Source organism: Lithobates pipiens, unplaced genomic scaffold (assembly GCF_037356315.1).
Source record: "Lithobates pipiens isolate NorthernLeopardFrog02 unplaced genomic scaffold, aLitPip1_a1.2 Scaffold_16, whole genome shotgun sequence".
Lineage (NCBI taxonomy): Eukaryota > Metazoa > Chordata > Amphibia > Anura > Ranidae > Lithobates > Lithobates pipiens.
In genome coordinates, this window is record NW_027507748.1 from 319,536,405 (window position 1) to 319,680,583 (window position 144,179).

A 144,179-nucleotide genomic window follows, 5' to 3' on the forward strand; every position below is an offset into this window, starting at 1 on the left:
TACATGCAGGGCACCGAACACAAAACTTTCAATAGGGTTTTTTCTTTTTTAACCACCTCAATACAGTGCACTTCCTGTCCAGACCAATTTTCAGCGCTCTCACAGTTTGAATGACAATTACTCAGTCATGCAACACTGTACCCATATGAAACTTGCCTCTTTTTTCCACACAAATAGAGCTTTCTTTTAGTTTTATTTAATCACTAGTGGGTTTTTTTTTATTTTTTGTGCTATAAATAAAAAAAAAACTTAAATTTTGTGAAAAAATGCCTTTTCTTTGTTTCTGTCATAACATTTTGCTAATTAGCAATTTTGCTTCATACATTTTGGCCAAAATTTATACTGCTACACATCTTTGGTAAAAATAACCCACATTAGTGCATATTATTTGGTCTTTGTGAAAGTTATAGAGTCTACAAACTATGGTGCCAATCACTGAAAATTGATCACATCTGATCAGGACTTCAGTACATCAGGTGTATCTCATTTCTTGAGACACTAACAAGTCAGGAAAGTACAAATACCCCCAAATGACCCCTTTTTACAAAGTAGACATTCCAAGGTATTAAGTAAGTAGCATGGTGAGCTTTTTTAAGTTGTCATTTTTTTCCCACAATTCTTTGCAAAATTAAGTTTTTGTTTATTTTTTTTTACAAAATTGTCATATTATCAGGTTATTGCTCACACACAGCATATGCATACAACAAATTACACTTCAAAATACATTCTGCTACTCTTCCTGAGTATGGCGATACCACACGTGTGAGACTTTTACACAGCCTGGCCACATACAGAACACCAACATTGATGTAGTACCTTCAGACGTTCTACGAGCAAAAATGACGCATCTCATTTCACAGCCACTTATTACACGTTTGAAGGCCCTGGAGTACCAGGACAATGGAATTCTCCATAAAATGACCCCATTTTAGAAAGCAAACACCCCAACGTATAATCTGTGAGGCATAAAGAGTCTTTTGAACGGTTCATTTTTTTCCAGAAGTTTTTGGAATATGTTAACGCATTTTTTTTTTTTTTACACAAAGTTGTCCATTTATAAGATATTTCTAACACATAGCATGTATATAGCAAAAATTACACCTCAAAATACATTCTGCTACTCCTCCTGAGTATGGGATACTTTTACACAGCCTGGTCACATAGAGAGGCCGAACATTGAAGTAATACCTTCAGGCGAGCTAGGAGCATAAATTGCTTCTCATTTCATTCCTACCCATCACACTTTTGAAGGTCCAGGAGCACCAGGACAATGGAATTACCCACAAAATGACTCCATTTTGGAAAGCAAACACCGCAACGTATATTCTATGAGGCACGGGCTGCAAATAGGTACTCGGGTACTCTGATGTGCTGGTGACAGGTGCTTGGGTACTCTGGTGACAGGTACTTGGGTACTCTGGTGGCCTGGTGACAGGTACTTGGGTACTCTGGTGGCCTGGTGACAGGTACTTGGGTACTCTGGTGGCCTGGTGACAGGTACTTGGGTACTCTGGTGGCCTGGTGACAGGTACTTGGGTACTCTGGTGGCCTGGTGACAGGTACTTGGGTACTCTGGTGGCCTGGTGACAGGTACTTGGGTACTCTGGTGGCCTGGTGACAGATACTCGGGTACTCTGATGGCCTGGTGACAGGTACTCAGGTACACTGATGGCCTGGTGAAAGGGACTCTGATGGCCTGGTGACTGGTATTTGCGTACTCTGAAGGGCGGTGATAGGTACTCAGGTACTAATATGGCCTGTGACAGGTACTCAGATGAACTGAGACAAGTACGCAGGTACTCTGATGGACTGGGACAGGTACTCGGGTACTCTGATGGACTGGGACAGGTACTCGGGTACTCTGATGGACTGGGACAGGTACTCGGGTACTCTGATGGACTGGGACAGGTACTCGGGTACTCTGATGGACTGGGACAGGTACTCGGGTACTCTGATGGACTGGGACAGGTACTCGGGTACTCTGATGGACTGGGACAGGTACTCGGGTACTCTGATGGACTGTGACGGGTACTTGGGTACTCTGATGGACTGTGAGTGACAGGTACTATGATGGGTGGTAACAGGTCCTCTTTATTGGGGGGGGTGTGTGTTGGTGTACACTGTAGGTGGTAACGAGATGTTACTGCAATCTCCTTCTCACACACGATCAGTGTGTGAGGACTCTGAGGAGGACAACCCGATAACATCTTGTTACCGCGGTTTGTTTACATTTAGTGATCGGCTGTGAAAGGATCACAGCCGATCACCTGGGTAAACAGCCGGCCAATGGCTGTTTACCACCGTTGGTGACGAGCAGTGTTCCCGGGAACACGCCGCCACTGGCGTGCATCCGCCATACACAGTGGAGGTGGAACTATCTGTGTTCGTAAACAGCCATACCAAATGGCTGTTCACCTCCCTCGGTGACGAGCGGTGTCTCCGTGACACGCCGCCAACGAAGGAACAGGGATGTGCGCACACGATCGTGCGCATTCCCTGTTTAATTGGGAAGACGCCATATGATGCCCTCCCACCACAAGAGCTGCGCCGCCTGGCCATCATTTGATGGCCGGCGGTCGGCAACTAGTTAAGCACACGATTGGAGCCTGAGGCTCTAATTGGCTTAAAAAATGGGTGGTATGGGGGCGCAGAACACTGCGTCCTGAGCCCACCCAGTTGTGTGACAATAGTGAATTAATATCCGCTATTGTCTTCCAGATGCTCCTCCCTGCCAATCAGGAAGCAGGTCCTGAGACCCAATTGGCCAGGGAGTCTTAGGACAATGGGGGGTGGGCACTGATCGCCGCCGCCCGTCTCCTGCACACAAGTTTGTTTGCTGCCCCTCCAAAATATTAAGCACCAGACACCACTGGTAAGGGGTCAACAGCGTAAGGTATCAATTGCAGGTCACCTGTGTAGGTAAAAATCCTTTTGCCACCCTGTGTACAGGACAGGTAAATCATAAACGTTATTTTGCTTGGGCTACAAGGAAATATTGCAGATTTTATTCTGCACACAAGGCCAGAAGCTGCCATGTGGATGGTTACCATCTCATTGTACTGTGGAGTTATTGTACCACGTTGGCTGTGTACACAATAGTGCTCTAAGGGCACGCCTACACGAGCACGCTGTACATACCTACCTGCGCGGCATCCAGTTCACACAACACTTTTGTTAACAACGCGAGTACAATAATTCCACTACGGGAACTTTAAATCATTATCTCCTTTTATCCAATCACAGCAGCCTCCATTCACAGGCAGCGACCAATCACAGCGCCGCCTCTCGGAGCGACAGCATTACTCTTGTTATACCAGGCGGAGCTACAGGCTACTGATACTTTAATGGAATAAACCAATGGACAGCAGCTTTATTTTAAACGGATAGGGAGTCGCGCTTTGCTACACGGACTGTGATTGGACGCTAGCGCTTTGCGTCATTTCCGTTGTCAAGTGCGCAGGGATGGAGAGCCGGGGTTGGTAGGCGAGAGAGGCCTCCCGGTGTATCGCGAACTACCCCGGGGCATGAGCTCGGCTTGAGGAGGCCCCGGCAGTCGTGTACAGAGGTAGGTGGAGGTGGTGAGGCCGCGGCTTGGGTCGGCTGTGTGTGTGTTGGAGTGCAGACAAGAGGGAGGAGGAGAGGGGTTGCTAATCTCTTTAGGGAGTGGGAATTATGAGGGGGGTCAGGTGAGCGGAGGACAATGGTTGGTGCAGGGTTTTCTACTAATCCAAGGAGATTTCATAGGCGGCTGTATGCGGGGATGGCTTTGTCTGCACAGCTCGGCTGGAGGCAGGTGTATTGGAGTCACCTTGGATCATACACACTGCTGGAGCATGCTGTATTAATGATCACAGGCAATCCCAGTTTATTGTCTTCTAGGACTGCACAGACCTTGTGGGACCTCTCATAGACTCCTGCAGGATGCTACATCTGCCAAAGTAACCCAACTTCTCGTTAGCTTCTTTCTCCATATGAGTTTTACAGAGGTTTCCCCACTTGGATTGACAAGTGCCAGGTTTACAAATGACACTTTTGCAGTCAATTCCTTCATTAATCGTGAGCGGTGGGATCGGGCAGCGTGACACCCCCAGTCTTTGTATGAGATTAGCCTTGTGTACTCAATGTGCAAGAGACCCATCAAAGAAACTCATCCCATCTGATGGTATCCCCCTAGCCATAAGATATGTCTGCACCCCTAATAAATTTATAAAGTATAACATGGAGGAACCCTTGAAATAACTTTTCTAATTTTAGAGACCCACCCCCGCTTATGACTGCAGTCACTGTATAGCCTTGTTTGCACCATAATGCAGAGCTGTCAGGTTTTTATAAATGCATTCTGCAAGGGCTCAAAGAAAACAATTGTTCTCTCTTTTTCCCCCATTTACATGACAGCGTGCATCGTTTTTCTGCGCACGAATCTGCAACATTTATGATGTTTTGTGCAGGGGGAAAAAACTGATCTGACGTCAACGTTGATGTGAGCTGACGTGCATAAAAAGCTCACGGGGAACGTGCATTAAATCTGACGTGAAACTGATTAAGGTGCCCCGTTCTCACCATGGTGCAGGTCAGTTTTTCTGCACAGGTTCTGCAAGGGCACAAAAAAAATCTTCTATGTGCCCTGTTCACACCACAACATTTTTTTTTCCTTCTGCGCAGGAATCTGCACTATGTATGCAGTTTTCTGTATGGGGGGGGCGCGGGACCAGTATGAAATAAACATTCAAACTCACTGAAGCGTGTATATGAACTGATGTCTCTGCAAGTGAAATCTGTGTCCCCCCCCCCAATCAGTTTTCATGAACGTATAGGGTAAAGGAGCCCTAACCCTTTCCTATCCTCTCTGGTGTTTAAATGGTTCTGAATATGGGGGTTGAGACTGATCACATGACCACTTTAATTGGATGTCATAGTTGTCATGGGATTGGGAGCTGGTCCTGCTTGGGGGGGGCGGGGGCGATTCATAGTTTGTTATAAAAGTTTGCAAACAGCATATCTTTATTTTTTTTTTCCCTCCTGCACTGGTGGGTGGCACTGATGAGCTGTACTGGTAGTTGGTACAGGTGGGCTCTGCTTAGCAGTACTGATGGCCACTGGTAGGTGGCACAGATGGGCACTGCTTATCAGCAGAGGCTGTCAGTGTGTGTGAGACCAATGTCCCTTTTACAGAATCTGATGTTCTTCTTGTTTTTGGAGGGGTTCTCCTCACGGTGTCAGTGTGAGGGGGGGGGGGGGGGAATAACAATTACCTCTACTGTTTACATTGTGTGATCAGCTGTCATTGGCTGACAGCTGATCACGTGGTAAAGGGCTGGGATCAGGACCACCCACAGGGGGGCGCAGGCACGGGAGGACATCCATGTACACCCTCCTGGCAATTTAAAGAGGAACTGCAGTCTGCTCACATAATTTGCAATAAAAACATCTTTGCCACTCCTGAGGCTTTCCCTCCAACCACTTTGCATGTTTTAGATACGGTTGTGCTCATAAGTTTACATACCCTGGCAGAATTTGATTCCTTGGCCGTTTTTCAGAGAATATGAGTGATAACACAACTTTCCTTTCACTTATGGTTCGTATTTGGCTGAAGCCATTTATTATCAGTCAACTGTGTTTACTCTTTTTAAATCACAATGGCAGTAGAAACTACCCAAATTACCCCAATCAAAAGTTTACATACCCAAGATCTTAATACTGTGTATTGCCCCTTTAACATCAATGACAGCTTGAAGTCTTTTGTGATATTTGTAGATGAGGCTCTTTATCTTCTCAGATGGTAAAGCTGTCCATTCCGCTTGGCATAAAGCCTCCAGTTCCTGTAAATTCTTGGGCTATCTTGCATGAACTACACGTTTGAGATCTCCCCAGAGCAGCTCAATGATATTGAGGTCAGGGGACTGAGATGACCACTCCAGAACCTTCACTTTATTCTGCTGTAGCCAATGACAGGTCGACTTGGCCTTGTGTTTTGGATCATTGTCATGTAGGAATGTCCAAGTACATCCCATGCGCAGCTTCCTGGCTGATGAATGCAAATGTTCCTCCAGTATTTTTTGATAACATACTAAATTCATCTCGCCAACAATTTTGACCATCTCCTGTGCCTTTCACACATTCCCAAAACATCAGCGATCCACCTCCATGTTTCACAGTAGGAATGGTATACCTTTCATCATGGGCCTTGTTAACTCCTCTCCAAATGTAGTGTTTATGGTTGTGGCCAAAAAGCTACATTTTGGTCTCATCACTTCAAATACTTTGTGCCAGAAGGTTTGAGGTTTGTCTTTGTGCTGTTTGGTGTATTGTAAGTGGGATACTTTGTGGCATTTGCGTAGTAATGGCTTTCTTCTGGCAACTCGACCATGCAGCCCATCTTTCTTCAAAGTGCCTCCTTTATTGTGCATGTTGAAACAGCCACACCACATGTTTTCAGAGAGTCCTATATTTCACCTGAAGTTGGCTGCATCCAATTTAACTGTGGGCAGCTGAAGCTGCTCCCTGTTCACTTCCTGGATTTACACAGATTGAGGCACACCTCCAGCTCTGCGGCTCTCACTGGCCCTCTTAAGACTCATCCCCCCCCCCCTCCTGGCAAACTCACAAGAGTGAGAGAGCTGTGCATGATGTTGGAAGCCTAGACTAATGACCAGACAAGAAACATTAAGTGGGCTGTATAAATATATTTACTGTCAGAGAAAAAAAAATTACTATCCAAAGTTAAAACAAGGGCAGAAGATTTAATGGATAGAAAAATGGGGAAAAAAAATGACTGAAGGTCCTCCTTTAAGCCCATGCTGTAGCCGTCTCTCGGCTATAGCGTGGGCATCCAGTGATTAAAGTGGTTGTAAACCTCATGCATGAGATATGAACAAAGCATATCTCTTAATAGTGTATTATTGTCGCAATCCAGAGCGCTAAGGCCCCTTTCACACTGGGGCGAGAGCGGCGTCAGCAGTAAAGCGGCTTTTTAACACACTTTTTTAGCGCTGATTTACCGTAGTTTTAGTGGCGGTATGCAGCCACTAGCGGGGTGGTTTTAAACTGCCACTAGTGGCCGAAAAAGGGTTATAACAGCCCACAAAGTGCCGCTGCAGCGGCGCTTTGTCGGCGGTATAGCCGCGCTGCCCCATTGATCTCAATGGGTAGAAGCAGTGAATACACCGCTTCTTCAACGCTCCAAAGATGCGGCTAGCAGGACTTTTTTCACCGTCCCGCCAGCGCACCGCTCTATTGTGAAAGCCCTTCGGCTTTCACACTGGAGTGAAAGGGGCCACATTTTTTTCAGGCGCTTTTTTTTTTTTTTTTTAGTGTTGTAGCGCCTGAAAAATTCCCCAGTGTGAAAGGGGCCTAAGTGCCATTTCTGTCAGCATTAATTACTTCTGACAAGTTTTCCTGATGCCAAGAGGGGGGGGGGGGAAGGTGACCCATGGGGGGGGGGGGTCCAGTAACCAGCCTGCAGTTGACCGCCTCAGCTTTGCTCCTGTGTGGGGGGGGGGGGGGATGTCCCTTGCCTACCTGCATCCCCTCCAATCAGTTTTCAGAGCTCTCCATGTCAGGGTAGCTCTTCAGTTTGTCTCTGCAGCAGAATCTTCTCTGACTGCATCTTCTCATGTGAGGCTGCTGTTCCTTACTTTCAAATAATCCATCTTTCTTTAGCAAGTCCAGCTTGGGTTTGATCTTCCTCTTCTTCTTTTGCAGCTTCAAATTCATCCCTGACATAGCTCAGCTCCTCAGCATCTGCAGAGTGTAAATTCAGCCTCCCACCACCTGCTTTCCAGAAGCTCAGACCAGCTGTATAGTGTGGGCTTTGAATGGATGTAGAGAAGACGAGCCCGCAGTTAAACGGATACAACTTATGTAGGAGGATTTGTTTCTCTGTGCATCACCTGAGGGCAGTGACTTCACTGGGCATATGTAAGGGTTTACAACCCCTCTAAAGCCTGCCCTTTTACCACCACACGCATTAGTGGTTGCAAAGGGGTAGCATTCCCCACCCCCTTACAGACAGATAAGTGACCACAATGATCATTTTAGCTGAGAGACATGCATTGCTTCTTGCTCAAGGAACCCCTAGCCAGCTCTGGAGGGACCTTGGGAGTGGGATAAAGCAGCTTAGTTCCTATCTCTTGTAATAATAAGAAAAATGGTATAAATTCTTTTAAAAAGGTTAGTAAAGGCTTATTTAGGGCTTGTTCATATGTACAGCAGCAGGGCATTTGACATATGGCTAGGAGGGAATGTGTCAACACCTCACTGCCTATTTTACCTTTGAAAAGCAGACCACCACCCTGCAATCCCATTAACTTGAAGCTACTGCTCAAACAGGGGTTTCATTTTTGCTGCAAAGCTTTGCAGCTATGGCATGTATACAGCTAGGGCTGAAACAACTAATCAATTAATTTCATAATCTATTACTAATTTTCACAATCGATTAATCGGCCAGTAACATAATGGGGTTAAAAAAACTAAAATGAGCCCTTTATAGTACAACAATATAATCACTACTGTAAATATTACTTTCACTGCTCTACAGTAAAAAAATGAACCCCCTTCCAGTAGTGATTATCTGCTTTTTTTGTACTATAAAGGCCTAATTTTAGTCTTTTTAACCCCATTATGTTACTAAACATCTTAGGCCTGGTTCACATCTATATGTTTATTGGTGCTTGTTGTAGAAACGCACTACAGTTCATTTACATGGTTTCCTATGGAATACGTTCATATCTGTGCTTTTTTTTTCAGCCGCTGCATATTTGGAAAGGGTCAGGGACTTTTAACGCAAAATGGTGCTTTTTTTGATTCAATATACTTCAATGGAGAAGCTGCAGAAAAGAATGTAATGCGTTTTTGCAGCAATTTGTGTTTTTTAATCTGCCCAAAAAAAATGCAAAAACCGCAAACTGCGGTAAAATCACGTGTGCAAAAATCAAAACGCACTGCAGAAACAGTTTAAAAGTAAAAACTGCATAGGTGTGTACCAAGCCTTATGCTGGCCTCACGGCTCAATTTTCAGCTGAGAATATTCAGATGAAAAATCTTTGTACATTTGCCGAATGAAAGAATTTTGTTTGAAATTTTCACTTCATTTCTAAACACAAACCACATACACTGTCTGAAAATTCCTTTTGACCAAGACATTTTCTATTGTTTGTGGTTGAAAATGAACGTCAATTTGACCCACTATTTTTTTTTTTTTTTTTTTTAAAGGTTATTAAGCAATTACAACAATAATCGGCCAACTAATCGATTATGAAAATAATCATTAGTTGCAGCCCTATATACAACCCTGTATACAGTCCTTGTTCAAGTGAGCAGTAAAGTCACAGTTCAACTACTTGCTTTTTCCACCCCTATGGCCACACTCCTGAATGAGTCCTAAATAATATACATAGTGGTTGAACCATATTTTTTATTACATATTGAAAAGTTACCCATTTTTTTTTTTTTTTTTTTTTTTAAGCATATATATACTGTATGTTCTTTTTAAAGCAGAACTATACTTGGCTTTACTCCAGCGCTGCAGTGTCCCAGGGCTCTCTGATGGCTGCTGACTTATTTGCAAAGTCTGCTTCAGTGTACCGATTTTCAGACTTCTTCATAGGCCATTCCAAGATGTCACTCCCATGCATGAACTGGTGTTCATTCATCTTATTGCCAAAATTTTACACTAAGCTACTTGTACACGGTATAAGAAACTTTAGTGCAGAAAAGAGTGTCTCTTCTGCATTAAATATCCTGGTGGTTTGCCATTTTTGGGAGGGGTGTTCTAAGTTTCACTTTAAACCCCTAATAGTAGCTATTCTATCATAAATACCCTTTGTCTGGCTTCACTTAACTGTTCTCTCTAGGTTTGAGATGGGACATTTTGTTGCTTGTATTGGCAAATCTATATAATGGATTATTTTTTACTTTCAATATTTAGCATCATTTATTGCCCTTCTCCAGGATTAAAATGCCCCTCCCTCCCACCCCAAAATGCCTATAATAACAGCTAATCGAAGCACAGAGTCCTGCTGCATCCAGGTCTGTACACAGCTTCCTATTCATTTGCCAGTCTGCAGGTAACCACAGGTATGTGTCCTATAAATGTATAACATTTCAGTTATGTTAAAGCCAGTGTGAGGGAGGCCTAACATAACTGCGGCACAGTGGTGTAGCTGATTTCACTTTTGCCTAGCAGCAAAATGGTCACTGGTTTGAATCCCAACCATGCCTGGAGTTTTCTTGTTCTCCCTGTGCCTGGGTTTCCTCCGGGTACTCCGGTTTCCTCCCACACTCCAAAGACATGCTGGTAGGTTAATTAGATCCTGTCTAAATTGGCCCTGGTATATGAATGTGAGTTAGACCTTACATTATAAGCTCCTTGAGGGTAAGGACTAATGTGAATGTACAAAAAAGCTGCGTAAATTGACGGTGCTATATATAATTACCTGAAATAAAAAAATAAATAACCGATGTTCAAGTTGTCTATTTAGGGCTCATTCACACAGGTGCAGTGTAGAGCTCACTTTTTAGACCTGCGGGAAGCTGGTTGCAGGCAGCCTACATAAGTGAATGGAGACGCAGTGGCTGTATGGGCTTGCCCAGTTTGACAGGTACAAAGGGACAGGCCCCCCCCCTCCCTGAAGCAGAGACTATACAGGGCTCTACTCCTGTGTTAAGGGGTGGATATAGCAGCAAAGCTAATGGCAAGGAATGCAGAACACCAACTGCTTGCTGGGTTTTCTGCTTTATAAACTGACTTACGAGGGTTTTGGGGGTGTATGTGTATGTGTGTAATTTCTCTCTGAAGAGTGCTGACTGGCTTGGAGCATCTTTAAAACAAGTGTCTCCTGTATGTAGTAGCATAAAAGTTTTGGTGATGTTTACGTACTTTAATCAGTATTTTTGAGACCCGTGAATGACAGTAGGTACTTGTGGTTGCCTCACGTGTTGCTTTTAGTCTGTACTAACCAACAAATCCTATCCAAGTAGTACAGTGTGCTACATCCTTGTATGCAAGAAATCTTGTGTATTAAATAATTATGCTATATTCTGCCACTTTATGCACATGGGCAAAAAAATGTATGAACGTGTGTAAATACGCAACAGAATGAGCATTTAAAAAAAAAAAAAAAAATTTGGCTTGCTCCTGGCAGCAAGATGTGGCGTAATTAGGATTATTTTATTACACGTGTGTGTGTGTGTGTGTGTGTCTGTCTGTGTGTTCAGTCTTCAAATAATATGATAGTTAGAATAACTAAGACAGGCATATCCAAAGTCCGACCCGCAGGCAAATCACGGCCCACGTTGCAGTTTTGAACAGCCACCTGGTTATTTGGACATATATATCTTTTGTGGCCCCCAACAGGGACCGGGAGGAGGCGGGACGAGTGCCGTACACACAGGAGAATTTTCTGTTTACGGGTGGCCTCTGTAATAGATAATAAAAGTCCCGTCTCCGGCGCTGCCATTGGACGACTGTTCTGTCCATCAAAGGGGGCGAGACTTTCTGTTAAAGAGGCTACCATGTAAACAGGAGATTACCTGCAGGTAATCTTTGGTGCTCATGAGTCCATTCATGGCAATGGTGGGTGCTGCATTCATGGCAGTGGTGGGTCAGCAGATGGGCACTTGTGAGGCTGCAGATGGGCACTGAACCTTATTTTGCTTCACAGTTCTTTATTTAAAATTATAATTATTTTATTTTTTTTTTCCCTGAAACTTCCCTGTTAAAGTGAAGGTGCGTGTATATCCAAATAATACACCTGAGCTCAGGGCTCGACAAACCCCTGGCGCCTGGTCGCATTTGCGCCTAGAATTTGTGTCCTGGCGACTGGGGCAACGCTGCTGGGGTATCCCGTCTCCATTTGGACCCCGAACTCCGCCGCGCAATTGCATCGGGCCGCGCCGGCCAGTAATTGAGGCCGCGGCTTTGCGGCCTTCTAAAATCTTTCGGTAGTCTGGCGCCATCTTGTGGTGGATGTAGAAATTACACCCTATTCCAATAATGCTAATTCCTAATGGAGTGAAGCTCCCCTGCCTGTTTTTCACTGCCCGCCCATTTCCTTCCCAAAGTGAAGAGAAGGAAGTGATTGCGGGCGTCATCTGGCGCCTTTTGCCCAACGGTGAGTGTGGTGGCTGGTAAATGGCTTCTCATTATATATATATATATATATATATATATATATATATATATATATATATATATATATATATATATATATATATATATATATGTGTGTGTATGTTTTTTTCTTTTTACAAAAAAAAAAAAAAAAAGTAAAAAAAAAAAAAAAAAATTCTTTTAATTAAGGGGGGGGGGGGGGGCTGCGGCGCTATCTTCACCTCACTCGTCTCCATGTCAGGCCAGGGACAGGTCCGGATCGCCGTTACCGACCTGGCTCCTAACTTTTTAAGCTGGCTCCTAGATTCCAAGCAAATTTGTCAAGCCCTGCCTGAGCTCATCTCTTCACCACACACAGCCACAAAGGCAAGATAATTCTTGTTGGGCAGTGTATTAGTGCTCGAACAAACACATTTAGACCGAATTTTAATGGCTCAAAGAATGTCAGGCAAAATGGTCAGCCCTCAGCATGTTCACTTCATAAAATCTGGCCCTCTTTGAAAAAAGTTTGGACACCCCTGTATAAGATTTTGAAAGTAGTGTTTCCCATGCATTTGTTATATCCTATTGTCCTGATTTTTTTTTTTTTTTTTTTTTTTTTTTTTTTTTTGTTTGGTCAGTCTTTTAAGTGTGGTTTTTCTTCTCTTTGATAGCCTGTGACCAGACAAAGTTACTACTTGCAATTTTATGATTTGTAGTATGTGGTGAGGTGTTGCATTATTGAACCGTGCAATGTGTCTGTGACTGTAATCTAGGGTGAATATAAATCAATGAGTTTTATTTAAATTTTAATAAAATGCTTTTGGAGTAAAAATTGAAGATGCATTAATCATTTCGTTTATTCAGCATGAAATGGAGCTTAGTCACGTAGCATGAGGCTGTATATTCTGCAATATTTACATTTGTGGTAAACTCATTCAATGAATGCAAGCTGAGAAAATACTGGAATATTCCTTTATCCCATTGTTTTTCAAATATATGTACGCTTCAAACTGTATGATTGAATCGGTTCTAATATCGCTGTTTTACTAACCTGACAGTTTATCATTCTAATTAATAAACCTTAAATTTGTTTGCAACTATTAGATTCTAACTACCAGCAAGAATAAGTCCTTGCATTTAAAGAGCACCTGCCATTTCGTATCCATTATGGTAGTGTCTGTTAGCGGGCATCCACTCGCCTGCTGCCTCTACATCCCTCAGCTTGTTGTCACTGCCTCATCACCAGCCGTCCCATTAAAGGGAATAGGACTGTCGGTGAGTCAACAGAGGGTCAGAGGAGGAGCCGCTACGGGACAGAAATGGCAGTTGCTCTTTAAAAATTATGACTTAAATCAAATCCACCCTGCTGTAATCCATCTTTCGTTTTACAAATGTTTTACCTGAAATTCTTTAACCCTGTTATAAGCAGTGTACATGTTGCATAGTGTACTTTTTTGCACTTTATCTGTAGGCTTTTTCCTATTCATGCTTGAAAGGAGAAGTACAGCCAAAGCTCGTTTTGGCTGTAGTTCTCCTGTGGATCATAGGAGTGCAGTTTGTTCTGTATTCCTGTGACCCTTTTTCAGCAGACAGGCTTAATTTAGAGCCGGTCCAGGCTTGGGCAAGACCAATGTGATTGGGATACACCCACAACTCTAGATCGGCGCCTGGCTCGGTCTTGGTAAGCTGCTGAGAGCCTGAGCCAGCCACTCCTGCCGCCTCCACAGCCCAGCGCTCCAATGAGAAAAAAACCTCCTCAAAATCAGAAGTAAACCTTCTCTTATGTCCTCTAGACTGGAACAACCTTCTTACAGGTTCTTTCCACTCAGAAAGAAGCATATCAATGAGAGAATGATGTACAGGAAAAGATCTAGATTTTTGTCCTTTGTAAACCTCTTTACATCTTATTTTGAACAGACTGGGCTTGCTGAGGCATCTTGATCTGTTTAGAAGTGTATATATTGACCTTAATAGTTTTGTCAATATCTTCAACTGGAAAAGGATACCTAGTTGAGCTACCAGTATCCTCATCCTCTGATGCAGACTCATCAGATGTAGATGCTGGATTCTTGCCTTCTTCCAGGTCAGAAACATTGTGAACTAACGGTCTGACACTTAGAGGTAGAGATCTAGCTGAGACCTGGAGGCTCCTGAGTCACAGGCTTAGAAGTGGAAGGACCTAGCCCAGCTACTCTGTCGTTAAAGGACCAAAAAGAGACCACTACCTCCTTCCACAGAAGTCATCAACTCCTTTTTAAAGAGGCAGTAGACCCAGAACCTGCCTTTGACGGAATACAATCCTCGCAAAATAGTTTTTTCTATAACTATCAAAGCCTGGCTCTACAGTTCCCACAATTTTATTTTTATTTTTTATTTTTTTTATTCTTTACAGGTTTGTCAACCTAGAAAAAAAATAAAACCATAAGGCCCCTTTCACACATGCAGACAGTACGTCCGTATTTCATCCATCCGTTTGCGGATGAAATACGGACATGCATGCATCCCTATGGGATAGTGGGTGTCTGCGGATGAACATCCGCAGACACCCGCTACTGTCCGATTCTGCAGACGGAGGAAAATCCTATTTTTCTATCCATCTGCAGAGCGGATCTGATGAACACGGACAGACGGTTCGTGCTCACCCGATACCCCCATAGAGGAGAGCGGAGATCTGACAGGGCAGTCCCTGCAGTGTGCGGAGACCGCCCTGTCCACCGCCGGCTCAGCGGGGACAACGGAGCGATCCCCGCTGAGCATGCAGATCATTACTGATCCGTCCCATGTGAAAGGGGCCTAAAGGCTTAGATACACCCCCCCCCCCCGCTGTGGAAACTCTTTATCCACAGATAAGGGCTTACCTTGGGGGCAGTATTGGACCTGGATACCACCGCTGGCTCAACTCGAGTGGGTGGTAAATCCTCAGTCCTGTTCTCAGACTCCACAGAGGAGAACCTAAGCCGGCTGGTGAGACTCCTTTGACTGCTCCTGCACTGCTAAACTAGTCTGCCCTGCGTTTGGCAGAGGGTTTCCAAAGCAGCAAGTCCCCTGGATTGTACCATGCTGAGACTCCTTTTAGAAAACGGCGTTCAGGAAGTGTCGTAACTTCTGGTTCCGGCTACATGTTGCTACATCAGTGGAAGTCCCCCGATGCCATTTTGGTACACCCAATACTGGGAAGACAAGATAGAGGCCTCTCCACACAGCTAGAGGCTTAAAATGGATGGAAGTTGCTGCTGTAAAACCATCAGGGAGGCATGTAACCCAATACATACAGGGGACCCTTCTTGGTCTATATAAACATAGAAAAACAACCTAGACATGGCCACGACCAGTCCTGGATATCGCCGATCGAAGGGTGGTCCACCAACCACAGTTACCAGACCTATATAATGCAAACATTACGGTGTGCTCCTGGAGGGTCTGGAAGCATAAAACATCTGCGGGTCATAGGAGAGGGAGGGACCTTTTAAATTGTGTCTAATTTTGTTTCCTGTAGAGGGCGGAGCCAGTCAAGTAGCTGTCCTGGAAGATGAGGGGGGAGAGAGAAAAGTATGCTGTAATGTGTTCAAATGCTTTAGGGATATATTCTGAGTGGACTTTGTTTTTTTTTTTTTTTTTTTAAATACATTTTTTTTTGTGTCGCTTTAAAGAGGAAGTAAACCCTGATGAGTTTACTTCCTTTCATTCCCTGCAAAGGTAAAGCATAATGGACTACTATGCATCGCATAGTAGTCCATTGTGTCACTTACCTGACACAGGAGCCAGTGAAGTCACTGTAGTCCGGCGCATCCATCTTCTTGGTGGGTCTCGCTGCTCCGCCGCTGTCATTCGGCGAAGTCGCGATGACGTCACTCCCGCGCATGGGAGCTGCCACGCGCGGCATATCGCCGTTAGCGGCGCGCTCAGTGCGCCTGCGTGCCGCTGTCTACGGCGCATGTGCCGTAGACAGCGGTGCCTGTCTTTCGGCAAATATCTCCTAAAACGTGCAGGTTTAGGAGATATTTCTTGGACCTACAGGTAAGTCTTAATCTAGGCTTACCTGTAGGTCAAAGTGTGTTGTAATGGTTTACAACCACTTTAAGCCCTGCCACCACCTTTTTCCTCTGAGTGAACATCCCCAAATTTTCATGAAATGTGTTTTTTTTCTTTCTTTTTTTTTCTTTCTTTTTTTTTCTTTCTTTTTTTTTTCTTTCTTTTTTTTTTCTTTCTTTTTTTCTCCAACACAACATTTTCCTCCCATTTGCACATTCCCTTAGAGGTTGCCTTGCAGGGATCAGGTGTGAGGATGTGCTCAAAAGTAGAGAAGTGTTGCACTATGTATTATCCAGATGCTTTAATAACCATGGTGTGTTTACATCATTGTTATGCACCAGAGACTTCACTGTAAGAACATGTTAAATATTTCAGTTCTTGTAGAGCTTATTAGCTGAAAATGTGGTGAAGTATGTGTACAGCCATGGCCAAAAGTTTTGGGTGACACAAATATTTTCACAAAGTCTGCTGCCTCCGTTTTTATGGTGGCAATTTGCATATACTCCAGAATGCTATGAAGAGTGATCAGATGAATTGCAATCAATTGCAAAGTCCTTGTTTGCCATGAAAACAAACTTCCTCCCATAAGTTTTTCCTCTGCATTCGTGACAAGGTGTATGTGATTTAAATATATGATTTTAAATTGCTAGTAAAAAGGCTTGGCCCTCTGTTTACTCGCCGACAGTCCCTTTCACTTTAATGAGATGGCTGGTAATGCGGCAGTGACACGCCAGGGTGAAGGGCGTGGCGGCAGTAGGTGAGTGGATGTCCGCTAACAGGCGCTGCAATGATGGATCTGAAATGACAGGGGCTCTTTCAATGTAAGGACTTATCCTTACTGGTAGTTAGAATCTTTAATATCTGCAAACAAAATAAAGGTTTCCCATTTAGAATAAAATGGTCAGGTTAGTAAAACAGTGATATCCGAACCGATTCAATCATACAGTTTGTAGTGTACATAGATTTGCAAAACACAAAGTTCAGGAATATTCCTTTATCCCATTGTTATCTCATCGTTACTGTAAATGCAGTGCATATTATCTCAGCTTGCAGGGCTTGGATTCATTTAATGAGTTTACCAAAAAATGTAAATATTGCATAATTTACAGCCTCATTCTACATAATTCCGTTTATTCAGCATGAAATTTAGTTTTTTGATTTTTATATCCACCCTGATTTGTGATGAGGGCTTCAGGGCATCCAAGAAATTGCAGCAAGTGCCAGGACCGTAGCCTACAGTTGATTTAGCTGTGGGATCGGGACACCACCAGTGCAGAGCTTGCTCAGGAATGGTAGCAGGCAGGTGAGTGCATCTGCACGCACAGTGAGGCAAAAAAGACTTTTGGAGGATGGCCTGGTGTCAAGAATGGCCGCAAAGAAGCCACTTCTCTACAGGAAAAATTGGACTGCTAAAAACTGGGGTAAAGTCCTTTTTTCTCTGAATCCCTTTTGATTGTTTAGGGCAGGGCTTGACAAATTTGCTTGGAATCTAGGAGCCAGCTTAAAAAGTTAGCAGCCAGGTCGGTAACGGCGATCCGGACCTGTCCCTGGCCTGACATGGAGACGAGTGAGGGGAAGATAGCGCCGCAGCACCCCCCCCCCCCCTTTTTTTTTTTTTTTTTTTTTTTATTTTTTTTTTTATTTTTTTTTTTTTTTTCCCTTAATTAAAATTTTTTTTTTTACTTTTTACAAAAAAAAAAAAAAAAATTTATATAATATGAGAAGCCATTTACCAGCCACCACACTCACCGTTGGGCAAAAGGTGCCAGATGACGCTCGCAATCACTTCCTTCTCTTCACTTTGGGAAGGAAATGGGCGGGCAGTGAAAAACAGGCAGGGGAGCTTCACTCCATTAGGAATTAGCATTATTGGAATAGGGTGTAATTTCTACATCCACCACAAGATGGCGCCAGACTACCGAAAGATTTTAGAAGGCCGCAAAGCCGCGGCCTCAATTACTGGCCGGCGCGGCCCGATGCAATTGCGCGGCGGAGTTCGGGGTCCAAATGGAGACGGGATACCCCAGCAGCGTTGCCCCAGTCGCCAGGACACGAATTCTAGGCGCAAATGCGACCAGGCGCCCGGGGTTTGTCGAGCCCTGGTTTAGGGCATCCAGAAAAAACTTCTTCCGGAGAAGAAAAGGTGAGCTCTACCATCAGTCCTGTGTCATGCGAACAGTAAAGCATCCTGAGCCCATTAATGTGTGGGGTTGCTTCTCAGCCAAGGGAGAGAGGGTTTACTCAGTTTTGCCTAAGAACACAACCATGAATAAAGAGTGGTATTAAAACTAGAGGTCAGCCGATATGGGTTTTTTCTTTGGCCGATGCCGATATTTAGAAATCATGGCGGCCGATATATGATGCCGATTTAGTTTTTTGCCGATATGTTAGGCCGATTTTATTTTGCGCCCCACTAGCTGCCGAATAGCACCACTAACATGATGGTTAAAGGCAAATGCCGTGACATAAAATATTGCAACAACCGCTATTTTATTCCCTAGGATCTCTGCTAAAAAAATATATAATTTTTTTTGGGGGTCTAAGTGATTTTCTGGCAGAAAATACAGGACTTTTACTTGTAAGCAACAAGTGTCAGAAAAGATTCAGTCTTTAAATGGTTAAACTGAGAACTGAGTTGAGTTCATTCATTCAAGTGTAAACATTGTATCTTTTTTGCTCTTTTCTTGGCAGACTGCCCAGAGAGGAAACAAGTGCTTCTATGAAGACTCAGGCAACTTGCATTGACTTCTATTACAGAAGTCCTTTCCAAGTCGCGCTGTAGTTCTAAATCGGCCTTTTTATCAGCTCTATCGGCCGATGCCGATTAATTAAAAAAACTGCAAATATCAGCTGGCATATCGGTTGACCTCTAATTAAAACATCCTCTGAGAGCAACTTCTCCAAACCATCCAAGAACAGTCTGGTGAGGAACAATGCCTTTTCCAGCATGATGGAGCACCTTGGCAAAAGTCATACCCAAGTGGCTTGGGGTACAAAACATGGACATTTTGGGTCCTTGGACACCAAAACCCCCAGACCTTAATCCAAATGAGACCCTGTGATCAATCCTTACGAGGCAGGTGAACAAAAAAATCCCCACAGATTCTGACAAACTTAAAGCATTGATTATGCAAGAATGGGGTGCCACCAGTCAGGATGTGGCTCAGAAGTTGACAGCATGCCAGGGTGAATTGCAGAGGTCTTGAAAAAAGAAGGGTCAACACTACAAATATTGACTCTTTGCATAAACTTCATTTAATTGTCAATCAAAGCCTTTGACACTTATGAAACGCTTGTAATTCTACTTCAGTATACCATAGAAACATCTGACAAAAAGATCTAAACACTGAAGCAGCAGACATTGTGAAAATTAATATTTGTGTCATTCTCAAAGTATTTGGCCACGGCTGTATATATTGTCAAAAGTATTGTTACAGCTGGCCTTACACGCGCATGAGGACAAAATTAGGAAAGCATACCGGAGCTTGAACAGTGCAGGGACTACATGTTTCAGGGGATTAACCCCTTCTGGAGCCCGCCTGTGTCCGGTGTGACTGATGTGGCCGGTCAGGTGCTCCATGAGTTTGGCACTCCAGAAGTTGAGATGCGAGCAGCTGCCATCGCTTCTCTGGTTGATTCGAACAGCACCACACCTTCCCTTAGGTCTTGGGAACGTAGCTGGCCCCTTTCCATCCTCTCACCGGGCATCTTGAGCTCTAGAGCTTCGGGCTGGTGAACAGCCTTCCTCTTCTGGCGCCTTTGGAGAATCTGCCCACGTTCCTGAGCACCTACACCTCTGATGTGCCTGCTTCATCCCCCCACTCCCCAGTGTTTACTGTGAGTTTTTGTGCACACAGGACATTTTACTTCTACTTGCCTGCTGATTTTCCTTTTTTTGGCCATGTAAATGTATCTCTTGGCAGCAACACACACGATTTGTTCTTTTGCCAATAAAGTTTGCATGATTCATATGGATTTAATCGACTATATACCATCCTCTGGAACATCACTCCCCTCGTTGTTTTTATTCCCCCTCTCCCACTTGGTCTGAGTTTGGGAGCATCAGCTGGTTTGTTATTACCCTTTTAACAATGCTTCCTTGGTCATCTATTTTTTTTTTTTTTTCACCTGGGAATTCTTGTGTCTATGGGAATGTTTGACCATTCTTCATGAAGTGCATCTGTGAGGTTGGGCGAGAAGGCCCAGCTTGCAGTCTCCGCTCTAATTCATACCAAAGGTGTCCTATCGGGTTGAGGTCAGGACTCTGCAGGCCAGTCAAGTTCCTTCACCCCAAGCTCATCCATGGGTTTTTATGTATCTTGCTTAAAATGGATACCCAACATTTAAACCTTAAACGTGTCAGTACCCTATATTCTCCATAGATGATGCTTTAAAAGCCCCCTATAAGTCATCAGTTTAGCTTTACAAAGGAGGACTGGTGCTAGAATTATTGCTGTCACTCCAGCATGCACAGTGATATGTAAGTTGTGTATCACAATCAACATTTTCAGGCTTCCCACAACCTTTTATCTGGCCCGACTGCCCCGTCTTTACAGAGAGCTCAAGTGTTTTTCATCGTGGCTCATACAGCGGACTGTATATGAGCTCATTGCAGAGTCACGCCACCTATGTTTGGATCAGCTGAACAGCACATGGTACACAGCAGTGGAGCATTTGAAACTCGGCAGGACTCAATCATACACAGGAGATTGGAGAGACCAGGTACACACAACTGGAATAGCTGATCAGCACACAGCATGCGAATCTTTGCTGGATTTCCGCCTAATATAGGAGATCTGTACTTGCTGGGAATAGCTGAGAAAACATTATTTCCATTCCTTCACTTGGAGGGGAGCATGAACAGAGCTGTGACTACTTCTGACAACCACATTGAGAGTCATTGTCCGCTGGCGGCATTACTGACAGGTTGAGGTTACCTGTTTTTAGTTGGGAATCTCCCTGCTACATCTCACTGGCTTTACCACTCATCTCTGCCAGCTGTTATCAGCATGCTCTCTAGGAATGTTTAGCATGCTGGTATATATCTGGTCTCCTAAACATCCCTTCATCGACCATCTAATCAGTTACTAGTCAATTGACTGTCATGTGCAAGGCTTTCATACATCTCTTGTTACCAGCACAGCAGCTGGACATTGATTCTTTGATAATTGAGTTACCATTGCAGCCGTTTTCCCTTTTTACCTTTGACTGACTGGTTTCGTGGGTTTGTGTTTTTCATGCATGTAGCCCCATTTGGGCAGGTATGCATCTCTGCCCTACTTGGTGCTGGTGCCTCATTCATTGTGAACCCCCCCCCCCCCCCCCTTTTTGCAAGATTTCTTAGAACCCTCAAACATTGTATAAGCAGAGTCCCTAGAAAATTGGTGGATGTTGCAATGTTTCACTGAATTTGTGCTGAAGTTTTTCAAATGCACTTTTTTTTTTTTTTTGAGAAAAAAATACACTTTTTTGCGTGGGGGTGTTTATTTTATTTTTATTTTTTGCACCAAATATAAAAGCTGTTAAGTAAATGGATACCAAACCTATCAATAAACACAAAACGCCTGAAGTGTTGTTATGGTGAGTCCAACATTTGAAACTACCTTATTAAAAAGAAACAAACAGAATAGTTCTTATGAATGTAGCAGCGGCTCCTGAAGAGCACGCGCTATGCGTTTTTTCTAAAATAAGTTGCCTAAACTGCAGTTTGGTTTGGGTATAATTATCTAAATTGGGCCTCAGCATCAGTCTGACTGGACTGTGAGATGTTCAGCCTGGCCACAGGGGGCACTGTCTCTTCTGGCAGACATGGAACTGTGGACTGGTCAGGCGCTTAAGTTACTCTCTCGGAGCTGCCCGGTGGGAGGGGTGCTCTCGCTGTGCTTCTGGGAGAGGGTACATAAGATGCGGATGTCAACTTGGTTCGGGGTTCAGGTCCAGTATGATGTGCTGATGTCCTGGTCCTCCTGACCAGCCCCCAGGAAGGCTATGGCCTGGGGTTCGGATCCACCTGACTTTAGTTTCCTTGCCTTGGGCTAGCCAGCTCCAAGACATTAAAGGAGGATTCTGAGGTGGTTGGGTGGCGTCTCCGGTTTGGGAGAGACCCAGTGTACTTCGAGCATTCCAGGGGAGGACTCTTTAGAACAACACCATGTACGGATTGGTTTTCTTAACAAGAGCCTGGAAGGGCTGAAGTAACCGAGAGAATCCGGTCTTGTGGATATCGCCAAGCAGGCTGAAAGATCCAGGTATCCTACAAGTGTTCTTGAAAGTTGTTTCCTACATTTCTACGACAACGTCTGTGGCAGACTTGTTCCTGAGTAAGCAGCAAGTTGGCTGCTAGGCCTTGTGAGAGAGGGACTGTCCAACCTGAGTGATCATCCAGCTGCAAGTAGCTATTTTCTGGATGCAATCAAAGTAAGCAAGTTCTTCAATGTGTTTTTTGACTTTGATACTAGGAGTACCTGAATTTCCCTTCCAACCCTCTGATCCCAAGTTGAAAGACTGTTCAATTGTCTGAGTTTGCAAATAAAATCCATTCAAGTGGATCTATTGTCAGTCTCAAGTTACTGGGCCATCTACTACGGGAAGGAGAACGGAGGGTAACGGTAAGCCCAAAAATAACCAGCAGTTCCTTCGGGGGTTAGTGCTGCATGAAGTATCAAGTGAATCTGGTGTTCTCCCTCTAGTTCTTCAATCACCCAGTCAACCATCACCAATGTCAGAAAAACGCACTCACCAGATAGAGCTGCTGTCTAATGAATAGAACAGCAAAATTTGCATATGAAAAAAGGCAGGTCTTCATTGGCTCCAATTTATCCCCTCTATCAGAATCACACGACCCGCTTCAGAATTTATCCAAGTGCATGGATCATGACCAGGAAGTTTTATTTTTCATGGTAAAAACAGCTCAGCATATCCCAGCTGTAGTAATAAATCACTAATGATAAAGAAGAAAAAAGTTCATGGTGCAGTATTGGTGAACCAGCATAAAAACAAACCTATAATACAATTGCATAAAAAAACCGCCAATCCAACCAGGGATAATGACGGCAGGATTTCAAATGCAAAACGTGTAAAATGGCAAGCTTGCACTTGCATGAATCGCCACCAATCTGAAACAGAGTGGTGGCCAGAGCCTCAGGCATTTGTATAGTAATAAACCTCTACAGCTGTTTCACGTACACATGCATCATCGGGAGTATAAAATGTTTTGCAGGCATAAAGGAGCAATGATTTGTATAGCCCAGGTGCATGGGAAATTCATTTCCGGGGTCAGGACAAATTCAGAACATCACTTCCTCTCCAGTGCCATCTTGAAAAAGGGCAAAGATATGTAAGGGACCTACTATATTAACGGCAGCCATTTTAAAAAGGGAATAGCCACAGATTATAATTAAAATCATAACGCAGACCAAAAGAATGTCGTAATGGCTCGGTTTATGGAGGGACAAAGCCTCTAATCTATATACATTACAAGGAGTTTAACAAACTTTGTTGCAGATTCCTACCCCTTTTTGTTCTGAAGAAATTCCTTTTGTCTGTATCTATGTGGGAAAGTGAGTAATGGGAGTGGTTTCATAATTAGCTGTGCACCTGCAGGACTCTAATGAGGAAAGCTGCTGAGCCTGCATTGCTTTAGACATTATTTCCTATTGGGAGTATATCACCAGAAATTCCTTTCCTTTTTTTTTTTTGTTGTTGTTGCAGGAGATGTCTGAAATCTGACTTATCTTGGACCCCTTTCACACTGGAGAAGTTTTTCAGGGGCTTTAGCGCTAAAAATAGCACATGTAAAGCGCCTGAAAAATGCCTCATCTGCAATCCCAGTGTGAAAGCCTGAGTGCTTTCCCACTGGGGAGCTGGCAGGACGTTAAGTCCTGCAAGTAGCATCTTTTGGAGCATTTTAGGAGCGGGTACTCCTTGGGATGGTGGGTCCCTCTGGGGTTCTCCTTCCTTCCTTCCTTCCTTCCTTCCTTCCTTCCTTCCTTCCTTCCTTCCTTCCTTCCTTCCTTCCTTCCTTCCTTCCTTCCTTCCTTCCCGGGTGCGTTCCAGGCTTCTGGCCTAGGTGCTTTTTGGAACACACTTCACCCTCTGGGTTGGTACTGGCAGGGTATCCCTTGGGCCCTCCTGCTACAATGGCTGGGCCTGTGGTTTGGGGGATGTGGGTGCTGTCTGCTTCTTCTGTAACCATTTATGGATGGATCAGACAGATGACTTTGGCCTTTTCTGTTGGGGATCTGGTTTCTCTTTTCCCTGTTACGGCAAATTCTTCTTGGGCCTTCTGTCGCCAGACGTCCGTTGCACAAGTTTGCAAGGTGGCCACTGGTCGTCTGTGTACGCTTTCACAACGTTCTACGAAGTGGATGTGTTTGCATCTGCGGATGCCTCTTTTGGCCAAAAGGTTTTGCAGGCTACTGTTTAGAGCAGGGATATGCAATTAGCGGATCTCCAGCTGTTGCAGAACTACAATTCCCTTTAAGGTATAGCAAGTCTGACAGCCACAAGCATGACACCCAGAGGCATGATGGGACTTGTAGTTTTGCAACAGCTGGATGTCCTCTAATTGCATATCCCTGGTTTAGAGAGTCTATTCCCTCTTGAAGGGGTATCGTTCAGGTTGGGCTCCAGCTTGTTCTGTGTTGAGCTCCTGTTACCTGGTTGGCTCTTGTGTTAGCCTTGGGGTTTTTCGTTGTCCCACCCCTCATGTTTGCGACTGCTTTTGGACATTCCTCTGGTTCTAAATAATGGAGTGCTGTGTCTGTCAATGAACGAAAGAGAAAATTGAATTTTTGACTTGCCGTAAAATCCTTTTCTCGGAGTTCATTGACAGACACAGCACCCACCCCTTTAAGGAGTTTTAATACTTCTGACACTTCATGTTACTAAACTGAAGGCATATGGGGGGTTCTGTATACCATCTAGGACTGCCCATAGGCATAGCAAAGTCCCCCCCCCCCCTCTTTTTTTTTTTTTCCTGCCTAGTGTCCTACTTAGAGGTCGACCGATATATCGGCCAATATTTGCTGTTTTTTAATTAATCGGCATCGGCCGATTGAGCTGATAAAAAGGCTGATTTAGAACTACAGCACAACTTGGAAATTACTTCTGTAATAGAAGTCAGTACCGGTTGCCTGAGTCTTCATAGAAGTGACTTTCCTCCTCTCTGGGCAGTCTGCCAAGAAAAGAGCAAAAAGATACAATGTTTACACTTGATGAATGAACTCATCTTGGTGTGTAGAGTTCTCATTTTAAAGTGGACCTTCCGCTCATTGGAACCCTCCCCCCACCCTACAGGTATCTGCACCCACTTCCGGCGTAGATTCTGCAGAAGGTACGCCCATTTCTGCAGAATCTACGCCCCTTTCCGAAGGTCCCCTGCTGCCTGCTGGGAAACGCACGGATCCCAGAGACAGCAGGGACCATCCTTATTGCGCATGCGCAGTAGGGAACCGGGAAATGAAGCCGAAAGGCTCCACTTCCTGATTCCCATACCCAAGATGGCGGCGGCAGCACCTGAGAGACGATCGAGAGATCGGCTTCGGGTGCCGACATCGCGCGCGCGCTGGGCGAGTAAGTGTCATTATTTTAAAAGTCAGCAGCTGCAGTATTTGTAGCTGCTGGCTTTTTTTTTTTTTTTTAAACGGCGGACTCCCGGTGGACTCCCGCTTTTAACCATTTAAAGACTAAATCTTTTCTGACACTTGTTGCTTACAAGTAAAAACCCTGTATTTTCTACCAGAAAATCACTTGGACCCCCAAAAAATTATATATATTTTTTTAGCAGAGATCCTAGGGAATAAAAAAGCGGTTGTTGCAATACTTAATGTCACACGGCATTTGCGCAGAGGTCTTTCAAATGCAATTTTTTGGGGGAAAAAAATACACTAAATGATTTAAAAAATAAATAAAAATACAAGTAAACTGATTGGAGGTTTGTTTTGTTTAATAAATGTTTAAATGTAAGACATTTTCTGTATCACTTATGAAGGCTGCTTTCACACTGGAGCGGGCAGGCATTGATGGTAAAATGCTGCTAGTTTTAGCGGCGCTTTAACATTATTTAACCCAGCTAGCGGCTGAAGAAGAGGTTAAATGCGCCCGTGAAGCACTGCTGCCAAAGCGCGTTGCATGCGCTTTTGGCAGTGGTGCCCATTAATATCAATGGGCAGGAGTGGTGGAGGAGCGGTATACACCAATCCAAACATGCTGCTTGCAGGACTTTTTTTTTTAACATCCTGCCAGAGCATCACCTTAGTGTGAAAGCATTCTCTTTCACACAGACTGCAGGGGAGCTGTTTTGCAGGCACTTTACAGGAGCTATTTTTAGCCCAAAAGTGCCTAAAAAAAAACAAAAAAAAAAATAAACGCCCCAGTGGCAAAGGTGTCGGTTTTATGAGATGAAGGGGGATAAAAAAAAAAAAAAAAATTGGGCCTAACATCGGCCCAAAAAAAATCGGCATCATATATCTGCCATCGGCCGCCATGATTTCTAAATATCGGTATCGGCCAGAGAAAAACCCATATTGGTCGTCCTCGTCCTACTCCTGTAGGGGGCAGTATAACCCTATGGTTCTGAATAATGGAGCACTGTCAATGAATCCAGAGAAAATTATTTTACAGGAAGTCAAAAATCAAATTTTTTAGATAACCTTTATTAACAATGACTATCCATAAACGAATCAATATAAGTGCTAAACTATTCATAAGCCAGTAAATTTAAAATCCAGATAAAGTCCACAGTTCTCTGTGCTGAAAAAATATAAAAGTGCTTCTGTGTCACAACTGTGCTCTTTAAAGAGGAAATAAACCCTGATGAGTTTACTTCCTCTTTGATTCCCTGCAAAGGTAAAGCATAATGGACTACTATGCATCCACTTCCAGTGTACGGGGGGGATAGGGGAAGCAATGGGGATGGGGCGAAGAGAAGACGGGGGTAAATCGAGTATGGGGTATAAAGGGGGGAAGCAAGGTGTGCTACCCAATCATGGAGTGCGCATATGACCATTCTGAATTACAGATGCGGGGCCCATCTCTATGGCCCCCAGGCTCAGCGGATCTTGGGTGCTGCATACAGTATCACCCATCTGTGTCCACCCGTCTCAGGGTCTAGCCCTCAGCCGAGTATATGAACGCAGTCCAACCTTGCCAAGTTTTAGTGAAAGTCTCCTCTCTATTTTGCGCTGTGAGTATAAGATCCTCCATTTTCCTAATGTCCTCCACTTTACGCAGCCAGAGGTCAATGGTCGGCGGGAGGGGTGATTTCCAATGGAGTGGTATGCAGGCCTTAGCCACATCAAGTAGGTGGCGGATCACCGATTTCTGGTATTTCCTGTCCGGTACGTCGGAGGCATGCAAGAGATAAAGAGCTGGATCGCCTGTGAGAGGCAGGGCCGTGAATTGTTGAATTGTCTCCCGCAGCACTTTTTAAAAGTGTGTGAGTTTCGGGCATGACCAAAAGATATGCAGCAGAGTCCCTTTGTCTGTGAGGCATCGCCAACACAGGTCTGATGTATTCGGGTAGAGCTGATGGAGTAATGAAGGGGTCCTATACCAACGTGAGATAATTTTGTTTCTTGGATCTTGGCGCAGATCGAAGATTTGTGGGCAAATCTGAGTATACGCTGTCTCTTGGTGCTGTTAAATTGGCAATCTAACTCTTTCTCCCATTTAAGTAGGCCCGGAGGAATAAAGTCTGCTGAGGGAGAATTTAGAAGATTATAAGTCAGTGAAAGTGTGTGACAGGATACCCGCGTCGGTGCAGAACACCTCCAGGGCCGTGAGCGTCTCCCCGGGGGGGTGGGATTGTAGAGAGGAAATGTGTGAGTTGGAGCGTCCTCAGGAAGTCTAGTCGGAACGGGCCCGCAGGGTCTAGGAAATCCATGTTGTTTTCCAGCGCCCCCCTGCACTAAAGTGAGATGCTTGATGTAGTCCCGCCTCCCCCGGTTTCCGAAGGCTCCCATCGTAAAGACCTGGAGTAAATAAGGGGTTGCCTATGACTGGGTACAGGGGCGAGTTCGGGGAGGAAAGGGGCGTTTGCGAAACTATCCGAGCGCAGACCTTCGTCACGTAACCAATCAGTGGGTGACGTTTGATCACACCCGGCAAAGCCAAGTAGCACCATGGCACCCTCCGGAGTGGAATCACACTTTGGTGCCGCCATCAGGACACCAAGCTGTGGGCCCAGCTGGAACAGGCACAATCTGAGCCTCCCCAGATGAACCGCCTGATAGTAGGCTTGAATATTTGGTAGGGCTAAACCGCCATGTAATTTGAGGAGCACCAAGAGTTTGTGAGCGAGTCTAGGTCTTTTTTTTTTCGCCCATACGAATTCCATGAATGCGGATCGAACCCTTTTAAAGAAGGCGGAAGGTATATGTATAGGTAGGGCCTGCATCAGGTAGAGAATTTTCAGGGGGGCCGAACATCTTTAAGCCCCTGTACACACGGTCGGAGATTTCCACAACCAAATCCGTCGGATTTTGTCCGCCGGATCCTGCCCGAAACTGTTGCATACACACGGTCGGACAAAGTTGGCAAAAAATCCGATCTTTCAGAACGTGATGACGTAATTTTGTTACGATGGGACTACATTCAGGCTAGTAGCCAATAGCTTTGATGTAGGAATTTGATCTGAGCATGCGTGGCACTTGGTCCGATCAAAATTCTCTACACATGATCGGAGTATGTCCGATCGGCCCAGTTGGTCGGGAAATATTTCCAACATGTTGGAAAATTGGGTCCGACGGATATTCCGACGGAATCAGTCCGATGCATACCACACAGTCGGATTGCCCGACTGCACGGTCCGATAGGACGCATTCCGACGGATTCTCTGACCGTGTGTACAAGGGCTTAGATGTTACAACGTCCCATCCAGGAGTGCATACCAGACTGCCATTGGGACAAAAGTGTTTTTATTTCCAACAGTAGTGGAGGGAAGTTATACTCATACAGTTTTGAGAGTGTATGTGGAATATACGTACCGAGGTACTTCAGAGCCTTGTTTGTCCACTTCAGGGCAAAGCTAGCTTGGAGGTGGGTAAGCTGCGCCGCCGGTATCCCCACGCCCATTGCCTCAGACTTGGCGAAATACATTTTTAAATTTGAGAGCGACCCGTACGTTTCAAATTCCCGCATCAAATTTGGGAGGGATACCACTGGGTTGGACATTGAGAACAGGTCGTCCGCGTAGGCTGATACTTTGTGTTGGGTGTGTTTAACCGAGATGCCTGTCCGCTGCTGTCACCTGGCGAAGCCGCGATTACGTCACTCCCGCGCATGCGCACTGGAGTCACCACTCGGCTCAGTGCGCCTGTGCGCCGCTGTCTATGGCACATGCGCCGTAGACAGCGGTGCCTGTCTTTCGGCAAATATCTCCTAAACCGTGTAGGTTTAGGAGATATTTCTTGGACCTACAGGTAAGCCTTAATCTAGGCTTACCTGTAGGTCAAAGTTAGTTGTAAGGGTTTACAACCACTTTAAGGCAAACGGGTTGCTTGCCAGACTGAAAGGATCTCTTTTATAAGGAGATCATAAGCGCTTAAAAGTATTCCCTTCTGGAAGACTCACTATCTTGGCCAGTGGATTGCTGTGGTTTTCCACCAGCCAGCTCCCGCATATACCTGGATAAGAAGCAAGACGGAGAACTCCTAGTGCTATATTGCCTTTTTAATGTTTATAAAAATTATTGCTCTGGGGGTATAGCGATCGAACAAGCAAACACCTCCAATAAGCACAGCTGCGATGGCTGTCACCCTGTCCCCCCGCGTTGATGTGTCACCGCTTGCTCCAAGGGATGTTTTCGCTCATCGCTTTGTGTTCCATGTATCAGAGACGGGCAGAGCTGTTCCGGTCCTTGTCCACCTCCTATGGTTACCTGGCAAAAGCACCCGCTGGTCAAACGCGTGTCCTTGTGATATGGGACAGCCTGTGGCATCCCCTCACACTGATTAAAGTGGAAGTAAACTCCCCTATTGTTTTCAGCCAAGGAAGCTGCCATCTTTGCCTCTGTTTAATCTTCAACTGCTATGGTGCTGCGCATGTGATTCGTTATGACACCAGCCATTGGATGGTTTGATAGTTTGGCTGAGAGCACAGCCAATGTGCAGTTAGCATTCCCGGCATGCTTTTTTTTTTTTTTTTAACTGTTTAAATCGATGGGTTTACTTCCACTTTAATGTGTTCCAGGAGCTAGTTGGCGGCTTGGATTGCTTTTACAAGAGAACCCACTGTCTGCTCTAAATCCTGCTGCTTGGCCATAGCAGGGGCAATTTTTATTTTTTAACTCCGTGCCCAGAACTGCATGTCCCTTGGCATCAGGTGATGGCAATTGAACATCTGTGTGTGTATATGTGTTTTAGAAATCAATGACACATCTGTTTCTAAATTGTTGTTGTGGTGATTTAATATGTGGCGACAGTCCCATTTCCTTTCTTACTCGTGCTCTCATAAATGCAATGATCTCGGTTGCTCGGCTGTCTGCGGGCATTATAACTGAGTTCCCTTGCATTTAAAAGAAATGTGAGGTTAGAAATCTGGGAGTCTCCTTTTTTGTGTTTGGGGTTTTTTGTTCTCCCTGGCTTCAATATCTAGTCTGCTGATAAATTATATAAGGGTTGTTTTTTTTAGAGCCTTGGTTTTCTAGAGGAGCAAATATATTGATGGGGTTCTTTTCTTTATTTTTCTTAAGCAGCACCAATGCCCACTTGCAAATGGGCTAATTTGCGATTTTAGATGTAGGAGATCCCGTGGAGGTTCCCTGTGATTTAAAATAATTATAAAGTGAAAACTTTTTTTTTTATCCTTTTTAATATATCCCCTACATTAAAGTGGTTGTAAACCCTCTCCCATAACTTTGTCCCATGTAAATCGGCATAAAAAACCCCAATGAACATTGCTTGTAGATATCTCCTTACTTGCTTAGTATTGTTATCCTTTTTGTTCTTTTTAGAATGAAGTCACTGAACATGCCCAGTTCACCCCTGATTTACGGCACACTCTCTATGTGCTTATCTATCTGTTATCAGGACTTCCTACTAGGGGTGCAACGGATCAAAAAACTCACGGATTGGATCGTTCCTCGGATCAGAGTCAGGGATCGGATAATTTTTCGGATCAGCAAATAATTGAATTTGTAAAAACCTGTGAAAATTCCACTGTCATAGTGCACACTGTAATATCCACAATCTCCCCCACTGTAATATTGGCTGGGTAGGCTGTCAAAGAGCAGCGCTGTGGGCACTAAAGATGCAGCCCACAGCGATGCATCCCTCTGATCTCTCCCCCTCCACTGTATAGAGGGGAGAGAGGAACTGGCATCATGACATGACGCCGGTTTGTTTACAAGTGATCGCTCTGTCATTTGACTGAGCGATCACATTGTAAACGGCCTGGGTGTAGAAAGATGGTCGCAGCTTCGGAGCTAGGCCAAATCTGCGGCCTTTCCTAAGGCCGTCATAATGGTGTGTGCCGATCCGAGCAGGGTGACCTGTCCGGATCACGGATCGGTGACTATCCGTTGCACCGCTACTTCCTACGGCACACCACTGAACTCCCAGGAGGCTGCAGAATCATTCAGAGCTTTCTCCTACACACCATGTGACTATGTGACATGACATGCAGTGTAACTTGGCCATTACTGCAGTCTTAGCAGCTGAAGCTGATAACTCACACAGGCAAACATTAGACATCGACACAAGTAAATACTATGAAATAAAACAAGTCAGCTATGAACAGGGAAGCGGGGTTGCCATAGAAATGTTGGATTGAAAAGGAGGCTTGGTTAATGGTACAGGAAGTGCTCAATGTAATGGCAGAAATACACTCCAATCTGGACTCAGAAAACAATACTTAAGATGGCGCTGCCTAACCCCTGGAAACAAATTTTTTAAAGTTTCTTTAAACAGTAAGTAATATGCAATTTGGGCTGAATTACAGTGGCTATAGTTTGACAATTACTTATTATGATGGACTAAATGAAAAGAAGCATCAGAGTGGGAGAGTTTACTTCCTCTTTAATGGCCCTTTCATGTGGGTGAGCTGATCAGGTTTGCCTTTTCGTTTTTCAGGCAGACTTTGAGATGGTCCATGCATTTCTCTGCACCGTCAGGTGTAAAAGGACTTGTCTGTTTACACCCACCCATGTCCGAGGAGAAGGACTGCGTTCTGTTCCGGATTGGAGGGAGCCAGGTGTAAATAGACAGTGGAACCTGTTTATTCCCAGCCACCCATAGAGTAGAGAGCAGCAGGGTCTCTTCCTGTCTGCTCTGCAGACACAGACCTGTAATCACAGCCGTGCCCATCCATTGTTACTGCACTCGGCCAGGGAAAGGAGGAAGCAATGCATGCTGCTGGGCCTGATGGTCTATACCAGGGGCCTCCAAACCCCGTCCTGTGGGCCACATCTGGCCCGCTTGTGTTTTTAAACCGGACGCCCCACAGCTGGCAGGTTCTGCAATACTAAGCAGCACACCCGCCCATGCTGCACAACGTGCTTATGATTGGCTCCTGGGACCGCCAATGTCCCAGCAACCAGTGACGTCCCCCTCTTCTCGCCCGCTGTTTGTATTAACTACCCTTCAGCGTGTGAAGCAGCGGGTAGGAGTTGGGAGCTGAAGACGGCTGTACGGAGGTGTTTGTGTGTGTGTGTGTGTGTGTGTTGCTGATGGGTGGAGGGAGGGTCAGTAAGCTGTATAATTGAAGAGGTTAAAGGCTGCATTCCCCACTGCCCCACCTTCCCACTGGCCTGTTTGCAGCAGAAGTTGGCTCATACAGAGGCGTGTGTGTTGCTGATGGGGACACTGATGGCTGCCAATACTCTGCCCTGCTTGGTGATACCTAGCCAATATTACAGTGGGGACTATATGGTGGTGGAATTTTCAGTTTTTTGCAAATTCAATTTTTTTGCTGATCTGAAAAATGATCCGATCCGTGAGATATTGCTGGAGACCCCACTGATGTGAATATTGCTGGAGACACTGATTACAAAAATGATCCATGTAAAATATATACATTTAAATGTTTTATACGTAACTGATTTTTATTTTTCGGGCCCCCCCTAATACTTGTAAAAGCTACAATGTGGCCCTCGCGTTGAATAGTTTGGAGAACCCTGGTCTATACTATTCTGTCATGACATGCATGCCTTGAAATTGGACACGCCCACCAGCAGATCTGTGCATCACTGTGGGAAGCTGCAGTGATCATGTGACCTTCAATACTGAAGCTAGAGAAGGCTATAAGGCAGGTGTGTCCAAACTTTTTTCAAGGAGGGCCAGATCTGATGCAATGAACATGCGTGGTGGCTGACCATTTTGCCTGACATTCTTTGAACCATTAAAATTCAGTCCAAGTGTGCTTTTCCGAGCTCTAATACACTGTCCAACAAGACTTGCCTTTGTGGCTGTGTGTGGTAAAGAGATCGGTCATGCTATCTGTGTGTGATTTTATATAATTATTCCCTCTCCTCCTTTTGTGGCCCTCAACTAATCCCCGAGTGCCACTAAAGATCATCTCGGGTGTGTTATTTGGAAATACCATCTTTATCGTTTTAGACTATGCACCTTCACTTTGAGGGAAGTTTCAGAGGAATATATATATATATATATTAAAAAAAGGTCAGTGCCCATCTGCAACCTCGGGGGGGAGGGGGGGGGAATCGCCAACAGTTTACACAAAGTAATCATGAGTTAGTGTTACTATCCCGTTAACTCATAACCCTTCAAGTGGAGTGCATGTGAAGAGTTTCACAAAGTGAAAAGTTTTTGTGTTCGCTCAGAGATCAGCAGAGGAGGCTTTTTAGATTTCATTTTTGGAAGGGTATTTTAGGTTGGCTTGTATGTAAAGAATGTATGTCAGAAGAAAATATTAAGAGTGACTGACTTTCTTTAATGCTGCTGTAACCAAGGCATGCTGTTATAATCGGTGTCATGTTACTTTGTACAGTGTCATGCATTTGAAAGCTTGCAGGTTTTCCGTTGTATGCATACTTCTGGACAAATTGAGGCCTAGTTCATGCATTGTTTTGCAGCATTGGACCTACATTTTCGTGTGTGTGTGGGGTTTTTCTCGCTCATAAAGGCGCCATTTAAAACCTAAATTGTCAATATGCAATGTGATGAGGAAAAAGGTGGCGTGTAGTGAGGACAGATGAGCCTTTTTCTTGAAAAGGTGTTTCGTGTTTTTTTTTTTTTTTTTTTTTTTTTTTTTTTTCCTTCTTCTTCCCCTTGGTGCTCCTAAACCTGTTTTCTCCTGTCTTCAGTGCACCAGTACAGAAAGCGGGGGACTGTTATTTTGATCAGAGGGTTGGTTTGCATAGTTTTAGTGTAGTTTAGCTTATCCTTTCTTTTATTTTATTTTTTCTTAGTGTTACTTTTGATAGAACATGAAAAGTAATGTGAAATGCATACCCGCACTCGGGCATACCTTTTACCCAGGAACTAGTGCAAAGTCACCCTCAAATACTTTGATGCATCAGTGTACACACTGCAGGAATCTGGGAACTCCAAAAGGTAATGGAATGCATTTATAGACACAGGAATACAGAAATACAACCTACCTATTTTATACCTTATTTGTGAAATGTAACCTCTGCTGTTTTGTAAGAATGAGTTGTTTTCTTCAGGCAGTTGGAGAGAATTGATCTTGCGTGTTTGCACAGCGGCTCTTGTGATGCAACATATGTGAGTCAGCGTACACTGCAGTTTTCTGATGAGCAGATTATCTTGTCCTCCATGGTAAATACTGTGAATAGCAGGTCACATTATTAGTGTGTAATAAAACAAATGTGGTTATGTAACAATGTCATCACTTTCTGTCAGTTATTCACGCGTCTTATTTCAAGAAACTATGATGTACGGTGTTGCTTTTGTAGACCGTTTGTACAGGGGTAGCTTTTCCTCTTTTGTCCAGTTAGAAGCTTATCAAAGAATTGCTGGGAAATTGGCTCTGATATTTCAATACAGTAGTATTTCAAACAATTTGTTTCTACACATTGCATTTTTGTATACCTTTTTTATAAGTGTTTTTAAGGCGGTGATGTTGCTGTCCTTTTTTAACATCTTAATAAATCTGCCAGGACTCCTGTTCTCAAAGAAAATTGAACTCTGATCCTATATAACTGTATAGTGGGCTATTGCATTTTTCACCTATTTGGTGGAAAATTTATGGAGGGGCAGGGGCTACTGGACATTGTTCTGATGAAAAGATTTCATCATGTTACTTCAATATTTGACTTGTTTGAAGCAACGAGTTAAAAAACTCAGATGACCTATGCCTTTTTTTTTTTTTCTTGTATACTATTCAGTGCATGTGCTGGTGAAAGCAGATGGAGAAGTGTCTGTTTAGGAACAGACTGTAAAATCTGTAGGAGGAGAAACTATGTTGAAGGGGAAAAGGCACGCATGTGAACAAAATGAATAAGCAGCGTTTCACCCCATGCATCCGTCTTCTCTCACTTTTCCTTTTCCAGATAGAGGATGAAGAGGAGAGCATCTGAAAGGGATTCTGGAGAGACCTCTGCCAGATCCAAGGCACTCTGCACCGGTATTTCGGGAAGTAATGCAAAGAGGGCAGGTCCTTTCATTCTCGGTAGGCTTCAGTCTTTTGTGTTTTTGTGTGTTGTTTTTTTTTTTTAATACTTCTGAGTTGCATGTGTTAGTCAGGAAAAGTTGTAGTATCTGTGTCGGCATGGGAAAATGTCCCTGTCATGCATATTGAATGTTTGTTTTATTTGGTGTATCTTGGGACTACTATGTCATGAAACAAAACCTGGCCATACACACATGTAGATATTTTTTTATTTTTTTTTCCCCCTTTTCAGGCTGCAGATTGAACAGAAAATAATCAGAGGTTCACAACATACAGCGTGGATGGACAAATCTCCTATTGTGGCTGCATCCAATTTGGAAAGCTGCCCAAGTAGTAAAGCATGCCCCCAGCCAGCATGCTGCAGGAAAGGACTCTTGCTCCTTCCATGGAAGCAGTGGTCTTTCTGACATGGGCCCCCTACTGAGTCAGACATGCATAGCTCTGCATTCCAAAAAGTGTGTGTGTGTGTGTGTGTGTGTGTGTGTGTGTTTTCTTGCTGTTTGGAAAACTTTAGTACTCTTTTGCAGAGAGCTAGGATCATTCTGTATAGCAGGAGTATGGAAATCAAATTCAGAGGTCCGGTCAGTAAAATTTTCTTCCAGCAGGGGTCCAAGTCTCCTATGTGTGCTATGTGCTTTGATATCGCAGATCCTCCCAACTCTGCACATTGCAGTTTTCCCTTTTTATGTCACGGACCGCCTCTTTATATCGCAGCCCATTTCACAAGTCACCCCTTTGCACCACAGTGCCCCCTTGTTAAATTGCAGAACCCTCTCTTTACACAGTGCTCTTCTTTATATACCAGTACCCTCCTTGCATCACAGCACTCCACTTTACAATATAGCCACCCTTTACATGACAGCACTACCCTTTACAATACAGCCCCCTATACAGCACTTCCCTTCACAATACAGCCTCCCTGTACATCAAAGTCCACCATTTACATCATAGCTCTCCTTTACATCACACGGTCTCCTTTCCTTCAGTGTACACAGTCCTCTTTCACATCACAAACCTCCCTTTTTGTATCGCTGTCCTCGCCCCCCCCCTACATCAGTTCCCCTCACGCTAGTGGCCTCTGTCACCCCTTCACATCACAGCCCCGCTCTTTACACCTCAGTTCCCTTCACATAGCCTCAGATCACCCCCCCCCCCCTCCTTTTCTTGCATCGCAGTTCCCTTCACAGCCCCCCTTTTCATTTTATACCAGTCCCCTTCACAGCTTCCCCTTGTTTCCCTGCCCCCTCCCATTTCCCCCTTCCAATCCCAATCTCTCTCGAACATTTTCACCTTTACCTTGCACCGCAGTTGGTGGGCAGGGAGCATAAGGTGCTTGGACTGCCCAACTTTTGCTGTTTGTGGGCAGGTGATTGGTTGTTGTGACCATCCTGTGTACTGCCGGCAAGTCACCAGCTTGGGTGTTTCCGCCCTCTGTTTGGGTGTGCCTTGCCTTCTGCCTGCCAGTTGCTGTAATAATGAAAGCTGAGGCTGCAGCAGGGGAGTAGGTTATCAGCCGGGAGAGGCTTTCCAAGTTGCTGGATGGCAGAGCTGTAGTCTGGATAGAACTGTCATTTGGTCCGGACCGTGGTCTGCCAGTTAGTGGTGCGGGCTGTATAGTATGCAAGCAAGGGCACAGGCTTTTCTTTCTAAGCTGTGATTGTTTTCAACACCTTGTTTGTTGATGCACCTGGCATGTATTTAGCTGATGTCCGCCTACTCTGTCCCCAGATCATTATCTCAAATACTGTGTATATGATAAATAAGGGCATTATTTAGCTTTTTGTTCTTTGCATTTACATTTTGTTTCTAAAGTGTCTCCTGTAGTTCCTTTTTATAAACCCGTTCCAGATTGCTGCAGGGCGCTGCCATCTTGGATATTACATCAGTGGTGCCCTGCAGAAACAGAAGTCCCACTACAGATATGCTTTGCTTTAATGCTGGGCTGTGTGTTATGGTGTAACTTGGTGCGCATTCCAGGCATGGATGGGGGAGGGTGATGTCATCTGCCCAAAGACAGGGGATCAGGTAAATAAGTGGTTTTAAAGCAGAGCTTCACCCCTAAACACTGCGCGTACCTGGCACATGTCCCCAAAAAATGTTTTTGTTTTTTCTCTCTGCTGCAGGGCAGTTCTTCCTCCCTCCTTTCTTGCCTATATGAGAATGATGTGCTGCGGGTCTCTTCTGGGCCCTTGGACCTGTACGGGACCTTTTGGCAAATCAGCAAACGCATGGGTTTCCTTGCGCAAGCATGCAAGATGGTGAGGTGAAGGAAGCCTGAGACCACTCTTCCTGTGCATTCAATAGTACAACTGTACGTGCATTGGACTATCAAAAATTGCCTGTGGAGGTGGCTTGACCACAATTAAGGGGAACGAAGTTCTCCTTTTTAAGTAAGGCTGCATTCACACCTGTGTTTCCAAAACGCACCATAGTGCGTGTTTGCCACGCGTTTTTATTTATTTTTATTTTTTTTGTAAATTTACAGCAATCATGGGTTGCTCATGTGCTGCCACTAATAAACAAGTGCGGGTAACAGATGTGTGTTTTACTGGGTGACAAACCGTGCCACAATGTGCCCTGAAAAGTTTCTGGAGCTACTTTAGGCCATTAATCAAGTGAATTGGTTGCTGTACGCACGACACATTGTTTGGAAAACGTGGAAAAAAAAAAAAAGCGAGTGGGTGTGAATGGGGCCTAAGTCCCCTAGACGGAAATGAGTAGTTAACACATGCAATACTTTGCAGTCCCACTGCAAGTGTCCCCTCCCCCTGGAGTTGGGCTTTATAGCTGTGCCATTTTAATGTCTGCAAGAATTTTGCTTGCTTGCTCCAGAAAAGCTCTTAATTTCTGTTTTTAAAAATCCATTTTTTTTTCATTCTGAGCTCCCAAACTTGTCCCTCATGACTTCATACTGGAGTCTTTCTGCTTTGGGTGACCTAGTGCAGCTTTTTTTTCTTAATGGATAAATGGCTCCTGGTTGCATTTCCTCCACTGTGTGGTAAACTGAGAGCAGTGATGTGCTTACTGTGAGTGGGTATGACTGCACAGCACATCCTATACAGCCAGAAAATTAGACCTTTTAAAGGAGAAGTACAGCCAAAGCTCCTAGAGCTGTAATTCTCCTATGGATCACAGGAGTGCAGTTCGTTCTGCACTCCCATGACTGTTTTTAGCAGACAGGGAGCTGAAGCCAGCTGTCTGCTGACTTCACAGAGCCATTTCAGGCTTGGGCTAGATTGTGACAATGAAGGGGGGGGGGGGCGGTTAGAGCAAAGAGCAGTGACTGACAGCCACCATCTCTGCTCAGGGAGCTGTTTGAATGGAGTTATTTGGCGGTGTTTGATCGCTCATTTCTCAGGGTTAGTGCTGGCGAGGGACAGATGCTGCATCCACCTAGGTAAGTGTAACTGTAAAAACCCCCAACTTCACTTTTAACCTGGGTGCATACAACAGTAACCACTTTATCTCAATCTCCTATCCGGTATTTTCATAGCCACTCCTCACTATCGGGAACTATTGGCAAGTACTGAGCAAGTAGCAGCAGAGGGGCAGGACAGGGTTTTTTCTTATTATTACTGTATTTATTGGCGTATAACACTCACCTCTTCACAATAAAAATCGGGTGCAAATAGCAGGTGCGTGTTATACGCCAGTACTTCAATTTTAGCTGCCTCGGAGGGGACAGGGAGAGGGGCGGGACGAGCGCCGTCAGATTACATGCAGTGTTAATTTCCTGTTTACTTGGCGGCCTCTGTAATAGGAAGTTTCATATCCTGGGCTGCCATTGGACCACTGTTCTGTCTATCATAGGAGATTCTCACTGAATGTAATCTGTCAGCGCTCATCCCGCCCCCTCCCTGTCCCCTCTAGGCTGCAGATGGGCATCGATCAGGCTGCACTGATGGCAATGGTGAGGGTTCTGCATTGATGGCATTGGTGAGGCTGCAGATGGGCACTGACCCTTATTTTAAGTGTGTTTTTTTTTTTTTTTTTTTTTTTTTTTTTTCCCTGAAACTTCCCGCTTAAAATGAGTGTACGTGTTCTACGCCGATAAATACAGTAATTATTTTTTTGCAGATGTAGTGCTCCCATAACTGGTTAAAATGTGTTATTATGTATGATATTTTAAAAATATCCTTTCTTCCTGCAGGGCCTCGTTTAGGAAACTCTCCTGTCCCAAGCATTGTCCAGTGCTTGGCACGGAAAGATGGCACAGATGACTTTTACCAACTTAAGGTGAGCTTGTGGAAACTGCCCTCAAATACACAATACTGTGAGGCTGCTCATTCTACTCCTAAACCAACTCTGTCGCTAAGATCCCTGCAAATAGGAAGGTACATTTTCACCTCTCCTGCTGCTTGCCCCACTAAATAAAATGGGTAATACAGTAGGTGAACATTACCAGAAGTGTCAATAAACCCACATCATAAAAAAATAAAACTACCAGTACAATGCTGTTCATACCCACTCGGTCACTATAAGATGTGTTTTTCTGTATTCTGCAAAAATCCTGGTTGATCCTGCTGCTCTTTATCTCCACCTTCTGTTCTTGTCCCTGATTTAGCTGGGGATTTTGCAGCTGTGGTGGCAACGCTGCAGTTGCTCAGTTTTCAGTGAGATTCTACACTGAGCATTTCCTCCCTATCACATCTGAGTAGCCTGCCCATGTGACTATAGTCACATGCCTCCCTCCTCCTCCATGCCCTCTAACTAGCTAAACACAATGGGGCAGGGGATATTGCATGTAGATTGAGCCTTCACCTCACTCTAAGACACAGGCTAGAGGGGCGTGACAATGGCAGAAATCCATCCACACCATGTTATTTCAAATATATAAATGTATGACAATTTAAGACTGTTTGCTTTTCTTTAATTTTATTCTGTATTCCAAAGTCCTTTTTTATTTATTTTTTACATGTGACCAGCAGCAGAGATTAGCAGATCCTACTGCTTATGTTTCCCTGCAGACAGGCTGGGAAATATGTGGATCACGTGACAGCTGTATATCGATTTTTAGGAAGAAGATACTTGATTTTAATAAAAAAAAAAAAAAAAAATTGTAATCATTCATATACAGAAGTAAAAGGAACAGTGTGGGTTTAACGTCACTTGAACCTGTCACTATGGGGTCCAAAAAAAAGTTAAATCTGTCCTGTACAAAAGAGGATGTATGATTTATACATGCCTTTCTGTTGGCCAGTATCCTAAATCTCCACCACATTGAAGATCCGCTGCCGGTACAGGTATGTGACACCTCTTGGTATGCTGATTGCTGCTTTCCGCTGTTCCTCCTTTTGGCTCCTACATCGCCTCAAGTTTAAGGAGCCTGTGCAAGAAACTGCACCCACAATTCTTGAATAATTGCAGTACTTTGCTAGTGTTACTGTTAATGTCTCTAAACTTACTGCATAACATTTACCATTTGTGAAGTGATCAGATGACTGTTTAGTGTGTTTTTTTTTTTTATATTGTAACTTGCACTGCAGTTTAACTTATCCTATTTATAAGAGATCAGGGGGGTCTGATATGACATTTTGTGTGTGTGTGGGAGTGAAATAATAGTTTAGGCGCTACAGGAGGAGGCTACGTAATGCCTCTGATCTATAATTTAAACTCGTATCTTCATGTCTAAACTTGATTTAAATGTCTCAGGTTCTCTTACTGATATGACAAAACGAAAATATAAATAAACCCATTCAAGATTCCACATATGTAGTCAAATTTGACAGTGAAGTTGCAGCACTCAATTTAAAAAAATAAAAGTAAAATAACCCCCCATTTTTTTTTTTTTTTTTTTTTGTGACCCGTTCTAACAATATCATGACTAAATAAGACTGGGTACTGCAACGTCTTCTGCACACCCACACACAACCCAAAGGTCCACCCTTTGGTTAGTTGATGACGTGTAGAGATGAGACGTTAAAGAAATGTACAGGTACTAGATTTGTGTTGAATTTTGACCGCCCAGAGCAAGTGTAGTATTGGCTGCTGTGAGCACTCTTCTGTCTGCAACTTCTTGTATGTTCAACGCAAAGATTGGAGTTATGCACGTTATGCTATTATTCTTGTTTGAGCATACTAGCCTAGCCTTTCAACTCTGTTTTAATTTAATGTGTGATTTTATATTTTCCTGTCAGATCCTGAGCTTGGAGGAAAGACCCGACAAATCAGGGGAGACACAGGAAGAGAGACAAGGCAAAATGCTGCTGCATACTGAATATTCTTTATTATCTCTTCTTCACAATCAGGATGGAGTGGTCCATCACCATGGTCTTTTCCAGGTAAAGCAATACCAGTTAAGTGTTTGCCTTTAGGCAAAAATGGTGTGTGGGGTTTTTTTTTTTTTTTTTTTTTTGCCTCTGTTGCAGAAAAGAAAAATTTCTCTATATTCTAGAGCAGGTTCTACCTCAGACAGCAGTGTCTCCTCTATTAAGTCCTGGTATTTGTCATAGCATATTTTAACCAAACCACATTGTCCCTTTTTTGTATTGTGCAATCGGGTGCAGGAAACTGCATTTGTGACCGACATTTGAGATGTCGTTAAATATGCACCTAGAGCAGATTGCAAGGGCAGTACAATTGCAGTGTGGAAAACGCGCACGGACTCCAAGCGGCTCACTCTCCCTACGTTAACCAGCTCCTGCTAACTAGTGATATACCAGGAAGGTTGATTTATTTGCCAGGCATGTGACTGGTGTTTGTAATCTATGTTCACTTCAAAATGATTTTGCCTCTTGGTTCCTGAAGAGCAACTAGCCACTCCAGTGTCCTAGACATGAGTTCTGAATTTGGTTAGCTTGACCTTTTTCCATAATTTTATAACTTTTTGTGGGGTTATTTTTTCTGTTTGTCATGCCTTCTATTGTAGCTTTGGGTGCATAGCTTTTAGCATTGCTGTTCCATTGATACCTCAAGTCAAATGTTCACAGCCAAGAAATCGTATAAAAATATTGCTGTTTGAAAGACAATTTTTAAAAATGCATTTCCCTATGTTCTACAGCATTCACTGTGTGCGTACTTTTATGCACTTAAAGCTGTTTACATTGAGAGGTTGCAGCTGCAGTTTGCATGTGTAAGATTAGGTACAAAGAAAATGCACTGATGTGACGTTAACATAACCTGCATTTACGGCACATTTTAAGAAGTTGTTTGTCTCCATGAAAAGTATAGTTTTTCACTTTGTTTTGCTTTACTTAAAGTTGAAACATTCTCACTGTCAAGTCTTGCTTTTTCATATTCCCAGGACCGGACATGTGAAATTGCAGAAGATCTGGATGCCAACAAGCTAGTGAGGAAGATGAGAAAACGGATATGTCTGGTGCTGGATTGTCTTTGTGCCCATGATTTCAGTGATAAGACTGCAGACTTAATCAATTTACAGCATTATGTCATCAAAGAGAAGAGACTGGGGGAACGGGAAACAGTAGTTATCTTCTATGATGTTGTCCGAGTGGTAGAAGCCCTTCATAAGGTATTTTTATAATAGTTGGCATATAAAAGCCTTTTGCTAACATTCATATTAACGTCTTTTTTTACAGCTGTAAAGTGGCAGAGGTGTTTGGTCCCAGTCAGAGCAGATTAGGATGCACCCCAATTGAAATACTGGGAGGTCTGCATTCATGCCCTTACATTATCACGTTCATGTAACTCGCCCTCGGATTTCAGTCAGTGTAACCGACCTGAACATAGTATTGTGTATATAGTATGTAATTACTGTGCTGTCCTAAAACAATAAGTGACACCAAATAAGTGATTAAATGCAAAAACGGTGAATGTGAACCACTGGCTTCTCTGTGAGACACGCACATCAATAGACAATTTCTAAATATCAGATGGCATTATAAATAGTGACAAATATGGTAATAAAACCTTATTTCAATCAATGAGGTGTAAAACTAATCACATAATGTATAATTGTCCATTCAGATTGCACAGTGTAGAACTACTATCAAATATCACAAATAGCCGTTTACCGGCTCTGTTGTGTCACATGATCAGCTGTCATTGGCTGACAACTGATCACGTGGTAAGGGGTCGGGATCGACCCCTTGCTCCGATCCGTGATCAGGCGAGTCTCAGACTCGCTGATCACAGAGCGGGGCGCACAGGCCGCTCGTGCACGGGACGACGTCAATAGACGTCGTCCCGGCAAAGCAGGTTCGCGCTGTAGCCGTCATTTGGCTATAGCGCCGATCCCTAGTAGTTAATATATCCAATCAACAGAAAACCACACCTCGTTTTGGGCTTTGGCATCGATCCAAATCATCCATTTTGAAAGTACAATTTTGAAAAAGCAAAACTAAAACCAAAAAATATTAAAGTTGTTGTGTGCCACCCACCCAAGTATATATTACTTGGTTAGGCTAAAAATACTAAATTGGCCAATCCTGATGAATCAGCACACCGCCTGTGCCCCAGGACAACATCATGTGTGACGAAACGTGTATGGTGGAGAGCCGTGCTTTTATTTTATTTTTTTGGGAAACGTCTGCTTTAACCTTCCTGTAAGAGCCATAAACCCCTGTGAAGACGCTGTGATCTCTGCTGTGTGCAAAGGCCTGGGCTGGGTATCAAGCCACAGGCGTGTATAACCTATAATTAAGAGATCCACAGAAGCCGGCAAGTGGCAGGTTTGTCTGGAGGTGGAAGGCAGACTTTTTATCACCATTCCTGGTTGTTTTGTGTTATATTTGCACAATGGAGAACTATCATTCTGAATGGCCTGTTATACATTATGTGATTCGTTTTCCATCTCATTGTTTGAAATAAAGTTTTAGTACCATATTTGTCACTATTTACAGTGCGACTTCATATTTAGAAATGAACATAGTAGTATTAACTTAACCACTTCCCATCCAGGGCAATTCTGACATTTCTCTCCTACATGTAAAATTCATAATATTTTTTGCTAGAAAATGACAGGGAATACTATGGCGGTCATTGCAGCTTTTTATCTCGCACGGTATTTGCGCAGCAATTTTTCGAACACTTCTTCTTTTTCATGCTAACCACTTCCCACCCGGCCAATGTACATATACGGCCGGGTGGGAGCTGCCTCCTTCTGACTGGATGTTCAGGAACGTCCTTCAGAAGGAGGGGTATCGCGTGTGCCCACTCAGCGGCGCGATCCCGATGCGCTCGTGTCACCCGGACACGGCACATCTCGGATCAGCAGGAGGGCTCTGTGATTGGCCCTCCTGATCACATGATGGCCGTGGCCAATCACAGCCGTCATGTGATGTAAACAAACAGCCGGTTGCTAGGCGATCGGCTCTCCTCCTCACACGGAAGTCGTCGCTGAGGAGAGCAGATCGCTGCAGCCGGCTGGGGATCAGCGAGTATGAGCTGTTTTTACAGCTTTTTACTCACTGATCACTAGTCTAGTATAAACCTACAGTGTAAACACACATGTCACCACACATGTCCCCAAATAAAAAAACACATGTCCCCCACATATGTCCCACTAAAATCACATGTTCCAATGATCACCTGCACATATATGTACGTGATCACCTGCACACATATGTACGTGATCATTTGCGTACATATATCAGTGGTCACGCAAACCAATTATTATACACTTAATGGAATTTTTTTTACCAAAAACATAGCAGAATACATTTTGGCTTAAATTTTTGACAAAATTTGATTTTATTGGTTTTCTTTTAAAATGGAAAAAAGAAAATATTGTTTTGTTTTCCAAACTTCCTCTTTTTGCGCTTATACCACAAAAAAATAAAAAACAGCCGTGAATAAATACCACCAAAATAAAGCTTTTTTTTGTGCGAACAGAGTGATAAAAATTTCATTTGGGTACAGCGTAACATGACCGTGCAATTGTCATTGAAAATGCAAGAGCGGTGAAAGCTGAAAATTTGGCTGGGAAGGAAGGGGGCGACAGTGCCCTGTATTGTAGTGGTTAAAGAAAAAACAAAAAAAAAAAAAAAACATTAAAATTAGCCCATTTTTTTTTTCCATAATGTGAAAGATGAAGTTACGCCGAGTAAATGGCTACCCAACATGTCACGCTTCAAAATTGCACACGCTCGTGGAATGCCGTCAAACTTCGGTGTGGAAAAAAAAAAATATCCCCATAGGTGACGCTTAAATTTTTTTTTTTTTACGGGGTTACATGTTTTGAGTTTCAGATAATGTCTAGGTCTAGAATTATTGCTATCGCTCCAACGTTGTGGCGATACCTCACGTGTGGTTTGTACACAGTTTTCATATGTGGGTGGGACTAATATATATATATATATATATATATATATATATATATATATATATATATATATATATATATATATATATATATATTAATATATATATATATATATATATATTAATATATATATATATATATATATAAATAAATTTATTTTGACACTTATGGCATGATCGGTCCTCTTTGCAGTGAAATATGGGGTCAGTAAGACCTCACATCTCACCTCTAGGCTGGGAAGCCTAAAATAAAAAAAAAAAAATTAACTATTGCGGCTTCCCGCCAAGGCCATTTGTTTGAATGCAGAGGCCGGGCGCAATGTTATTACGCCAGGCCTCCAAACAATCAGAGAACTCCGGTGACCATCTGGTCTGATGGAAATCTCTCTCTGGTCACCATCCGGGGCGGGCGGGGCCTGTCTCCGACCCCACTGATGGAAGCGGTGAGTTGGTAGAAGCACCGGAGGGGGGTGGAGGGGCTGCCCATAAGAACGATCAAGAGGTGGAACAGCCACTATGATTTTTATAGTGTAGGAAATCGCAGGCACTAAAAGATATCTGATGTCTGTAGCTTCAGGCATCATTCAGATATCCCCGCTCAAAGTCAAGTATGTCCTTTGAAGTACCTTGGATGGGAACTGGTTAAGTTACCTTTCCAAAGCCAAGATGTAACCTCATACGTTAAAATGTAGTAATTATTTCAAAGATTTGTACAGGATTGTATAGCAATGATTTTTTGATGGTCAGCATTGTTGCACCACTGTAATAGAATCTTCCCTTCTATTTATTTTTTAGAAAAATATTGTTCATAGAGACTTGAAACTGGGTAATATGGTGCTGAACAAGAGGTAAGCGATCAACCAGCCAAGTTAAGAAATGTCTTCCATAGTAAAAATTGTAATGTGCGTAATTTTGAACAAAAAATGGCTTCATTTCTGTTATTTCACATTCCACATACCGTATATACTCGAGTATAAGCCGAGATTTTTCAGCCCCTTTTTTTAGGCTGAAAGTGCCCCCCTCGGCTTATACTCGAGTCACCGCCGTCTGTCTACCCGATCAGCGTGTCGTGCAGACAGACGGCGGCCATTCCACTATTCAAAAGCCGCGCCTCCCTGTCTGTGATAGGCGGAACACTCAATTTCCCAGCAGTCAGTGGTCCGCCTATCACGGACATCCGCTCATCCTCATACTACGGACGAGGATGAGAGGATGTCCGTGATAGGCGGAACACTGACTGCTGGGAAATTGAGTGTTCCGCCTATCACAGACGGAGGCGTGGCTTTTGAACAGTGGAATGGCCGCCGTCTGTCACAGACGAGGAGAAGAGGTGCGGCGATCCTGGCATGGCCGCCGTATGTTTTTACATGCAGATCGCTGCAGAAGGACACAGGTAGGCTGGACACGCAGGTAGGCTGGACACGCAGGTAGGCTGGACACGCAGGTAGGCTGGACACGCAGGTAGGCTGGACACGCAGGTAGGCTGGACACGCAGGTAGGCTGGACACGCAGGTAGGCTGGACACGCAGGTAGGCTGGACACGCAGGTAGGCTGGACACGCAGGTAGGCTGGACACGCAGGTAGGCTGGACACGCAGGTAGGCTGGACACGCAGGTAGGCTGGACACGCAGGTAGGCTGGACACGCAGGTAGGCTGGACACGCAGGTAGGCTGGACACACAGGTAGGCTGGACACGCATGTCTCACCCTCGGCTTATACACGAGTCAATAAGTTTTTCCCATTTTTTTTTTTTTCTTTTTTGTGGTAAATTAGGGGCCTAGGCTTATATTCGGATCGACCTATACTCGAGTGTATATACGGTAATACAGTGAGGAAAAGAAGAATTTGATCCCCTGCTGATTTTGTACGTTTACCCACTGACAAAGAAATGATCAGTCTATAATTTTAATGGTAGGCTTATTTTAACAGTGAGAGACAGAATACTAACAAAAATCCAGGAAAAAAAGGCATTTAAAAAAAGTTAAAAATCGATTTGCATTTTAATGAGTGAAATAAGTATTTGACACCTTTGCAGAACATGCTTGTTGGCAGTCAGAGGTCAGATGGAAAAACGGAAAGACGAAAAATGAGTTGACTGCCAGGTTTGCACACATCTCAGGAGGGATTTTGTCCCACTCCTCTTAGCAGATCCTCTCCAAGTCATTAAGGTTTCCCTCCACATATTTTCTATGGGATTAAGGTCTGCAGACTGGCTAGGCCACTCTAGGACCTTTAATGTGCTTCTTCTTGATCCACTCCTTTGTTGCCCTGGCCGTGTGTTTTGGGTCATGCTGAAAGACCCATCCATTTTCAATGCCCTGGCTGAGGAAAGGTGGTTCTCACCAAAGATTTGATGGTACATTGCCCCATCCATCGTCCCTTTGATGCAGTGAAGTTGTCCTATCCCCTTAGCGGAAAAACACCCCCAAAGCATAATGTTTCCGTGTTCATGGGGTCATAGGCATCATTCCTCCTCATCCTCATCCTCATCCTCCTCCTCCAACACTTTCACCCAGTTTTCCTCCTCTGAATCATTCAGACGGGCCTGTACATGTGCTTTCTTGAGCAGGGGGACGTTGTGGGCATTCTATGATTTCAGTCCTTCACGGCGTAATGTGTTAACAATTGTTTTCTTAGTGATTATGGTCCCAGCTGCCTTGAGATCATTGATAAGATTCTACCATGTATGTCTGGCCAGATTCCTCAGTTCTCGTGACCATTGAAACTCCACGAGGCGAGATCTTGCATGGAGCCCCAGACTGAGGGAGATTGACGGTTATTTTGTGTTTCTTCCATTTGCGAATATTCATACCAACTGTTGTCACCCTCTCACCAAGCTGCTTGGCGATTGGTCTTTTAGACCTTTCCAGCCTTGTGTAGGTCTACAATCTTGTCCCTGATATCCTTGAACAGCTCTTTGGTGTTGGCCATGGTGGAGAGATTGGAATCTGATTGCTTCTGTGGCCAGTTGTCCTTTATAGCAGTAACATGTTAAGATTAGGATCACTCCTTTTTAAGAGTGCTCCAAATCTCAACTTGTTAGTTGTATAGAAAACACCTGGGAGCCAGAAATCTTGCTGACGGGATCAAATACTGTATTTGCTGGTGTATAAGACTACCTTTTTACACTTAAAAAAAAATGCCCAAAAATCGGGGGTCGTCTTATACGCCGGGTATACAGGTATACAATGCTGCCCGATGGATGTCAGCCCCCAAATGTCTGCTAATACTATATGAGGCTTCAGCTACAAACTGTATACGCCGTTGAGCCAATCCCGGCGAGCGATGTATTCTATTAATGAATACAGAGCCTGCTTGGATTGGAGTAACAACCTCTGCCAATCCGAGCAGGCTACATAGAGTAGTCTGCTCGGATTGGCTTTGAGAGAGAGAGAGAGAGGCAAGGGCTGATGATGCTACAGCCTCTGCCAATCCAAGCAGGCGTTGTATTCATTAAAATAATACACTGCTCACCATACTTCCCTGGGTAAATCCATTCACTGATCTCCTACTACTATACATCCTGCTATTTGCCTTTGAGGTCCCAGGCACCCAAGAGGGACAGGTAAATCTGGGACATATGACAGGGGGGTTATTGAATGCATTTTGGTGGACTATTCCTATAGACTGTAACCCAAAAGTGGTATAGGTTTGGTTAGTGAAAAATTCTACTTTCCAGAGTTGTGGCATTCAATAGATCTCTGTTTGTGTTATTATTGTTTGATTTACTTTGACATATCACAGCATAGCGGATGAGTAGTTGGCATTCTTGCTTTGTTTTTTTTTAATCGTTCTAATGTTTTTTTAAAATGGTGTTGCCTCAGAAGGGGGGTAGTCTTATACCGTGAGTATTGCCCAAAACCTATGTTTTCACTTGAAAAATAGGGGGTCGTCTTGTACGCCGGCAAATACGGTACTTATTTTCACTCATAATGCAAATAATTTAACTTTTTTGAAATGCATTTTTCTGCACATTTTTCTTCCGACTGTTAAGATTGCTCTCAGATCCATTACCTGCCCCCACCCCTAATTTATGATGCCTGTACAGGAGCAAGATGGGGACAGTAATCGGACACTATATTGGGGGTGTGGCCTAGTGGCGGTCCATGCTGAGAATGGCATTCACCATTATACAGCAGGTATCGACTTAATGTGCGGCTCCCGGAACTCCTAGTCACACTCTACGATTGCCTGGAGCATAGACAGCGGCGGGCACAGGACTTCATTCCCATACAGCGCAAGTGGCTGGCACACATATCCTTGGTTTGCAATTAGACCCTGCACATTGGGATTTGAGCGCGACCTTGTGTTGACTCCCATGCACAGAGCGAGCACAGCTCTCTCCTCCTTCCGGCAGCTAGCTCAACTATTGCCGGCAAAACTGAATGCTGTGGTGCCACTTGACATGTCCTTAGCTACTTTCTGTTTTTTACGGCAGTAGCTAGGAGCGCTACAGAAAGGAGAGGGCTAACAAAGGGTAGCACTCGGACTGTGCTGTTGCCACAGTACCCTGGTTGAAAAAACCCTGTACTAGAGAGTACATTGCAACCGACTTTAAATTTTGTTTTTGCAGTGAATGCATGTGTGTAGAAGGCTGGCCCTTTTTCATATAGAGCTGTTGCACGTCTTTTGGACAAACCAGATGGCCAGATGAGTAACTTATGCCCTCAAAAAAAATGAAAGCTGGCAGTTTATGGTGGACCATTATAAATCATACAGTGAAGCAACTTGCTTCCTAAAATGGCTTTTAAATTTTACTAAGCTGTTCCAGATTTCTGCAAAACATGACTATTGTAAGTATTGTGTTGCCTTTGCATCCACTTGTGTAAGTGATGCAGCTTCTTCTTACAGTAACATCATCATATGCACATTTTTGCTTTTGTGATGTAATGGAATGCATGGATCCGAATTTGTGTGTGTGGGTTTTTTTTTTCTCCTGCATAACCAACCTCCTTTTTAGATGTATGATTGTTTTCCAGTTGTGTTTAAATGGAAAAGTAAAATCAGAGCTGTTTATTGCACTGGTGTTCCCCATAGAGTAGTGTGGGCATATGTATGTAACTATTGGCTTAATCAGGATGATTCATCTCCAAGAGTACAGCCTGTTCAGTCTGAATAATAGTGCTTCCAATGTATGTCTATAACGCAACCATGTATATCTCCCACGCATGTGTGCACAAAATGGTTTACTAAAAGTATATTTAACAAAATGAAAAGCCAAGAGTTAAGCATCAGAACTGTCAAAACAAAGTACCCGCTGCTTCGCACTGTTAATGCAACTTTATTTATAAAGACGTTCTATATCACAAAGGCTAAATCTGTGTCTGTAATGCATGTTCAAATCTTAATACCATAAAAACTAACCTGTGATTGGATTTGTAATGAGTTTGACAATTCTAGAGAAATGCTTAAATGCATTACAATTTAACCAAACCCATTAGATTTTAGTTGAATAAAATGTACTAGAGTTTTTTTGTCAACTACAATATGACTAAAACTAAAGTGTAGGGCTGCAACTAACGAACAACAATTATTTTCATAATTATTTTCATAATCTATTAGTCAACCGATTCATTGTTTTGATTAGAGGTCGACCGATATGGGTTTTTCTCTTGCCGATGCCGATATTTAGAAATCATGGCGGCCGATGGCCGATATATGATGCAGATTTTTTTTTTTTTTTTTTTTCCCCTTCATCTCATAAAATCTAACAGACACCTTTCCCACTGGGGTGTTTTTCAGGCGCTTTTGGGCTAAAAATGGCACCTGTAAAGTGCCTGCAAAACAGCTCCCCTGCAGTCTGTGTGACAGAGAGTGCTTTCACACTGAGGCGATGCGCTGGCAGGATGTTTAAAAAAAAAAAAAGTCCTGCAAGTAGCGCGTTTGGAGTGGTGTATGCGGCTCCTCCACCACTCCTGCCCATAGCTATTAATGGGCACCACTGCCAAAGCGCATGCAATGCGATTTGGCAGCGGTGCTTCACGGGCGCATTTAATCTCTTCCTCGGCCGCTAGCTGGGTTAAACATTTATTAAACAAAACAAACCTCCAATCAGTTTACTTGTATGTATGATTTGGATAAAAAAACAAAACAAAAAAAACTATATATTAAATAAAAACAGGTAGTCAAAACTTTTGGATGGGGAAAAAAAAGGGCTAACTTTACTGTTTTTTATTTTTTTGTGTTTTTTTTCCCCAAAAAATTGCATTTGAAAGACCTCTGCACAAATGCCATGTGACATAAAATATTGCAACAACCGCTATTTTATTCCCTAGGATCTCTGCTAAAAAAATATATATAATTTTTGGGGGGGGGGGTCTAAGTGATTTTCTGGCAGAAAATACAGGATTTTTACTTGTAAGCAGCAAGTGTCAGAAAAGATTATGAAAATAGTAATCCATTATTTTCATCGATTAGTTGTCGATTAATTCAGTAGTTTCGGCCCTACTAAAGTGACATTTTAGTAAAAAAAAAAAAAAAACACTAAAATGAAATTTGACGTCAAAATTCACACCCATGTGCATAAACGCATACTGTATGTTGGGTGCACCTGCATACACAAATGTTAATTTCTGCTACCAATAACATGACCACGCACACCAGAGTGGGGGCAATAATTCTAGGGCTTTATTCAGTTATAGTATTAACCCAAAAAATGAAATGTATATTGCAGCTTGCCAATCATTAGATGTGCAAGCTGCATTAGTTTTCTTTTAGTTTTTTCCCCTCTGTTTTCACCTGGTGGTCTGGCCAGTAACACACCTTCCTGTATTGGTGCCCTCACTCTAGATGAAGGAGCACCCAGGGGACACCTTTTTGGAGAGCAACATTGTCAGTCTGGGGGGAGGGGAGCGTTGGATGTACAAGCAAGTTTTAAATACAATAACAAATTGAAGCCAAACCTCAGCTAATACTTTTTGCGGTAACTTTTATACTTTTTACACAGAAGGGGGAATAAATAAATAATGCTCTGGTTGAACCACTTAACTTGTATTGTGACAAAAGGAGCATAATTTGTGCAAAAAAACACACTGTTCTGGCAACAAAAGGGTTAAAGGCTAACTTTCCATCTTGGAATTCCATTAAACAATGTGGAAGTAATCTCTTATGTTTGGCTTGAGATGGCTAATACTGTACAGGAAGGAGTAGGATGTAGTTTGCAACACAGTGAATTGTGTGAAAATTGCTTCTGTGAAAAGTTTTAAAGTGACACTAAAGCTTTGTGGTTATATTTTTATTTTTTTATTTTTTTAAATAACAAACGTCATACATGCCTCCACTGTGCAGCTCGTTTTGCACAGTGGCCCAGAACATCCTCTTCTGGGGTCCCCCGGTGGCTGTCACGGCTCCTCCCCACATTAGATAATCCCCTAGGAGAAGCGATCTCCCGGGGGGGTTTCCTTGCGGGTGCGCTCCTGTGTCATTCATTCGTCTTCCATAGAAGCTGAATTTATGACTCTGTCCTGGCGCCTGGGTCATTGGATTTGATTGACAGCAGTGGGAGCCAATGGCTGCACTGCTATCTATCTATCCATCCAATCAGGCTCTTAGGCTTTAGCTGGTGTGCTCGTCCCCGGGACGTGATAGAGGGGGTTCAGGTAAGTGAAATGGGGATTGGGGGGGTTGGGGGCCGCGAGCTGCAGCATTACATAAGGTTTTTCACCTCGCTGCATAGAATGCTTTGAGGTGAAAAATCTTGAAGGTTTACACCCCTTACCCTAGGTATTTATGACTGACTCCCCACCTACAAGATAAGCTGATGCCTGAGGTCTGCCTATTTACGTACCTCTCCATAGGTGTGTAAAAAAAAAAAAAAAAACACATCTGGCCAAGCCAGTCGTTTAATGTGTTGGCAAGCAGACATATTAACCACTTCAATACCGGGCCTATTCTGGCACTTCTCTCCTACATGTAAAAATCTTCTTTTGTTTTTGCTAGAAAATTACTCGGAACCCCCAAACATTATAGATGATTTTTAGCAGACGCCCTAGGGAATAAAATGGTGGTCGTTGCAACTTTTTATCTTGCATGGTATTAGCGCAATAATTTTTTTAATACCTTTTATTTTATTTATTATAATATGAAAGATGTTACGCTGAGTAAATGGATACCTAACATGTCACGCTTTAAAATTGCGCACACTCATGGAATGGCGCCAAACTTCGGTACTTAAAAATTTCCATAGGCGATGCTTTGAAAAAATGTTATGTTTCCAGTTTAGCGTTAGAGGAGCTCTAGGGATACCTCGCGTCTGGTTTGAACTGTGTTTACATATGTATGCGGGGCTTATGGGTGTGTTTGCTTCTGAGCATGAACTACTGGGGACAGGGGCGTTTAAAAAAAAAAAAATAGATTTCTCTTACGTTTGACTGACACGGCTCCTTTCTTAGACCATCGGGTTGTTGAGCCACGTTCAGGAGAGGACTAGGCAGAACATGTTAACGTGTTGCAACAAAACCAGAACTTTCTAGTTCCGCCCAAGGGGTGGTCCCTTAAGTAACAACCCCCCCAGCCTGCCTCCTGCAGCCTCAGTTTTTTTTCTGCCTAGTGAAGGAGAATGACCTAGGAACCCTGCGGGCCCATCGGTCCGTGGATTTTTTTCTGCAGAAGTTTGCCTTTTGCACAAGATTTCGATCCTGTGATCTGCTATCAATAGGCTGCTGGGTGAAAGGCTGGATACCCTTATCCTTGTAGTCTTCCCAGCCTGGCCAGTGAGCGTGTGCAGACCAGAGCTCCATGCTGGGTCGGCCACGACATGCCGGTGAGCGTAATGCTCCGGGGCGCACACATGACCGGGCTACTCATGTCTGCATCAGTGTGCTGGGCAACCAGCCACCCCGCACTGATCGGAGAGTGGGTCTGTGATGGAATGTTCCCCAGCTCGTCGGGACTGGTAAATACAGCTCTCCCTGCCTCAGTGGGGCTGAGCAGCTGGGCATTCCCTGGGAGGTCGATTTGGGGGTCCCTCACCTCCCACTCTTCTCTCCCTGTCCCTATATTCCCTCCCCCCCCTCCCTTTGGGGGATGCTGCATGGGCTGCTGAACGGGGTTTGTGCCATAGACCAGGCCTATCTGTGGTGGGGGCTGCGCTGGGTAGCTGTGCCCTGGATGTCTGTAGGTCTCTCCCCTGGGTGTCTGGAGGCTGTAGCGCTGTTTGCTGCCATTTTCTCTGCCTGTTTTTACTGTCCCTCAATGCATACAGTGCTCAGTGGCCATTTTTGGTGTGACCAGGGAGCAGCATGGTCTGAGTTTACTGTACCATTTTACTGTAGTCCGGCGGCCATTTTTCCCATGATTATGTCCTTTTATACTGGATGCTCGGCAGCCATTTTGTTGAAGCCTGAACAAGTTTTCCATGCTCAACGCTGTACAGTGGAGCTCAGCACAGCGTGGTTTTTCTCTCGCAGGCATCTGGGAGCTGACACAGGCACACCTAGCTGGACAGCGCAGAACTCGGTCAGGGTGGTGAGTCCTGCAGTGGGGGCCCCCTCAGCCTGCAGCAGTGAGGAGGGTGGGACCATCACTGTCCTAAGTCCCCAACAGGTGGCAGACAGGGTAGGGTCAACATGGCTTCAGAAACTGGTGTTTCTTCCCCCGAAATCCAGGCAATTACAACCGGTTCGCCTGCAGACAGTGCAGTGTCTCCGGACGTGGTCCTTAACACGTTTGTTGCCAAGATGGAGGTGGTGCGTGGGCGCAAAGGTGGTTAAAAACTTCCCCTGCGCCCCCCCCCCCCCCTCCAGGGGTGAACGCTGATACAGACTCTGCCCCGCTGAGGCTGGTGACCTCTGCTCTGTCGTTTTGGAGGGCGCTGACCAGGACCGATCAGACAGTGAGGATGTATCCGGGTCCGTGCGAGATAAAGCGCTTGTTGGAGCACTTATCACAGCTGTGCGTGATACCCTGAAAATTCACGAGACCGCAGATCCCTCTGCTGATATAGTGGTCCCTTTTGGGCTTGTAAGCCAGCCCGTACACCTAAGGTGTTTCCGTATCTGACTTATTTCGATAAGCTCATATACGAGGAATGGGGTCTACCTCAACTGACCTTTTCAGTCCCCAAATACATAGCGGTGCGTTACCCCTATTGAGGAGAGCCTTCTCAAAAAATGGTCGGCTCCTCCCATCGTGGACCCCCCCAGTATCCAGATTAAACAAAGTAACCACGATCCTGGTAGAGGGGACTCTTGCCTTTAAGGACCCCACGGACAGGAAGGCCGAGGCAGTGGCCCGTTCCTTGTTTACGATTGTGGGGTCAGCAATGCGACCAGTACTGGCATCCGCACTTGTGTCACAGACACTTACTGAGTGGGCAAAACTTTTGCACCACAAATTGGAGGAGCAACAGGCTTCCCCTGTCTGCGTGGAACTAGCAAACCAGTTAGTGCAAGGCCTTAAGTACGTTTGTGACGTGGCCCTGGATACCCTCCCTCTGTTATCCAGGGCTTCAGTGTCAGCAGTGGTGCTAAGGCGCCTGGTTTGGCTAAAATGCTGGTCGGCTGACCAGGCATCTAAAAAAAAGCCCTGACTGATTTACCCTTCCTTGGCGAGCGGCTCTTTTGGTGCCTCGTTGGATGACATTATTAAAAATGCCACAGTTGGCAACAGTACCCTACTCCCACAGGCCAGGAAGGATAAGGAGCCACGCCACAGGCAAGGGCCCTCATTATCCTCTCACAAATGGCTTTTTCGTCTGCCCGGGGCTTTGGTTAAACGTCTCCAGCACGACAGGATGACCTCTGAAGGACAAAAAACGTCCCCGGAACTGGAAGCCTATCAAGCCTGCGAGCAAGAGTGCCACCGCATGAAGGTTTGCCCCCACCCGCAAAACGGGTGGGGGGGTCGCGTTTTGGTCGTTTGCAGCCCGGTGGGCCTCTCGACTGTCCGACCAATGGGTCTGCTATCTGATTTCTTCTGGCTACAAGATAGAGTTCCTCTCTTGGCCACCAAACAGATTCTTCCCCTCCAACATACCCATATTCCCGGCTTGCTGGGAGGCTCTAATGGGGCCGGTAAGGGACCTGCTGAGTCGCGGGGTGATGGTACCTGTTCTGGTGCTGGAAAGATTCCAGGGGTTTTACTCCAATCTGTAGGCCCCAAAAAGGAAGGGGTACGTCCAATCTTGGACCTAAAAGCCCTCAATTACTTTGTAAAATTACAGAGGTTCTGAATGGAATCAGTTCGCTCAGTAGTTTCTGCACTCCAAGGGGACTCCCTGGCGTCTTTGGACATCCAGGATGCGTACTTGCACATACCCATATGCCTTTGTAATCTGGTTTCTGCGATTTTGCAGTTGGGGAAGCCCACTACCAGTTTGTGGCTCTCCCTTTTGACTTGGCATCAGCCCACGGAGTCTTTACCAAGGTATTTGCTCCAGTTTTGGCGTTGCTACGATAACGCACGATCACGATCGTAGGTTACCTAGATGATCTCCTCCTGAGAGCATCTTCTGCCTCAGAATTAGAGGAGGATGTGGCGATCACCATGCAGACCCTGCAGGAATTTGGGGGGCTGTCGATGATCGTACCGACTCAGCGCTTGGTGTACCTAGGCTTACTGCTGGACTCCATGAAAGCAAGAGTTTTTTTTTTTTTTTTTTTTTTTTTTCCTCTTTAGACAAGCTGCAGACTCTCAGAGCCACGGTAAAACTGCTGCTGAACCGCAGGTGGTCGTCACTACGCTTCTGCATGCTAGTCCTGGGACTCATCCTGGCCCCCCCCCCCGTTCGAGGCAGTCCCGTATGCCCAGTTCCAAACCAGAGTCTTGCAGAAGGAGATCTTGATAAAATGGGACAAATCTCCAATATCCCTGTATCGGCAGATTCAGGTGAGCCAGTCAGCCAGGGAGTCCCTGCTCTGGTGGCTGAGGTTCCTGGCACTTCAGTCCGGGAAGTCGTTCCTACCTCCTGAATTGGACAGTGATCACAACGGACGCCAGCCTAACTGGCTGGAGTGGGAGTTCAGTCGACCCAGGGTCTCTGGTCGGAGGAGGAATCCAAGTTGCAGATCAATGTGCTCAAGCTGCGAGTGATCAGGCTATGCCTCTCCACATGGTCGATAAGACTTCGAGGGCGTCTGATCAGGATCCAGTCAGATGTCAATCAAGGAGGAACAAGGAGCTCGGCCGCCGCACGGGAGGTCGCTCACATCCTTCAGTGGGCAGAGCGATATGTATCGGCCATTTACATCCTGGGAGTGGAGAACTGACAGGTGGATTACTTTAGTCGCCAGATGCTGGACCCAGGAGACTGGGCATTGCATCCAGAGGTGTTCAGGCTACTGTGCCTGTGGTGGGGCACACCAGACGTGGATCTTCTGGCCTCCGTCTCAATTGGAAGGTGCCGAGATTCGTGTCCAGGACAAGAGATCCTTACGCAGACACGCTGGTGGCTCAGTGGGTTCAGTACCAGCTGATCTATGCCTTTCCTCTGCTAAAACTGTTACCACGTCTGCTCAGCAGAGTGGAGGCCGAGGGGGGTTCCAGTAATTCTGATTGCCCCAGCATCCCTGGTACGCAGACCTAGTGCGCCTGGTGGCGGATGCCCCTTGGCAACTGCTGTTACGAGAGGACCTTCTGTCTCAAGGTCTGATTCTCGATCCTGCTTTACCATCGCTGGTTTTTAACGGCATGACTATTGAGACCCAGGCAATGAGGAATCGGGGTCTTTCTGACTCGGTGATTCCAACTAAGTTGCGAGCGCGGAAATCTTCTTCTCGGAAGATATATCGTCGTACCTGGAAGGCCTACATCTCCATGTGTGAGGAGAAAGGATGGTGTCCGTGCTCCTATTCTATATCCAGGATCCTGCTATTTTTTGCAGTGATGAGTAGACCAGAAATTGGCATTATGCAAGGACCGATATCGGCCTTGGCTTTTTTTTTTTATTTTTTTACAGCGACCCCTGGTGTCTCACACTCTGGTGAGCACTTTTTTTTTTTTTTCAAGGGGTCCGACATGTAGTCCCTCCGGTGCGTCCACCGTGACCCCTGTGGGATCTGAACCTGGTGTTATTGGCGCTTCAGAAACTGCCATTTGAGAATATCAGAGAGATCCGGTCCAGCATTGCGGCCGAACTGAGCGCCGCTCATCTCCTCCTCCTCTCCACCGGCGTCTCCATTGCCGCTCTGTGCACATGGCCGTGACAGCTTTTGGCTTCACGGCTGGGCACGCAAGGCGCATGCGCGAGTCGCGCTGTGCTCCCAGAGTGGACAGGCGATCTCCTGGGACCTGTCATGTGTCTCAGGAAATTGCCTAGAGGAAGGGGCCACCTAAGACGAAAGGTTTTATCCCTTCCCAAGTCTATCCAAAATATAAATATATTTTCATAGGCAGAGTACAAAGAACAAACAGGAGCAAGTGGGCTGAATAGGGAAGATAGACAGGATAGAGGGACCAAAGATACAGTCTGAGTGATAAGAGGCATACAGCTGACAAATGGGAGCCAGGGTAGAGGTATGCTGTCACAGCAGGCAGGACACACTGAGAGCTAGAAGATGCAGGATTGGAACCAATCCTGACACCAGATAGTGTAAAAAATCAAAATTTTCCAGCTCATTCTCATCCTTGCTCCTCACCCTGTTACCTGCCAGTGTAAAAATCCATCACTGTCTCACATAGATATGACGATGTAACTAGAACCGGGTCATTCCACAACTTTCACAGATCCCATCCTGTTCTTAGAGAGTCGGCATTTGCCTAGACGTATTTCATTAAGATTGGATGAAGGTGTCTTTGCTAAATGTGTGGATGTAAATGTTAGGGTGCATTTCCTGACAACCAGTAGCGGCTGGTGTTTTTTTTTTTTTTTTTTTTTTTTTTTGGGGGGGGGGGGGGGGGTGACTCTTTCCCAGAAAGTGGTTTTCCTAGTGGCCATTACTTCGGTCAGGAGGGTTTCGGAGCTGGCGGCCTTGTCTTGCAAGTCACCCTATCTGGTTATCCACAAGGATATGGTGGTGTTGCGTCCGAAACCTCCTTTTCTGCCGAAGGTGGTTTTGGAGTTCCACATCAATGAAGACATTGTGTTACCATCTGTGTCCTAAACTGACACATCCTAAGGAGGTGGCCCTACATTCCCTGGACATGGTTCGGGCTCTGAGGGTGTTTTTGTCTACTATGGCTCCCTTTCGGAAGTCAGACTCCTTGCTTTTCAGTGGCTGGTCCGAAAAAAAGGCATGGCGGTCTCGTCGGCCACCATTTCCAGGTGGATCAGACAGATTATAGTACAGGCCTACGCCGTGAAGGGACAGGTGCCCCCCTTAATGGTCACGGCCACTCCACCAGGGCAGTTGGAACGTCTTGGGCCTGTCGCTCCAGCGTGTAAAGCAGCGACTTTGTCGTCTGTCCACACCTTTACAAAATTCTACAAGGTAGATGTCAGTGCATCGGCTGATGCGTGTTTTGGCCACAAAGTTTTGCAAGCGACCATGTAATTTGCAATTGCACTAAAAAAAAAATTCAGTTTTTTATTTTTTTTTGGCAAAAACGGTTACTTTTAAATAAATGCACTGTTGCATTTGTTAACGCAAGTTTTTGAGGCGGTTTGTAAGGTAGTGACTCCCAGATTTAGGAGCGCTCTTCTTCTTCTTTTTTTTTTTTTTTTTTTTTTTTATTTACTTTTTATTTTATTTACTTTTTGTGGGTAAAGGTTCTATGCTGTTCCCACCCCTCGTTTTGGCACTGCTTGGGGACGTCCTGATGGTCTAAGAAAGGAGCTGTTTTTTTTTTTTTTTTTTTTTTTTGATCGCTTTTATTCCTATTACAGGGAATGTAAGCATCCCTTTTAATAGGAATCTATTGTGACAGGTCCTCTTTATGGAGAGATGCGGGGTCAACAAGACCCCACATATCTCCTCCAGGCTGTAAAGCATAAGATCAGAAAAAATTATGTGATCTCATGCTGACAGCCATGATTGCGCCCGGGCCTCCGATCAGAGATAACTGACCATCTGGTCACTGGAAATCTCTATGCTCATCTGGCGGTGGGCTATTCTTTCTCCGGCCACCCCCCCACATTGGCTCGGGTGAGCCTGGAGAAGCACCAGATGGTGGCGGGAGGGGGGTGAATGTCCCCTCCCGTCGCTTATAAGAACGATCAAGCAACGGAACTGCCACTATGATCATTCTTATCGTGCACAGAATTGCCGATAGGAAAGATTGATATCTGAATGATACCTGTAGCTATAGGCATTATTCAGATATCACTGCACAAACTAGATGACCTTACAGCCATGGAAACTATCTTAGTTTCTTTGATCTGCTTGTTCCTAGGTGCTGACCCTGTGATTTTACTATGGCACTAGCCAGTTGGTCGAAAAACACAAAAAATCTCCTGCACTCGGGTGTCTAGTCTCTCAGTGCGTGGTGCGACCAACTTTATAAAGTAATGCCTACTGTCTTGCAGCCCCCCTCCGAACAATGGGTATTCCTACGCTTAAAAAGGAGGGCACACTGACCTAGTGCATTACCAATGGTAAAGCTTTATTAAAGCATAAAAAAGCAGTTTATACTCCCTAACGTGTATTTACATGAGGCTTTGACAATTAACAGGATCGTGTTTCTGAACACCAGCAAGCCAGGACCTGATGTTGAGAGGATCAAACGATAACCCAAGATGGCTGACACACTTCAAGGGTGTACCCTTTTCCTCGGAGCCTAAGCGTGCAATGGCTCCTCTCTCCTAGTCGCCTCTATATATGTCTCCACACCCTAATCCCAAGAAACACCCACCCAATTGAATTGGGCCCACCCGCATGGACTGGCTCCCACAAGCTCCACCTGGTTGGTCAATTACATCACCATTCTCTTTTCTGATAGGACAACCATCTTTGATCAAAAAGGCAGCTATAGGTGTGGGAGTAACAACTGTGGGAACTGCACATGTATGTCCCATAGAAAAAAGGATGTAGTCGGAGCTAATGGCAAGATTAGTTTATCAACTGCACCACTCCATATGTTATATATGGCCTCCTGTGCCCTTAAGGACAAGGATGAACAAGCACAGAAGTAGTATTTCGACCGTAAAAGACAAATGCTCAGTGCCAAGACACTTTTAAGGAAGATCATAATAGTAGTACAGATGTCCTCAAAGTGTTTGGTATAGAGGCCTTACTAAACGACTTGGAAGGTGGTAGAAAGTATCAGATGCTATGCACATTTTTGTATTTTTGCTTTATGGACTTTGGCCCCGAAAGGTCTAAATGAGGAAATTTAACTGCATAATGTCGTATGATACATGCAGTTCCCTCAGAGCCCTCAGACTTTCCTGTGGTATAGCTTGAATGAATTTCTACCCTGTCCATTGTCCTTCGACAACTAGATACCTCCTTGTGATAGACGCCATCCATGGGGGGTCGGCCCAAGCATTTTAGTGTGGCTATATCCATGGTATCCAACTTTTGTTTCCATGGGGGTTGAAGGGCGTATTGTATCTAGAGCAGGTTTAGCCCCTTTGCTGAGATTTAGTTAAGTAATGTATGTATTGAGATCTTTGGTTTAGTAGGGTTTAGAATAGACTGATATATGGGTAGTTGACAATTTCAGATGGGTAACTCCCTATCAGGCTATCCTAATAGAGGTTTAGATTATGCTTTTTTTTGTAACATTGTATATACTTTTAGCCTATACAATTAATTTTTAAGTAAAAGTGATTAGCTAAGCGGGCCAATGGTCTCTCCGTAGTATGGAAATTTCTTTATATATATTATAAAAATTATACACAAACCTTAAATTGGGTGTAATTTTAACCATGTTTAGTAAACGTATGGAGGTCCCCAGTATTGCCCATTAGGTGCATTATGTGATCTGTAATTTCCATTGGTTTAGCATTTGGTTTAGTTCCATCCAATGCACAGTGGGTTGGTGTTTGTATCCATAGAAGCATTCCTCAGTGTGCATATGAATATTTTTTTTTTTTTTTTTTTTTTTTTATCGATTTTATTACTCTAAATTGCTATATACATGCATGTATACCTTCTTTCATATGTGGGTATTTATGATTCCCTAATGATTCCAATATCGCCTATACATTGTATTATTTTCCAATTATGACTATTTACGGTCTTTCATTGGAAATGTCGCTACGTAATCTGAGGGTTGCCTTGAATATTTACACTTGGTCTTGGCAAACATTCCTTTTTTATAAAAAGTTTTTAATAATTTTCAACCTTGGCTTTTTAAAATGTTTTTATTAACATTTTTAAATTTAATTTATGAATGGCTGCTTCTATGGAGCAGACTGTGGGCTTTGTTCACTGTGCATTGCCCACATCTATGTGTCTGAACCTATTAGTTTTATAACATGCCCCCCTTTGAGTGCCTGCTTGCAGGTTGTTGGCAGCAGCTCATGGTTACTTCTGGTCACTATCCATCACATTTCCCCCATATTCTTCCACAGCTTGAGGTGTGGGTGTGTGTGGGTGTGTGTGTGTGTGTGTGTGTGTGTGTGTGTATAAGGTATACACACTGTGTGTGTGTGACTAGGAGAGAGGAGCCATTGCCCGCTTAGGCTCTAAGGAAAAGGGTACACCCTTGAAACGCATCAGCCATCTTGGGTTATCGTTTGATCCTCTCAACATCAGGTCCTGGCTTGCTGGTGTTCAGAAACGCGATCCTGTTAATTGTCAAAGCCTCATGTAAATGTACGTTTGTGTATAAACGTTGCTATTTTTTATGCTTTAATAAAGCTTTACCATAGGTAATGCACTAGGTCGGTGCTCCCTCCTTATTTTCTTTACTAGCCAGTTGGTGGCTTGACAGTTTGAAAGCTAACATAAGGAAAACTAGTAACTGTAACTTGCCCTTCAAGGAATGCCTGGAATAGAACCGTTCTGAAAATGTTTAAATCATTAGGTTTAGTGCTGCTTTAACTATAAAGTGACACTAAGCAACAATTTTCCCCAAGAAATCATCCATATAATACATTTTTCACAAAATAATTTCCCAACTGTTCTGCCTCCTTGTAATGTCCTCCACATGCTACCAAACCACACACACACCTGTTTTGTTTGAAACAAGCAGTGCATGTTTATTGCGGTCACGTGTAATGTTCTGTGCACACTAAATATCCCATATCCATAATCTGTATTCTATTGTGAACAAGAGAGGGTGTCTACATTCCTATTACAGTGGGACTTAAATGAATGTAGCTACCCTCTAAGTTAAAAAACAGCAACAAAGGAATTGGTGAAGATTGAAAGCAAAAGAAGGTACTTTTCAGGGTTAAGAATGTATACGTAAATAGAATGGATAATATATATATTATATGCTTTTTTTTTTTGTTTTTTTTTTGTTTTTTTCCTTCAGTCATTGTTCATATGTGTTTCTGTTTCATCAATTCCAGGACTCATAGAATAACAATCACTAATTTCTGCCTTGGGAAACACTTGGTGAGTGAAGATGACCTACTGAAAGATCAGAGGGGAAGTCCAGCATACATTAGTCCTGATGTACTTAGTGGTAAGGAACACTGTAAAAAAACAGCTCCTGTGACCTTTTTATGGTATCATATTTCTGCTTTTATCTAGGAGGATTTTTTGCACGGAAGAATTGGATTTTAGATCTTCTGTGGATCTGGTTAGTTGAGCTGGCCATAGATGGATCGACTCATCTGGTTCAGCAGCAACCAGCTTAGATTAGATCCCTCTACGAGCAGGCTGGCTGTGCCCAAAGCGATCATCGATCGGCTTAAGTACAACCAACCTGTCAGATCCTTTTGTATGCGATTACTGCCAGCGGCTATAGCCACCAGCATTGATTGATTGTGTTTTGCCGATGGGGGCTCTCTGCTGGCAGAATAAAATAGTGAGCTTTTTTTTTGGCAGAACCAAATACATTCTAGCATTGCCAAAGCAGTTGAGCTTCTACGGGTTTGGATGGGAAGTGGGGATTGCTGCAGGATCATTTTTGGGGGTGGGGGATAATGGGGATAGGGGATGAATCCAAGTAAAGTATTTTGGGTCCACAGTTCTATCTTTCTATTACAAAACCTTACGCTGCTTCACAGAAAAAGTAAGACCGTAACTTTATGACATTGGCCCAGGAGGGGATGGGTGGTATGTGAACAAAGAATATGCATCCTACTTTTTCCTATTAGATTTTCCACAGTATGACTGAAGGTTTGCACTTAGTCTTTTTTTAGCTTTAACCAGTATATGAAATGAATGTTAACGTCTAGGCTCTAGAACATCCTTTAAAAAAAAACAGTGCTTCTAGGCATTGGGCAGTAATGTCAGAATATTTATAGAAACGAATCATTTGAAGTGTGGTTTAGATCAGACAATGCAGGGAAGCAACCTTTTTGCATGCTTTTAACGTACTCCAATAAAACTGCACTCTTTATCATACATCACGGGACACATAGCACCATGGTAATGACTGTTTGGGTTACACACTACCTTTAGGTGATTGGACACTGGCAACCAATAGTAAGAAAGTTCCCCCCTATGTAACCCCTCCCATACGGGAGGTACCTCAGTTTTTTTCCCCTGTGTCTTGAAAGTGATGGTCATGGATGTCTAAAACGTAATAATGTCCCAGTAAAAGGGTGTTATGATCGAATTCATTCGGATGGCATAAAGGCTAAAATGGATAGGTACCCGAGCCTCAGAGCAAGGTTTTCCCTGTAATGTGTGCTATATGGTGCCGGACCCTGGTGTTTGGTATTCCTGGTCTGTTTTTTTGGTTTCCTTGGGCAAAAAAAAAGGGGTGCTTTACGGGTCCAAAGGTGTAGACCCCGAATAAGGGGGGTGGGGGTGAAGGTTGAATATGTTAAAATAGGTCCTGCTGCGAGGATTGGTAAGTGCTCCCTTTGGGACTTCCTTCCCCTCATTGCAGTGGCGAATTTGACCTCCAGAGGTCAGTTTATGCTCCCTGGTGCTTCGATACTTTGGCCGCCAGAAACAAACAGGGCACTGCAGCACACGCCCCTGGCCTACATGTGTGGCCTGTGAGGCATGAAGGGGCAGTGCGAATGCGTGATGGGTATCTGACATCAGGGACGTCTCGGGACACCGGGGCAGTATGGAACAAGTAGCTCGAGCTTCTGGCGGAGCGCTGTGGGGACACAGAGCGGTATTGGGCACGTGAGTCTAGAGTTTTTGGACACGGCTATTGCAGGTTTTGCGGGGAAATTATTGGGATCTGTAATAGCTGCTATATGCTGGAGTACAGCCTGTTCCCCAGAGGGAGTATTTTTCTTTGTTACTTGTAAGCAACATCTTTCAGAAAATGAGGTGGGGTGGGGGGTGGCGGCGCAGCAAGTAAAAGGTTGTGTTCCACCTTTTTGGGTTCAGGGGACCAACCTCATGTTGCCGGTCGGGCATCGTGGCTGCTACCAATGTGTCTGCCCCGGCTTACGTTACTAAAGATGATTTGGCATCAGCTTTAGCTGTCCTTGAGGGCAAGATAAGCAGGTATGATTGCCACAATAGCACAGTGGGGGAAGAACCGTAATAGAAAACTGAATGTATTATACACCTGTGTGTGTGTACACATAAGTATAGAGTGTTGAGCTATTAACGCAAACTACTTGCGATCTCCTAAATGTGATTCTCTTTTTAAAAGAAATTGCAATATAAATGTGCAAAATTAATATACATACAAACATATACAACTCCTAAAAAATGCTTGTGCAAACATCTGTGTGTGTACACATATGTATAGAGTGTCACGCTATTAATTGCTAACTACTTGCGATCTCCTAATTGTGATACACTTTAAAAAAAAATACAATAGATTAATGTGTGCAAAATCCATATACAAGAAACTTAATAGATCTCCCTCTCCTGAGTCTGGCCCCAGTGGGGATCCACTTGAGCGCCAGGACTCTCAGCCGGCTGGGTACTCTTGATTTAGGACTAGGATTGGGCAGATGAGGAGGTGGTCGTGAAAGACCGAGAGGAAGGGGAGGCAGAGGATTCCTCCAGTTCGGTGGAACCTTTTTTTAGCCTTCCATTCGCAAAGGTTGTTCATTCAGTTTCTTGTGGAGATGGTGAGAGCTGGGTTTAAATTGCCCCCGATTCAGGTACCAAAAGTCTCCTGTTCCCCATTAGGATCCTTGCATCTTCAGTAAGGTTCCCAGGTTTTCCCTTTGCATCCATTATTGGAGCAGGGGATTTATGCAGACTGGGATCATCCTGGCAGGATATTCCTACCCCCAAAAAGGTTCTCTTTTTATTATATCCTATGGACGAAAAATTCAGGAAGAAGAGGGGCATGCCTTTGGTTGATGCTACCATTTCTTCAGTGATTAAAAGTTTAACCTGTCCAATAATGCCCAGGTATTTAAGGATCTAGCTGATAAGAAGATGGCATCCTTGCTGAAAGCTTATTTTGCGGTTGCTGGTTCAACAGTATAGCTGGCAATTGCGGCTATCAGTATTTGCCAGTCCTTGAAGGACCATTTTTAGGAGGTTGGTGAGGAACATACCTTCTCAGGAGGCGACTACCAAGGAATTATCAGAGCTTCCTTCTGCTTTGCAGTAGATGCACTAAAGGATTTGAAGAACTGTTCACCCGAATTGTGGTGCAAGAGGTTGCTGTCAGCATTTCTATTTCATGGAGAACGCCTAATTGGGGAAGACTTTGGATGAATATATCCAGAAAATTTCTGGGAGTAAGAGTGCATTGCTTCCTGTTAAAAGGAGCGGTAAACAACCTTCCTTTAAAATTCCTAACGCCCCAGGGCCAAGTGCTTCATCTCCCAAGTGGTTTCTTCAGCCATAGCCATCTGGGTTTAAAAGGCCTCCGGGTCATAAAAAGCCCTCGACCCCAAAATCGGCCAAGCCTAACTCCAAGTCAACCTTATGAAGGGGTGCCCCCGCTCTTACGGGTTGGGGGAGTCTACGGCAATTCTCGGAAGCTTGGGAAAGACTTGTGCAGGACAGGTGGGTCGTTTTCACTGTAGTGCAAGGTTACAGAATTCTCTCCTCCTCGGTTTCTGAGTTCCAGGGTTCCTATGGATCCGGGAAAGAGTCTGTTCCTGGCCTTGGAGCGCCTGAAAATTCAGGGTGTAATTATCAAGGTTCCGTACAACGAGAGATTGGGGGGGTTTTACTTGAATATTTTCGTAGTACCAAAGCCAAATGGGATGGTAAGGCCCATTCTGAACCTCAAAGCTCTCAATCGGTTCGTAAACATTCAAACCTTCCGAATGGAGTCAATGCAGTCTGATAGCTTCCCTGAGAAGAGGGGAATATTTGGTGTACATAGACATCAAAGAACTGCATGTACCCATCTTCATCAAAAATGTCTGCGTTTTGTGGTAGAAGGGGGTCACTTACAATTCGTGGCTCTACCATTTGGTCTAGCAACGGCCGCTGTGTTGGCATCCCTAAGAGCCCAGGGAATCTCTGTCCATAGGGTATTTGGGCGATCTTCTACTAAGAGATCAATCTCGCCTACACTTAACACAAAATGTAACCAGGACAGTTCAGTTGTTGGAACTCCTAGGTTGGATTCTAAATGTGGACAAGTCACCACTTCGCCCAGCTCAGGTTCTGTTATACCTGGGCCTGATCTTTGACAAAACTCAGGCAAAAGTGTTTTTGCCTTCCCCCAAAGGTCAAGTCCATAGTGGAACTTGTCCAGATTATAAAAAGAAGCCTTCCATTGGGCTATGCATGAGGCTGCTGGGCAAGTTTGGTGTCATCGTTCAACGCAGTCCCTTACGCACAGTTTCATTCCAGGGTGTTTCAGAACAACGTTCTGGAAGCCTGGAACAAGGTCACTCAGACTTTGGATTGTCCTATGTCACTGTCCCCATGGGTGAGACAGAATCTCTTGTGGTCAATGCCCAACAACTTCAGAAACGGAAAATCGTTTCTACCTATAACCTGGAAAGTGGTGACCACTGATGCCAGCCTTTCTGACTAGGTAGCGGTCCTGGAGGAAGTGTCCGCCCAGGGGAAATGGTTACCGAGCAGAAAAGAGCATGCCCATCACTCTGAGATTCACAGACCAGGGTGATGGGTTTTAGAAGAGGTGATTACAAGGAAAAACTTGCATTATATGCGGACGATGTATTGCTGTTTTCTGGGAGAAATGCAGGATTCACAGAGGGAAGCTATGAAGATCATTAATAACTTTGGCCAAATCTCTAGGCTAAAGATAAACTGGGAGAAGTCTTGTTTACCAGTAGACCGAGTTTCCCCCCTACCTGAGGAAGTGGTCCAGATCCCAGTAGTGAAATTTTAAGTATTTAGGCATAAATATATCCAACGACCTTCTGTGTTACACCCCAGACAATATCATTCCGTTACTGACTAAATTTAGAGAGAAAATAAAAATCTGGAAAAGTTTACCAATATCGGTGGCAGGCCGCTGTAACTTAATTCAAATGATTTGGATGCTGTAACTTCTATATGTACTACACAACTCCCCAATATGGGTGTACAAAAAGTGGTTTCAAAAGATAGGTTGTTTCAGGAACTTAAGTACTGTACAGCTTCAGAAACAGGAGGGAGGAGTAGCCCATCCACACCCATTAAGCTATTTCTTGGTATCGCCGCTCCAGCATATTGGGGGGTGTAATGTACCACACCAAGAACTAATAAAGAGAGGCTTTTACAAAACGCCCCACATGATTCAATTAATGGAGGCCCTGGAGGCACGTTCTTTTCCCATAGATCTACCTACCCTAATCCTCATAATGAGTATGGGACACAGTGAAAACAATCTTGAAATATAGGGGCTTTACAGAATATACCCCACTGTGGGAGAACAAAAAATAGAACTGTGGAAGATGGGGGTAATATGGGAATGGAGGAGATGTGAAATAAAATCTGTCTCAATTATACACAGAAGGATCTCTGCAGTCCTTTCAAGAACTAAGCGATCAATTTGCCCTCCCGAATAAATTATTATATCGGGGGGTTCCTATGAGCGGAAGTTCCACTTTAGGGTGGAACTCTGCTTTAATGATATTTCAGACAGCCCTCCTTTTTTTTTTTTTATCGATGCCTACAGGTAAGACATGCTTTGAAGGAACAATTCAGAAGACTGACTTTAGAATGGAGCACAATCCTAATACTTCAAAAATTAAGGTAGACAGAGGGGAAGGTCTAATTTCTAAACTATACTCACATGTTAATAAGATGAGATTGGGAGAGCTAGATCGTCCCGCGTATAGGAGAAAATGGGGGGGAAAAAACTGGGAGATATCACAGAAATACAGTGGAATGGAATTCTGGAATTGGCCCCATTGGTCTCTCTCTCCCTCCCAGAGGATGTCGCATCTGTTCCTCCTTTTATAGAACATATACCCCCTCCTAAACTTTTTCAGTTTGGTCCCGCTTAGATTTGAGATGTCCTAGGTGTGAGAACCTAGAGGCAGATATGCTCCATGTGTTCTGGAGATGTCTGAAACGTTTCCGTTACTGTACGGGGGTGACGGGAGCCATTGATCGAGCATTTGGTACCTCCACTGAGCTGGAAGCAAAATGTTGCTTGTTGGGATTAGTGGAAGGAGGGGGGGAAGTTGGGGGAAAAAGCAGACAGCAGTCACGAGATGTTCTAAGCCAGTGATGGCGAACCTTGGCACTCCAGATGTTTTGGAACTACATTTCCCATGATGCTTAGGCACTCTACAGTGTAGTGGAGCATCATGGGAAGTGTAGTTCCAAAACATCTGGGGTGCCAAGGTTCGCCATCACTGTTCTAAGCAAAGGAACTTACCGTAATTGCCCGGAGATGGCAGTTGGCGTTTCCTCCATCCAGTGAGGAATGGTTAAACACTATGAATATGGTTATTCTTAAAGAAAAAGCGGTGTACATAAAGCAAAGTGCGTTATGGAACTATGAATCGATTTGGAAACCCTGGTGGGCCGAAAGAGATTGATATGTAAGCTTTACTCATTAGGTAAATGTGCTAGCGTTTGGAAGTGAACTAAAAGACATTGACCCCACAGAGTTCGCGAGATGGATGGAATGAGTGGATTGGGTGAGATGGGAAGGTGTACCAGTTGGGCGAGAGATTAGCCCTTAAAGCGGGAGTTCCACCATGTGTTTTTTTTTTTTTTTTTTAAGTCAGCAGCTACAAATACTGCAGCTGCTGACTTTTAAAATATGGACACTTACCCGTCCAGCGTGCCTGCGATGTCGGCACCCGAAGCCGATCTGTCGATCGGCTCTCGGGTGCTGCCGCCACCATCTTGGGTATGGGAATCGAAGCCTTGTGGCTTCACTTCCCGGTTCCCTACTGCGCTTGCGCGAGTCATGCTGCGCAATAAGGACGGTCCCTGCTGTTTCTGGGATCCGTGTGTTTGCCAGCAGACAGCGGGGGCCCCGCAGGAAGTGGTGTAAATGCCCGCAGATTCTGTGAATATCTGTCTGGAAGTGGCTGCAGATACCTGTTTTATCCAGGTATCTGTACCCCCCTCCCCCCTGAAAGGTGCCAATCGTGGCACCGGGGGGGGGGGGGGGGGTCGGGTGGTTCCTATGAGCGGAAGTTCCACTTTAGGGTGGAACTCTGCTTTAATGATATTTCAGACAGCCCTCCTTTAGCCGCTAGACCCCCCCCCCCCCGTTAACATCCTTATTCTATTCATTATATAACGTCTCTTCTAGAGGGGAGGATCGAATAGGAGCATGAAACTGGGTATGGAGGACATGATTGAATTTTGTGATCCTTTTATTCAACATTTTCTTATTTAATACATACCATCTTAAAGTATAAAAAAAAAACTCAGATTCAGGCAGCCTGGTTGGCTCTAGTTTCCTGGACATCAGGTTACACTGGTTTCCTGTCCGGATCCAGTCTGACAACTCCACGGTTTTGGCATATATCAACCACCAAGGAGGCACCAGGAGCCATGAAGCCCAAAGGGAGGTAAATCATATTCTAGCCTGGGCAGAGAAGCATGTTCCATTTCTTTTGGCAGTATTTATACCAGGAGTAAACAATTGGCAGGTGGACTTTGAGTCGCCAACAATTGTTGCCGGGGGAATGGTCCCTTCATTCTGAAGTATTTCTTCAGATCTGCTAAGGTTGGTGCACCCCAGATGTAGAACTGTTGGTGTCCAGGTTCAACACCAAGCTGGACAGGTTTGTGTCCAGGACCAGAGATCCATCTGCTGTTGGGACTGATGCATTAGTAGTTCCTTGGGTTCAGTGTTCCCTGGATGTATGCTTTTCCTCTAGTTCAAGTTCTGCTATGCAGGATACAGGAGGAACAGAAGCCAGTAATCCTGGTGGCTTCGGCATGGCCCAGGGGGCCTTGGTACACAGATTAAAATTGGCAGTGGAGGATCCGTGGTTCCTTCCATGCTGTCCGGACCTGCTGTCTCAAGGACCCATATTCCATCCTACTTTATGGTTGCTAAATTTGATGTCTTGGCTGTTGAAACAAGAATCTTGAAAGATCGGGTTATTTCGGGTTCGGTCTCGCCTACACTGAAAAGTGCTAGAAAACGTGTCTCTAGAGGTATTTACTATAGAGTCTGGAGGTCATACATTTCCTGATGTGAGGTCACAAAATGGCACCCTCGCAAATAAGCGATTGGAAGGCTTCTCGCCTTCCTACAACCAGGGGTGGAAAACTAGCACTAGGGCCAATCAAAGGGCATATCTCGGCATTGTTGGTTTTCTTTTAGAGACCAATTGCATCTCATTCATTAGTGTGAACCTTTGTTAAAGAGGTGATGCCCTTGATGCCACTAGTTGAGCCGCCCTTATGTCCCTGGGATCTGAATCTGGTTCTATCGGTTCTGCAGAAGCAACCCTTTGAACCTATCGGGCATATGACTTTGATTCTGTTAACAAGGAAATACATTTTTCTGGTTGCTATGACCTCGGCAAGAAGGGTGTCAGAGTTGGCTGCTCTTTCTTGCAAAGAACCATTTTTGGTTTTACATCAGGACAAGGCTGGTCATGCGCCCCGTCCGGATTTGTTGCCTAAAGTGGTTTCCAATTTTCATTTGTATCAAGATATGATTTTGCCCTCTTTTTCGAATCCTGGCACTACGGAGGAGAAATTGCTGCACTCGTTTTATGTTGTTGTGCAGGCGATCTGAGTTTATTTAAGGTTGTCAGCCCTGTTTCGGAAGACTGATTCCTTTTTTGTCCTGCCAGATAGTCCTAGGAAAGGACAGGCAGCGACAAGTTCAACTATTTCTAGATGGATTTGCCAGGGCATTATCCACGCAAAGGCTCTGCCTTGTTTTTAAAGGCACATTCCACCACGGGTTAATGCGTACTGGGAAGTGCTCCATAAAGTGTCTATGGCTCAGGTTTGCAAAGCGACCGCTTGGTCTTCAGTGCATGAATTCATTAGGTTTTACCAGGTGGATGTTGGATCTCAAAAGGAGGCTTTATTTGGCCGCAGCGTGCTGCAAGCAGCATTGTAGGTCCTTCATCCAGTAGTGGGCTTATGCTGCGTACACGCGTAGCCGACTATCCGACGGACTTAGTCTGGCGGACTTCCCGCCAGACTGTCCGTCGGACTTTCCGAACGGGCTACTTGCCCACACACGCCACTTTTTCAACGGACTAATACGGCGTACTAAGTCCGCCGTACTTTTGAAATGAACGGACTGGCCAGCATACGCGGAGGAAAGTCTGCTCATTTCGAGTGCGTCTCCAGGTAGGCGGGGCCCGCGAAGGAGACGTCGCTGGCCCCGCCACCTGGTATAGAGTTAAAGGGAAACCCCAACGCCGAAAAAGGGGGGGACGAGCGAGCGCCTCCCCCTCCGAGCCGTACCAGGCTGCGTGCCCTCAACATGGGGGGGTGCCTTGGGAAACACAACACACAAGATAAAATCGTTTATTGCACAGCTCCGGGGGGTCTTCCGTCTTCTGGGGTCTTCTCGCCGGCTTTCTTCCTCGCTGCGGTCTCTTCTTCTGACTTCGGGGGTCTTGTCCCCCTCTTCGCTTCTTCTGCCGGGCCACCACGCCTTCTTATAGCTCTTTTACAGGAGGTGGCCCGGTCTTCTGTTGTCGTTGCCGCCGCCTTCTGTTCTTCTCTTCAGATGTTGCCTCGTCGCTTGCTCCACTCACGATGACTGGGATCGGGCGTGCGGCGACTTGTATAGGGACATCACCGGATGATGTCCCCGCCTATTATGTCACAGTCCCAGCATCCTCTGGGACTGTGACACCATAATGGGCGGGGACATCATACGGCGATGTCCCTATACAAGTCGCCGCGCGTCGCGTCAGAGCCATTGTGAGCGGAGGATCCGACGAGGCAACATCTGAAGAGAAGAAAAGAACAGAAGGCGACGACGACAGCGGCAAAAGAAGACCAGGCCACCGCCTGTAAAAGAGCTATAAGAAGGCACGGTGGCCCGGCAGAAGAACCGAAGAGGGGGACAAGACCCCCAAAGTCGAAAGAAGAGGGCGGCGAGGAAGAAAGCCGTCGAAGACCCCCGGAGCTGTGCAATAAACGATTTTATCTTGTGTGTGTTTTTTTGTTTTGTTTTTGTTTTGTTTTTGTTTTGTTTTTTTTGTACTTTATTTTACAGGTGAATGGGTAGGGGTACATTGTACCCCATACTCATTCACATAGGGTGGGGGGCCAGGATCCGGGGGCCCCCTTATTAAAGGGGGCTCCTGGATTCCGATAAGCCCCTCGCCCGCAGACCCCGACAACCAACGCCCAGGGTTGTCGGGAAGAGGCCCTTGTCGTCGTCAACATGGGGACAAGGTGCTTTGGGGTGGGGGGGGGGCGCGGTCCCTCCTTCCCCAAGGCACCCCCCATGTTGAGGTACTGCTCAGGAGGGGGGGGTGTTCGCCCATCCGCTCCCCCTTTCCTGGTAGCGTGCTCGGGTAAGGGTCTGATATGGACCTAGGGGGGCACCCCCACACCGATTTTTCGGCGTAGGGATTCCCCTTTAAGTCCATACCAGGTGACGGGGCCAGCGACGCCTCCTTCGGCACCCCCCATGTTGAGGGCACGCGGCCTGGTACGGCTCGGAGGGGGGGGCGCTTGCTCGTGTGTCCCCCCCCCCCCCTTTCCTGGCCGGCCGGGTAGCGTGCTCGGACAAGGTTCTGATGTGGACCTGGGGGGGACCCCCACGCTGATTTTTTTTTCGGCGTTGGGGTTCCCCTTTAACTCCATACCAGGTGGCGGGGCCAGCGACGTCTCCTTCGCGGGCCCCGCCTACCTGGAGACCCGCTCAAAATGAGCGGACTTTTCTCCGGGCGGGAAAAGTCTGTTCATTTCAAAAGTACGGCGGACTGGCACTCACAAGGCCGGATTGTCCACCGAAATGCGAGTCCGGCGGGAAGATTGGAGTGCAAAACTACTTTCCAAGTCTGCCGTACTTTCGGGTCAAAGTATCCCGGAGGCTACACACGGGGGGGATTGTCCGGCGGACTTGAGTTTGCCGGACTTTTCCACCCGATTGTTTGTTTGATCGTGTGTACGCGGCATTAGGAATATTGTGTTCCCTCCCCTCAGGGACATTGCTTTAGGACATCCCAGATTACTATGGAGCTATGTGTCCCGTGATGTACGATTTAAAAAAAAAATATATTTTTAATGCAGCTTACCTGTAAAATCCTTTTCTTGGAGTACATCACGGGACACAAACGTCCCTCCCCTCTTTTCTGGGATTTTCATTGCTTTCTACAAAAACTGATGTACTTCCTGTATGGGAGGGGTTATATGGGGGGGGACAGGACTTTCTAACTATTGGTTGCCAGTGTCCAATCGCCTAAAGGCAGCGTATAACCCAAATAGTCATTACTATGGTGCTCTGTGTCCCGTTATGAATTCCAAGAAAAGGATGTTGCGGGTAAGCTGTATTAAAAATCTTTTTTTTTTTTTTTTTTAAGTCTCCTGCATGCAGTCCCTGAAACATCCTGGACCACAGGTTACAGTAGTCCTTCGCAGCAATCTAATCCTAAGGGCGTGTGGCCAGTGTGGGTGGAACCATCATCAAGGCTGCCCATTTATATGCTTGTGATGACTGGTGAACAGGGGTTTTCCCTGGACACGATAGCCATCGCTCTGGGTGTATATCAAAGCTGAATTGCAGAAGATGAGCTACCATGGTGAAAGATTGTTGGTCATATTGAAAGTAGATGAGAGTTGGCACGTAAGGCCAGGTTCACACCGGAGCGATGCGGGAACGCCGCGAATCCGCGGTGGGTTCCCGCATTGCATGCCTCCCGCCGGCAGTTCACACTGCCCTATGCGGACTGCTGGAAGTGTCAATGAAATCTTAATGACACCCCCAGATCAGTCCGCATATCGCAGTGCGATCTGCAAACTCAGACAGGAATCGGATCGCATGGTGTGAACACCCATGCGAACCGATTCTGCTGCGGACCAAAAAAGGGTCCTATGCGAGTTTGCGGCGGGTGCGATGCGAATTTAGCCATACTATCTGTATGGCTGAACTCGCATCGCTACAGAGATCGGATGTGATTTGCAGTGCGGTGCGAATCGCATCTGGGTCTCCCACCCGCAGTGGTGTGAACCCAGCCTAAATCACAATCTAATCCTGTCTATTATCGAATAGGTGAAAACAGTGAAGTGTCTACCCTATGTTTTAAGAGTTCTTAAAAACAAATATTGAAGTTTGTGAGAAGAGCTTCATATTACATTACTAGATATGTTTTACGTGTTGTATATTTGTCTGTTTTTTGTTCCAGATATCTGTTTGTGTTTTTTATTTCTGGAATTAGCTTCTGAACCAGAATTATAAATGTTCTTTCTATTGACTCTAAGGTCGGCCTTACCGAGGAAAGCCGAGTGACATGTGGGCTCTGGGTGTAGTCCTTTTTACCATGTTGTATGGTCAGTTTCCCTTCTATGACAGCATACCTCAAGAACTATTTCGCAAAATTAAGGCAGCAGAATACTCTATTCCTGAGTAAGTTGAAATTTTTATATATTTAATTTGAACTTACAGCTGAAACTAGCCACAGTCTGCAATATGTGTTAAAATTTGATTGCTTTGGACCAGGGGTAGGCAACCTTTTGAGCATAGCGTGCCAGAAAATGTTTTCAAAGAAATCGAGTGCTGACTACATAAAAATAAATGTAAATTTCACTCTGTTAAGAAAGGGAATTTTTATAATGTAAGTGCTGTACTACTTTAATAAGAAATTAACACACACATAAATGGATCCAAATCCTGATAGCATTGCCATGGCTACCTTCACCAATTTCTTCACCTTCACACCTCAGATCACCCCAAATCCTGTAACGCCTCAGACCAGCCCCAACTTCTGCACCATCGCACCTCTGATAAGGCCCCATTTCCGCACCTCTAGATTTTATGCAAGCCCCAGTGCATGCACCTTCACACCCCAGATCAGGACTAATTTCTGCACCCTCAGATCAGCCCCAATTTCTTCATCTTTAGACCTCAGATCAGCCCCAATGCAGGTAGCGCGTCACAATGTAGATCACCACCACCCCCCCTAATTTTGGGCGCACAAATTTTTTATGTTCAAGCTGAACGTCAGGGCATTTTTGTTTATTATCACTATTGGTAACTACTGACTACATGTCCAGTGGAAACATAGCTCTTCTTTTTTTTTTTTTTTTTTTTTTTTTTTTTTTTTTTGGATCCTGTAAAGTTATCTTCAAAAATGCATAAGTACAGTATCTTGGCTCTTATAAGTACAAGAGGTGTGTATGGCTGCTGCTTAATGCAAAATGCATACCTAGCTAAAAGCCAGCTACTACAAAAAAAGCAGCATTTTCAGGTGCTGTGGCGATAATGGCAGCAGCTGTGACAGTGGCACCCTCTCCACCATGCTTCTTGTACTTTATTTATAGGGCTAAGTTACTAAACTTGTGTATTTTTATAAAAATGTTCCTAATACCCCCACTGGAAATGTAGGTAAGACTTCTATAATAATGTAGGACTGATTCTCAAGGTATTTTCATGGGAATGCCTGGGTTCCTGTGTGATTCTCATGCATTCCCCTGCTATGTTTTGACAGCCCATTCATTTGAATGTAATGCAAAATGCACCAGACCATGCGAAAAGTAGTGCACCGTATTGTGCAAAAACGCACTGCACCAAAACCACATGGTACTGCAGCACTTCATTTGCAATTTGGGCTTGGAGTGCCTTTAACAATACATAAGCACCCACATGCAGACTTCATGGGCAGCATGTACGAATGCAGTGGTGGAAAATACGCATGGGACGCACTTAACCTTTGGTCCGTTTAAAAAAAACAGTAGTAGCTACCAAAGAAGTTCTTTAGTAGTTACCAATCCCTGTTCTAAGGTAGTAGTTCCTTCTATTGGGAACTATAACTTTATAGCAGGACTTGATAACTACCATTTTGGAACTTCTATTGGTTCTGAGCTGCAGTTTCTGTACCCTGTTCTAAAGTAGTAATTCCCAATAGCTGATTGTGTCCCAAAAGTAGAACAGATACAGTAGCTACCATAAGTCCTCTTTTAATGCTGCTGCTGAGGAATGACCCTTGGGGTGTAAGCAGACAGCAGGAAGGCTAAAAGAGCGCTGCAGTCATGTAATTACCTGTCATAAGCCAGAGCAGGCAGCCTGCTGTCGGTCTCCACATTGCTTCAGTTCTCAGTGTTCCATGCAGAAGAGTGGGTGGGTAGGAACCCTGGCCATCGGAAAGCATGCCTGCTGTTTTTGATGCAGATGGGTGGGAGCTTAAAGCAGGGGGTGGGAATTGAGACCAGTGGAAGACACCCGCACCACCTTCTATGCACAGAACTGCAGCTGGCTTTGTGAGAGATGGGGTCTACCAGGTTTCATGTTGCGTGCCGGGGGTTACAACCCCTGATTTGAACAGTAATCCTAAAACAATATCTCAAGTATAAAAGCTTTGTTTTGAAGTATTTTAATAAAAAGCTGTGTGCATTGAGGAATTCATTGGTGCGTGTTTGTGTCTCTGCTAATGTCTCTTAAACAAAAGTGTTTGGAACTATACCCTTAAGTGGTCGGATTTTTGGGTCCACAGCAGAGTAAACCTTCCCTGTACCCAGTAGCAAGGGGATTAGCACTGCGGTGGTGAGCATTGGGTTATCTGATGACAGGCTCCACATAACCTTTTCCATTCAGGGCAAAGTGACAAGGTCTATCTGTTTATCACCTTTTTTAAAATGTGCACTTCTCAAACTGTTAATGTGATATCCTCTACTCTCGGGTGCCTAGGTGTGCCCACATCATGAACAGGTCCAGCTCTCCTTGTGTATTTTATTTCTATTTTAAGTTGTTTTATAGAAATTCAACAGCAAAAAAAAATCGCAGGTACAGCTATAGAGAAGACATTTGTAGTAGATAGGTCACACTGTTTAGGTATACAACGGAAGAGACCACCTGAAACGGCCCAATGGCTTCCACCTGCAGCTAAAATTTACTTTTTGTTTGCTTGACCCGTTATGTTGATTCTTCCCAATACATTACCTTTAGACACCAAGTGGTGTTTTGTCTCGGGCAGTGTTTCTCGACTCCAGTCCTCAAGGTGCCCCAACAGGTAATGTTTACAGGGTGTACCTCAGATGAAACGACTGTAGTAATTACTAAGGCAGCGAAACTGATCAAATCACCTGTGCAAAATAACAGAAATCCCAAAAACATGACCCGTTGGGGCGCCTTGAGGACTGGAGTTGACAAACGCTGGTCTAGGGTGAAAAAAGCAGTGCTGATGAGGGAACTACATTATTTATGTAGTCCATTTATACTTATGAAAACTGTGAGACAAATGATGTTGGTAGCTTTATCCTAAAGTATAACTAAAGGCAAACATTTTTCTTGTTTTGGTTAAAGTGGAGAGTGGTTAGAATGCCTGTCAGCTTTTTATTAAAGTCTGTGTCCCTATTAAGGAGATTTACCCGATTTTTGTCCTGTTTACCATCATTAAAAGTGAATGTAAAGTAGTTTGGGGACGTCCCACCAGCGTACACAATTTTGAAGCGTGCCATATTTGGTATCTATTTACCCACCGTAATATCTTTTTTATATTTTAACCACTTAATAACCGGCCTATAGCCAAATGACGGCTACAGGTCGGTTTGCTATCTCTGGGAGGCTGTCATATGACGTCCTCCCGGAGAATCGTTCCTGTGCGCCCCCTCGGGCGCGCACACCAGAACACCTGTGCTCGCCGGGTTCACGGAACCCAGCGCAACACTGATCGCGGTAAAGGGTCAATAGCAGCGGCCCTTTACCACGTGATTGCTCCGTCCAATGACGGAGCGATCACAAATGTAAACAAGCATGTCATATGGGGTCATCAGAAGTTCATCTCTCTCCTCTCTTCACACCGATGCAGCGTGAGAGGAGAACGATCGAGTGAACAGTGAGTGCCCAATAGTGTCACCTCTGTGCCATCTGTCACCCCTGTGCCACACCAGAGCCACACCAGTGCCGCCAGAGCCACACCAGTGCAACCAAAGCCACTATAGTGACACCAGTGCCATCTGTGTGCCCACCAGTGCAACCAAAGCCACTATAGTGCCCAGTGCCGCCTGTGTCCACCAGTGCCGCCTGTGTCCACCAGTGCCGCCTGTGCCCACCAGTGCTCTGCAGTGCAGCCTCACTAGCCACCAGTATGGCAAAAAAATATTTTACTAGCGAGGAGGCCTACCAGCTTCTAAGTATGACCGATGAGAGCAGCAGGGAGCTCTGATTCTCAGTCCGATTCGGATTCTGCCTATGAACCCGTTACAAGCAGCGGGTCTGATACAGAATCAGAAGAGGAATATGTGCCCGTGAAAAGAAGGCGTTCTGGCGTGGTGCAGCAGCCTACTACCAGCAGCGCAGTGCCGCCCACCCCGAGAGCAGTGCCGCCCACCTCTAATCGGGGCCATGCCAGCCTTCGCTATGCCCTTCACCCCCTGTGGCTGCCCTCTAATTCCGGAGAAGCAAATATCCCCCCCTTCACCGCCCAGCCAGGTGTCCAGGTGAACACCGATGATTTTTCAATGCTAGTTTTTTTTTCATTTGGCTTTTACCGAAGACTTACTATCGTCCATTGTGGCCCAATGCAACCTCTATGCACAGCAACACATAGTAAGCAACCCTGGCTCTAGTTATGCCCGTCCCTTTCAGTGGAGAGAACTAACTGACTGTAGAGGAATTCAAAATTTTCTTAGGCCTAACTTTTTCTATGGGACTTTAAAAAAAAATAAAAAATTGTACTCCTATTGGTCTACCAAACCTGTCCACCACATGCCATTCTTCTCATCCCTTATGCCAAGATCACGATACCTAATGATTATGCGGTTCCTCCACTACAATGACAACACCCAGTGCCTTCCCCGAAATGACCCAGCTTTTGACAAACTATTTAAAATTCGGCCACTCCTAAATTATTTCTCTGAAAAATTTCCCCAATTATATACCCCCCAAACAGAATATTTCAGTGGATGAGTCCCTTGTAAAATTCTCAGGCAGGCTTGGCATCAAACAGTTTATCCCCAGCAAAAGGGCCCGATATGGGGTTAAAATGTACAAACTTTGTGACCGAGCCACGGGGTACATCTACTCCTTCCTGGTGTACGAAGGGAAGGACTCCCAACTGCACCCCCCTGAATGCCCAGAGTACATTGGAGCCAGCGGAAGAGTGGTCTGGCAGCTTGTCTATCCACTCCTTGGAAAGGGATACCATCTTTATGTGGATAATTTTTATACAAGCTTGCCCCTCTTCCGCAATCTTCACTGGAGAGACACCCCATCATGTGGTACAGTAAGAGCCAATAGAAAGGGCTTTCCGCAAAAACTCGTCAATGAAAGGCTACAACGAGGGGAGACGGCATCTTTGCGGAACCAGGAGCTATTGGCTGTCAAGTGGAGGGACAAACGAAACGTCCACATGCTGACAATCCATAATGACGCCTACATAGAAGTCTCCAGAAGAAACGTCCCAATCCAGAAACCAGCCTGCATCTATGATTACAATTTGTTTATGGGGGGAGTGGACTTTAACGATCAGATGATTGAACCCTACCTTCCCACAAGAAAATCTCGCCACTGGTATAAAGTGTCCATTTATCTTTTCAGTTTGGCCATGTATAACACTTATGTTCTTTACCAAAAATCTACAGAGAACCCTGTATCCCGTCTGTACTACCAAGAAGAAGTTATTTCCGTCCTTTTGTACCCTGAAGGCCCACCAGAAACTATTCGCTCTGATTGTGTGAGCAGACTCCACGAGCGCCACTTTCCTGACAAAATCCCCCCCCCCCCGTGAAACAGGCTGCAGATGTCAGGAAAAAATGCCGGGTGTGCTCCAGTGTAGGAATTAGAGGAGACACCACATTTTATTGTCCCGATTTGTCCTTCCCAACCAGGCCTCTGTATAGGTGAATGCTTCCGCCGTTACCATACTTCTCTACATTATTAGGGAAGTATGGTAAACGTAATTCTCATTTCCTGTCATTTTTCCTCCACACCCCTTATGCCACTGCACTGAACTGTACATACCTCTGCCTTCTCCGGAACCGACCCTGGCCTGTTATACGACCAAGCTTCTGCTTAACGCTAAACTGTACCTGCCTCTGCCTTCTCTGGAACTGACCATGGACTGTTTGACCATGTTTTTTTCCTGCCTCTTGGCTTGATCTTTTACCCTGCTATGCTAGTGGGAACAAAAGGGGTCTCACATATGTGAGGGGCTCCAGAATAGTTTTTCTGGATGAAGAAAACACATTTTTTAGTTTTCTTATTCCCAAATTAGGGACTGGAGACTCAGAGGCTTCAAAGAGTTTTGGGCGGGAGAAGCCTCTACCCCTTTCCCCATTATTTCATAGCCTGCTACTTGGACCATGTTCCTGCTTACTACCAGGATGGACAATATTCCTGCCTGCTGCCTGGACAATTCCATTCACTGTCACTGACCACGTCCCTGCCTGCTGCCTGGATCAGGGCTCTCCTCCTGTGGACAATTGGACTACTAAAACCACAGGTAATTTTTTGTTTACCCCTTACTTGGTATGTACGTGCTATGTTAGAAATATGAAGGGCCTTCAAAAATGTGATAGATTGTAAGGAAATTGGATGCGCAAGTTATGTTCCTAGAACACCTGATGCTTCTTAGATGTTGGGCCTCTATGTGGCCAGGCTGTGTAAAAGTCTCACACATGTGGTATCGCCATACTCAGGAGTAGCAGAATATATTTTTGGGTGTCATTTTTGCTATGTACATGCTATGTGTTGGAAATATCTTATAAATGGACAACTTTTTGTAAAAAAAAATGCATTTTCATTTTTGTTTTTCCACATTTTCCAAAAACTTTTGGGAAAAAATGAACCATTCAAAGGACTCATTATGCCTCATAGATTATACGTTGGGGTGTTTGCTTTCCAAAATGGGGTCACTTTGTGGGTGTTTCCATTGTCCTGGTGCTCCAGGGCCTTCAAAAGTGTAATAGGTGGTTGAGAGATTAGATGGGTAATCTATGCTCCTAAAACGCCTGAAGTTGCTACTTCAATGTTGGGCCTGTGTATGTGGCCAGGCTGTGTAAAAGTCTCACACATGTGGTTTCGCACTTCTTTGGGAGCAGCAGAATATATTTTGGGGTTTCATTTGTTGAATGTACATTCTGTGAGAGAGAAATAACCTGTTATAATGACAATTTGGTGTGAAAAAAAAATTTAATTTAAAAAAAAAAATCTTCATTTTGCAAAGAATTGTGGGAAAAAATTACAAGTTCAAAAGACTAACTGTGCCATGTACTAAATACCTTGGAATGTCTACTTTCCAAAATGGGGTCATTTGGGGTTTTTTTGTACTTTACTGGCTTGTTAGGGTCTCAAGAAATGAGATAGGTTGTCAGTACATCAGGTGTGATCAAATTGATACATTTTCAGCGATTGGCACCATAGCTTGTACACCCTATAACTTTCACAGAGAATAAAAAATTTCCACTAATTTGGGTTATTTTTACTAAAGATATTTAGCAATATACATTTTTGGCCAAATTTATGAAGAAAAATTACTTATTTACAAAAAAAAATTAATAGAAATGAAGAAAACTGCATTTTTTTACAAAATTTTCGGTATTTTTTCATTTATAGTACAAAAAATAAAAAACCCAGAGGCGATCAAATACCACCAAAAAGCTCTTTGTGCGGAAAAAAAGGACAAAAATTTCATACGGGTACAGTGTTGCATGACTGAGCAACTGTCATTCAAATTGTGAGAGCACTGGAAGCTGAAAATTGGTCTGGTTATTAAGGGTGTTTAAGTGCCCAGTTGTCAAGTGGTTAACAAAAATTCAGGTATTCTAGTATTTTTGTGTGCAAAAAAATGAATCTATTTCTTTACAAAAAAAACTGCTCTTGAAAAACTGCTGCGCAAATACCATGTCGCATAAAAAAAAAAAAACAAATAAAAAACACCCACCATTTTATTCTCTAGGGCCTCTGCTAAAATAAAATATATAATGTTTGGGGGTTCAAAGTAATTTTATAGCAAAAAATAGATTTTTACATGTAGGACTGAAATATCAGAATTTGCCTGGGTGGGAACTAGTTAACAAAGAGGAGGAGAGGAGCAGCCTCGGGACTAGCATTTCTCAATGAAAGCTGGAGGAAAGGAGGCTCAGGGAGAAGATCATCTTCTTTCACAGACGGCAGATTATGGAACTGTCATGGAGAGCGAGATGCAGAGACTCGCAGGAGAGCTGGTGTGATAGAGGCACATGGGGGGGAGGAGAGCGACTAGTGCCCCATGGTTGGAGCCAGGAAAGAGGGAGCAGGGGCCCACCTTTTTTTTTAAAACCACTGCATTAGAAGACAATCGCTTGAAGTTTGTCACATTGTCATTTGGTCTATCCTCTGCTCCCAGCATATTCACAAAGGTACAAAAGAACTCGGGGATCCAAGTCAGATTATCTAGATTAATTCATATGCTTCAGGCTTTTGGTTGGATGATCAGCTTCCATAAATCTGTTCATCTCCTTGCATTGAAATGCCTGGGCCTCGTTCCAAGTAAGTGTTTTTTTTTTTTTTTTTTTTTTTTTTTTTTTTTTTCAGAAACCAAACTAATCTCAAACTCTTGTTTGGGATGTGAGATTACAGAGCCTCATTGTTTTTTTGATATTCTCAGAATTCTGAGCATCATGCAGACCTCCTTCAGGGCTTTCCCATTTGCCAAATTTCATTTGAGACCTTTCCAACATAACCTCATTGGCATAGAACATGCATGCACCTTCTCTCCACTCATGTGGATATAATTTCACCAACAAATACCAGGCTTTCTGGCTAGGAAGGAGTGTTCCAATCCCTCATGGTTCAGGGAACATGGTCACCAGAGGAAGCCAAGCTTTCCCTCAACATCCCAGAGCGATTAAGTGATTAAGAATGGCTCTTCACTTACTGGATGTACTCAGACATCAGAGTCTACCTCAAAGCTACAGTTTCTATCAGAAAAAAAGGCCTCCCTATTCATCCTACCCTCAGGACTTCTTTGACATTCACCATCACTAGATGGACAATTTATTGCAAGAGTTTGCACTCTGAAGGAAGAAGCTCCTCCTAAAGAACACATAAAAATGTTTGACATATCAAGCCAATGGGTTACAAAAAAAAATGGAAGTGTGAGATAATGTGTGCACTCTGATATACACGGTTTTGGATTTAAGATAGGGGATGTGGTAGGGGGAGGGGATGGGAAAGGAAATTATAAGTATCCTTATGGTTTATTTATATATATATATATATATATATATATATATATATATAATTTTATTTTTTATTTTTTTTTTTATTGCATGGATATGACACAAATGACACAAAATGTGGATTGATTTAATAGGACTCCCTTAGGGGGGAGAGGTGGGATGGGGAAGTAGAGTGAATAAAGAGGGGGGGTGAAGGTTTACTCGGTTTTGGAGGGGGAAGGGGAGGGGAGGGGGAGATTGTGTTTTGTTTTTTGTTTTTTTGTGTCCCCCGCACATCTTCCCCTCCTGCCCTCCCTTTCCTGTTGATAGCGGGGGGGGGGGGGGGGGGGCTTGAGGGGAGAGTAATTTACTTAAGGAAAAGAAGAGAGGGGTAGCAGTAGAAATGATGAGGGGGAGGAGGGAGAGAAGGGAGAGAAGATGGGAAAGAGAGAAAGGGAAAAGAAATAAAGGTGAAGAATAGAGATAATATGTGAAAAGTAAAGGATTAAGTAAAGATAATGATAAACATCATGTCTATGTTAACAAGAAAAAGATGAATGTGGTAGAAAAATAATTATTGTTAGTGTGGAGAACGCTGGTTGTGGGCGCGGTTCACTTGCTCCTCTTTTGCTCACTAACACCCCCATATTAAACGCCTCTCCTCCAGGTGGAGGAAAAGTCGGAGGCGTTGGGTTTTTTTTTTTTTTTCTTGGGGGACAGCTCCGGAAATAGTATCTGTCTCTCATTTATCTGAAAGAAGGGGTTGTTTTGGGGCGTGGATTGGGTTTTATTTTTATATATTTATTTATTTTTCGTCTCCTCTCTTTTTCCCTCCCCCCCCCCCCCCCCCCCCCGAACTGACAATAAAAATGACTAAAATAAGTTTCACATCATACAATGTTAAGGGACTAAACACCCCAGAGAAACGTACACGATTAATAATGGAGTTGAAAAGATTTAAATCTCAAATAGTTTTCTTACAGGAAACTCATTTTAAAAAGGATAGGATCCCTTGGAGTAAAGGTCACTATTTCCCCTGGGTATATCATAGCACCTCACAGAACTCGAAATCCTGTGGGGTATCTATTTTAATAGCAAGACAGACACCATGGAAGGAACAAGGGGTATACATGGATGAGGAAGGTCGCCTCCTGATAGTAAAAGGTACATTGGGCTGCCAAAAAGTGACATTGGTAAATGTATATCTGCCAAATGAAAACCAAGTAACCTCTCTAGAAATCTATTTACAGATTATTCAACAACATAAAGAGGGAATACTAGTGTTAGGAGGCGACCTAAATATGGCTTTGGATCCAATAAAAGACACATCAAAAGGCTCGTCTCATCTATCTTATGTCAAATTAAGGAAAGTAAAGAGAATGATGCAAGAACTGCAGCTGATCGATAGCTGGAGGGCTGTTCACACACAGAGCAGAGATTATACTTTTTTCTCGGCAAAATATAAATCTTACTCTAGAATTGACTATATTTTAATCTCCCAGAATGTGATTACATCCCTAGTGGAAGCCTCAATTGGCCTATTTACACTATCAGACCACGCCCCGACGAGTTGTGTGATTGAATTAGGGGAAGCTGAACCAAGGGAATGGCAATGGAAGTTAAATGAAACATTACTAAAAGATAGTGAATATAAGGTAAAATTAGAACAAGAACTGGATGTTTTTTTTGCAACAAATAAAGTAGGAGAAACAACACCTTTTTGTATATGGGAAGCACATAAATGTGTCATGAGAGGAATATTTATATCCATGGGAGCACATAGAAAACACAGAATGAATGAAACGATTGATAACTTGCTTAAAGAGATTAGGGAACTAGAAACAGTACATAAAAAATCACAAGCACAATCAGTAGAACAGAAATTAGATGGTCTGCGTGAAAAATTAAATCTCCAATTAATAGATAAAACGAAAGCAAAGCTAACTCGAGGGAAACGGAGATTCTATGAATTTGGGAATAAACCAGGGAGACTGTTGGCAAACGCCCTCAGAGAAAGCACAACTAGGAATTCAATTACACAAATTAAGACACAGAGAGATGAAATGGTTAATACATCGGAGAAAATTGCTCAGGTATTCAAAGAATACTATGAGAAGCTATATCAGTTGGAAAAGAAGTCTACGTTGGCAGAGGAGTTAAAAAAAGGAGAGATCGCTAGAGAATATATTGAAAGGACAGAAATGCCAAAAATAACAGAGGAAATGGCCAGAGAAATAGATGTACCAATCACTCTAGAGGAAGTTGCAAAAGCATTAAAAATATTGAAATTAGGTAAATCACCAGGTCCAGATGGATTTACTTTGTCATATTATAGAATGTTCGCGGAGAAACTGGCTCCGAGATTCGTGGAAGCTTATAATTCAATACGGGAAGGGAAGCAAATTCCAACAGAAACGTTACTGGCGCATATAACAGTAATACCGAAAGAAGGAAAGGATCCCTCTCAGTGTCCCAGCTACCGACCTATTTCGTTGTTGAATGTGGACCTTAAATTGTTCACAAAAATATTAGCCATGAGATTGATAAATTTGATACCGGAACTAATACACCCAGATCAAGTGGGATTCGTCCCAGGGAGAGAAGGAAGAGAAAATACGCAACGAGTGGTGAACACAATTTACCTGGTACAAAAATTGCATAAGTCAATGGTGATCGTATCTGCGGATGCAGAAAAAGCGTTTGATCGGGTGGATTGGATATTCTTAAAAGCAGTACTACAACATATAGGCCTGGGGGAGGGGATGCTGAGATGGATCCTAAATTTATATTCAAAACCAAGTGCTAGGGTGAAAGTGAATGACAGATTATCAGAGCCATTCTCCATTTTAAATGGAACACGCCAGGGATGTCCCCTCTCACCCCTGATATTCATTTTGACAATAGAACCTTTTTTAAGGAAAATACGTGCCAATGTGGATATCAGGGGGGTAAAAATAAAAAATGAAGATCAGAAGTTGGCAGCTTATGCAGATGATTTGATCTTTTTTGTAACGTCCCCAATTACATCTCTCCCATCTTTACTAATGGAGCTACGAGAATATGGGAAAATATCCAACTTTAGAATAAACTATGGAAAATCGGAGGCAATGGGAGTAGAGATGGATTCGCCTCAGTTGCAAGCAGTGTCCACGCAATTTGATTTTAGATGGACGAATTCATATATAAGTTACTTAGGAACAAAAATGTCAAAAAATCTAAATGAACTGTTCGAACTTAACTATATCCCACTGGTAAGACAGATCAAAAGTGATCTTCAAAAATGGGACAAAGATTTTTACATGGTTCGGGAGAACCAATATTATTAAGATGAATGTGATGCCCAGACTGTTATACATAATTCAAACTATACCAATTAAGATCCCTTCAAGTTTGTTTAAGGATCTTAGATCAAGATTTATGAAGTTCATCTGGGCTGGGAAACCAGCAAGAGTACGTCGAGATATTTTAGTACTCCCCAAAGGAAAAGGAGGGATAGGACTTTCAGATCCAATAAAATACCAGGAGGCCTCACACTTAACTAGAGTAGTGGAATGGTGTAGGCTTAAAAACGAAAAACCGTGGATACAGACAGAACAAGCAGCGACAGATATCCCATTGGAAGGATTAGTGTGGATTCCAGATACAGAAATACCAATGGGATTGAGAAAACATCCAATACTAGGGGAGACATTACGAATAACTAAAAGAGTATTCGGGAAAACATCTATTTCAAGAATTCCCAGTCCGCTCCTTCCTATCCTTGGTACCCCAGCATTTCTACCGGGAATGACAGATCCAAAGTTTAAAACAATACAAGATAGAGGTATGAGTAGAATTTGTCATTTCTCGGTAGGTAACCGGTTAATGACTAAAAAAGATATTGAAAAAGGAATGACATTAGGATTAGACCCTTTCAGAATGAGGCAATTAGAAGCCTTTATTAGATCTAAATCAAAGGTATACGTAGAAATAAGGGCATTGACTGAGTTTGAAGAGATCTGTTTGAAAGGAGAGGAACTGAGACATCTGATGTCTTATTTTTATAGTATGTTAATAGAACAGGAGACTTCACAAGATTTGCCCTTTTTACAGGCTTGGGAAAGAGATTTAGGGACTACGTTTTCCCCAGAACAAAAGGATAAGATGCTGTTTAATCAAAAGGCCTCGATGGCAAGCAGATATCAAGAAGGGGGATACAAGATCCTTACTAGGTGGTATAGAACACCAAAAGTGTTACATCAAATTTACCCCCAGATATCAGAGACATGTTGGAGATGTCATGGAGCAGAAGGAACATTATTACATATATTTTGGGAATGTCCAAAAATTAGAGTGTTCTGGGAGATGGTAGCCGATACTATAGTAAGGATTACAGGAATTGACCTGGGAGATAAACCGGCAACTTTTCTGCTGCTGGACATCCCAATGGCAATAGAAAGATTCAAAAATTCTTTGCTGAGACATTTATTGATAGCAGCAAGGGCATGTATCCCGGTTCTGTGGAAAAAAAGCAACCCTCCAGCTAGAGCACAGTGGTTTCAGAGAATTGCAGAAATCCAACAAATGGAAAATTTAACAATGACAATGAGAGATCAAGACGAGAAATATCAGAAGATCTGGGCTCCATATCTAAATTATAGAGAAAGTATGATGTGAAACATTTCGAAAATATGATAGAGCAGGCGGGTGGTGGTGGGGGGGGTGAGGGGGGGGATTATAGTGAAAATTCAAACTTTTTTTTTTTTTTTTTTTTTTTTTTTTTTTTTTTTTTTTTGGTTTGTTTGTATATTTATTTATTTATTTTTCTGGGAGGGAAGGGTGAGGGAGGGGGGAGGATGACGTGGAATTGAGGTATGGATTGAAATATTATAAGACTGTTATAGCTGTTAAAGAAGTTGTAGATGTATAACGAAATGTAATGTGAAATCTATGGAAAGAAAAGATGAAAAAATAAAGAATTTATAAAGCCAATGGGTTACACATAACCATATATAATGTACGTCAAGCTGGTATATTTTCAATTGCATGCTTTACTCGCTTCTTCAGGAGTAGGTGCATCCAACAACAGAACCCTATACTAAAAAAACAAATGCATAAATTATATTAAAGCACGCCCTAAAAAGGGGGTGGTGCCACTACCCTAAATATTGATGTTCTAAATAGGGGCTTACAAAGCAGCTTGGAACTTGATAAAACCTAGCGTGGCTAAATGGTGACCGCAGCTCAGTGTCTGCCACAGAAGTAGTGTAAGGAGGGGACCAAGACACGCAATAGGAAAACCAATGAGGTGGCACGAGAGATCATGGCTGTGGTGGAAAAAAATACCAAACCAACCTGAAAAAGGGGAGAGGGTGAAAAGGAAGGTACTGTAGTTATCGGAGTATAACGCGCACCGGCGTATAACACGCACCCCAAGTTTAGGAGGAAATTTTAAGGAAAAAAACTTTTAGGAGGGAAGTTTAAGGGGGAAAAAAACTTGCATTTATATGCCCATCAGTGTCATCTGCAGCCTTGTCCACCATTGCAGTCTTATGCAGTCTTATGCAGTCTTATGCAGTCTTATGCAGTCTTATGCAGTCTTATGCAGTCTTATGCAGTCTTATGCAGTCTTATGCAGTCTTATGCAGTCTTATGCAGTCTTATGCAGTCTTATGCAGTCTTATGCAGTCTTATGCAGTCTTATGCAGTCTTATGCAGTCTTGTCCACCATTGCAGCCGTGTCCCCCAGTGCAGCCGTGTCTATTTTACTTTTTTTAAATGCCGCCGCCGAGACACAGAGCCGGATGTGTATCTCGGCGGTGTGCGGTAGTTCTCGGCGGGCCTTCGGCTCTTCTCGGGCAGCTTTCGGTCGTTCTCGGAAGCTTTCGGCCGCCGAGAATATGTGTGTATGTATGTATATATGTATTAATAATAATAATAATAATTTTGTGTGTATAGATATAATATAGAGATAAAAAATCATGTGAAGGAGGTACTATACTAAATGTGTGTTCTTTAAAAATGAAAACTAAAAATGTTAATGTGCAATAGGGGAAACAAAGTCTGAAACTCCAATGTTGGTACTGATTGAGCACAAAAATACACCTATGTGTATGATGTAAGCCAGGAAACTTGCCACCAGAGACAGAAAAATACCTAGTGTTTGCAAAGGTGAGTGATGATTCTCCATCCAAACAGATCATGATCTCCCATGGAAAAGAAACGCCCTCATTAGTCCCCTCAATTAATTCCTAGAGGAAAACCTGGCCCCTCCCAATATGAAGTTGCCTCCAGGTTCGATCAGTATAGACAGGAAAATTGTCTCAATGTGTATGCTAAGGAGGTACTATACTAAATGGGTATCGAAGATGTATGGAAACTAAAAATGTGCACTAGCATGGGCAACAATGTCTGAAACCCCAATATGAATATGGATTGTTTGTGTGTATGTCAATCTTCTGCAGTGGCAGCTTTTTGGCACAGGATTCTTGCAGCACTCTGAAGTTGGGTGTCTTAACCCTTTATTATTGGGCCTATTGGCATTGTTCTACTTGACTTGTTGTGTCTGTCCTTCTCATTCATTGCTTGAGGACTTCCCAGGATCTGTACTGAGTTAGGATAAAGGAATTTTGACTTGCCTGTAAATTCCATATCTTAGTTAACACACCCTCCCCCCCCCCCCCCCCCTCTTTCCTTACTCTGCATCACTTGCTACAAAACCGAGGACTCAGGAGTGTGGTAGCGTTGTTGTAGGGGTATTCCGGGGGAGGTCACGTCCTCCCAAAAGCTTTGCCAGTGTCCAGTCACCTAAAAGTACCTGCCTATAACAAAAAGGGTCTATCAAGCCTGTTCCCTGAATTGTGCTCCCAAGATATGGAATTTGGAGGCAAGTTAAAATTCCCTTTTGGCGTGTAGATGGAAGCTATGTACTTGGGTGTTTGTGTGGAGGGGGAAAAAATAAGTCTGAAAAGTTGATGCTAATTTTTGTTTTTTATGCAATGATTACAGACTGCTTTTTATAAGTGGGCTACAAATCTACAAAAATGTGCTTATTAAATAAGTCACAGCTGACTTCCGCTGGATAGGTTCTCCGGTCTTTTCCCCATTTATGGCTTTTGATGTACCCCCTGTCTGGACCACCTGTAACATGGCTAACAGTCTCCTACTGTTTGCAGATGTTCTTAACTCAACTCCAGCTAAACCTATTTTCTTCTTTTTCAATACAGGGATGGCAGAGTATCGGAGAATACAGTTTGTCTAATAAGAAAGTTGCTTGTTTTAGATCCTCAGCAGCGCCTGACTGCATCTGAGGTTCTGGAGTCTCTTGGAGGAATCATTTCTTCATGGTAAGTTGCTGATTTTATTCAGTTTTTAAAATAAATGGTCCCATATCTTTCAATTTAATTTGCTAGTCTCTGGTTTGTGAGACTTTTTACACTTAGTGGTATTAAAACCCAAAAATGTAATATTTCAGGGTAACAATCTTTTTAGATATGGTAGCTGCATTTTTATTTTTTTTTCACCTGGTTATCTGGATGATCTGGTGTTCAATGTACTAGCAGATTTTAATACTTTAACGCCAAACTCCAGCTAACACTTTTTAAGCCATTACACCACACTGTTTTGTCCATTTTTGAATAAAGGTATGCACAAATAAAAGCTGAGCTTTGTAAGCACCCCTGTAAGTTTTTTTTTTTTTTTTTTTTTTTTTTTTTTTTTTTTTAAATGTTTTTCATGGCTATAACTGAAAAGCTTTTTCTGTTGAAAACCCGACTTGCTGGCCAGATCATTTGGTGGGGGGGAAAAAGGAAAGCATGCCTAAAAAAGCAAAGTAATGCAGCCATCACATCCAAGAATTTGGTAAGATGCAATATAATATATTTTTCGGATTTATACCACTTTAAATGATGCCAAGCATCACTTAACACAGAAGATTAAAGCAAAGTTTCACCCATATAAAAGTCAGCAGCTAGAAAAAGTGTAGCTGCTGACTTCTATTAACTGGACACTCACCTGTCCCACGGTCCGGCGATGCGGGTGACTGAAGCCCCACTCCTGTCCCCCTCCTCTGTGTGGCGCCGGCATTGTCACCGTGGGCGCCATGAATGAGTTGCGCTGCGCACGGTGACTGGCCAGGCAATCCTCTGGGACCTGTGATGTGTCAGAGATGATTGCCCAGAGGAAGGGGGGAGAGGTGAACTCGTTTCCTCGGTGTAACAGCTGTTTGGCCCCGTACAAAGCAACAAAATGCTGAAAACCACCATTATTAGGATGTGCTTATAAATGGAGCAAGTTAGGACAGCTCTTTGCCCCTAGACGCAAGCTGTTTCAGAGCAAAAAGAGTGATGGCAAGAGAGGGGCTCCAAATTCCAGACATAGTACATTGAATTTATTTTGGGTTGCCAAATGGTCCTTTTCCACTCCTGTCTATCCTTTCAATGAAATATGCTGATCTACATTTTGGTACAGACGTTTCACTTTCCTCTGTAGCGGTATTTTATCACCTACAGTTTTCCACCCATCAGTAGCTGCTGTATCAGCCCCCATACTACTTGCAATGAGCCCCATCTTGGTCCAGCGATCTGCACAAGTGCCTCGGCTGTCCAGAATTCTCCCTCCTGATTGGCTGTGACACAGCAGCGGCGCCATTGGCTCCCACTGCTGTCAATTAAATTCGGCCAATCTGGAGCGAGAGCGGACGGGTGCCCCGATAGCAAGCTGCTTGCTATCGGGGCACTTGACAGAAGGGAGGGGCAAAACAGCCGGCAAGTGACCCGAGAAGAGTATCTGAGCTGCTCTGTGCAAAACCAGCTGCACAGAGCAGGCAAATATAACATGTTTATTTTTGAAGAAAAATAAATTAGACTTTAGTATTACTCTAAGGTAACTCCCTTTGAAACTTTCATTGCAAATGACATCAGCTTATTGCATTACCCAGGCTGAAACGTCTCCCTGTGCACAGCATAACTGATAGGCGAGGGGAAGGAGATTGTGTGGGAGACACCTAGGTGGGTTAGTATTTGTAGCTAAACCCCTGCAGGAGACTGCTGTCGCCTAAGCTGGACTCATTTTTACACACTCAGATTTTTATTGTCCCCCTTCCTTGTTATAACAAACAAAACGTTTCTCAGGCAAATGACATATATTACACTTGTTTATACTTGTGACAACCTCCTTTTTTCTTTTTCATACATTATGGGACACAGTTAGGCTAATATTCATTACATGCTGGGTTATACTCCATCATTAGGTGAATGGACACTGGTAGACCAAAGGTTTTCAGACGGGAAGTGATCCCCTATAACCCCTCCCATAAAGGAAGTACTTTACATTTTCGTTTTTTACCAGTGTCTGCAAGATGAATGGCAGTTTGTTTTGAGCTCTCTGAGCTCCAGGTCTCCAGTCCCACAAACGGTTCCAATAATGAATCAAGATTGACCAATCTGATCCATTTCACACAGGCTTTTATGCTTAGATAAATGATACCCGAGCCTTGCTAAGAAGACTCAAGTTCCTGCGAGGTTTTTCCTATAACGTGTCCTCTGGACGCTGGACCCTGCAGAGTGGAAATCCTGGACACTACAGAGCTAAAGCATTTTTTCTGAAGGGTACTGTACAGGTCCAAGGGAGTGAACCCTAAACATGAAAGGGGTACCCAGTCCTTGAAGGTCCAAGTGACGGGAACCCCATTGTGAAGGGTCAAAATTGGGCCCTTGGCTTCGAAGTGGCCCTGCGCCTGGTCAGCTAAGTGAAACCCCCTCTATTTTTTACTATTGTGCGGTGTCCCAGTGATTGTTACAATCAGTCAAGCTAGCTAAGGGCTGGACACCTGTGTGCAGTGACCATAAAGGCGAGTTCTGGGCTAGCTGTGGGTGTTTGCAAAGTGTACTTTTTTTTTTTTGCTTGTGTTTGGCTGTTTTTTACCTGTATGATGGTGCGCCATTTCACCTTGGTTTGCAAGAGCACCGCTGGGCTCAGCAATTTGCTTGGCAGCCATGGCACACGTGGCTTCGCCGCACATGCGCCATAGTCTTTATCTGGGCGCATGAAGATTTGTCGTATGGAGATAGTCACGCCTGCTCGCCTAGAACATGGAACGTTCTGGCGCACTCCCAGCCTATTTTAAGCTGTGCAGGCCAAGCATGTGGTGCTTCCAGAAGGCAGCTGTGGGACACAGAACAGGCTCTCAACAGACACTTGCAGTGGTTAATTTTTCCTTACCTGGGTCATGTGAGTCACCAGGTGTTTGGCAGGCTAAAGGTGTTTAGCAGGATTGTTGCATAGGGGCTTAGTGAGCCCTATTAAAGGGTCTCCCTTCTGAGGTGTTTTAACTAAACCCTAGTACGCTTTGTTTGCGGCATTGACTGTCTTCCAAAAAGAGGCATGGGACTAACACCATAGGCAAGGGCACACTTATATCAGTAGTTCCTAATGAACCTAGTCGTATTCCTAGTGCTATATCCCCTGAAAGACTAGAGGCTCCTGGGCAATCTGAGCCGCTATGCCTATCTGGTGATGTGCCAACAGTCAATGCTGATGCTTCACCCTTTATCACGAAGGATGAACTGTCCTCAGCCCTAGCCATGTTGGAGCGCATGATTGCCTCCATCCTACAGGGTGGCAGGAAGCGTGACAGATCCCCCTCCCCAGAGTCTCCTAGTATGGAGCAGTAATGGGTTGAGGATGGGGAAGAGCTGAAAGCTCAGGATTCGGTGGAGTGCCTGGGAGAGGAGTCTGCTTCCGAGCAATCTGGGCAAGAAGATATCCAGTCTATGTCTGAGGTGACTAAGCTGGGCTTGAAAGGCCCTGTTGACAAGAAATTGGGGTCATTATTAAAGGCTTCCTTTTCTTTGGCCAGTTCATCTGTTCAGCCAGCTGTTGCAGCAATTGGTCTTTGCCAGTCTGTAAAGAATCAGGTCAAACAGCTGGATAGGCCTAACCAGGAGCATGATCTGCCTGAAATTAATACCCTGTACATGCAATCGGACTTTCCGACGGAAAATGTGCGATCGGATCTTGTTGTTGTGGAAATCCGAGCATGTGTGGGCTCCATCTGACTTTCCGTCGGAATTTGACGCACAAAGTTTGAGAGCAGGACCTAAAATTTTCAATCAACAAAATCCGATAGTTTAAATTCTGAGTGTTGACAATTCCGACTAAGTGCCATGCATGCTGAGAATAAATTGAGACGAAAGCTATTGGCTACTGCCCTCTTTATAGTCCCGTTGTACGTGTTCTACGTTGCTGGGTTCTGAACGATCATATTTTCTGACAACTTTGTGCGACCCATGTGTATGCAAGACAAGTTTGGGAAAAAAATCCAACGGATTTTGCTGTCGGAATGTGTGTGTACAGGGCATAAGACAGATATTCCTTGAGCGCTGTTTTGCTGTTGATGCTTTAAAGGATTCAATACAGCAGGTTTCTTGTCAGTCTCTTTTGTCTGTACACATGCGCAGACTTATATGGCCTAAGAACTGGTCAGCCGAGCTTCCTTGTAAAAAGTTATTGCCAGGTTTCCCGTTTCATGGGGAACGTTTATTCCGTGATCACTTGGACCAAATATATATACAAAAGAATTCCGGAGGGAAGAGTTCTCTACTTTCAGTCAAGAAAAGCACCAAACGTTTAAAAACCCAGGGACTGCTTCCTCAAATGTCTGGGCGGTTCCGCCGCCAACAGGGCGCTATGGCCAGGGGCAAGCCACAGGGCCAGAAAAGGCCCTGGGTCCAAAATTCTAAACCCAGCACCAACCCCTACTTTTGAGAGGTTGCCCCCATCCTATCGCGGGGGGGGGGGGGGGCTGCTGCACTTTGCGGACATTTGGAATACAACAATTCGGGACGAGTGGGTCACCTCAATTATATATCTCGGTTACAAGCTGGAGTTACGGGGGGTTCCCCCTCAGGTTTCTAAGATCCAGCATTCCCTCGAATCCTCCAAAAAAAGTATTGTTTTCAGGCAATACATCAAGGAGTGATTGTAGAGGTTCCTGTATTCGAAAGGGGCACGGGGTTTTATTCAAACTTGTTTAGAAACCAAACGGGGACATAGGCTCATTTTGGACTCCCTGAACAAGTATTTATTGATACAGTCCTTTCGGATGGAGTCTGTCTGCTCAGTAGTAACCTCACTCCAGAGGGGAGACTTTTTAGCCTCAATTGATATAAAGGACGCGTACCTATCTTTCAGCCTCATCAGGAGTTCCTATAGTTTGCAGTAGAGGAACTTCCCTTTTCAGTTTGTGGCTCTACCCTTTGGGCTTGCTACAGCTCCCTGGGTGTTCACAAAGGTCCTAGCACCAGTACTGGGTCTTTTTAAGGACCCAAAGGATCATGGTGTTTGGGTATCTGGATGACCTCCGGCTCAGATCACTCAGTACAGGCTCTAGAACAGAGCATAATATACACAGTGAGGTATTTGAAAAGCTTAGGCTGGATCATAAATACCAAAAAGTCAGCTTTGGGACCAGTACAAAGACTTGGATATTTTAGGTCTGATTCTAAACACTGTCCAAGCAGTGTATTTTTTGCACCCGTAAGGATCTGTGCCCTGAGGGATCAGGTACGTCAGATGAGGGGCACCAGACAACCCTCCATTCGGCTCTGTATGAGTCTTCTATGGAGGATGGTATCCTCCTTTCGAGGCAGTGCCCTATGCCCAGTTCCATTCCAGGCCTTTACAACAAGACATTTTGTTGGCTTGGAACAGAGGCAGAAAAGCCCTGGGATTATCCAATGTGCTTATCTCCTCAGGCATGCTTAAGCCTAAACTGGTGGTTGCAGGATCAGAACCTGCAAAAGGGAAAATCCTTTCTCCTGGGAACTTGGAGAGTACTGACTACGAATGCCAGTCTCTCAGGCTGGGGAGTGACCCTAGCCGGGCTCACAGCTCAGGGGAAATGGTCAGGGACAGAGCAGACCCTGCCCATCAACGTCCTAGAATTACGGGCAGTATGTGTGGTCTTGGACGGTGGAGCTTCAGGACTGCCCCATCGGGGTTCAGTCCAACAATGCCATGGCAGTGGCCTATATAAACCACCAAGCCGGTACCAGGAGTTCAGCTCTGAAGGAGGTGAACTACATACTGGCCCTGGGCAGAGGGACACGTGCCAATGATATCGGCAGCCCATATCCCAGGAGTAGAAAACTGGAAGGCTGATTATTTCAGCCACCAGCAGATCTGCCCAGGTGGAATGGTCCCTACACCCAGAGGTGTTCCAAGAAATTTTCCAACATTGGGGAAGGCCAGAGGTCAACCTGCTGGCATCCAGGTTCAACAACAAGCTATAGCAGTTTGTGTCTCGAACAAGAAATCCTCTGGCAATTTGAGCAGATGCTCCAATAGTTCCATGGAGCCAGTACTCTATGGTTTATGCTTTCCCTCAGATCCCTCTCCTTCCAGGATTCAGAGAGGAGGGGGTTAGTCATTCTGGTGGCCCCAGCCTGACTCAGAAGGCCCTGGTTCCTGGAGATTGTGAGACTGACAATATACGGGCCATGGACGCTTCCACGTAGACCCGATCTACGGTCTCAAGGTCCTATATTCCACCCCAATTTACAGTCTCTAAATTTGACGGCATGACTATTGAAGCCAGGAAGTTAAAGGACCGAGGCATCTCGGGACCAGTGGTGTCTACTCTAGTGCATGCTAGAAAAGCAGGCACTAGGAAGATTTATCATAAGGTCTGGTCTATTGCTTGGTGTGAAGCGAGAAAATGGCATCCTATGAAATATGTGATTGGGAGAATTCTCTTTTCTACAGTCAGCTGTGGAAATCAAATTGGCTTTGAGTACAATCAGGTCAGATTTCGGCCCTATTGGTATTCTTACAAAGGCATTTAGCCTCCCATTCACTGATCCGAGCCTTTATGCAAGGGGAATCTTGCTTGCTTCCCTCCCATTAGGTCACCTATGTGTCCTTGGGACTTGAACTTTGTGCTCTGTGTGTTACAGAAACAACCATTTGAACCTATTAAGGAAATTCCATTAGATTTGCTGTCACGCAAGCTAGCCTTCCTGATGCTCATCTTCTCGGCTAGAAGGGTGTCTGAGTTGGTGGCCCTTTCATGCAGGGAACTGTACTTGATCCTTCACCATGACAGTTGTGTTTTGACCTGTTCCATCCTTTTTGGCAAAGGTGGTGTCTGCCTTTCATTTAATTCGGGACATTATTTTGCCTGCCTTATTTATTTTTTCTCGACCTCATTCGGCAGAAGAGAGATGACTGCATTCTTTGGACATGTCCGGGCAGTCGAGGTTTATCTGTCTAGATTTGCGGAGATCTGAGGTGTGTGTGTGTGTGTGTGTGTGTGTGTGTTTAGTAAAAAAAAAAAACCCCCAAGAAGGGGCAGGCAGCTTCAAAGTTTCCATTGCCAGTTGGGTCCATCAATTGGTCATTCAGGCCTAGAGCTCATTCTACCAGGGGTGTAGGAACCTCCTGGGCTTTTCGGTATCTGTGGCTCAGATTTGTGAGGTTATCTGGTCTTCAGTGCATACGTTCACAAAATTTTATCAAGTGGATGTTTTGAGCAGCCGAGGATTCGGCTTTCGGCCGTAGTGTGCTGCGGGCTGCCGTATAAGTTCCGATGGATTTTTGTTTAGCAGGTTGTCTCCCTCGCCTCAAGGCTATTGCTCTGGGACGTCCCAGCAGGTAATGAATATTAGCCTGACTCTGTGTCCCATGATGTATGAAAAAGAAAATAGGATTTTTACATCATACCTGTCTGTAAAATCCTTTTCTTTGAGTACATCATGGGACACAGTGATCCCTCCCCTCTTTTTTTTTTTTTTTTTTTGAGGATTTAGTGCTTGCTACAAAACCTAAAGTACTTCCTGTATGGAAAGGGTTATATAGGGGATCACTTCCTAGCTAGATACCCTTGGTCTACCAGTGTCCAGTCACCTAATGATGGAGTATAATCCAGCAGGTAATGAATATTGGTCTGTGTCCCATGATGTACTCAAAAGGATTTTACAGGTAAGTATGATGTAAAAATCCTATTTTTCTTATTGTTATCTTGTAAAAGCAGGGCATAACTTGTATCTAAAATATCTAAGCATTTCCTGTTTGTAGGCAATCTATGTCCTCGTTAAGTGGCCCCCTGCAGGTTGTTCCTGACATTGATCATGTGACAAGTCCAGAGAATTTACAGGAGGTAAGGACTGTTCCAAAATTGTGTTCTCTGTTTAAAGTGACCCCGTCGGCTTCAAAAAATATCCTAATTAAAGTTCCCTGGAAGAGGAAAACTGGTATACTCTCCTATCCAGCATTCCAGCGTTGCAGGCTTCAGTGTCTTTGGCGTTCGGGAACCTCTTGGTGTCCCTTGCCGTGCTCCGTTTTCTGATCCTCAACTCCTACTTCACTATTGTGTCCTATAGTGATGTAGGGGGTCAGAGTGTCACCACAGTACATGGCGGGTAATACGGGCATCTGACACACCTAGGGTTGAACCTTAAAGCTTATTTCCAGCTTTTGTTGTCAAATTTCAGAAAACCCTGTTGGTTTTTTTTTTTTTTTTTTTGTATTCCTTTTCACATGGCATATGTTAAAAAAATAAATAAAAAAATATATATATTTTTTTTAACATATGCCACGTGAAAAGGAATACAAAAAAAAAAATCTTAGTAGGGCTTTCTGAAATTTGACTGCAAAAGCTGGAAATGAGCTTTAAGGTTCAATCCTAGGTGTTTCAGATGCCCGTGTATAAATATATTTTTTAGCTCTTTAGGCGGTGTCATGTCCTATGAGAATTTCTAGACATTCTCAAGTGTCTTTGTCCCCCACACTATCTCACATTAATGTACAATGCAGAGGGGGTTTCTAAAATGGTATCATTTGTTAGGCTTCAAAACTGGGTTAAAGAGGAAGTAAACCCTTCCAAACAACTTGGACCTATAGGTAAGCCTAGATTAAGGCTTACCTGTAGGTCCAAGCAACATCTCCTAAACCTATATGGTTTAGGAGATATTTGCCCGAAAATGGGCACCGCTGTCTACGGCGCATGCGCCGTAGACAGCGGCGCGCAGGCGCACTAAATGCGGCAAATCCAAGAATGGATTTGCCAAATTTGTCGACTCCCGTGCGCATGCGCGGGAGTGACGTCATCGCGGCTTCGCCGTATGACAGCGGCGGAGCTGCGAGGCGCGACTCCCGTGCGCATGCGCGGAGTGACGTCATCGCGGTTGCGCCGCTGTCATTGGTCGGAGCTGCGAGACGCCACCAGCAAGATGGACGCGGCGGACTACAGGGATCAGCGGCGACTTTGCTGGCTCCTGTGTCAGGTAAGTGACACATAATGAGCTACTATGCGATGCATAGTAGTCCATTATGCTTTACCTTTGCAGGGAAAAAAAAGAGGAAGTAAACCCATTAGGGTTTACTTCCTCTTTAACTGTTAGACATTACTTCACAACTCCCCTCCTAAAGGTTACAAAGCGGGGAGTTCACAAAAGCTTTTAAGGCAGGTAAAAAGCACTTAAAGTTGAGCTGCAATTTTATTTTATTTTTTAGTTATGTTAATGGGAAGATATAACCGATATAAAGCAGGTGTTATCCCAGTTTGGCTGCAAAAGTGGAAACGCATGTTACAAAAGACCACTAATCCAGCCATAGATGGTTAAATCTCAGCTGGTTTAGCAGGGACCAGCCTAGATTCAAACCATGTATGGGCAGGCTTAATGTACCCAAGTTGATCTATCTACAGGAGGAAGGCAGAAAATGGGCTACTGTTAGTGGTTCTATTGCAGGCAACTTTAATCTAGATTTTTTTTTTTTTTGCGGATATTCTTTTAACTTTAAGTCCAATCTATTCCCTCCACTGTAGTTTGGCTTGAGATGGAGTACAGGTTTTTCTCTGACATATATTTTTATTTTTGTAGGCTAAAGTGACAGAAGAATCATCTCAGTATGAGTTTGAAAACTACATGCGGCAACAGCTTCTTCTGGCAGAGGAGAAAAACACAATCCACGAAGCCAAGAACTTCCCTCAAAAACGTCACTTTGGCAATTTCCCACCCATTAGAAGATTGGGATATGATGCTCAGCCAGTGAGCCCTTTGGACGCTGCAATTTTGGCCCAGCGATACCTTCCTCCACCACACCTGACTCTTCCCAATTCCCACTAACTCCATTAAGCCGTAGATGCTTCATTGTCCCTTTGAAAACATCAGGTGGAGAATCTCCCTCAGCTGTGAAAGGTTTACATGGTGCTAGACTTCTACTTTGCCTCGCTCACCTTTCTTTTCCTGTACTATGATTCTGTCTAAAAAAACAAAAAAAAAAATTGCACATAAGCCCTGACGCCCCTTCCAGTTATCCTATAGCAATACAATTCCAGCACAATGAATACAAGCTAATGTAGCATTTATTTTTAAGCGGGGTGTAAATTTCAGATGCCATTAGCTGCAGACAATGCATGCACGGCAGCATTAAATACTTTTTTTTATTTTTCCCCTATCTCCTACAATTTTATTTTTTAGCTATCAGCTTTTTTTAAAGAAAATATATACATATATACACACACACAATATATATATATATATATATATATATATATATATATATATATATATATATATATATTATAGATCTATACATAGACATTAAATCTACCTCTCTTTTGTAGCAAGTTCCACAGAGTGGAAACATACAGCATTTAGAAGGAGTCTGCTGTGGAACAGATTTGTCTTTTATTTGCCATTTGTTCATAGTTTGTCCCCTATTTACTGCTGGGGTGACAGTCTAGATATTGTGTACATATATAAATATATATAAATAATATATATCCTTATATAGAGATATATATTTGATATTGAATATCCGCTGGATTGCAATATCCATGTAGAAAGAATAAGCTGTGTTTATAACCATCAGGATTCTAACATCCACATCCTCTCCTGTCATCTAACTTGTGTGTCCTTTTTTATTTTTTGCCCCCCCATGATCTCAATATTGCCTATTTATTAGAATGTGTTATTTTTTTAGTCTGAAAACAATATCCTGAGGTTCCTTTTTCAAAGCACGGAATGGTGTGTTCTCACTGTGTTACACTGTGACATGGAATTTTGATTCATTAAAAAAAAAATATCCCTCTCTGAAGATCTGTGTATATATAAATATATTACCTTTTTATTTGGCAGGGTAAAAACCAGTACACGGTAACGTATAATGGCAAATCAGATCTTTCACTGCATTGGCTAAAGTGCTGAAATCTGATTGGTTGTTAGGTGTTATGCACATCATTGCTGTTTGCACCATCTTAATAAATAAAGGCCAGTGTGCATTTTTCTGTTTTTATAAAGTGCTGTTGCGGTTATCTTTTTGACTTCTTTATTTGAGCAAATTGCATGGTTTGTAATTTATTTTTTTCAACTACACAGCTTTTATGGGGAGTAGCTGGGTCCAAACTCTAGGCAACCTTTAGCATTTGATTTAAGAACCCTGAATGAGACCTAAAGTTAAAATGAACTTGTCTCAGAGTGACAGCCATTTCTTAATTAAAGCCAAAGGGTCAGCCTTTACATCTGTACCAAAACACACATTTTTTTTTATTTTTTTTTCACACAAATGGAGCTTTCTTTTGGTAGTATTTAATCACCACTGGGATTTTAAATTTTTGCAATATAAGAAAATAAAGGGCAAACGTTTTTAGTTTCTATGATAATATTTTGCAATTAAGTCATTTGTCAACCCAAAAAAAAGTTACTGCTCCTGCCCCTTTAATGTGCAATTAGTAGCATGGTGCTTTTGCTTTTGAAATCAGCCCAGTGTATCTTCTACAATACCTATTTGATAATGCCAGGTCCTGACCTCCTGTCTCTCTATGCCCATCTTCATCTCCCCCTCCCTCTTTCTGTCAACATGTAGTCTGTAGTAGAGAGAGACTATCTCCTACACTCCCAGCCACGCCCCTCTCCTCCCTACACAGTGCATTGACGGCTATAGGGAGGAAGATATAAGATGCCTCTTCTGACGTATTTTGCTTACGGCACAAGGAATCTTAAAGATTCAACAGATAAAAAGTTGGAATTCCTGATAAAATCCTTTTTTTTTTTTTCCCTTCTTCCCCCTTCGCAGGGACCGTTACTCAGCCTGCAGTCGCTGCAATAGGCATCTGTCAGTCCTTAAAGGAACAGTACATAAAGGCTCTTGAAGTCCCTGCACAACAGGCCCATGAGTTGGCCGAACTACCAAAAGGCATTATGTTTGCTATAGACGCTATGAAAGATTCTATTCACCAGGCAGGCATCCTGCCTTTGCGCTTGTGCTAATGCAAATGCGTAGGACCCTTTGCTTAAAAAATTGGTCAGCTGAAGCACCTTGCAAAATGCTTCTGACTAGTTTCCCTTTTCATGGGGAGCGACTATTCGGCGATGATTTGGATAAATACATCCAGACGATTTCTAGTGGAAAGAGTACTCTTTTGCCAGTCAAAAGAAAGTATAAACGTCCTTCATTTAAACTGACTTTTTCTCCTGCACCAGGGGCATCTGCCTCTAGGCAGTGGTAACAGCTTCCACTGTTGGACTCTAGAAGAAAACCTCAGGGTCAGACCCAGGCATAAAAGGGGCCGCAAATCTGCAAAGCAGAATACTAAAGCCTCATAATGAAGAGGTGCCCCCCTCACCAAATGGGGAGAAGACTTCTGCAATCCTCAGAAGTCTGGTAAGGGAAAATTCATGGCAGATGGGTCATCTCCACGGTGTCCCTAGGATACAAACTAGAATTTCGGAAGTTTCCACCTTCTCGTTTTCTGAGATCAAATGTTCCCAAAGATCCAGGGAAAAAGCAATCTTTGTTTCAAGCATTAGACTGATTATTGGTTCAGGGGAGCAAGGTTTGGGGTCTTATTCAAACCTGTTTATGGTACCAAAACCAAATGGGGATGTCAGACCTGTTCTAGATCTAAGGAATCAAAATCTGTTCCTGAAGATCTGCTCCTTTCGCATGGAATCGATCAGGTCAGTAGTTTCCATCCTACAAGGAGAACTTCTGGCGTCCATCGACATCAGAGATGCATATCTGCATGTTCCTATATTTCCTTCTCACCAAAGGTTCCTGCGGTTCAAAGTAGAACAGCAGCACTTTCAGTTTGTAGCCTTGCCCTTCGGGCTAGCCACAGCACCCTGGGTGTTCACAAAAGTACTGGCCCCACCTCTAGCCAGGCTAAGGGCACAGAGCATAACAGTCTTGGCGTACTTAGATGATCTATTGTTTAATAGACCAGTCAGTGGCTTGCTTGGCACAAAGTGTACACATTACAACCAGTTACCTGGAAAGTCTGGGTTGGTTTCTCAACCTAGAGAAGTCTTCCTTATAACCACTAAGAAGGCTGGAGTGTTTGGGCTTGATTACAGACACAACCCAGAAGAAGGTTGTTCTTGCCTCTGGCAAAGATCCGCTCCATATGAGATCTGGTGCAGATGGTCAGATCGAAAATAAATCCATCAATTCGCCTTTGCATGAGGTTGTTAGGAAAGATGGTAGCTTCATTCGAAACAGTCCCCTATGCCCAGTTCCATTCGAGACTGTGGCAAAACAGTATCCTGTCTGCTTGAAACAAAACGATCCAAGCCTTGGACTTGCCAATGCGGCTGTCCCCAAGAGTGTCCCAAAGCCTCAGTTGGTAGTTACTAACCCAGAATCTGCTGAAAGGAAAATCGTTAAGACCAATTATCTGGAAAATAGTAACAGATGCCATGGGTGTGGTTTATATCAATCACCAAGAGTCTCTCAGCACAGAGAGATGAACCATATTCTAACTTGGGCAGAAAGGAATGTTCTGTGCCTATTGGCAGTCTTCATTCTGGGAATAGAGAATTGGCAGGCGTACTACTTAAGTCGCCAGCAGTTTTTCATGGGGGAATGGTCTCTTCACCTTGACATTTTTCGGGCCATTTGCCAAAGATGGGGACTCCGGACTTAGATCTTCTAGGGTTCAGGTTCAACATGAAGTTAGTCAACTTTGTGTCCAGGACAAGGGATCCACTCATATGCTGAACAGATGCATTGGTGACCCCGTGGGATCAATTCTCACTGATCTATGCATTCCCTCCTATTCAGTTGCTGCCTCCACTTCTTTGCAGGATCAAGCTGGAAAGAAGGCCGTTAATTCTGGTAGCACCAGCATGGCCCAGAAGGCCATGATATGCAGAAATCATAAAGATGGCAGTGGAGGATTCATGGTCCCTTCCACTAAGGCCAGACCTGCTCTCACAGGGGCTGATATTCCATCCTACTTTACGATTGCTAAATTTAACAGCCTGGCTATTGAAATCCACATTCTGAAGAAACGTGGGCTTTCCGGCTCAGTTATCTCTACTTTGATTAATGCAAGGAAACCAGCTTCCAGAACTATATATTAGAGTCTGGAGGGCTTATGTTTCCTGGTGTGAATCCAAGGGTCTGCACCCTCAGAGATCATAGGCAGAATTCTTGCCATTCTACAATTGGGCATAGAGATGAAATTGGCCCCGAGTACTATTAAGGGCCAGGTCTCAGCCTGATCAATATTATTTCAAAGACCGCTTGCTACGCATTCTTTAGTCCGGGGTTTTATGCAAGTGGTGATGCGGATTGATCCGCCAGTTAAATCACCTTTATGCATTTAGGACTTGAATTTAGTTTTGTCAGTGTTACAAAAACAGCCACCGATACAGCATATTCCCTTAGTCCTCCTGACAAAGAAGCTGGTATTTTTGGTTGCTCCTTTGGTAGCAAGGAGGGTTTCGGAATTAGCTGCTCTTTCTTGTAAAGAGCCATATTTGTTTATTCATGAGAGCCAAGTGGTGTTACGCCCTCGTCCAGGCTTTTTTCCAAAAGTAGTTTCAGGTTTTCATAAAGGACGGTCAGCATCGAAATCCACTGTCTCTAAGTGGATTCAACAAGTCATAATTCAAGCTTATGATTTAAAGGGTAAGATTCCCCTGTTTCAAGTTAAGACACACTCTACCAGGTTGGTTAGTGCTTCCTGGGCAGTGCGTCACCAGGCCTCCATGGCTCAGATCTGCAAGGCCGCAACTTGGTCTTCAGTGCATACATTCACAAAATTTTATCAAGTGGATGTAAGGAGGTATGGGGATATCGCCTTTGGGTGCAGTGTGCTGCAGGCAGCAGTATAAGTGCTGAGGTCTGGGGGTGCCCTATGGGTTGTGTCTCCCTCCCCCTCAAGTAGCATTGCTATGGGACATCCGCTTACCTGTAAAATCCTTTTCTTGGTGTACATCATGGGACACAGAGGTCCCTCCCCTCTTTTATGGGGTTTAAGTATATTGCTTGGCTACAAAAACTGAGGTACTCCTGGAAGGAGGAGGGGTTATATAGGGGAGTGAACTTCCTGTATTGGGTATACCAGTATCAACACCTGAAGGTGGCCCATTTTGCTGGCTTAAGACCAGACCACTTTTTGCGATTCAGCACTGCATTTTTTTCCCACAAATAGAGCTTTCTTTTGGTGGTATTTGATCACCCCTGTTTTTTTTTTTTTTTTTTTTTTTGCGCTATAAACAAAAATAGAACGCCAATTTTGAAAAAAAAAAACGCATTATTTTTTACTTTTTGTTATAATAAATATCCCCCAAAAATTTTCCCTCAGTTTAGGCCAATACGTATTCTTCTACATATTTTTGGTAAAAAAAATCGCAATAAGTGATTATTGATTGGTTTGCGCAAAAGTTATAGCGTTTACAAAATAGGGGATAGTTTTATGGCATTTTTATTAATATTTTTTTTTACTAGTAATGGCAGCGATCAGCGATTTTTTTTTTTTTTTTTTTTTTTTTTTTTTAATTGTGACTGCGACATTATAGCGGGCACATCGGACATTTTTGACACATTTTTGGGACCATTGTCATTTATACCGCAATCACTGCTATACAAATGCAGTGATTCCTGGGTAAATGACACTGGCAGTGTAGGGGTTAAGTGTTCCTAGGGGTGTGTTACTAACTGTTGGAGGCTGGGCTTTCTTTTAGTGAACACTGATCTCTGCTCTAATCACATGGAGCAGAGATCAGCCTCAATTGTTGCTAGGCAGAACTGGTTCAGCCACCCCGTGAGACGATCGCGGGTATGCCCGCGGCGATCGAGTCCGCGGGACCCGCGACTGGACTCACGGGGGTCCTGACCGGCGGCGCTCTCTCGCGATGGCAGGGCGTCAAATTTAAAGGGACGTACAGGTACGCCCATTCGCCTGCCCGTGCCATTCTGCCGACGTACATCGGCGTGCACCGGTGGGGAAGTGGTTAAGTAATTACTTAAGGTGGAAGTAAACCCATGGATTTAAACAGTTAAAAAAAAAAAAAAGGCATGCTGGAAATGCTAACTGCACATTGGCTGTGCTCTCAGCCAAACTATCAAACTATCAAACCATCCAATGGCTGGTGTCATAACGAATCACATGTGCAGCACCATAGCAATTGAAGATTAACCACTTCAGCCCCGGACCAATTTTCAGCCCAAGGACCAGAGGTTTTTACAATTTTGCACTGCACTGCTTTAACTGGTAATTGCACGGTCATGCAATGTTGTATCCAAATTAAATTTGCGTCCTTTTCTTCCCACAAATAGAGCTTTCTTTTGATGGTATTTGATTGCCTCTGCGATTTTTTTATTTTTTGCGATATAAATGGAAAAAGACCGAAAATTTTGAGAAAAAAAGATATTTTCTACTTTTTGTTCTAAGAAAAATCGAATAAACTCAATTTTAGTCATACATTTAGGGTAAAATTTATTCAGCCACATGTCTTTAGTAAAAAAAAAAATGTCAATAAGCGTATATTTATTGGTTTGCGCAAAAGTTATAGCGTCTGCAAACTAGAGTACATTTTCTGGAATTTACACAGCTTTTAATTTACGACTGCCTATCTCATTTCTTGAAGTGCTAAAATGGCAGGGCAGTACAACCCCCCCCCCCCCCTCAAATGACCCCATTTTGGAAAGTAAACACCCCAAGGAAATTGCTGAGGGGCATGTTGAGCCCATTGAATATTTTTTATTTTTTGTCCCAAGCGATTGAATAATGACACACAGAAAAAAAAAAAAAGTTTACAAAAAGTTGTCACTAAATGATATATTGCTCACACATGCCATAGTTATATGTGGAATTGCACCCCAAAATATATTCTGCTGCTTCTCCTGAGTACGAGGATACCACATATGTGGGACTTTTTGGGAGTCTAGCTGCGTACGGCAGCCCGAAAACCAATCACTGCCTTCAGGATTTCAAATTTTTGATTTCACTCCTCACTACCTATCACAGTTTCGAAGGCCATAAAATGCCAAAATAACACAAAACCCCCCCCAAATGACCCCATTTTGGAAAGTAGACACCCCAAGGAAATTGCTGAGGGGCATGTTGAGCCCATTGAATATTTTTTTTTTTTTTTTTTGTCCCAAGCGATTGAATAATGACACACAGAAAAAAAAAAAAGTTTACAAAAAGTTGTCACTAAATGATATATTTCTCACACATGCCATAGTTATATGTGGAATTGCACCCCAAAATATATTCTGCTGCTTCTCCTGAGTACGAGGATACCACATATGTGGGACTTTTTGGGAGTCTAGCTGCGTACGGCAGCCCGAAAACCAATCACTGCCTTCAGGATTTCAAATTTTTGATTTCACTCCTCACTACCTATCACAGTTTCGAAGGCCATAAAATGCCAAAATAGCACAAAACCCCCCCAAATGACCCCATTTTGGAAAGTAGACACCCCAAGCTATTTACTGAGAGGCATGTTGAGTCCATGAAATATTTTATATTTTGCCACAAGTTGCAGTAATATTACAATTTTTTTTTTGCACAAAGTTGTCACTAAATTATATATTGCTCACACATGCTATGGGCATAAGTCAAATTACACCCCAAAATAAATTCTGCTGCTTCTCCCGGGTACGGGGATACCACATGTGGGGGACTTTTTGGGAGCCTAGCCACGTACGGGACCCCGAAAACCAAGCACTGCCTTCCGGATTTAAATATAAAACGCTACCAAAAAAAACTGTTAGCGATCGCAGGGATCAGGCCTGACTCTGCGATCGCTGTAGTTATGTGTTTAGTGTTTTGTAAGTGACAGTGATCAATCGATTCTGCACTTGGGTGGGCTGGGCGGAGGGGCAAAACGCAGGTGCTAGCAGGTATCTGGGCTGATCCTGCTAACAATGCGTTTTTTTGAAACCCTAAACTGCTGGGGACGCTAGTATAGATCAGATCAGATACTGATCTGTTCAGATTCTATACCACTACGGGAGGTTTATGCTTTGCGCGTGGGTGTTAGCGGTATTGGCACTAACCTAGCGCTGCCTGGGGCGATGCAGACCCTGACCCTAAAACCTAATTGATATCACCCGCCGGGTGATCAGGGGGTTAAACCTTTATTGGGTAATAAATGGTGGGTGCCCTGATGCTATAAAAAGCAAACTAACCAGAGTCACCCGTAACACTTATACAGTGATCACTGGTGAAGGGTTAACTAGGGGCAATCAGGGGGTTCAAATTTTTATTAGGTAGTATATGGGGGTCCCTGGCGCTATATAAAAACCTGACGGGGAACCTAAATAACTAACTGGCTAACCAGCGTCACCAGTGACACTTATACTGTGATCGCTGGTGAAAGGGTTAACTAGGGGCAATCAGGGCGTTAAACCATTATTGGGTAGTATATGGGGGGTACCTAGCGCTATAAATACCTGGCGGTGAACCTAAAAAAATAACTAGCTACCTAGCGACACTAGTGACACTAATGCAGCGATCAGAAAAATGATCGCTTAGTGACACTGGCAGAAGGGGGTGAAAGGGTTAACTAGGGCCAATCAGGGAGTTGAAACCATTATTGGGTAGTATATGGGGGTACCTAGCGCTATAAAAACCTGGCGGTGAACCTAAAAAAATAACTAGCTACTTAGCGGCACCAGTGACACTAATGAAGCTATCAGAAAAACGATCGCTTAGTGACACTGGCAAAAGGGGGTGAAAGGGTTAACTAGGGGCAATCAGGGGGTTAAAACCATTATTGGGTAGTATATCAGGATACCTAGCGCTATAAAAACCTGGCGGTGAACCTAAAAAAATAACTAGCTACCTAGCGACACTAATGCAGCGATCAGAAAAATGATCGCTTAGTGACACTGGCAAAAGGGGGTGAAAGAGTTAACTCTAGGGGCAATCAGGGGGCTACCCTGGACCTAACACTAACTGCCCTGACAGTTTTTACTGTTACAACTGACACTGAATGCAGTGATCAGTAAATAAATGATCACTGCAATCAGTAACACTGTGACTATGGGGGGGGGGGGGGGGGGGGTTTGTGTACCTATGTGTGCCTACATGTTAGTGTAGTGTTTGGTGCACACTTACTTTCACTTCTCCTCGTAGTCCGGTCAATAAGACCTCCCCGAGGAGAATGACATCACTTCCTCCCTGCCTGTGTTTACTATACACAGTGGGAGGAAGCTTCTCATTCGCCAGGAGCGATCGAGAGGGGATGGCCAACGGCCGTCCCCTCATCCCAGATCGCTCCTGCAGCGAAACGGACCGTCGCATCCAGTGGGTGGGGGGTCCGATCGGACGCCCCACCCGCTGGAAGGCAAGCATGTACGTGCTTGTGCCTGTACATGCCATTGTGATGACTTACAATGGCATGCGGCGGTCCTTAAGTGGTTAAACAGAGGCAAAGATGGCAGCTTCCTTGGTTGAAAACGATAGGGGAGTTTACTTCCACTTTAAAGCTCTGTGTCCCATAATGTGCTCCAAGAAAAGGATTATATAGGTAAGCTGTTATAAAAATCTTATTTTACACAACAAAAAAATAAGATGATGTTGCAATGCTTAGGGAACAATGTACTGTGTGCCTGATTAATTGGGGGCATTTGGGTTAACAACCACTTTAAGTAATTTTTTACATAACTTTGGTAAAAATAACACAAATTAGTTTATATTATTTAGTCTGTATGAACGGTAGAGTCTGCAAGCTATGTTGTGTATCATTGAAAACGGATCAATCCTGATGTACTGAGGGCCTATCTGATTTCTTGAGGCCCTGAAATGTCAGGACAGTAAAAATACCCCCCAAATTACACCTTTTTAGAAAGTAGACAGCTCAAGGTATTTAGTAAGAGGCATGGTGAGTTTTATGAAGTTGTATTTTTTTTTCCCCCCACAATTCTTTGAAAAATCCACGTGTGAGACTTTTCCACAGCATAGCCACATAAAGAGGCTCAACAACCAAGTAGCACCTTCAAGCATTCTGGGGCATCAATTATGCTCTAACTTCCACCTATCATATTTTTGAATGCCCTGGAGCCCCAGGACCGTGAAAACACCCACAAAATGACCACATTTTGGAAAGCAAACACCCCAATGTATATTCTTTAAAGCATAATGAGTCTTTTGAACATGTCTTTTTATTACACAAGTTATTGAAAAATGTGGGAAGAAAAGGAAAAGCTAAAATTTTATTTTGTCCATTGATAAGATATTTCTAACACAATATTTCTAGCATGTACATTCCAAAAATTACACCCCAAAACACGTACCACTTTTCCTGAGTATGGCGATACCATAAATGTGATATTTTTCCACAGCCTGGCCACATAGGCCCAACATCCAAGAAGCACCTTTAGGCATTCTGGGAGTATAAATTAATTATAAAGACCCTCACAGTTACAGTGGGTGAGGTACAAGTATTTAAGAATACTTTTGACAAACGTCTGGAGGCCTTATTTAAAGCCTCCTTTTCTCTAGTGGGGGAACCTATGGTTACAACTGTAGAGTTGTGTCTGTGTCTCATCACCCTGTGAAGCCAGACCTTGAGGCACTGAGATCTTGACTGCAGAGATACTAGGTCAGGCAGATATATGGAGGATTTACCCCATGTTCTTAGTTTCTCTGTCAATGCTTTAAAAGACTCCATTTGACAAATTTCTCCTATGGGTGTCCTCTTTTCAAGGGAAACATTTGTTCATTCCCACTTTGGATTAAAAATTCCTAAAGGTAACTGTGGGTAAGAATAAGTCAAAGCCTGAAGTAAGCCTACTACCTCTTCTACTTCCATAAACATTATTTTTGCCAATCCTAGGCATATGTCTTTAAACTCAAGCCTTACTCCCAGTTCTGATGAAGGCCTAGATCTCAAAATGAGTACAGGAGAAGAGCCAGCACCATGGTAAATCACAGGATTGCGCCTATTGTAGAGCGGTGTAAACGGCACAGAAAGTCAAAGCGTTACAGCTTAAAACAACCTTAGTCACGGTTAAGGCTGTTTTAAAGCGGACTTTCACACAAAAATTGAACCTCCGCTTTTCGGAATCCCCCCTCCGGTTTCACATTTGCCACCTTTCAGGGGGGAGGGGGTGCAGATACCTGTCTAAGACAGGTATTTGCACCCCCATCCGGGCATAGACACCCCTCGGAAGTCTACGCCTCTTCCCGTCCCCCCGCACTGTCTGCTGGGATACACATGGGTCCCTGGAGATAGCGGGGACCAGTTAGGATGCGCAACGCTTCACTTCCTGATTCCCTTACCGAGGATGGCGGCGGCAGCTGCCGAGAGCCGAGTGATTATTCGGCTTCGGCTGCCTACATCGCTGGATCCTGGGACAGGTAAGTGTCCATTTATTAAAAGTCAGCAGCTGCAGTATATGTAGCTGCTGGCTTTTAACCACTTTCCGCCCGCCCTATAGGCAATTGACGGTGGCAAAGTGGTTGCATAATCCTGATCGGACGTCATATGACGTGATCAGGATTATGAGCCGCTGCGCGCCCCCGGGGGCGCGTATCGCGGCGATCGTTGTTGCGGGGTGTCAGCCTGACACCCGGCAACTACGATCTCGGTAAAGAGTCTCTGACGGAGACTCTTTATTACGTGATCAGCCGTGTCCAATCACGGCTGATCACAGTGTAAATAGGAAGAGCCGGTGATCGGCTTTTCCTCACTCGTGTCTGTCAGACGCGAGTAGAGGAGAGCCAATCGGCTGCTCCTGTGACGGGGGAATCTGTGCTGATCGATTATCAGCACAGTCCCCCCAAGGATGCCCACACTGGACCACCAGGGACGCCACCAGACCACCAGGGATGCCCAGCAAAAGGTAATCCTCCCTAGACCACCAGGGATGCCAGTCAGTGCCACAATGGATGCCAATCAGTGCCCACAAAGGGCATCACTGATTGGCATGCATTATTGTTTGGCACTGATTGGCATCCATTAGTACAGTATAACAATACAATGCCGCCTATCAGTGCCCACCTGTGCCGCCTATCAGTGCCCATCCGTGCCGCCTATCAGTGCCCATCCGTGCCACCTATCAGTGCCCACCCATGCCCATCTGTGCCGCCTATCCATGCCCATCTGTGCCGCCCATCCATGCCAATCTGTGCCAGCTATCAGTGCCAATTAGTGCCACCTATCAGTGCCCATCCGTGTCGCCCATCAGTGCCACATATCAGTGTCCATCAATGCCACCTCATCAGTGCCACTTAATTGGTGCCACATCAGTGCCGCCTTATCAGTGCCCATCAGTGTAGCCCCATCAGTGAAGGAGAAAACTTACTTATTTACAAAGTTTTGAAACTGAAACAAAAAAACATATTTTTTTTTCAAAATTTTCGGTATTTTATTTGTAGCGCAAAAAATAAAAACCGTAGAGGTGATCAAATACCACCAAAAGAAAGCTCTATTTGTGGGAAAAAAATTATAAAAATTTCATATGGGTACAGTGTAGCATGACCGCGCAATTGTAATTCAAAGTGTGACAGTGCTGAAAGCTCAAAATTGGTCTGGGCAGGAAGGTGTTTAAGTGCCCGGTATTGAAGTGGTTAATATATATATAATATTTTTTTTTTGGTGGACCTCCTCTTTAAGCTGAAACGTGTTGACTTTCTATGCAATTTACACCACTTTACAATAAAAAGTTCCTAATCGCTTTTACAGTGGAGAGAAAGACCAGCCCCTTGCTGCCGGCAGTGGTTGTTCCTGAGCTCTCCTGTTCCCCTGGGGAGCCTAGTAAATGATAACTTTGAGAGGTGATCAGGAAATTAGTCTCCCCCCAATGAGTAAAGTGTTGGGACAAACCTTATAACACTGAAAAGGGTGCTTACAAATGTCAGCTTTTGTTTATGTAAAAACCTTTATCCCAAAAGAAAAAAAATGGTATAAGAATAATGTAGTGTCAAGTTTGTTATACAATTCAGGATGGTGCACCCTTGATATGGAGCTATGCTTAGTGAATATTGGTGGTAGGTATGCCTACTTCAGCTTATTTTGATTAGACATTTTGTTTATATACTGTACATATAGTACTATATGGGAACTCATTAGCTTGTCTCCTCATTGGTATAATATGTAATTGTAGCAAGGTCCCGGGGGCCCCAGAGGCCTAATGGTGACCTCAAGGGTTAAAGAGGAAGTAAACCCTTCCAAACAACTTGGACCTACAGGTAAGCCTAGATTAAGGCTTACCTGTAGGTCCAAGCAATATCTCCTAAACCTATATGGCATGTCTACGGCATGCGCCGTAGACAGCGGCGCGCAGGCGCACTAAATGCGGCAAATCCATGAATGGATTTGCCAAATTTGTCGACTCCCGTGCGCATGCGCGGGAGTGACGTCATCGCGGCTTCGCCGAGTGGCAGCGGCGGAGCTGCGAGACGCGACTCCCGTGCGCATGCACGGGAGTGACGTCATCGCGGCTTCGCCGCTGTGATTCGTCGGAGCTGCGAGACGCCACCAGCAACATGGATGCGGCGGACTACAGGGATCAGCGGCGACTTCGCTGGCTCCTGTGTCAGGTAAGTGACACATAATGAGCTACTATGCGATGCATAGTAGTCCATTATGCTTTACCTTTGCAGGGAAAAAAAGAGGAAGTAAACCCATCAGGGTTTACTTCCTCTTTAAGGAAAGCTGACATCCTTGTAGAGTGGGTTACCAGGCATGGTGGGTGTGATGCAAGAAGAAATGATGGGCGGCAGTCACTTTTTGAATGCAAACAAGAGATTTATTGTCTCTTAACAGAACTGTGTCCGAGACTGCTATAGGTAGACAGCTATACAGTGGAAGGCCTCCAGCCAGATAACACTTCTGTATAGGTAGGACCACTGTCTCCTATGGCAACTAATCTTGCAACAGTCACTAACGGTAGCTGTATATAATTCTTGGTAACACAGAACAGTCGTTTACTTAACTCACAGTATCCCACTGTCGATCTTCACCCACTGAGACTTCCAGATCCCAGTCATCATTGGATCCCCTGAGCTCTTCCACAGCTATCCCACTGTATACTCAAGCGTCACCCCTGCTATCCTGCTGGGTCCCTGGCTCGGCACTGGCTGATGCTTTCCCACTTCTTCACCATCCCCAGCTGGTGAGAAGACTGCTCAGGTACTTGCTTCTGCTTACTTACAGTAGTCTCCGGTAACAAGGTGGATGGTCCCTTAATGGCAACAGCTTCCCCTCTAGCCCCAACCATAAGTGGTTCCCCGCCCGGCTGAACCTTCACAATTCAATTAGACTCCAATCCTGCCGTCCCAACCCTATGCTGCTTCTCCTGCTCCTGGATAGGCATCGGGCAGTTGAGCAGCCAGATGTCCCAGGATAGGCCTCAAGCTTCCTGGCTAGCAGCCCAGGGCGACATAACACACATCCACCCAGACAGCCGTCCAGGTGGCACAGAACCCCAATCACCTGACTCCACCCAAATAAATAGGCTCTCCCAGCAGGCCAAGGGACTTAAAGAAACCCTTGCCTATTGGCTGAGACACCCCATCCATTCATGATCTGTCCTTGCTATGCCCTTGTCTATCTAATGTCACTACAATGCCACCTAGTGACAGAAGAGAGAAGTGCAGCGATTCCAGAATTAGGGGAAAATCAGTGGATCTCCTAACAATTAGCCAGGGCAAATACTACCTGGCAAACTAAATTTGTTAGCAACCCTGCCTAAACACCAGGGTGCTACATAACATTTTAAAGATCTTGTAACTAAAGCTATAAAAAAACCTACAGGCCATGAATTACAGGAGGCATTTTGCATACCAGGGATAACTAAAATGTAATTTCATCCAGCTTGAAATGTAAAGTTCAGAGAATTGATATGTGAACATAGTATGCTACGCTTTTCTTAAGTATTCCTATCTACTCAAAATGGTGTCACTTTTTGAAAGTGTCATATTTCTGCATGCTGTTAAGCATACTATAATAGGATATATAAAAAGGTCACCGTTTTTCACTTTTGTTTTCTAAATTCCAGCTCCTTTATGTACCAATATAGCATTAATGTACTTATTTTGCAAAAATAAGAAAGCTTTCCATTTATTCTACAAATGCTTACCGCACTCTCCTCATGACTGTTTTAAAACACTGCTCCATTACTTTTGCCTTACTTCCTGGTCAACATTTAGGTCAAGACACAGGAAGGAGTTGAGCCGCTGAGGACAGATGATGCAGGGTGTGCGCTAATGAGGTCATCTAGTCAACTCCTTCCTGTGTCATGACCTAAAGTCTGTCTAGGAAGTAAGTGATGGAGCAGTGTTTTCAAACAGCCATGAGGTAGGGCTGGGGAAAAAATCTATTTAAATTTTGAATCGAGTTGAGAGGTCAAATAGATTAAAAATTTAAGCAAATCGATTTTTTTAGATTTTTTTTCCACCACCGCGCCAGTCCTGAGGTGCTGCGGCTGTGGCCTAGCCCACGAGGCCTGGATGCTGCGGACTAGGCCAAAGCCACGGCCTCACCTAAAAACTCCTGCCTGCAGCTCCCCAGGACTGGCGCGGTGTCAGCAGAAATCGCTGATTTTTTTTTAAGAAAATCGCCCATCTCTACCATGAGGACAGTGAGGTAAGCGTGTGTATAATAAATGGTAAGCTTTTTTATTTTTGCATAAGAAGTATGTTTTGGCAGCTTTTCTATGTCTTCCCAGGATGTTGGTTCAAGTATGCTGTGTGCTTTGACAGTGTATGACAGCTTGCGGGGTGGTATACCCTTTGTGGTGCGAGTGAATCTTCCGACTTCAGGCAGTTCAGCAAGATCTGTTGGGGAACTTGGTTTAGGCATTGTGAGTTCCACCTCTTGTTCGGACTTGTGCATAGGTTCGCATTGGTCAACCTTTTCTTCTGGTTTGCTTGGCACATTTACTTCACAGCTTTGAGGGATTGGTGTGTCTGATGATGGGCTCTCATCAAAATAAACACTACAGCTTATTGTCACTTTGTCAGTCTTTGGTTGTAGGATTCTGTAACACCTTTAGTTTGCTCACTGTCAAAGCTGGACTGGGACAAAAATTTGGCCCTGAACTTCATCCAGACCGGCCCACTTTAATTTTGCAAACACACACAAAAACAGTATATAAACTATACGCAATTGCGCAAAAAAGTAAATTATTAATCAATTACCGTAGACAGTGACAATAAATTATTAATCAATTATCATGACCAGTGACAATAAATTATTAATCAGTTATCGTGACCAGTGACATTAAATTATTAATCAATTATCGTGACCAGTGACAATATATTATTAATCAATTACCGTGGACAGTGACAATAAATTATTAATCAATTACCCTGACCAGTGACAATAAATTATTAATCAATTACCCTGATCGGTGACAATAAATTATTAACCAATTACCGTGGCCAGTGACAACATAAATTATTAATCAATTACCGTGACCAGTGACATTAAATTATTCATCAATTACCATGACCAGTGGCAGTAAATTATTAATCAATTATCGTGGACAGTAAAATTAAATTATCAATTACCGTGGACAGTGACATTAAATTATTAATCAATTACCGTGGACAGTGACAATAAATTATTAATCAATTACCGTGACCAGTGACAATAAATTATTAACCACTTCAATACCGAGCACTTATACACCTTCCTGCCCAGACGAATTTTGAGCTTTCAGCTCTGTCGCACTTTGAATGACAATTGCGCGGTCATGGTACACTGTACCCAAGCTAAATTTGTATCATTTTGTTCCCACAAATAGAGCTTTCTTTTGGTGGTATTTGATCACCTCCTGGGATTTTTATTTTCTGCTAAACAAATAAAAAAAGGCTGAAAATTTTGAAAAACAATTTTTTTTTGTTTCAGTTACAAAACTTTGTAAATAAGTAAGTTTTCTCCTTCACTGATGGGCACTGACAGGGCCGCAGTGACTGGCACTAATAAGGTGGCACTGATGGGCACCAATGATGTGGCATCAATGAAGTGGCACTGATATGCGACACAGGCACTGATAGGTGGCACAAATAGGCACTGATAGGTGGCACGGATTGGCATGGGTACTGATAGGCGGCATGGATGAGCACTGATAGGCGGCATGGATGGGCTCTGATAAGCGGCACGGATGGGCATTGTAGTGTACAGTATTGTAAAGGGAGGGATGCCAATCAGTGCCAAACATGATTGGACACGGCTGATCACATGGTAAAGAGTCTCCGTCAGAGAATCTTTACCGAGATCGTAGTTGCGGGATGTCAGACTGACACCCTGCAACAACGATCACCACGATGCGCCGGGGGAGCACAGCGGCTTAATATCCTGATCACGGCAGGATAATAAAACCACTTTGCCACCGTCATTTTGCTATATGGCGGACGGCAAGTGGTTAATCAATTACCGTGACAATAAATTATTAATCAATTACCATGGACAGTGACAATAAATTATTAATCAATTACTGTGACCAGCGACACTAAATTATTAATCAATTACCATGGACAGTGGCAGTACATTTACCCCTACCCCCTCCCCCACCATGCTGCATATTACAGATATCACAGACATGCCATGCAGCCTGCATCCAGTATAGCATTTGATTATCTTACTTGAATGACACTGGTGAAGTGATGGACTTTTCTTTGTCCCTGGACCCTGACCCTGTCTGTGCTGCTGTCTGGAGTGGAGTCCTGGAGCTGTGGAGCAATGTTCTGGTTCCTCCTCGGCGGCGCTTTCTCTTCAGTCCCAGGCCAGGCAGCTAAGCTTGGGCAGCATGTGCTACGCTCTGACTCCTCCCATATCCCCAGGCCACCTCCGCCCTCCGGCCGTGTGTGACGTCACGGCGCTGGGACAAGGAGGCTGCCAGTAAGGTTAGTGAGTGGCAGCGTCACGAGGGAGTGGAACTTGTGTGCCGGGCCGGCCCAGGTGCTGTAGCGGGGCCGCGGCTGCCGCCGGCGTTAAAAATAAAAAACACTATAGATCAAACTGACAACTGGCCCAGCGGCCCTCTGAGCCAATCGGCCCACCGGGAATCTCCCGGTAGTCCCGATGGCCAGTACAGGCCTGCTCACTGTAGCTTACTAGAATGCCCTCTATGGCTCTGTTCTCCAGCTTGGATCACTTTTCACTTGGAATATAGGCACATGCTTTACATCCAAACACTCTGATGTGACCCTATGTTAGGCTTTGATCCATGCCACATTTCGAATGGAGTACTTTTAATGGCTCTTGAGGGTAGTCTGTTCTGTAGGTAGATTGCAGTCATGACTGCTTCTCCCCAGTACTTGTGAGGTAGGATGGCATTTGAAAACATGCACCTGGCTATTTCTATAAGTGTGATTTTTTTCTTTTTTTTTTTCTGCTACACCGTTTTGTTCAGGAGGATTAAGCATTCAGCCGCAGTGTACTGATGGCTATTGTGGGGCATGTGTATGTGTATGGTGTGGTTGTCTGGTGTACTATTCCTTGTCTCTTCAGGTGTGAGGCTACTTCTTTGCTTATGTATTCTCCCCCCATTGTCGGTGCGTATTATTCCTGTTTTCTGTTGGAATTTGTTGCTAGATATGGCAATGAACTCTTGAAGTTTCTCAGATGTTTCATTCTTGTGTTTCATCAGATAAGTAGTTGTGTACCTGGAATAATCATCAATGGAAATCAGTAGATATCTGTTCCTGCCTGACGTGGGAGTTTCATTGGACCGCATACATCACTGTGTATGAGCTGCAGGGGGCAGGTAGTTTTTCTTTGAGATACCTGTAGAAGTGGAGCACGTGTGGCTTTTGCTTCAGTACAGCACTTGCATTTCATGAGCACTTTGCAAGGCATTATTGTCCAATCTTCTGATAAGCCTCTCTTTATAATGCCCTGTATAGCTTCTGTATCAAAAAGTTTACCAAGGCTCCATCACAGGATGGCACTGTGGGAGTCCTAGTGGTAGAGCAGTGCTACGTCCTATAAGTCAATTTTAAATCAAGATAAAGTGCAGAAAAAATTGACTTTGTTGGCACCAATTATAAAAAAAATTACATAATAGTTTATTAAACACATAATGGTACAAACAATCGCATTTAAAAACTTTTTTGAAATAAAAAATGCAAAACTTGCCATTTCTGTATGCTCTATATACTCTCTTTTTGGACTGCTTGCTACAACTGAGCAGGAGTTTGTGGGAGGGGGGATATAGTACCTGGGGTCTGGCCACCAGCATTTTTATGTGCCTACTGCCCATTTCTCCTTTCCTTTGCGTAAAGTTGTAATAAACTGACAAAGCAAACATTTATTTTCCTGACAGGCTCCATGGCAACATACGTGTGGGTAGCCCCGCCTCCATGATTACCCAATAGGACTCAACTTCCATAAATCTTTGCTTCTGTCTACTATCCGTGTTCCTTTTTTGTCCTCCCCAGTAGGACCAGATGGTTTCTTTCCCAGAAACAAGACTTCACGACGATCGATCGGCTGATTGACTGAGAAGTTTTTTCCTCCGATAGGCCCTGACTGTTAAGCAGGGTATGGAGTGTACTTGCAGAGTAGCGCTGAAGAAAGGATTTTCCTACCTGAAGTGCGCACGGTCTGTGTCCCGTTGCTATGGGTGACCATTATCTGCTTGGAGGTGCGGCATGTGTGTTCCAGTCCGTTCGGCCAGGTGATCGTTGGTGGAGTGGTGAGCCTCTTGTCTATCCATGGCAGCAATGTATTTGTGTGTATTTACTCTTTTTCCGTTTGTCTAGCGGTCCCCTCTATGCTGTTTGCGGACGCTTCCGCGTTCCAGCAAACCTCTCTCTCCTATTTCCGGGTTGCACATGAGTTCTGCGCATGTGCGAACCTGATGTGAAACTGAGGCTTGGTTCCCGCACATGCGCGCGAGCGCCTCGCGTCTGACGTCGGCAGCGACGTCACGGGCTACACTTTTAAAAATCTTTGGTAGCTGTCAGAACCCTGGGAATGTTTGCAGAGGACGCAGCAACTTCCCGGGGCTGACAGTTTGGCGGTTTAAGGTAAGAGCATGTCCCTTAGGCTAGGGAAATGCTTACTCTTTTAAAAAATATATTTTTTTTTAATTTCTTTGGCTTGCAGTACTTCTTGGTCTGTTGGTTGGTTTGGATATGGACGCCTTACTGCCTCCTAGTGGCCAGCCCGCTCATGTTAGGTAGGTTGCTAGTTTTTATGTGTTTATAATGGAGAGAGTTTTTGCATAGGTAGGATTGACTGTGTGTCTTTTCTCTTTCTGTCTGTTTGTTTTCACAGCCCTTCTGGGTCTGATCCACAACATAATACCTCTAGACGCAATGGATCATCAAAATCACACCGCCATAAACCCTCCTCAAGGTCTAGCCAGCATAGGTCAAGGTCTGAACAGCGTGACAAGGATTATTCTCACCCCCCTGCTGCTCACTCTAGCAGGCGGCCGGAAAAATCATGCTGGGGGTGCAGGATGCCTGTTCTATTAGACAAATCGCTATGCGATCACTGCTTCTCCAAAGCTGCAGATGAGAGGGATGGTGCAGACCAGCGATTGGAGTTGATAGTAAGACGGGTTGTGAAGGAATCTATGCAGGAGAGGAATGCGCTACAGTCATGTGAATCCCCGTCAGATTTGTTGGTCCCTCCAACTGGAGAGAACCCATTGCAGGAGATATGGGAATCCTCTCAACCAAGTTGCCTCTCTGCTCCTATCTCAGACAGTGAATCTGACTTGGAGGATCCTTGGTTAGGATTTGATTATGGACTGGTTCCTTCATTGGTTAAAGCAGTGAGAGAAGCTCTGAAGTGGGAAGACCTTATTACTTCCCCACCAAAGCAGAGAAAATTATTTAAACAGCTCAATAAGGAGCGACAATATTTTCCTTTCCTTTCGGAGTTGGGTGACATTATCACCGAGGAATGGAGCAAGATGGATAAAAAGGGTTCCATGCAGTCAAAGATCCTGAAGCTATATCCCTTTAAGGAAGAGGATGTGAAACACCTGGCGTCAGCTGCACTGGTGGATGCAGCTCTCATGCGTTTGGTGAGATATGTGACCCTCCCTTTAGAAGATACGGTATCTTTTAAAGATCCTTTAGAAAGGCGGATCGACTCAGACCTGAAAAGGATCTACCTGACTTCTGGAATGGCTTGCAAACCAGTGCTTGCAATGGCAGCAGTATCTAAGGCCATGGAATCCTGGGCTGATAATGTGGAAGAATTTCTGAGGAGTATTTCTATCGAAACAGCCAAAGACTCCCCTGTCCAAGAAATCAGAATTGCGTCTGCCTTTTTGGGGGAGGCATCTATTGATGTTATTCGCCTGATATCTCGGGATATGTTAGCAGCCGTTTCAGCACGTCGTGCGCTATGGCTCCGTCCATGGCTGGCGGATCCAGCATCCAAACAGGCCTGGTGCCGTATTCCTTTGGAGGGGACATCTTTGTTTGGTAACAAGCTGGATACTGCCATATCCCGGGCTACAGGTGGGAAATCTGGGTTTCTTCCCCAGGACAGACGTCTTCAGAATGAAAAACGTCTATTTACAAGAAGACAGGACCCTGATCGTGCCAGGGAGATGCGTAGCTATAGACCTGGTCGGGAATTCTCAAGGTCATGGAAATCCAGGCAGTCTTCTTTTAAAAATACCTCAAAAGGGGGTTCGTCCGGTAAGCAGGATTCCGCTAAATCCTTTTGAAATTGGGCCCGCTCAAGCTTGTCAGGTGGGGGCTCGTCTTCTCCATTTCAGGCATGTTTGGGCGGCCTCAATTCGGGATTTTTGGACAGTAAAAACTGTTTCCTCAGGTCACAAGTGGGGTTTTGTCAACACCCCAAGGTTAAGATTCATTCCCACATCTCTTCCAGAATCAGAAGAGAAGAAACAAGTCCTATTGACCTACGTGAGCTCTTTACTGGATCAAGGCGCAGCAGTACCCGTTCCAGAAGAAGAACGTGGCGAGGGCATGTATTCCCCTCTGTTTATGGTTCGAAAGAAAAACGGCACATGGAGGCCGGTAATAGATTTGACCCATCTCAATTCCTTCATTCGCAAAGAGAAGTTCAAGATGGAATCTCTGCTTACCGTCCAGCAGTCAGTGCATCTGGGGGACTGGATGATATCAGTCGACTTGAAGGATGCATACTTCCATGTGCTCGTAGCAAAGGAGTTTCAACAGTACCTCCGCTTTGCGGTAGACAATCAACATCTACAATTTACATGTCTTCCCTTTGGGTTAACGACGTCCCCACGGGTCTTCTCCAAAGTTCTTTTGGCAATTGTGGCCATTCTCAAAGTCAAAGGTGTTCGTCTCCACCACTATCTCGACGACCTACTTCTGCTATCTCAGAACAGAGAGCAGCTCTTGGAGCACAAAGATCTAGTTATCTCCCCCCTGCAAGAGTTTGGGTGGCTTCTGAACCTAGAAAAGAGTCACCTAGATCCAACTCAGTCTCTCGTCTTTCTAGGGGCACAGTTCAACACGGTGGAAGGTACCATCTCCCTTCCAGAAGAGAAGGTTGGAGTCATACGAGACAGGATTCATGCAGCCCTTGCGTCATCCCATCTTTCGGCTCTCCAATGTCTGAAGGTGATTGGCACAATGTCAGCCACCATTCCCATGGTAAAGTGGGCCCAGTGGCACACTCGTCCCTTTCAGAAAGGGTTTCTACAACAGTGGGACTTATCCAGCCAGACACAGCGCATATTCCTCACTCCAGCCATGAGGACGTCTCTTCTTTGGTGGCTGCAGGGGAAGAACCTGCGCAACCACCATTCGATCATCCCAATCTCATGGGTCACGGTAACATCAGATGCCAGCAACCGAGGATGGGGCGCTCACTGTCTTTCAGATGTCGCTCAGGGCAGGTGGACATTTCCGTAACAAAGAGTCGTCTCCAACGTCCTGGAGTTGAGTGCGGCCTTCCAGGCCCTTCTGTCATTCCACCATCTGATAGCGAATTCCTCGGTAATGCTAAGGTTGGACAACACAACCGCGGTGGCTTATGTAAGGAAGCAAGGGGGAACTCGCAGCTGGTCTCTGTTACAGGAGGTGGAGCCGATAATGAACTGGGCTCAGAGAAATTTGTCCAACCTTTCTGCGGTCTACATCCCAGGGGTGCAGAATGTATCGCGTGTCGAGATGGACAACAACGAATGGTCCCTCCACAGGGAAGTATTCGAATGGCTTCTGACATTAGGACTGTCTCCGGAGGTCGACCTGTTTGCTTCCCCGTGCAATCGGAAGCTACCCAAATATTACTCAAGGTTCAGGGATCCTCAGGCATATGGGATAGATGCCCTCACAGAGCATTGGAAGTTTCAGATAGCTTATGCCTTCCCTCCAGTTCCAGTGATCCTGCAGTTTCTTCGGAGGCTCAGGACAGAGAAGGTAGAAATCCTTGCAGTGATTCCATTCTGGCCCAACAGGCCTTGATTCCCTCTACTGCTGCTCCTCAGTTATCAAGAGTCGGTTCCCCTGCCTCTCAGGCCAGATTTACTATCTCAAGGAACAATGTTACATCCATGCCCATCATGTCTACACCTCAGGGTATGGTTTTTGAGAGAGAAAGGCTAGAAGCTCTAGGTTGTCTGGAAGAAGCTATTCCAAACCTTCTCAATTTCAGACGAGGGAGTACTAACAGAGTATATGAGCGCATATGGTCCAAGTTTTCAGCCCATATGTCCTCCAGAGAAAATTCTTGTAGTTCTCCAACTGTACAAGATATACTGAGCTTTCTCCAAACAGGCCTTGATTTACCTTTGGCAATCAGTTCATTGAGAGTCCAAGTGTCGACTATTTCAGCTTTTACGGGTATTTCATGGGCGAATCATGCACTGGTACAGCAATTTTTCAAGGGAGCTATCAGGCTCAGACCCCAAAGAAAACCAAGGTTTCCTAAATGGGACCTCCCTTTAGTGCTGGACTTTCTTTCGAACCTTGGAAAGGATCCTAGAGAACCTCTGACCGTAAGGGATCTCACTCTCAAGACCATCTTCTTGGTAGCTATAACCTCAGCCAAGAGAGTTTCAGAGATTAGGAATCTAGGTTCGGAGGAACCTTTTCTGACCTTTTTTCCAGACAGGGCAGTATTGATTCCCATGTTGGGATCGAATCCCATAGTAACCTCTGTCTTCCACGAAAATCAGGAAATTGTGCTTCCTACTTTCAAAACATCGGATAGTCAGGATGTTGATCCTCTGGATGTAGGGCACGCACTAAAACAATATTTGGAAGTCACTGCTCCTTTTAGGCAAACAAAATTCCTTTTTGTTCTCCCTCATGGCAAGAATAAAGGATTGCGAGCTTCGGCCAGATCTATCTCTGCCTGGATCATGCAGATCATCCAGAGGGCATACAGAGCGAAGGGCTTGGCTCCTCCTGAGGCACTAACGGCTCATTCAACACGAAGTATCTCAACGTCGTGGGCAGCTTCTCGACATGTTGCGCCTGAAGTTATTTGCAGAGCAGCCTCTTGGTCTTCCATTAATACTTTTGTTTCTCATTATTGTGTAGAGCCAGCTGCTCTGTCTTCTGTTAATTTTGGTTTGCAAGTTTTGTCGGTTGACAATGCTAAATAAACTTTTGTTCTTTGCTCGACATTTTGCCCACCCGGGTGTGTTTGGCGAGTTATTTCCCACACGTATGCTGCCATGGAGCCTGTCAGGAAAACTGAAAATTTATATCAAATACTTACCGTAATTTTCCTTTCCTGATAGGCTCCATGGCAGCAGGAGTTCCCTCCCAAATGTCTGGAGTAGGCTAGCTACGGAACACGGATAGTAGCCAGGAGCAAAGATTTATGGGAGTTGGGTCCTATTGGGTAATCATGGAGGCGGGGCTACCCACACGTATGCTGCCATGGAGCCTATCAGGAAAGGAAAATTACGGTAAGTATTTGATATAAATTTTCCGTTATATTGCAGCTTAGCTTACCAATGCTTAGATGTGATGGCTGTTTTAGTTTTTTTTTTAGGCTTTTCTTTTTTTCCTTTCATCTAGTAATCTGGTCAATCTGTTGTTTTTCAAAAGAACAAGCTCTCCAGCAGAATGCATCAGTTACAGACATGAGAGAAACCATTTTACATTAGAAGTGATGCTTAAAATGATCAGCTTTTATTTATGTAAATCCTTTATGACAAAAGGAAAAAAAACGGTTTGCTGTAACTGCTTATAAAGTGTGAGCTGGAGTTTGGCTTCAATTTGTTAGATGTACTAGCAGATGTAAATGCCCTAACACTACACATACACACACACACACACACATACATACACACACACACGCGCGTACACGTGAGGCCTACATTTTTTTATTGTGCTTTGGGGAGAAGACTTATAAACACAAAAAAAAAAAGTACAAACATCAGCATACAAAATAAATTTAAAAGAAAATGAAACGTGAAAAAAAGCCTCCATAGAAAATCCCCAAACAAGTGAGAAACAACAGTGAAATGCTTAATTAAAAAATTCATTTTTAATCTCATACTTCAGCAATCAGTGATGACTCCTCTACACGCACACACCTCCCTGTAGGGAGTAAACCCCTTACACAGATTTAGGCCTGGGCCTGCTCACCAATATTCCCCAGGGCCCATCCACTGGCCGTCCGATTGAATCCGATAGCCCCAAACATTCAGCAAAGAGACATCCCCATTTATTATTATAATATAGGATTTATATAGCCCCAACAGTTTGCACACCGCTTTACAACATGAGGGCAGACAGTACAGTTCAGCAAAGAGACAGCTCAATCCAGCAAAGAGAAATTCCCATCTAGCAAAAAAGACATCCTCATATATTCAGCAAAGAGACATCCCAATCCAGCAGAGACATCAATATTATTATTATTATTACGGTAATATACAGGATTTATATAGCACCTACAGTTTACTCAGCACTTTACAATATAAGAAGGTGACAGTACAGTTACAATACATCCCCATATATTCAGCAAGGCCCATCCCAATCCAGAAAATAGACATCCCATATAGCAAAGACACAACCCCATCCAGCAAAGAGACAGCCCAAATACAACAAAGAGACAGTCACAGCCCAGTCCAACATCCAGCAACATTGTCAATTTACCAAAAATGCAATGTTTAACAACTTGTCTCCAGTCTATAATGAGCAGCCAGGTAGGCAGGCTACATGCAGCGCAGCTCTTCCACACGGCTGAGCTGTGACCTGTGCCCAAACCAGCATCCCTGTGTTCTGCCAAATAGTGTCTGGCCATCATATAGCGTCCGCGCCGTACTGCGCATGCGCAGTACGGAGCAGACGAAGCTTCGGAAAATCTCCGAAGCTGAATGGCGCCTGCGCCGTGAGTGGAGGTGGTAGCTCCACCATCCAAGCGGACATAGGGTTGTGAATATTAGAGGGCCCCTCGCGGGCGAGCTTTTCTCGCCACGCTTCGGGCTCGGCCTCGCTGCGCTCGGCTCTTTTATATTCTAACTCTATCTCCACTTGGATAGTGGGGATAGAACCTGGACTCACGGCGCAGGTGCCGTTTATCCTCGGCAATTTTCGGAATCTGTGTTGCTGTGTACTGAGCATGCGCAGTACGCAGCGGACACTATCGGATGGAGGACCTTATATGATAAGACACTGGCTGCAAGGAGAGACGGAATGCAGATGATATTACTCCTCCTCCTCCTCTCTCAGGCTGCATCTGGAACTAAGTGAGCTGCATTGGCTCACTCCATGGCCATCCTTCTAATGCACTAGTATACAGAGAGTGTCTCAGGCAGAGGTGCCGGAATACCATCTGGCATGTTCCACCAGAAAAAAAACCCTGGCTGTTACTATACAGTAAGTTAACAACTTGTTGTTTTGAGGGCCCAGTCCCATACGAAACAGTTATTCTTATGTCATTGAACCGGGATGCTCCTGGTTCCACGGCTACAACCTTACCTGTTGTCCTCTGGAGCGCTGGAGTTGTCGAAATGTTCTCAACGCTCGATGCATTGCCTGGGACTCACTAGCCTCAGCTGCGGACAATATACAATCAAGCAGCCCATAAATAGCAGCACTTCCTGTTAGTGCCCATTCGTGGGGACTAGCTCCCTGGGTGTATTGATAGTGCTGTGATTCTGATTACCGTGTCAATTCTTGACCACTCTCTAGCCTGCTGATTTTGTACTTCACCAACTCGTATATGAACTCTGCCTGCCTGACCACTCTCTGGATTACGATTGTGTACCATTTTGCCTGATCTGTTGCCGATCTAACCTGCCTAAGTTTTCATCTGAATCCTCAGCATACAAGCTCCACTTTGGACACTAACACAGGTATCTTACAACTTGCTTCTTAACAGCAGCAACAACTCCATTGGGTCCGGGCCCCTTACATGTATATGGGCTGACCCCCCCCCCCCCCCCCCCGATGGGGGCTCTGAAACTCACTATATGACAGTGACAGTTCATTTAATAAGTAGGTCTCAAGTGCTTTATCAGAAAGGAGTGGCTGCGGCTGTCCCAGGCTTCATTTCCTGCACAGTGTCAGTAAGAAACAATCATCATTATAGGGATCTCATTGAAAATAAGAAGGCAACATAGTGTAAGCTGGCAGTTTTTTTTTATAAAACAAATAAAAATCCAGCATATAAACTTACACAGTGCCTTCCCAGCACTAACATAAATGCACTCAATCACAGGAAGGGATCTGTATGCCACGCAAGCAAATGCAGACAAATGTGATGATATCACTTTGCAGTTCTACACGGTTTGTCATAGCTTGACTTCCTAATGTAACAACACTAAAGTGTCCGTTTATGAAGCAGTCGAAAATATCCACTGCTCCATTCTCCGGCATTCACAGTGGAGATCTTTCTCCTCTGGGTGCCTCTTTATGAAGCGGTGTAGATCACTTCTGCTCTTCTCCTTTTATGAAGTGAATCTACAAAAACACTTTAAACGGTGGGGAACGCCCCCCGATACTGGACATGAGACTTAACGAGATTAAAGTACCAAACATTCACCGAAACACCGGGGTGTCAATAAAATCTTCTCAGTGTGTGGAGATAATCGGCAGAGAACATTTTCTCCCCCCATCATCTCTGTTTCATAAGCCATTTATGAGCTGAGATCAGCGGCGATCCTCGGGATGCACACCTAAAGCATTGTCTGAATTAAAAGGGGTTGTAAACCTTCGTGTTTTTTCACCTTAATGCATCCTTTGCATTAAGGTTAAAAAACTTCTGCTAGTGACTGGCCCCCCAGTTTTACTTACACGTGCCCCGTATTTCCGTTGGCAGAGACACGTTCTCCCTCTCTCCACGGGGTCGTGGCACTTGATTGGATAGATTGATAGCAGCACAACCATTGGTTCCCGCTGCCGTCATCAAATCCAGTGACGCGGGATCGGGGCCGAGTCCGGCATTCGTATGTATGGGTGCAAATGCTGGACTCGGGAGCATGCAAGGTAACCCTCTCGGGAGAGCGCTTCTCCTAGGGGGTTATCTGATGCAGGGAGGAGCCGCGAGAGCCGCTGGGGGGCCCCAGAAGACGATGTTCGGGGGCCACTGTGTGCAAAATGAGCTGCACAGTGGAGGTAAGTATGATATGTTTGTTGTTTTAACAAAATAAAAAATAAGGGTTTACAATCACTTTCAAGTCTGTGTTACAGCATTCCTTCAATGGATACATACGCAGCAGCTTTTGGGTTAGAGGTAGTTTTTTTTTGCAGATCCTTCTGAATTTTTTTCCAAGGCAATTTTACACATGCCTCAACTAAGAATATTCTTGCGCTACTGGCTCCCCTCCAGCCACTAGTTTGTATGCTGTTCTGATGGACCAAAAACGACGCATGCTCTGAAGCAAATACGAGACAGAAGGCATTGGCTACTGGCTATTGAACTTCCTTTTTCTAGTCCCGTCGTACGTGCTGTACGTCATCGCATTCTTGACGATCGGACTTTGGTGTGATCGTGTGTACTTTGTCGGAAAAACCTTCAGTTTATTCTGACGGGAAAACTGGTCAGGGCATTCGATTTCACACTGCAGATATATAGCTATGAGACTGTAAGCAAAGGAGTGTGAGGCACCCTCACATATGAGGAAGTGAACTGACATTTTCTAGGAAAAATGCAAGGCAAAAGTTGGATTTTTTTTTCACGGTACTGTATGTACAAATAACATTTCTGGATCTTCCCTATAACATAGCAAATCTTCACTTTTTGAATTCATGTCCACTTTATTCTCAGAAGTTCTGTTCAATAATTTGGCTTTGGCTTTTCCATCGAGGTATTTAACCACTTCCGGACCGCCCACCATCGTTATACGTCGGCTGTTTGAAGAGGAATATTGTTGTTATGGCAGCAGCTAGCTGCCATAACCCCGGTATCCTCTTCTTAAGTGAGCGGTCCGGTTTAAGATAAAAGTGGTCTTTTTCAGCGGATTTACTACAAGATCACTTGTATCGGCAGCGGGAGAAAGGCCCCCCCGGCCGCTTACCGGAGCTGTCGGTAGCAGCGGAGTCAATCGGGTCCTCCTTGTGGCCTGACATGGAGAAGAGTGAGGGGAAGATGGCCCCCACCTGTCTCCATATCATTGCAGGGCAGAAACAATGTCAAAACATCACTTCCGCTCATAGCTCTTAAAGGGCCATTTTATTTTCCATTTTTTAAAATGATAACATTTTTATTTTATTTTTTTATTGCATTTTAGTGTAAATATGAGATCTGAGGTCTTTTTTGACCCCAGATGTCATATTTAAGAGGTCCTGTCATGCTTTTTTTCCTATTAAAAGGGATCTTTACATTCCTTGTTATAGGAATAAAAGTAATACAATAATTTTTTTTTAGAACAGTGTAAAATTTTAAAAAAAGGTAAAATAAGGCCGCGTACACACGGGCGGACTGTTCGCCCAACCTTGTCCGCTGAACAGTGTTTGGGCGGACAGTCCGCTCGTGTGTGGGCTTTCAGCGGACAGTTTCAGCGGACAGTTGGACGGACAAAGTCTTTCGGAAATTCCGAAAAACTGTCCGCTGAAACTGTGTTTGAGCGAACAGTCCGCCCGTGTGTGGGCCTGTCCGCTGTACTTTCGAAATGAGCGGACTGTTCCCGCTCGGAAAGTCCGCCCATTTCGAGCGCGTGTACAGGTAGGCGGGGCCCGCGAAGGAGACGTCGCGGGCTCCGCCGCCTGGAATGGGCTTAAAGGGGAACCCCAACGCCGAAAAAAATCGGCGTGGGGGTTCCCCCCAAGTCCACACCAGACCCTTGTCCGAGCACGCTACCCGGCCGGCCAGGAAAGGGGGGCGAGCGAGCGCGCCCCCCCTCCTGAGCCGTACCAGGCCGCGTGCCCTCAACATGGGGGGTGCCTTGGGGAAGGGGGGGCCGCGCGGCCCCCCCACCCCAAAGCACCTTGTCCCCATGTTGATGAGGACAAGGGCCTCTTCCCGACAACCCTGGCCGTTGGTTGTCGGGGTCTGCGGGCGGGGGGCTTATCGGAATCCGGGAGCCCCCTTTAAGAAGGGGGCCCCCGGATACCGGCCCCCCACCCTATGTGAATGAGTATGGGGTACAATGTACCCCTACCCATTCACCTGTGAACGAAAGTACAATAAAAAACACAACACAGAGAAAAAATATTTTATTGCACAGCCGGGGGTCTTCCGTCTTCGGGGGTCTTCTCGCCGGACTCCTCCGCTATGTGTGTGTAGCTCTTTTGCTAGCGGAGGAGTCCGGCTTTCTTCCTCCCCGCCGCCGGCCTCTTCTCCCGACTTCGGGGGTCTTGTCCCCCTCTTCGGTTCTTCTGCCGGGCCACCGCGCCTGGTCCGGTGGCCCGGTCTTCTGTCGCCGTCTTCCGTTCTTCTGTCGCCGCCTTCGGTTCTTCTGCCGGGCCACCGCGCCTTCTTGTAGCTCTTTTACAGGCGGTGGCCCGGTCTTCTGTCGCCGCTGTCGTCGCCGCCGCCGCCGCCGCCTTCCGTTCTTGTTCTTCTTCTTGTTCTTCTTCTTCTCCTGGAGATGTTGACTCGACGAGCTCTCCGGCCGGAATGCCAGGGACACGCTCCGCTGCCACTTATATAGTGACAATGGGGCGGTGTCACATGGTATATGTCACATGGGTTGGTCACATGGGTTGATGTCACATGGGGACTATGACATCGTAAGGGGGCGGGGTCACCATGTGACCAACCCATGTGACATATACCATGTGACACCGCCCCATTGTCACTATATAAGTGACCGCACAGCGCGGCTCTGGCATTCCGGCCGGAGAGCTCGTCGAGTCAACATCTCCAGGAGAAGAAGAAGAACAAGAAGAAGAACAAGAACGGAAGGCGGCGGCGGCGGCGACGACAGCGGCGACAGAAGACCGGGCCACCGCCTGTAAAAGAGCTACAAGAAGGCGCGGTGGCCCGGCAGAAGAACCGAAGGCGGCGACAGAAGAACGGAAGACGGCGACAGAAGACCGGGCCACCGGACCAGGCGCGGTGGCCCGGCAGAAGAACCGAAGAGGGGGACAAGACCCCCGAAGTCGGGAGAAGAGGCCGGCGGCGGGGAGGAAGAAAGCCGGACTCCTCCGCTAGCAAAAGAGCTACACACACATAGCGGAGGAGTCCGGCGAGAAGACCCCCGAAGACGGAAGACCCCCGGAGCTGTGCAATAAAATATTTTTTCTCTGTGTTGTGTTTTTTATTGTACTTTAGTTCACAGGTGAATGGGTAGGGGTACATTGTACCCCATACTCATTCACATAGGGTGGGGGGCCGGTATCCGGGGGCCCCCTTTTTAAAGGGGGCTCCCGGATTCCGATAAGCCCCCCGCCCGCAGACCCCGACAACCAACGGCCAGGGTTGTCGGGAAGAGGCCCTTGTCCTCATCAACATGGGGACAAGGTGCTTTGGGGTGGGGGGGCCGCGCGGCCCCCCCTTCCCCAAGGCACCCCCCATGTTGAGGGCACGCGGCCTGGTACGGCTCAGGAGGGGGGGCGCGCTCGCTCGCCCCCCTTTCCTGGCCGGCCGGGTAGCGTGCTCGGACAAGGGTCTGGTGTGGACTTGGGGGGAACCCCCACGCCGATTTTTTTCGGCGTTGGGGGTTCCCCTTTAAGCCCATTCCAGGCGGCGGAGCCCGCGACGTCTCCTTCGCGGGCCCCGCCTACCTGTACACGCACTCGAAATGGGCGGATTTGCCTCCGCCTTACGTGGGCGAGTCCGTTCATTTCAAAAGTTGAGCGAACTGTTTGCCCAACCTTGTTCGTCAAACAGTCCGCTCGTGTGTGGGCAAGTCCGCTCATGCAAATTTTGAGCGGACTGTTTGATGAAACTGTTTGCCGAACAAGGTTGGGCGAACAGTCCGCCCGTGTGTACGCGGCCTCAGTCATTTTTTTTTTAAACACGCTCCATCCCGACGAACTTGCGTGTAGAAGCGAATGCATACGTGGCCACATATGAAATCGGTGTTCAAACCGCGATCGGTAGAGAGAGAGCAATAATTCTAGCCCCAGACCTCCTCTATAAGTTTAAACATAAGTAATTTTCTAGCAAAAAAAACTTGTAAACCGCAATCTCAGAAAGAGGCTTGGTCCTTAAAGCGGAGGGCCGTTTAAAAAAAAAAAGTCAGCAGCTGCAAACACTGCAGCTGCTGACTTAATCAGCCCACTTACCTGTCCAGGGCGCCCGCGATTAGTGATGGACGAACTTCCGACGGGACGTTTCGCGAACGCGAAACGCGAACGGACACAAACGTTCGCGAAAACGACCGTTCGCCGCGGGCTCCATTGACTTCAATGGGAGGCGAATTTCGCAAACCTTTAGGTCGAATTTGCGGCCACGGGGTAATTATTAGGGGGTAGCACGTAGTCCCACCACCTGGACAATAGCATAATACATGTATGAGGTGAATTTGGGATCGATAACTACAAGCATTTTTTTTTTATTTGGGAAATTGTTCTGACAATTCAGGACTATGGAGCTAATGAAGGCAATGGAGGAGAGGGAAGGTCAGGGACCAGGGTAGGCAAACAAGAGGGTGCAGGAGATACAGAGCACTGACAGCAGCACCGTAATACAGAGCACTGACATCAGCACCGTGACATACAGCGCTGACAGCAGCTCCGTGACATACAGCGCTGACAGCAGCTCCGTGACATACAGCGCTGACAGCAGCTCCGTGACATACAGCGCTGACAGCAGCTCCGTGACATACAGCGCTGACAGCAGCTCCGTGACATACAGCGCTGACAGCAGCACCGTGACATACAGCGCTGACAGCAGCTCCGTGACATACAGCGCTGACAGCAGCTCCGTGACATACAGCGCTGACAGCAGCTCCGTGACATACAGCACTGACAGCAGCTCCGTGACATACAGCGCTGACAGCAGCTCCGTGACATACAGCGCTGACAGCAGCACCGTGACATACAGCGCTGACAGCAGCTCCGTGACATACAGCGCTGACAGCAGCTCCGTGACATACAGCGCTGACAGCAGCTCCGTGACATACAGCGCTGACAGCAGCTCCGTGACATACAGCGCTGACAGCAGCTCCGTGACATACAGCGCTGACAGCAGCTCCGTGACATACAGCGCTGACAGCAGCTCCGTGACATACAGCGCTGACAGCAGCTCCGTGACATACAGCGCTGACAGCAGCTCCGTGACATACAGCGCTGACAGCAGCACCGTAAGCAGCCCCAGGAGGAAGTCAGCACAGCACAGGGATGGTGTGATCCCCTCATAATAAGAACCCCCAGGAGGAAGTCAGCACAGCACAGGGATGGTGGGAGCCCCTCATAATAAGAACACCCAGGAGGAAGTCAGCACAGCACAGGGATGGTGGGAACCCCTCATAATAAGCAGCCCCAGTAGAAATATGACACCGCTCAACCTCTTCAAAGAGGAGGGTAGGGGCATATAGTACGGTGTGCTTTTTTGGGTCAGGGAAGTGAGCCAAATGAATTAAGAAGGTCTGTGTGCTTGATTCCAAAAATTGTTTATAGACATATACATGGTCTACTGATCACATGTGTTGAATTCCTCCGAGATCCATGCCTCATTCATTTTTAGAAATGTGAGGTAGTTAACACTGTGGTGAGCTAGGCGAGTACGCTTATCGGTCACAATCCCCCCTGCTGCGCTGAACGTCCTTTCGGACAGGACACTGGATGAGGGGCAAGCCAACAGTTCGATTGCAAATTGGGCAAGCTCTGGCCAGAGGTCAAGCCTGCCCACCCAGTAGTCTAGGGGTTCATCACTCCTCAGAGCGTCCACATCGGCCGTTAACCCAATGTAGTCGGACACCTGACGGTCTAGGCGTTCCCTGATGCTGGATCCGGATGACACCTGTCGATGGGTCGGCTGAAAGAATGACCTCATATCCGAAGTCACCAACACATCTTCAAACCGGCCTCTTCTTGCAGGCGCTGTTGGATTGGTACCCGCAAATCCTTCTCTGGGAGTGGGAATTGCTCCTCTGCCAGCGCACGCAAAAGCAGAATGCAGCATTTCTCGAAGCAAGGCCTGGAAGTGCTGCATTCTGACAGCCCTCTGCGACGGCGGTAACATTTCCGCCATTTTGTGTTTGTACCGGGGGTCTAAGTACGTTGCCACCCAGTACTGGTCCTTGACCCTCATGCTTTTTATACGGGGGTCCCTATTAAAACACTGGAGCATGAAGGCCCCCATTTGCACTAAAGTGGAAGCGGTGTGGTGGCCTGGCTCCTGCTCATCATCCAGGATAATGTCGTCCTCTTCATTCTCCTCTCCCCATCCTCGCACAACAGGGATCCCAGAAAGGTTTAAAGCATGCTCTTCTTGCTCCTGCTCATCCGCCCCGGCACCATCCTCCTCTGACTCCTCATCAGACTCCTGTTGTTGACTTGTCTCAGATAGAGTAGCCCCCCCTGGGAATTCATCCAGCATTGCGACTTCCTCATCTTCCCGCTCCTGCTCCTCCACAGCCTGATCAATGACACGACGCAATGCACGCTCCAGAAAGAAGGCATAAGGTACCATGTCACTGATGGCGCCATGGCTGCGACTGACCAGTTTGGTGATCTCCTCAAATGGCCGCAGAAGTCTGCATGTGTCGCGCATGAGCAGCCACTGGCGCGGTGAAAAAAAACCCAGCTCCCCAGAACCGTTTCTTTCGCAGAGTTCATACAGGTAGACGTTAACTGCACGTTTCTGCTGGAGCAGCCTATCAAGCATATAGAAGGTTGAGTTCCATCGCGTCGGGCAATCGCAAATAAGACGTCTGACCGGCAGATGGTGTCGCCGCTGAATGTCAGCAAGGCGAGCCATGGCCGTGTAAGATCTTCTGAAATGGGCCGAGATTTTCCTTGCCTGCCGCAAGATGTCCTGGACCCCAGGGTATTTGACAAGGAATCGCTGCACGACCAAGTTTAAGACGTGTGCCATGCACGGCACGTGCGTGATTTTGCCCTGTTTCAATGCGCTAAGCAGATTGGCACCGTTGTCACACACCACTTTACCAACTGTCAAATTGAGCGGTGTTAGCCACTCATCTGCCTGTGAACGCAAAGCTGAAAGGAGTGCCGGGCCAGTGTGGCTCTTTGCTTCCAGGCACAACAGACGCAGCACGGCATGGCAACGTCTCACCTGGCATGTGGAATAGGTTCTGGGGAGCTTGGGCGGTGCAGTGGAAGAGACGCTAGCAGCGGAAAAGGAGGAGGCAGCTGAGGAGGAGAGGGAGGAGGATGGAGTAGGAGGAGGAGAAGAAGAGTCAGGCCTGCATGCAATCCGTGGCGGTAAAACCAAATCTACACGGGTGCCACGGGTTACATGCTTGACGGCCGTCAGAAGGTTCACCCAGTGGGCAGTAAAACTGATATACCTTCCCTGCCCGTGTTTGCTAGACCACGTGTCTGTGGTCAGATGTATCTTGGCACCGACACTGTGTGCCAGAGATACATTCACTTGCCGCTGAACATGGCCATATAGCTCTGGGATGCCCTTCTCTGAGAAATACTTCCTTCCTGGGACCTTCCATTGTGGTGTTCCAATGGCCACAAATTTGCGAAAGGCCTCCGAGTCCACCAGTTTATATGGCAGTAGTTGGCGGGCTATGAGTTCTGACAAGCCAGCCGCCAACCGTTGGGCAAGAGGGTTATCCGGCGTCATCATTTTTTTACGCTCAAACATTAGGCCCACGGAAGCCTGCCTTTTTGCAGAAAAATGTGAGCTTGGCGTGATGGAAGGTGGAGTGGAGGACAATTGTGAGGAGAGAGGAGAAGGAGAAGTAGAAGACGAGGCTGGACGGTGAGAGCCTGCAGTGTGGCTTTGTGTGTTCCGTTGCTCCCACTGGGCTCGGTGATGGCTGCTCATGTGCCTTCTTAAGGCGGTCGTCCCTAGGTGAGTATTGGGCTTACCGCGACTAACGCGTTGACTGCAAAGATTGCAGATGGCAACGCTATTGTCAGCAGCGGACACGTTAAAAAAAGCCCACACTGCGGAGCCATGTGCCGGTGTCCTGGGAGCGCCAGATGTGACCGTACATGGTCGATGACTCGCTCCTGATACATTTGCAGTCTGCTTTGTCCCTGCTGTGCAATGTAAGTCATTGCTGCTTCTCCTCCCTATCTGCTGGTCCATATCTCCCTCTGAACTCCCCTCCTCTTCCTCTCTTGTGGGCACCCACGTGACATCACTAGACACGTCATCATCAACGTCACCTTCCCCACCGCTATAAGTAGAGTAGGCAGCAACACCGGGGACCAACCTCCTCCTTGGGCTGATCTGGGTACTGGCGTCAGACTGCTGAGTAGCGCTTGTTGCTACCTCCTCTTCCTGATCCAATACCAAGAGTGGCTGCGCATCAGAAATGTCCTCTTGATATGGATCGGAAAATAATTCCAGTGACTCAAGCGGAAGGTATGTGGTGGTGGTGGTGGTGGTCGTGTTGTTGGTGGTAGTGTCTTTGGGGGTGCACATAGCAGAGAGTGAAGAAGAGGGTGCAGATCGAGAGGATGAGGAGGGTGCAGAAGAGTAAGGCTGAGCGAGCCACTCAACCAAGTCTGGTGCATCCTTTAAAGTAATTGAACGCACCTTCTGCAACTTCCCACTTTGGCTCAAGCCTGTTGCTCCTGCCCTACCCCTACCACCCCTGCGGAAGGGCCTGCCTCTTCCTCTGCATGTCATTTTTTAAATGACCCTGTGACAAAACTCTTAGTCCCTATACCGCTGAAGGACTGCTGCAGTATAGGTGAGCGGTCAGCAGTGGTGCACGTCAACCCTATCTATTGTGGACCTATAGCGGTCCTTACAGAACAGCAGACTGTACCGCACTCAAGCCTATGTACCGTAGCACCCTATACCAAGTTACCAGTCCTTATAAGAACTTTTGTGGACCAAGCAGGTTGTGTATTAGTGTTTAGCAGACTGTACGTCAGTCCCTATACCGCTGAAGGACTGCTGCAGTATAGGGCAGCGGTCAGCAGTGGTGCACGTCAACCCTATCTATTGTGGACCGATAGCGGTCCTTACAGAACAGCAGACTGTACCGCACTCAAGCCTATGTACCGTAGCACCCTATACCAAGTTACCAGTCCTTATAAGAACTTTTGTGGACCAAGCAGGTTGTGTGTTAGTGTTTAGCAGACTGTGCGTCAGTCCCTATACCGCTGAAGGACTGCTGCAGTATAGGGCAGCGGTCAGCAGTAGTGCACGGCAACCCTATGTATTGTGGACCGATAGCGGTCCTTACAGAACAGCAGACTGTAACGCACTCAGGCCTATGTACCGTAGCACCCTATACCAAGTTACCAGTCCTTATAAGAACTTTTGTGGACCAAGCAGGTTGTGTGTTAGTGATTAGCAGACTGTACGTCAGTCCCTATACCAATGAAGGACTGCTGCAGTATAGGGCAGCGGTCAGCAGTAGTGCACGGCAACCCTATGTATTGTGGACCGATAGCGGTCCTTACAGAACAGCAGACTGTAACGCACTCAGGCCTATGTACCGTAGCACCCTATACCAAGTTACCAGTCCTTATAAAAACTTTTGTGGACCAAGCAGGTTGTGTGTTAGTGTTTAGCAGACTGTGCGTCAGTCCCTATACCGCTGAAGGACTGCTGCAGTATAGGGCAGCGGTCAGCAGTGGTGCACGTCAACCCTATCTATTGTGGACCGATAGCGGTCCTTACAGAACAGCAGACTGTACCGCACTCAAGCCTATGTACCGTAGCACCCTATACCAAGTTACCAGTCCTTATAAGAACTTTTGTGGAACAAGCAGGTTGTGTGTTAGTGATTAGCAGACTGTACGTCAGTCCCTATACCAATGAAGGACTGCTGCAGTATAGGGCAGCGGTCAGCAGTAGTGCACGGCAACCCTATGTATTGTGGACCGATAGCGGTCCTTACAGAACAGCAGACTGTACTGCACTCAGGCCTATGTACCGTAGCACCCTATACCAAGTTACCAGTCCTTATAAAAACTTTTGTGGACCAAGCAGGTTGTGTGTTAGTGTTTAGCAGACTGTGCGTCAGTCCCTATACCGCTGAAGGACTGCTGCAGTATAGGGCAGCGGTCAGCAGTAGTGCACGGCAACCCTATGTATTGTGGACCGATAGCGGTCCTTACAGAACAGCAGACTGTAACGCACTCAGGCCTATGTACCGTAGCACCCTATACCAAGTTACCAGTCCTTATAAGAACTTTTGTGGACCAAGCAGGTTGTGTGTTAGTGATTAGCAGACTGTACGTCAGTCCCTATACCAATGAAGGACTGCTGCAGTATAGGGCAGCGGTCAGCAGTAGTGCACGGCAACCCTATGTATTGTGGACCGATAGCGGTCCTTACAGAACAGCAGACTGTAACGCACTCAGGCCTATGTACCGTAGCACCCTATACCAAGTTACCAGTCCTTATAAAAACTTTTGTGGACCAAGCAGGTTGTGTGTTAGTGTTTAGCAGACTGTGCGTCAGTCCCTATACCGCTGAAGGACTGCTGCAGTATAGGGCAGCGGTCAGCAGTAGTGCACGGCAACCCTATGTATTGTGGACCGATAGCGGTCCTTACAGAACAGCAGACTGTAACGCACTCAGGCCTATGTACCGTAGCACCCTATACCAAGTTACCAGTCCTTATAAGAACTTTTGTGGACCAAGCAGGTTGTGTGTTAGTGATTAGCAGACTGTACGTCAGTCCCTATACCAATGAAGGACTGCTGCAGTATAGGGCAGCGGTCAGCAGTAGTGCACGGCAACCCTATGTATTGTGGACCGATAGCGGTCCTTACAGAACAGCAGACTGTACTGCACTCAGGCCTATGTACCGTAGCACCCTATACCAAGTTACCAGTCCTTATAAAAACTTTTGTGGACCAAGCAGGTTGTGTGTTAGTGTTTAGCAGACTGTGCGTCAGTCCCTATACCGCTGAAGGACTGCTGCAGTATAGGGCAGCGGTCAGCAGTAGTGCACGGCAACCCTATGTATTGTGGACCGATAGCGGTCCTTACAGAACAGCAGACTGTAACGCACTCAGGCCTATGTACCGTAGCACCCTATACCAAGTTACCAGTCCTTATAAGAACTTTTGTGGACCAAGCAGGTTGTGTGTTAGTGATTAGCAGACTGTACGTCAGTCCCTATACCAATGAAGGACTGCTGCAGTATAGGGCAGCGGTCAGCAGTAGTGCACGGCAACCCTATGTATTGTGGACCGATAGCGGTCCTTACAGAACAGCAGACTGTAACGCACTCAGGCCTATGTACCGTAGCACCCTATACCAAGTTACCAGTCCTTATAAAAACTTTTGTGGACCAAGCAGGTTGTGTGTTAGTGTTTAGCAGACTGTGCGTCAGTCCCTATACCGCTGAAGGACTGCTGCAGTATAGGGCAGCGGTCAGCAGTAGTGCACGGCAACCCTATGTATTGTGGACCGATAGCGGTCCTTACAGAACAGCAGACTGTAACGCACTCAGGCCTATGTACCGTAGCACCCTATACCAAGTTACCAGTCCTTATAAGAACTTTTGTGGACCAAGCAGGTTGTGTGTTAGTGATTAGCAGACTGTACGTCAGTCCCTATACCAATGAAGGACTGCTGCAGTATAGGGCAGCGGTCAGCAGTAGTGCACGGCAACCCTATGTATTGTGGACCGATAGCGGTCCTTACAGAACAGCAGACTGTAACGCACTCAGGCCTATGTACCGTAGCACCCTATACCAAGTTACCAGTCCTTATAAGAACTTTTGTGGAACAAGCAGGTTGTGTGTTAGTGATTAGCAGACTGTACGTCAGTCCCTATACCAATGAAGGACTGCTGCAGTATAGGGCAGCGGTCAGCAGTAGTGCACGGCAACCCTATGTATTGTGGACCGATAGCGGTCCTTACAGAACAGCAGACTGTAACGCACTCAGGCCTATGTACCGTAGCACCCTATACCAAGTTACCAGTCCTTATAAGAACTTTTGTGGACCAAGCAGGTTGTGTGTTAGTGATTAGCAGACTGTACGTCAGTCCCTATACCAATGAAGGACTGCTGCAGTATAGGGCAGCGGTCAGCAGTAGTGCACGGCAACCCTATGTATTGTGGACCGATAGCGGTCCTTACAGAACAGCAGACTGTACTGCACTCAGGCCTATGTACCGTAGCACCCTATACCAAGTTACCAGTCCTTATAAAAACTTTTGTGGACCAAGCAGGTTGTGTGTTAGTGTTTAGCAGACTGTGCGTCAGTCCCTATACCGCTGAAGGACTGCTGCAGTATAGGGCAGCGGTCAGCAGTAGTGCACGGCAACCCTATGTATTGTGGACCGATAGCGGTCCTTACAGAACAGCAGACTGTAACGCACTCAGGCCTATGTACCGTAGCACCCTATACCAAGTTACCAGTCCTTATAAGAACTTTTGTGGACCAAGCAGGTTGTGTGTTAGTGATTAGCAGACTGTACGTCAGTCCCTATACCAATGAAGGACTGCTGCAGTATAGGGCAGCGGTCAGCAGTAGTGCACGGCAACCCTATGTATTGTGGACCGATAGCGGTCCTTACAGAACAGCAGACTGTACCGCACCCAAGCCTATGTACCGTAGCACCCTAGACAGACCAAGTTACCAGTCCTGATAAAGAGCTTTGTGGAACAAGTGAGTTGTGAATGATTAGCAGACTGCAGCAGAAGGGCAGCAGTCAAGTATAATATTCTTTCTATATTTGGAAGAAAGAATATTATACGTGTACAAGCCTATTACCGTACCACTGATACCAGTCCTGAAAAGAACCTTTGTGGAACTAATAGTAACAGCAAGTCTTTAAAATTATCCTCACTGCCTGACACACTGCTTCCTGCCTGTCCCTATACAAATTGGCAAAAAAGAGTAGGCTGGAACGATTAGCTGGAACAGCTCTTTTGTGGACCTGATAGTAACAGCTAATGATGATGATGATGATGATGATGAAGAAAGACTAATCTGGCTGAGCTGTCCCTAAAATAGCAGCATACAGCGCTCTGTCCCTTTATCTAAACTGACAAAAGAAACTCAGGCTGCTGACCTAACACCTATACCAGTCCTGAAAAGAACTTTTGTGTACCAAATAGCTAGCGTTTTCTCTGTCCCTACTCCACA

General features: G+C 45.0%; 1 protein-coding gene across 2 annotated transcripts; it reads left to right on the forward strand.

Moving 5' to 3' along the window:
* The first annotated feature begins 3,402 nt into the window (after nucleotides 1-3,402).
* STK40 (serine/threonine kinase 40) lies at nucleotides 3,403-103,756 on the forward strand. 2 transcript variants are annotated; one of them, XM_077481684.1, is made up of 11 exons: nucleotides 3,403-3,565; nucleotides 35,595-35,713; nucleotides 39,864-39,949; nucleotides 41,851-41,994; nucleotides 42,957-43,184; nucleotides 46,730-46,782; nucleotides 64,272-64,387; nucleotides 76,603-76,747; nucleotides 92,682-92,801; nucleotides 100,531-100,612; nucleotides 102,336-103,756. In XM_077481684.1, exons 2-11 carry the CDS (start codon nucleotides 35,602-35,604, stop codon nucleotides 102,579-102,581), a joined length of 1,332 nt encoding a protein of 443 aa, XP_077337810.1. In that variant the 5' UTR covers nucleotides 3,403-3,565; nucleotides 35,595-35,601; the 3' UTR covers nucleotides 102,582-103,756. The 2 variants fall into 2 exon arrangements, with proteins under 2 accessions (XP_077337810.1, XP_077337811.1); XM_077481685.1 differs by lacking the exon at nucleotides 35,595-35,713 and having other exon boundaries at nucleotides 3,425-3,565.
* Nucleotides 103,757-144,179: the final 40,423 nt, after the last annotated feature.

Bases quoted from the DNA above. Each gene is read 5' to 3' on its own strand.
- STK40 (XM_077481684.1), top strand. From the start codon at position 35,602: ATGAAGAGGAGAGCATCTGAAAGGGATTCTGGAGAGACCTCTGCCAGA. The intron at 39,950-41,850 runs GTGAGCTTGTGG...TTTTCCTGTCAG, and splicing joins ATGACTTTTACCAACTTAAG to ATCCTGAGCTTGGAGGAAAG. The intron at 76,748-92,681 runs GTAAGTTGAAAT...TTTTCAATACAG, and splicing joins GCAGAATACTCTATTCCTGA to GGATGGCAGAGTATCGGAGA.